Source organism: Leopardus geoffroyi, chromosome B4, assembly GCF_018350155.1.
Source record: "Leopardus geoffroyi isolate Oge1 chromosome B4, O.geoffroyi_Oge1_pat1.0, whole genome shotgun sequence".
Taxonomy (NCBI): domain Eukaryota; kingdom Metazoa; phylum Chordata; class Mammalia; order Carnivora; family Felidae; genus Leopardus; species Leopardus geoffroyi.
This window is the reverse complement of record NC_059341.1, coordinates 131,824,229-131,960,797: the sequence shown is the minus strand read 5'-3', so window position 1 is coordinate 131,960,797 and position 136,569 is coordinate 131,824,229. Positions and strand designations below refer to the sequence as shown.

At 59.7% G+C, this 136,569-nt stretch overlaps 3 protein-coding genes and 1 long non-coding RNA gene across 15 annotated transcripts in view; all 4 read left to right on the top strand.

Moving 5' to 3' along the window:
- The window catches only part of CARD10 (caspase recruitment domain family member 10), a 25,418-nt gene extending 7,741 nt beyond the window's left edge, over nucleotides 1–17,677 (top strand). The window contains exons 5-22 of one of the 3 annotated variants that reach the window (XM_045467181.1): nucleotides 40–237; nucleotides 1,148–1,303; nucleotides 2,132–2,257; nucleotides 3,320–3,511; nucleotides 4,716–4,853; nucleotides 5,202–5,317; nucleotides 5,885–5,913; nucleotides 6,373–6,496; nucleotides 11,358–11,517; nucleotides 11,954–12,065; nucleotides 12,501–12,744; nucleotides 12,942–13,011; nucleotides 14,065–14,167; nucleotides 15,557–15,715; nucleotides 15,811–15,926; nucleotides 16,138–16,226; nucleotides 16,417–16,529; nucleotides 16,647–16,762. In XM_045467181.1, coding sequence (XP_045323137.1) covers nucleotides 40–237; nucleotides 1,148–1,303; nucleotides 2,132–2,257; nucleotides 3,320–3,511; nucleotides 4,716–4,853; nucleotides 5,202–5,317; nucleotides 5,885–5,913; nucleotides 6,373–6,496; nucleotides 11,358–11,517; nucleotides 11,954–12,065; nucleotides 12,501–12,744; nucleotides 12,942–13,011; nucleotides 14,065–14,167; nucleotides 15,557–15,715; nucleotides 15,811–15,926; nucleotides 16,138–16,226; nucleotides 16,417–16,504 — 2,220 coding nt within the window. In that variant the 3' untranslated portion in view covers nucleotides 16,505–16,529; nucleotides 16,647–16,762. Of the gene's footprint in view, nucleotides 1–39; nucleotides 238–1,147; nucleotides 1,304–2,131; nucleotides 2,258–3,319; nucleotides 3,512–4,715; nucleotides 4,854–5,201; nucleotides 5,318–5,884; nucleotides 5,914–6,372; nucleotides 6,497–11,357; nucleotides 11,518–11,953; nucleotides 12,066–12,500; nucleotides 12,745–12,941; nucleotides 13,012–14,064; nucleotides 14,168–15,556; nucleotides 15,716–15,810; nucleotides 15,927–16,137; nucleotides 16,279–16,416; nucleotides 16,532–16,646 lie in introns of those variants that run through there. The other 2 variants (XM_045467180.1, XM_045467182.1) reach the window with 2 other exon arrangements.
- Nucleotides 17,678–20,692: 3,015 nt separating this feature from the next.
- Nucleotides 20,693–35,652, top strand: MFNG (MFNG O-fucosylpeptide 3-beta-N-acetylglucosaminyltransferase). 3 transcript variants are annotated; one of them, XR_006709617.1, is made up of 9 exons: nucleotides 20,693–21,177; nucleotides 26,301–26,349; nucleotides 26,669–26,771; nucleotides 27,193–27,346; nucleotides 29,243–29,328; nucleotides 31,009–31,174; nucleotides 32,728–32,813; nucleotides 34,700–34,981; nucleotides 35,327–35,652. XR_006709617.1 is itself a non-coding variant. In XM_045467183.1 (8 exons), exons 1-8 carry the CDS (start codon nucleotides 20,923–20,925, stop codon nucleotides 34,764–34,766), a joined length of 966 nt encoding a protein of 321 aa, XP_045323139.1. In that variant the 5' UTR covers nucleotides 20,693–20,922; the 3' UTR covers nucleotides 34,767–35,652. The 3 variants fall into 3 exon arrangements, 2 of the variants coding, with proteins under 2 accessions (XP_045323139.1, XP_045323140.1); XM_045467183.1 differs by having other exon boundaries at nucleotides 34,700–35,652; XM_045467184.1 differs by lacking the exon at nucleotides 20,693–21,177 and adding an exon at nucleotides 21,943–22,047 and having other exon boundaries at nucleotides 34,700–35,652.
- An 11,790-nt stretch (nucleotides 35,653–47,442) lies between these two features.
- On the top strand, nucleotides 47,443–48,541 carry LOC123592229. Its single transcript, XR_006709641.1, has 2 exons — nucleotides 47,443–47,743; nucleotides 48,113–48,541. It is a non-coding gene; the product is annotated as an uncharacterized LOC123592229 (long non-coding RNA).
- A 912-nt stretch (nucleotides 48,542–49,453) lies between these two features.
- Nucleotides 49,454–127,223, top strand: ELFN2 (extracellular leucine rich repeat and fibronectin type III domain containing 2). Of its 8 annotated transcripts, none has more exons than XM_045467296.1 (4): nucleotides 49,454–49,624; nucleotides 81,665–81,831; nucleotides 119,293–122,259; nucleotides 124,308–127,223. In XM_045467296.1, exon 3 carries the CDS (start codon nucleotides 119,749–119,751, stop codon nucleotides 122,242–122,244), a length of 2,496 nt encoding a protein of 831 aa, XP_045323252.1. In that variant the 5' UTR covers nucleotides 49,454–49,624; nucleotides 81,665–81,831; nucleotides 119,293–119,748; the 3' UTR covers nucleotides 122,245–122,259; nucleotides 124,308–127,223. The 8 variants fall into 8 exon arrangements, with proteins under 8 accessions (XP_045323252.1, XP_045323256.1, XP_045323249.1 ...); XM_045467293.1 differs by lacking the exon at nucleotides 49,454–49,624 and adding an exon at nucleotides 73,023–73,417; XM_045467295.1 differs by lacking the exon at nucleotides 49,454–49,624 and adding an exon at nucleotides 79,865–79,988.
- Nucleotides 127,224–136,569: the final 9,346 nt, after the last annotated feature.

Here is a 136,569-nt window from a genome sequence, read left to right as displayed (position 1 = left end):
CTTGTCCCTCCTTGGGCTGACCCATGTCTTGGGCCCCAGGTGGATCAGCTCAAGCTCAAGGTGAGCCGGCTGGAGGAGGAGTGCACCCTATTGCGGAGGGCCAGGGGGCCGCTCCCCGGGTCCGAGGACAAGGAGAAGGACAAGGAGCCAGACGGTGTGGACCTGGTCTCGGAGCTGCGCGCGGAGAACCAGCGACTGACGGCGTCGCTCCAGGAGCTCCAGGAGGGTCTGCCGCAGGTGTGAGGGGTGGCAAGGGGGAGTGGAGGGAGGGGGGGTCAGACCGCCTGCCACTCACCCATCCTCCTGAGACCTGGAGAACGAGGATTCTAGAACCAGAGGCGGAACCCTGGCTAGCCTCTTGTCTCCAGCTCTGAGCGGAGGGCTCTCAGCGCTGGGCCCTCCCCGGGTGTTTGGTCTGGGGCCCGTGGGTGACCCCAGGAGGTCTCCGAACTCCCCGAAACGGTGCACCTGATTTTGCGTGTGAACGTTTTTCTGGGGAGAGGCCCCCAGCTTTCCTCAGATTTGTAGAGGAGCCTGTGACCCTGGAAAGATTCAGACCCCTGAGGTCTGGATGGCCCTGGGGCTGGCTTGGGTGGCCCCTGGCCAGTCAGCGGGCCTATTGCCTGGCCGGTGCTTCACACAGGAAGTGGGGGATGGGAGCCAGGACTCCCACAGGGTCGGGGTGCCCAGCTGGGGTGTGGCTCTGTGGGCTGGATCTCGGGCCCGTGGGCCACCTGCCTGGGCCAGGCTCAGCCCCCGTGAGGAACCAGTGTCAGAGGGTGGGGCTAGGCTTTGGAAAAGGCACCCATCTGCTGCCCTGGGCGGTCTGGCCGGGGGCCGGAGCGAGAGCGAGCGGGCCTGGTTCTTGTTTAGGAAGCAGATCCGGGCCAACTTGTGCAGGCACGTCCTCATTCACTTCCTTTCCACCCCAGATGTTCCCTCGAGGGTGCGGGGCTGTGGGCCACACCTCCTCCACAGACTGGGAAAGGGAGGTCCAGAGAGGTCAAGGCCCGTGGCCACGGTGGCGGAGCTAGTGGGGCGGGCCTGAGGGGGCGGGGGCGAGGGCTGTGTGTCCCCCTCCCTCCTGCCACAGTCAAGGTGGGCCCTGGGCCAGAGCTTGAGGCGGCCTCTGAACTATGACCCTCAGGAGGCCAGCAGGCTGGGGGCCCCGGGCTCGGAGCGCATCCTTCTGGACATCCTGGAGCATGACTGGCGGGAGGCACAGGACAGCAGGCAGGAGCTGTGTCAGAAGCTGCACGCCGTACAGGGGGAGCTGCAGTGGGCCGAGGAGCTGCGGGACAAGGTAGCGTCTACCTCACGCCCTCCCCTCCCCCTGCCCGGTCCCTGCTCGGTTCGCGCTTCCTCCTTGCTCACAGACCGGCTCCTGGGGAGAGCAGGGGGGAGGGTGGGCATCACCTTCTCTGACATCTACTGTGCGCCAGGTGCCTACCGGGCTAAGAAAGGCGCACTCGTCTGTTCTCAAGTATTGAGGTCATTAGCGAACAGAACAAAGGCTTCTGCTCCTGCGGAGGCTAAATCCTAGCAGGGGAGACCAACAGCACTCTGCTCACACGATCCCGGGTCCGTTACTTCACGAAGCGGAGGGTGATAAGTGCTGTGCCTGAAGGAGAGCAGCAGGGGGAGGGGGCAGATTGCAGTTTAAATGGGGAGGCCGAGGGGCGCCTCGGTGGCTCAGTCGGTTGAGCGTCCGACTTCGGCGCAGGTCACGATCTCACAGTTTGAGGGTTCGAGCCCCGCGTCAGGCTCTGTGCTGATGGCTCAGAGCCTGGAGCCTGCTTCGGATTCTCTCTCTGCTCCTCCCCGATTCACGTATCTCAAAAATAAATAAACGTTAAAAAAAAAAAAAGATAAATGGGGAGGCCGAGGTTGGCTGGGAAGGTACCATTGTTATGGTCGCCCCCGCTTTACAGGTTGGGCAACTGAGGCCCGGGGTGGTGAAGTCGGTCGGTGGCCCAGGCCACTCAGCCAAGGGAGGTGGGGCGCTTGTTATTGTGGCTCAGGCCTCTCTCCCTGGACCTGCCGGGCACCTGCTGGTGAGCTTGCCAGGGGGGGCCCCAGGCCTGTGGTCTGAGCCGGGCACGCCCCGCCCTGCCCCCTCCCGGCCCCGCAGTACCTGCAGGAGATGGAGGACCTGAGGCTGAAGCACCGCGCGCTGCAGAAGGACTGTGATCTGTACAAGCACCGCATGGCCACTGTCCTGGCCCAGCTGGAGGAGGTGGAGAAGGAGCGCGACCAGGTGAGGGCGGCCACCGCTTCTCCCACCGGGGAGACAGGGGGAGTGGGCGGGGCCAGAACCGTAGCCGGAGACTTCCGCCCGGCCCGGAGCGCTGATTGGTTTAGGCGGGGCGAGTGGGCCGAGGTACCGGAAGCACTCAGATAGGCCAACCTTCCCCCCCCCCCCCCCCGCACCCCCCAACACACCTGCCTCACCCCAGCTCCTGGTCGAGGAGAGGGGGTCCCGGCACCCTTCGCCTCCGGAGCCCTTGTTCCCTTCACGTCGAGGGCAAGGCCTACACAGGGCGGTGCTTGCAAATATTTGTCGGTGAAGGAAATTCACCGAAGTTGTGGCTCGCGGGCCCTGGGTGCCATGGCCTTCACCTCCTGAGGCCACAGGGTGAGCTATTTCCTCCAGGTCACCGGCCCTCCTTGTACGGGGCTCCCCGCACGGGGGGGAAGGGCTGCCCTTGCACCAAGTTCGAATCCTACTAGAGGAGTGGAAGTCTACATGTTAGAATGGGCCTCGGGGCCCCCTGCTGGGTCGGGTGAAGGTGCAGGTGACCCAGGTGGTCCGGAGGAGGGGGGGGGGGCGGCCAGGAATCTGCACCATCTCTGGCTCCCGCTCCTTTTGAGACATTGGGTGGCAGGTCCCGGCCATGGCCCAGCTCCCAGGGACCCTGGTCTTCCTGGTGGGGAAAAGCGCTTTGGGTGGAGTGGGCTGGGTTTGAACCCTGGTTCCCCCGGGAGCTGGGATGCTGTGAGTAAAGGCCGAGGCACACAGGACGTTTCCCAGAAGGGGCTTCCGTTGCTCTTGGGAGACAGTAAGAGCCTGGACCTGACTCTGGATCCCAGCTCTGTGCCTGCTGGCCGGGCTGTCTGTCGAATGAGGACAAAGACAATCTCCACCGTGGAAAGCTGGTGTGAAGATTGAGTGGGCGGCCTGATACTTAGCACAGAGCCCGGCGCCCAGGAAGCGCTTGATAAACGTTAGCGGCTGATCTTGTGCCGCCCCTGTCCGAGAGGGCAGGACGGTTGGGTCAGGGCGGCCCCTGCACCCTCCCTCTCTGGCCGCTCTCCCCAGGCCATCCAGAGCCGTGACCGGATCCAGCTGCAGTACTCACAGAGCCTCATCGAGAAGGACCAGTACCGCAAGCAGGTGCGGGGCCTGGAGGCCGAGCGCGACGAGCTGCTGACCGCGCTCACCAGCCTGGAGGGTGCCAAGGCCCTGCTGGAGGCGCAGCTGCAGCGGGTCCAGGGGGGCCCCTGCCTCAAGGTGAGTAGGGGGCAGGAGCACGAGAGTTCCGGTGGGAATGCTGGGATCCTGGCAGGAGCTCTTGGCCGGGGCTGGGAACAAGCAGGACCTGGTGGGAGACCTCAGGCTGGGGGGTGGGACCCCCTGGGATCCCTCAGCTGGGCTTGGGAAGATGCAGGTTCCAGGAGGCAATGTGTGCGTCCTGGCTGGAGCCCTCGCCCTGGGTCAAGAGCATGCTGGTCTTGGAGGGGGCTCTCGGGCAGGACGGAGAATATGCAGGCCTGTCGGAACTTTCAACTGGGGTGGGTGTGGGTCGGTGCGTCAGGGGACAGGAAAGGGTCTCCGAGTTTCTGGGGTTGCTCCTGGGGCAACTAGGAATAGTTTGAAGTTAAAAAAAAAAAAAAAAAAAAAAGAAAAAAGAATGATTTCAAGTTTTGGACATTCTTGGAGAAACCCAGCTGCATGAGGCCTGAAGACCGCTCAGAGACCAGCTAGTTCAGTTCCCTCACTGTATAGTCAGAGAGTATCAGGGGCTTGCCCAAGTTCATACAGCCAGCCAGCACCCCTTGTCAACCAGATAGGAGTCCTTGGACCTCTGTGAGGAGCTCTGCCTTTTCCTCTCTTGGGTTTGCTTGAAGATGATCCCTTGGCCAAGCATTTGATGCATGGAGCCTGGAGGAATAGAACAAAGGAAGCATGAATCTGTCATTTGTCACTTTTTAAGATCCTCAGTGGCTTTTTTGCTGTTAGGTAAAGACCAGACCCCTTATCAGGCCCTGGAGGCCTGAAGGCTGGGCCCCTTCCTACCTCTCGCCTTGTTCTCTGGGTCACAGTCTTTTAATTCCTGGACCGTGTCACAGTCCTGCCTCAGGGCCTTTGCACATACCATTCCAGCTGCCTAGACCATCCTCCCCAACTTTATCTGCTTAACACCTACTTATCGTTGACTCCTCAGCTCACACCACACTTTCTCTGGAGAGCGCTCTGATGCCCCCAGGCTGGGTGGGCCCTTGGGAGTGCCTTCCCCACACTAGGCACCTGCCTTCCCTGGTCTCTTGGCAGTTTGGGGGTTATTTCCTTAATCTGCCCGTGTGTTCATGGTCGGTCTCTGCTGGGCTGTGAGCTCCATGAGAGCAGGGATCCAGCCGTCTCATTCTCTGCCGGGTCCCCGGTGCTGGCCCTTGCCCTGCACCACTCACCTCCTCCCTCCCCCTTCTGTTGCCAGGCTTGTGCCTCTTCCCATTCCCTGTGCTCCAACCTGAGCAGCACCTGGAGCCTCAGCGAGTTCCCCCCACTGCTGCTGGGAGGCCCGGAAGCAGCTGGGGAAGCAGCCGTCACGGGGGGATCTGAGCCCCACACCTCGGTAAGACGCCTGCCCACCCTGAGCGTGTCGGGGGTGGGGTGCGGATGCTGACAGCATTCGTGTAATGTCATTACCGACCTGTGGGTGCTTTCCGGTTCGCCGACAGTCCCATTTCTCATGTGAGGACACCGAGCCCCATGAAGGCCAAGTCCCCTACTTAAGCTCGCCCAGAGCCAGCTCCGCGCTAGGCCTGGGTGCCAGGAGCCACGGGATCCCCACTGTACTCGTGCAGAGCCCACGCTGCCACCCCGGGCCCTACTTGTCATCTGGGGAATGGGCACAAAGTAGGCGCGTTGAGGTGGGGGAGGCGGATCGGAGGTGACCCAGGCTCTGTTGTGGCGTTGGCAGGAGGAGGCCACAGATAGCGAGAAGGAGATCAATCGGCTCTCCATCCTGCCCTTCCCCCCGAGTGCTGGTTCCATCCTCCGCCGGCAGCGTGAGGAGGACCCCGCACCCCCTAAGAGGTAAGCAGGATGGGGAGACAGCAGTAGAGGCTCAGGGAGATGCTGTTGCCGTTTCTGAAAGCAGCCAAATCCCAGAATCCCTAGCGCCAGCACCAGCATCGGAGCTAGGTGGGCACCTCCCCTTACCGCCTTTAAATGGCCGGGGCTCCGGGGACCCGGGTCCGCAGAGTCATGGCCATGACCCAGGTCGGGGGCGGGGGGTGGGGGTGATGAAGTCTGGTATGGGAGCAGACGTGGGAGCCACGAATGACAGAGGCAGAAAGCAGGGGTGAGATGAGGGGTGAGAAGACCAGGGAGGCTTCCAGGAGGGGGTGGCGTTCAGGGACAGGCCAGGGCATTCTAGGGGGAGGGGCGTGGGGCAGAGGTTGGACCGTTAGCTTCTCGCCCTGTGAGTTTAGGGGAGCTGGTTGGCCCAAGTGCCCGGTGCCTGGGACCCCTGCTTGGGTGTAGCCTACCTGTGCTTGGGGGTGGCAGGACCTCTTGGTGGCCAGGTGGCAGGGGAGGAGGGACGGGGGCAGAATGCCCCCTGTGCCTCAGCTCCTGCCTCCCCTGCCCTCCTCCCCCCAGGTCCTTCAGCAGTATGTCGGACATCACAGGTAACGGCCCTCAGGGACTCCGTGGGGAGGGCTCATTGCCGGGGTGGCTTTTTAGCCCACCTGAGGTCTTTGCTGCCTGCTCTGCCCTTGCCTGCGCCCCCACTTCCTGAGGCCCCCCACCCCGTGCCCTGACCGGGCGGGGCGGCTGTGCCCCGGAGGCCCCTGGGGAGTTGGGCCACGCCGCTCACCCGTTGCCCCGGCCTGCTCCTCTCTCCTGGGCCTGGCTTCACTGTACCGGCTCCTCAGTCCCAGCCCTCCCTCCAACCCCTCCCAGGGAACCGAAGGGTCACCTTGGCCCCGGCCCAGCCCCGAGCCCAGTGGGTGCAGTGTGTTCCTGGGGTGTCAAACCTGCCAAGGTCCTGGGAAGGCCCTGGGCTCGAGCCCCCCTTCTCACGGGCCCCGGCTTGCCCTGGTTGCTTGGTCTGGAGCCCCGGAACCTCCTTCTTTCTCCCCACCCAGGGAGTGTGACGCTTAAGCCCTGGTCTCCTGGTCTCTCCTCGTCCTCGTCCTCTGATAGCGTGTGGCCTTTTGGGAAGTCGGATGGCCTCCTGGCCAGAGGCTGTGGTCTGGATCTCCTCAACAGGTACTGCGGCTGCCTGGGGCCAGGCAGGGCTGGGTGGGGGTGGTGTCAGACCCCTGGAGCAGGGCGAGGGGGTGGGAGGGATCAGTAGCTCAGCTTTAGCCTCAGGCAACCGTAGAATATTAGGGCTTTTAGACACCTGGCATTGAAATCCTGTCACTGCTGCTTATCGTCTGGGTGACGGGCTGGTCACTTCCCCTCTCGGCGCCTCCGTATTTCCTCATCTGCTGAAGGTGGTCAGTGATCTCTCCTGCGTGGGGGTGTTTGGGGTTCAGGACTCGTGTCAGTAAAGCACCCTGCTTTGCCAGCTGTTAAGTAGGTGCTCAGTAAATGGTAGCCGTTACTCGTACCCCCCTCTGCTTGCCGTCCTCCCGGCGCTGAGCCCCCAGCAGGACCGAGCCTCCCGGCAAGGCTTCGCGCTGTGGGTGGGGTGGGAGCCCCGCCGCCGGGCTGGCGACAAGCCCGTGACAGGAGTCGTGAAGCAGACGGGCCCAGCATGCGCTGCGGTTCTGTCAGTGTTGGTTGACGAGTGACCTCCCCGGTCAGGCTCGCGGGTGGGTCCCAGGAGGGCGGGCGATAGATGAGTTGAGAATGTGCACTTCGAACTCCAGATAGGGAGGGCAGCTGGGTGAGTAGGGAAGAGCAGAGGGCAGAGGCTGTCCAGGGATGGCCCGGAGCTTGGCGGTGACTGGAGCCGGAGGGGGAGGGGGCCAGGGCAGGCCTCATGAGTCAGGCTGGCCGTGTGAGTCAGGCGGGAGAGTGTGGACTTCGGCTTGTGCCCGCTGGGAAACATAGCAAGATGTGGCTATGGCTAAACGCGAGGCCGGCTGCTGTCTGCCTCACAGCGTTCTCTCCGTCCTGGGAGGTGGGTGTTATGATTATATCCCTGTTTTATAGAGGAGAAAGCTGAGGCTCAGAGAGGTTGAGCGACTTGCCTGAGGTCACACAGCTGGAAAGTGCCAGGGCTAAGACCCACAGTGACCTCAGCAGGTTTGCGTTTGGGGAAGGGGCCTGGGGAGCGCTGAATGTCGACAGCCGCAACGCGGGGGTGCTGGATACAGAGGGCAGGTCACCCGAGAAATAGGGGCAGAGCAGGACCAGGGGCCTGAAGCAGCTTGAGCAGGCCCAGGTCCAGGCCCCTGCCCCCACTCTAGCCCTCCGGCAGCGGGGCCAGCACGACATTGTTTCTCCCTGTGCAGGACGTGCTTCTAGGGGAAGGGGTGGAGGCACCTCCCTTCCTGCCTGCCTTGGCCCTTCCTCCAGCTCGGTTCAGCCTGCAGCAGGGGTCCTGGCTGCTGTCCAGGGGGCACCGGAGCAGGAGGTTCTGGCCCAGTCCCTGCCCCCCCCCTCCATGTGATCATGGGGCCACCTCTGCAGTTCCTGGGGAGGAGGGAGCTGGAGGGAGGACACACACTGGGGCGGGGGCAGGGACGGGGGACTGAGACAGCAAGATGTGGACAGATGCGGCGGTGGGGGGGGGGCGGGTAGGGAGAGCCTGGCTGGTGCGTGGGGTGGTGCCTGCGTGCGTCCTGGGGCAGTGTCCCCGCACAGAGCACAATGGGAAAGAACATGACCCTGGAGCCCTGTCACTTGCTACAGAGGGGCTTGGGGCAAGTCACTAAATTCCCCAGGGCCTCGGTTTCCTGCTCTGTAAAATGGGGTTGTCACGGGCTTCGGGTGTTCCCCCTAGGGTGTTTTGAACAGTGCCCGGCTCAGAGTGAGCGGCAGTGTTAGCCCTTTGCTGTTTTTATCGCTGCTGTTGCTTAGGTTCCCCGAGTAGCCCGGCAAGGCTGGTGTTTTTAGCCTCATGATGCAGATGACCAGAAGGAGGCCCAGGGAGAGTTGGGAATTTGTCCCAAGGCCACTGGGCGGTGGAGTTGGGGATTCCGATGGACCTTCCTTCTGGTTAAGCTGCTTTCAGCTCCCGGTCATGGTGCGACCTCACCGTGCGCTGGGCCTTTGCAGCGGTCTGGCCTCCCCTGCCCTTCTGGGCTCCTAGGGCCTTGGGGCAGGGCAGGGGTTGCTGGGGCGGGCTGAGGGCTGGACGGACAGACGGACAGGTGGAAGAGATAGTGAGGAAGGGCCAGAGAATGCAAGTGGGGTGCTGAGGGGCGAGTGCTGGGTGAGGGTCACTAGGGGAGGGTCAGTGTGAGTCTCCCTGGCAGGGCCTGCCCCCCGGTCACTCAGACTGTGTTGCTAGAGACCCAGGAGTCCAGAGATTGGACTGCCCCCCCCCCCCCCGCCTTGTGTTCCTCTCTTTTCCCTCATCCACTTGTCTGCTGAGGCCTGGTGCTGAGAGGGACCCAACTGGACCTGGCCCCAACTGGACCTGGGAGCTGCCAGGCGGACTCTCCCACCTTGCCCAGGGGGACTCTGGAGGCCCAGAGGAGCCACTGGGTTCCTCAGGAAGGTGGGCAAGGGTGTCCTGAAGGAGGCGGTGCCTGAGCCAGGTTGGCAGGGAGAGCCCGAAAACTTGGGGTGAATGGCGGAGCTGGGGGTGGGGCTGGTGTGCCAAGGCAGGGGGTAGGGGACAGGGGGCCGATCAGCTGGTACCAGGAAGGGCTGAGTGCAGGCTGCCTGCTGGGCTGCCTCCTGGGGGAGCCCTGATGCCCGGTTGTCTGTGGCTTCAAAACAGGTGGGGGAACTGCCGGCCATGGAGAGGTGACTTTTCTGAGTCACCCCTGGTAACAGTAGCTGAGTAACCTCTCTTGGGCACCTCGTTAACGTGGCACCGTTCTAAGAGCGTCCCACGCTTAATTCCCTGAGTTGTACGTACGATGAGGGAGGCGGAGGCCGATGGGGCTCTTGAGGACCACAGGCTACGCAGCCAGGCCGTCTGGCCCCGGAGTCCCTGCAAGTGCCACTTTTCTCAGAGTCCCCCGACCGTACCCCACCTGACAGAAACTCAGGACACGCGCCCGGAACAAAAGGACCACGAGACGATAGTTGGGTTTACTTGAGGGGAGGCTGGTGTGCGTTTTCTTTTTTTTTTTTTTTTTTTTTAATTTTTTTTTTTTCAACGTTTATTTATTTTTGGGACAGAGAGAGAGCATGAACGGGGGAGGGGCAGAGAGAGAGGGAGACACAGAATCGGAAACAGGCTCCAGGCTCTGAGCCATCGCCCAGAGCCCGACGCGGGGCTCGAACTCACGGACCGCGAGATCGTGACCTGGCCGAAGTCGGACGCTTAACCGACTGCGCCACCCAGGCACCCCTGGTGTGCGTTTTCTATTCTGTTCTGATAGAACACTGCGCTGGCCGTGACCTTGTGAATTTCACAACCCTCTTAGGGGTCAGGCCTGCAGTTGGAGGTTTCCTGGAGGCCTCTGGTTTCCACCTCCACCTGCATCATCTTTACGTTGGTCCGACCCTCACACCCACGGTGGGAGACAGTGTTCTCATTGTCCTGGCTTTATGGATGTGGTGACAGAATCAAGCGGCCAGCTCGCTCGTCCACATCTAGGGCACAGTTAAGGCTGGGGTCTGGAGTGGGACTGTGTTTCTCCAGCCAGGGGCCAGCATGGCCAGACCCAGCTTCGGGCCTCCCATCTCTGCCCTGGCCCATCAACGCAGCCTGGACATTCCCGGGGCCGGGGGAGCCTACGAAGGTAGGCTGGCACCCGTGTCTGGTCACAGCCCCGTGGGCGTGGCTGTTTGTTTTGACTGAGAGGGTGGAAGCCGAGAAAGGCTCCTGGGGCCAAAGATTCCCCCCCTCCACATGCGCGCAGACGGTGTTAAAGTCCTTATAGCCTTGCCCACCCTGGGCGGACAGCAGGGGCAGTGTGGCTGCGTGGGCAGCAGTTGCCAGGGTGGGTCGGGAGGCGGGCCATGGTGGGGGACGCTTGGGCTTCTCCCCTGCGGACTCTGGCCTCCCCTCTTCCCTAATCCTCCGGCCAGGGGGGCTCACAGAAGGGAATTTCAGGCGGGTGTGCGCCGGCCTCAGGGCCTCACAGGTTCTCATCCAGGGACAGGAAGAACCCCGCCACGATGGGGATCTGGGTGACTCTTTGTCTTAACTGTCAGTGGTTTCCACTGCCCACAAGAGGAAGGCCAGACGCCTTCCTTGTGTGCCCTCCACAGGCTGGCTCCAGCTCGCCTTTTCTGGGAGCTGTTTCCCATGATGTTCAATTAGCTAATTAGGGCAAAGCGCTTAGCATGGTTTCTGGCACACGGGGAGCACTCGGTAAGCATTTGCTGCCGCTGTTATTACTGTTGTTATTAAATCCTTCCGCACATCCTGTACTCTGTCCTCCACACCTCTGCCCCTGCCAGCCCTTCAGCCTGGAGCACCACCTTCCTCTCTGTCTATTCCCGAAGCGCCTCTCTTCGCCACCGCCGGGTAGCCCCGCTGCCTCTTCCTCTGGGAAGCCGCTCCCCTCGGTGCTCCCACGGCCGCCTGTAGCCATCTCTGGTCTGTGTTGTGTCCTAACGGTGACCTCCCCCGCTAAACTGTGAGCATAACGAGCTTTTATTTGTCATCTGCCACGTGCCGGACGCTGTGTTTGGGGCTGGGGACCCAGAGCTGAGCACGATGGTGGGCTGGTCCTGAGGGTGTTCTTTCTGGGCAAGCGCAGAGGGTGCGATCCTGCAGGAAGCTTCGCCTCAACCTCGTGCGGGGGTCGGGGAGGGAGAGGTTGCTTTGGAACTGAGCTTTGAAGGATGAGCAGAATCTGCCAGGCAGAAGAGAGGGGGAAGGGCATTCCAGGCAGCAGGCACAGCGGGTGCAATGGCCCTGGGGTGAGTTGGGGGGGGGTTGGTGAGAGTCATGGCTCGGTTGGGGAATTGCTGTGGTTCTCCTGGGAATGTCGCACTGAGTTGAAATACTGACTGAACTCGAATTCCTGGTTCCCTTCTCTCTTCCCAGGTCTCTGGCCATCCGAGTGTCTTGCCGGAGCCCCCCGGGGGGGCCTGAGCCCCAGGACAAGGGCCCAGACGGCCTGTCATTCCTTGGGGACAGCTGGTCTGGGGCCGTGGTGCGGAGGGTACTCTCTGGGCCAGGGTCTGCCAGGGGGGAGCCGAGAGAGGTGAGACACCCCCCCCCCCCCCCCCCCCCCCCCGTCCCTCTGAGTTGGGGTTGGAGCCAATGCATTAGCTGGGGCTGGATGCCCTCTGATTGGCAGATCTAGGTCACTGGGCGGAGTTTCTGGGGGTTGACCCAAAGCAGAGGCAGGCTCAGAGATGTCACCCAGGTTGGCCTGCCTCAGCCAGCAGTAAATTAAATCTGACTGGGCAGGGGCTGGACAGATCCCCACCCTTAAGCATGGAAAAGAACAGACACCCTGGGTGAGGACGATGCCTGTTGATGGGGGAAGGATCTGATTGGCTAGGTGCCCTGCGAGGTGGGGTATCTGAATTACTGGGATATGTCACCACCACCCCAGTCTCCCTTTAGCCCCAGGGCTGCGGTGGCCTGGGAAGCTCACTTCCTTCCTTCCCTGCCTGCCTGGGTTTCTTTCCCAGCCAAGGGCAGAGGCTGCTGGCCTGGAGGGGGCAGGCCTGGAAGGTGAGGCCCAGCAGAGAACCTTGCTCTGGAGCCAGGCGTCCACACTCCCCTTCCTGATGGACTTCAAGGGTAAGTCTGGCCGAGGGCCGAGGAACTGGGGACTCCCGGGTCCCAGAAGATCAGAGCTGAGAGCCCACAAGAGGGCTTGTCCAGCCCATGGTGCAGGTGGGGCAACCGAGGCCTGGCTGCGGCCTGGCTGTCAGCAGTGCCCTTCCCTCGCCCACTGTTCACCCTTGCTGGCTGTCCTTTGTCTCCTCTGTAAGGAGCTTACCATGACAGGAGTCCAGAGACCCGGGTTCAAGGCCTGGTTCTGTTCCTAGTGGGCTTGGTAGCCTCGGGCAGGTCCCTGTCCTCTCTGGGCCTCAGACTCTCACTTTAAGAGGGGGGAGGTAGGGTTCTGGCAGCTCAGGCCTTGAAAGGGGCGTGATGGAGCCCGAGGCCGATCCCTGACTGACTTAATCCTCCTCTTGCCCTCCCTCCTGCCCCCGCCCTGCCCACATCCAGCCTGTCAGTCCTTCCACGAGGCCCTAGATGCCTGGACAAAGGGGCTGAGCACTGAGCCCTTCTATATTCGAGCCAACCTCACCCTGCCCGAGCGTGCAGACCCTCATGCCCTCTGTGTGAAAGCCCAGGAGATCCTGCGGCTGGTGGACCCGGCATACAAGCGGCGGCAGGAGTGGTTCTGCACACGGGTCGACCCCCTTACGCTGCGGGACCTGGACCGGGGCACTGTGCCCAACTACCAGAGGTGACGCAGAACCGGGAGTCTGGGGGCGGGTCCCGCAGGGAGCCAGGACCAGGATAGGAGGCTTTTCCCCTCCCCCTGCAGTCCCTCACTATCCTCTGGGACAGGATAAGGGGGCTGGAGGAGAGGAGGTGAGGGGCTCCCTTTCTCCCTACAAATGCACCATGTGACCCCACCCCACCCCCATCCCTACCCCGCAGAGCCCAGCAGCTCCTCGAAGTTCAGGAGAAAGGGCTGCTCTCCAGCCGGCCCCGAGGGCCCCGAAGTAACGTAAGCAATGCTGGGCGGGCTGGCAAGGGTCCGGGCAGAGGGCCTGCCAAGGGTGGGGTCCAAAGGGGGGAGAGGCCAGGTTCCGTTGTCTGACAGCCCTGGGGGAGGAGAGGAGGGAGGCTCCCACCCCGCTCCTTCACCCGGACACGGTTGATCATCTCCTACGTGCCCAGCAGACAGGACAACGGCAGGGCTCACTGTCCAGGGTAGTTGAGAAGATTAAACGAGGCAGCTCAGGAGCAGGCCTGGCCACGGCCAGCACTTGACAGAATGGCAGTCACACCCCCTTTTCCAACCCCTGGGTAGGGGCTGGGCCGGGTGAGCCTCCCCCGGCCACCCTACACACGGGCAAAGTGAGGCTCAGAGAAGTCAAATCACTCAGAAGGCCAGAGGGGCTGAGAACTTGGGCTCTGGAGCCAGACTGCCTGGGGTGGAATCCCAGCTCTGCCACGAGCCAGCCAGCCCGCCGTGCCGCCTTGGACAAGCACCTGACCCTCCCTTGAGGCTCTGTTTCCTCATCTGTAAAACTGGGGAAGTTACGTTGCCTGCCTCGTGGGTAGAAGGCTTCAGTGAGTTCGTGACATCTGGGGCTCAGTGTCTGTCACGTTCCCTGCTGGCCGCTGGTGTCATCGGTGCTGTCATTTGTCCGTGCTGTTTTTTTTTTTTTTTCGTACCCAGGGTCACGTTGCTAATTCATTGGAAGAGGTTCCAAAGGTTGCCTCTCAGGCGACATTAGGTCACTCTGGTCTCTGGGCCTCAGGTTCCCCATCTGTAGACCTAAGGCCCCTCTAGCTCTAACTGGCTCCCACAGGCTTGCTTCCCTGGGCCCATAGGGATGGTTACCCTCAGCTGCCTGGGGAGAGGGGGGCTGTGCTGGGCCGGGTAGGGGCAGGAGAAAGCCTGGCGGGGAGGGGGCCTCTCGGGCTGACCCAGGGGGCAGCCGGGCCCCCTCTGCCGGGGTGGGGGGGTCCCATTCATCTCCTCCCCGCTGAGGGTGGGATGGAGGCTGGGCCCTCAGGTTCTCCTTTCTCCGTGCCCCCCTCTCCCCCACAGCTGAAGAAGCGAGCCCTGGACCAACTCCGGCTGGTGAAGCCCAAGCACGTGGGAGGTTCTGCCGGAGATTGTCCGGAGCAGCTGCTGATGGAACCCTGCTCAGGTGAGCACACAGCTGCAGAGGCGTGTCCCGTGCTGGTGTCTGGGAGGGTGCACGTCTGGGTGTCCTTTGGCCCTGGCGGTCCATTCTGCCTGCAAGAGCCCGTTGAAGGGCTTCCGGTGGGGAGCAGGGCGTCCGGGGCCTGAGACACGGGCTCCCCCTGGTGGGAGATGGGCCATCGGGGTTGAGGGAGCCAGTTGGGGGGAGGCACCGATGTGCGAGTGTGACCGTGGGGGTGTAGGACCCCGGGGCTCACACGGGCCCGGGTCTGTTCTTGTCTGGCGGAGCAGTTGTAGTGGTGTTTCTCACGTGTGTGTGCCGGCCGGTGCCAGCAAGATCCCCAAGCGGGTGTCTGGAAGGCAGTAGGGGGGAGGCCTTGGGTCAGATCGGGGAGGAGGGTTTGGCAGAGCCCGGAGGAGGGAGTCGCAGGTCCGAGGGGCAAGAAGACGGTGATGAGGGAAGACTTCCCGGAAGGGAAGTTGCCCGAGGTGGGGTTTTCGGGGATGAAGAGGAGTTCATTCCCGGCACAAGGCGCAGCTGTGCAAAGGCACAGAGGTATGGCTGTGTGTGATGTGCGTGCAGAACACCGAGTACAGCAAGTGCTAGCCAGATGCCAGGTCTGTCACAGAGTGTGCTTGGTCCAGGGGACACAGTGGTACCTCCCCTTGGAGCATATGGCCCCGGGGGGGGGGGGTCAGAGGGAGGCAGCTGCCCGCCAGTCAGATCATCATACCCGTAAACATAATTTTGAAGCGTGACACGTGTAATAGAGGAGAGCTGGGTGCCTTGGAGCGCACGCCAGAGGCCCTGCGCGTCTGGGGACCAGGGAAGGTGTAACCTGGGCTCTGAGGGGAGCGTGGGGTCTAACTGGGCCAAGAGCTACCGGGCTGGGGCTCTGGCCTCCCCGAGTCACGCAGAGGCCCTGTGCTTGGAGGCAGTCGGCCCGTGTGCTGGGGCACGTGACTCGCTGCCCCTCTAGGCTCTGGCAGGACTGGGTCACCCACGTGGGGGATGCGCCCTCTTTCCTGAGGGTCGCGGGAGGTCACTGGCACGTTGAAAGCAGGGGACTTACAGGATCTGACTGTAGGTTTAAAGCCTCTCTCTGGCTGTTGAGAGGAGAAGGACCTGGAGTTGGGCAAAGGTGAGGCGGGCAGGGGATTGGGGCCAAGGCTCCTGCAGGGGGCTGCTGTGTGTGTGTGTGTGTGTGTGTGTGTGTGTGTGTGTGTGTGCGCGCGCGCGCACAAAGGAACAGCAACAGGTCTTAGGGGAAAAAAACAGGGGACTTGAGAAGAGCGGATGGGGTTTTGAGGCTCGAGGGGCTGGCCACCCTAGGACGGAGGAGCTGGGGCCCTGCCTGCACCCTCACCTCCTCTGCTCCCCACCCTGCCGTAGAGCCAGAGCGGAGCCTCAAACCCTACAGCCTGGTGCGGCCGCTGCTGGTGTCCGCCCTGCGGCCTGTGGTGCTCTTGCCTGAGTGCCTGGCGCCCCGGCTCATCCGCAACCTGCTAGACCTGCCCAGCTCCCGGCTGGACTTCCAAGTGTGCCCGGCGGGTGAGCCTGGGTGCCCGGGGAGGGGAGGGCCGGGCGGCACCCACGGGCGGCCGGGCCCACGGGGCCCTTCACCCCTGCCTCTCGCCGCTCTGCAGAAAGCCTCTCTGGGGAGGAACAGTGCTCGTCCTCAGCACCGGGAGCCCCCAAGGCCCAGCCTGCCACCCCTGGGCTGGGCAGCAGGATCCGCACCATCCAGGAGTCTGTCGGGAAGGTAGGTGCTGGGGTGGCAGGGAGCTGCCCCTCTGGGGTAGAGAGCTGGTCTGAGTGTGGGCCTGAGCCGCTCTCTCGCAGAGCCGCTGGGCGAGTCCCGTCCCTTCCACGGGCCTGTCTCCTCCCCTGTGGATGGGGGGGCCGGGGCGGTGGAACGCGGGTCCCCTTTGAGGTGTTGGGCTGGTACACCTCACCTGTCCATCCCATCCCAGACTCGCTGCTACCTTGGGGGCCGGCTGGGGGCTGTCAGACATGGGAGCGCCGGTGGGGTCCGCTCCATCCCGTCGATGGCGAGGCTGAGGTCCAGAGCGGGCACGTGACTTGTGTCCCCAGGTCTCCCACCTTCCCCTGGGGTACTTTCCTCGTTGCCAGGGCCCTTCTGGTGGGGGACAAGGGACCCTGTAGGGGGCTGTGCCTGGAGGGCCTAGTGGGGGCAGGGAGGTCAGCGTCTCTGGGCTGAGAGTGAAATGTCGCCTCCGTGTCCCGAGAAGAAACACTGCCTGTTGGAGCTGGGCGCACGGGGCGTGCGGGAGCTGGTCCAGAACGAGATCTACCCCATTGTCATCCACGTGGAGGTGACGGAGAAGAACGTCCGGGACGTCAGGTAAGGGAGGGTGAGGCCAGCGTTTCCTCCTCCTTGAGGAGGTCCCTGTCTCTCTGCCTCCGTCCGCCTCGGTGTCTGTCCCCTGCTCTGACCGCCGCCTGTCCCCTCTGCCGGCAGGGGTCTGCTGGGCCGGCCGGGCACCCGGGACTCGGAGCTGCTTCGGCAGTGCCGCAGCTCGGAGCAGGCGCTCTGGGAGCTGCCCTGCTCCTGGGTGCGGGTGCCGGCCCACGCGTGGGGCCACTCGGAGGAGCTAGCCAAGGTGGTGCGCGGCCGCATCCTGCAGGAGCAGGCCCGCCTCGTGTGGGTGGAGCAGGGCAGCGGCAGCAGCGTTGGCGGGAGCAGCGAGGCCTGAGGGGCCCCTCCGGATGCCTGCTGCCTCCTGGCCCGCTTCAGGAGCCGTCGGCGGCGGGGACCCCGGTGTCCGCGGTGGAGCTGGGGCCCCGGCCCATCCCGAGCCCTCCTACACCCTCGGACCCTCGCACGCGGGCTCTCACCCGAGTGGATCTGTGGGAGCCCTCAAGGCGGAGCCCTCCCCCCCCCCCCCCCCCCCCGTACTCGCTGCTCTGGGCCTCCCGAGTGCCCCCGTGTCCCGATTCCACTCGCGGGCCCCACGCGCGCGTCCACGTCCTCAGCCTATCGCTCACCCGGAGCTTCCGAGCTCTCACTCCTTCGCACAGGTTTACACGCCCAGGTTCTCAACGGCAGGCACCTGAGGACTCCTGGGTTCTCAGCCAGTTCTGCTCAAGGAGCCCCGAGCTCGTCCCGCGTGCCCCCGCCCGCCACCGGCCCCCCCCCCCCCACCCCTCTCGCGTTTCTGCTGTGTACTTCCACGTGTGGGCGCCGCGGCGTCCCCGGCCCTCCGTGCCCCTCGCGTCTTCCCGTCACACGTGTGTCTGTGGTTCTCTCCCGTGTAAATGCCCCACCCCACCCCGTGACACTTGGGCACTGACACTCCTGTGCTCCTGGGGAGCACACCGAGGACCGTGTTCTCACAGCGCCAGCTCCCTGCGGTGACTCACCTCTCAGAGGCACGGGTGGGGAGAAGGGCCGCTGCTCCGTCACCAGAATGTATGGCTCGTTGAGTTCTGAACGGGCCTTTTTCACTCAGAAGCTGCACATGATGTAACATTAAACGGTTTGTCATAGAAGCTGGTGGCCTTTTGCTTGCTTGCCTCCCTGGCCCCGGGGCCCCCTCTCCATGCTCCCGACTTGTCCCCACCCCCCGATCAGGCTGATAACCACCTCTCAGGCCCCTGCTTGCCCACGGGGAGGGTCAGATTTCGTTCCCAACTCATCCCAGAGCCGCCCGCCATCGAGAAGGGCCCCACAGACGGGCCATCTCCATGCTCAGCCCTGCCCGTGTCTGATCATCAAAGGAGGGTCCCCGGGAGAGGGGACACCAAGGCTAGCAGGGTCCGGTCTTGGCTTAAGGGGCCCAGCTGCTGAGTGCAGGGGGCCAAGCGCAAACCACCCCCCCACCGTGCACAGTCAGGTCCCTGAGACAGTTGGACCAGAGAGGATGGTCTAAGCAGGATCACCACGGGGGCTGCCGCTTACGCCTAGGGTCTGGGATTCCTTTCTTCAAGAAGTAATTACTGGACCTGTGTGCCAAAGTGCTGTCCTTGGTCATCCTATGACCGTCCTCTGTCACAGTGATGAACTTGGGTCGGCCCCTGGCGATTTCAGGGGGAATGTTTACTAGGTGGAAGGAGCCTCCAGAGCAGAGTCTCAGAGGCCGAAAATGTATTGAGTGTGGCCCCCTGGGGAGTGGTAGGAAAGGAGGCTGGGAAGTCCAAGTTCAGAGGTAGGGGCTGCCTAAATCGTAGTGTCCTTTGAGGTCTGGCTCAGACACCGTCTCCATGAAGGCTGCTTGATTCTCCCAGGCCTTGGGACTTCTCTGTCATGCCGTGTTCTCTGCCTTGTGGCAGGACGGTGGGTGCCTGTGGCTCCCTGGGTGTGGAGACTGGGTAATGATGCTCATTTGGGTCAAGGAACCTCCCCACTTCCTTGCTGTGTGTCTGGCCCAGTGCTTGGTCTATGGACATAGGAATCTGGGTGACGTTGCAGGACCTCAGTAAGGCAGCTGCCTTTGCCTGGTGTCATGTTAGGTGTCCTTCCACTGGGGTGGAGAAGCCCACTAACCCCTTAATCCTCACCGGGTCTTATTTTTGTCCCCACTTTATAAATGATGAAATTAAAGTTCAGAGAGGTGAAGCAACTTGACCGAAGTCACATGGCTAGTAAATAGCCCCGTCAGGATTTGAACCTTGGTCTGTGTGGCCCAAAGCCTGGGATCATGCCCTGGAGATGCTGTTCTGGGAAGATGGGCCACGAAAGGGGCTTGGCATGGGGCCAGCCCACAGGAGGGTGATTCCAAAGGGTTGATTTTCTTTTCCTCTCCCTCAACAGCCACAGTGCAGGTGTGGGTCACAGCAGGCCCAGGCTAATTCACCAACCATCTGGTACTTTCTTGTGTTTAACGAATATTTCTTGAGCTCCTACTATGTGCCAGGCACTATTCTAGGCAGTGAGGATTCAGTGAAGAAAAAAGAACTCCCTGTATATACTCAGAAAGACAGACAATAGAGAAGTAGAATATACAGGGTGTTGGGAGATGAAAAGTGCTGTGGAGAGAACATAGCAAAACAGGATAGGTCTGGGGGGCTATGAACGAGGGGAGAGAAAATATTGCAATTAAAAAAATTTTTTTTAACATTCATTTTTTTTTTTGAGAGAGAGCGTGAGCAGGGGAGGGGCAGAGAGAGAGGCAGACACAGATTCTGAAGCAGGCTCCAGGCTCTGAGCCGTCAGCACAGAGCCTGACGTGGGGCTTGAACTCACAAGCCGTGAGATCATGACCCAAGCTGAAGTTGGACGCTTAACCGACTGAGCCACCCAGGTGCCCCCTCAAACATTGCAATTTTAAAAAAATGTTTATTATTTTGAGAGAGAAAACACATATGTGTGCAAGCAGAGGAGGGGCAGAGAGAGAAAGAGGGAGAGAGAATCCCAAGCAGGCTCCACACTCTCGGCACAGAGCCTGACGCAGGGCTTGAACTCACGAACCGTGAGATCATGAGGTCATGATCTGAAATCAAGGGACGCTTAAGTGACTGAGCCACTCAGGTGCCCTGACGTCGCAGTTTTTAAAAAGTGGCCTGGGAATGCCTCATAGAGAACATGACATTTGTGTCAAGAAATGAAGGAGGTGAGGGAGCGAGACATGCAGACCTCTAGGGAAAGGTCCAGGCAGGAACAGCACGTGCAAAGGTCCTGAGGTAGGTGTGCACCTGGACTGGCCAGAAGCCCAGTGGGTCTGGAGCGGAGGGAACAAGGGGAGAGTAGTAGGAGGTGGGGTTGGGGCCTGCAGGCTGCTGTATGTATGATCTTTGGCTTGTGTTCTGAGGGAGATGGGGACTCCGTCAGAGGAAGGATGAGACGTGAGTGGCCTTGTGTCCAGCATGATGGAAGCGGTGGCTGGAGAAGGCCCTCTGTCCACAGCTGGCCGGGAGAAGGGCGGCAATACAGACTGCTGAGTGAGATGGGGTGCGGTGGGCTACAGCAGGAGAGATACGCTTCGAGGCCTCCTGTGGCCCAGACGAGGCCCAGAGACCTGGGTTCCACTGGCTCTGTGGCTGAGCTGCTAGATCCTTCCATGCCTTTTGTGCTCAGCGATCAACTGGGAATAACTATCCTAGCGCCGGCGTGAGGAGCAAAGGAACTGAGCCACCCACCGTAGGTGCCCCGGGGACCGGGAACCGGGAGGGGGGCAGCAGGGAAGGCTTTGTGGCGGAGGGGACCCTTCCTTGAGCCGAGCCTTAACGTCCAAACGGCATGAAGCTTGGCCAGAGGAACCTGGGTGACGACGGGGAGGATGGGGGAGAGCACGCAGGAGGAGGTGCATACAGCGAGAGGACACGCCGGGAGGCTGGCGAGCGGGAGCCCCGGAAATAACGGGTGTTGAAGGGGCTCCGGGGAGTGGGGAGGCTGGGACGGCCCCTCCGTTCCACGGGGCGTGGAGGGTTTGTTGTCGCCCCCACCCCCGCTAGAGCAGCTGGCCGGGCCACTGTCCCTTCCGCGGTGCCTGTGTCGTTTCCAGCCGCCTCGGGGGCTCCCCAGGGCCGGCCCCGCCCCTCGGGCTGCGCTGGAGGCAGGGGCGGGGCCTGGCCCGAGCGCCGGGGCGGGAGCGCGGCGGGAGCAGGTGGAGTGGCCGCTGCGGCGGCGCTGCCATGGCTCCGCGTCCCGGCCCAGAGCACCAGCCCCCACCTCGGCCCTCCTCGCCTGCCCCTGGGGCCCACCAGACTTTGGCCTTTGCCGGCGCCCCAGCCTAACCAGCCTCCCCTCGCTGTCCGGTTGGGATTTGGGGGCTGAGCCGTCTGGGGTCCCGGGGCCAATGCAGTGCCGCCTCCTCCGGGGCCTGGCGGGAGCCCTCCTCACCCTTCTGTGCACGGGGCTCCTCTCCCTGCGGTACCACTCGAGCCTGTCCCCCGACGGCGCGCGGGAGGCCGCCGCGCTGGGCCCGCCAAGCCCTCTGTCCCCTGAGCTGCAGTTGCGCGATGTCTTCATCACGGTCAAGACGACCCGAGCCTTCCACCACTCGCGCCTGGAGCTGCTGCTGGACACGTGGGTCTCCAGGACCAGGGAACAGGTGACAAGTGGGCAACTGTAGGCCCCCAGAGTGGCCCCTGACCTGAGGGGCTCGTGGAAGCCTTTCCGTTGGGCTGGGGTCCCCGGCAGCCTCCAGGGAGAAGCTGCCTGCCCACCTGCCCTGTCTGGACTCCACTCCCGGCTCCTCCTTCCTCCCAGGATCAAGGGCTCCTGCGGCCCCTGCCTGTGCCCCTCACTGGCTCTGGAACCAGGTGGTCCTCATGCCCACTCCTCAGTCCCTCCTGGGGCGGGGGGGGGGGTGTCCCTCTGTTCCCTGGCTGTTCTGGCACAGGCTTTCCTCCTGCCCACCTTGGCCCAGACCCGCGATGGGGACAATGCGGGGGCGGGGTGGGGGTGGGGTGTTGGGCGGCTGGGGTAGAGGCCTCTGAGAGTCCCGACTTCTGACATGTGCCCAGGCCAGGCTGCACCCAGTCCAGGCCCCGGGTGCTGTCCTACCGCCCTGGCTGGGAGAGTGGAGGACAGGGGCTGAGCTGCCGAGGACACGGGAAGGTTTAGGTGGGGCCTGTTTGGGAGGGAGAGGGGCGGGGGGCATCCTTTCAGAATTGCCGACGACCCCTGTCCCCTTGCCTCTGCTGCCCAGGGTGTGTCCAGGGCAGCGGGCCCTCATCTCCTGTGCTCCTTTCCTGTGGGGCAGTTTCTGAGGGAGGGAGGGAGGGAGGGAGGGAGGGAGGTGTGCTGTGGGGGTGGTGGTTGAGGCTGCCGTGGGGGAGAGGTCAGAGCGGGGGCCAGCTGTGGGATCGTGTGTGTATGTGTGTGTGTGATGGGGGCATGTGGCTTATGTCTTTCCGGGCACAGGCTGAGTCCCTTCTGGCTCTTGCCCTCCCCAGACCTGGTGCCCTCCCCAAGCAAGGTCAGTGATTTGGGGTTGTTGGGGAACCATCTCTGGGAGAGGTGGAGGGGCACGTTTATACACACACACACACACACACACACACACACACACACACACTGTCCCTACGGCGGGCGGCTGGCTCAGTGGGAGGAAGTGACTGAGCCTTGGGAGGGGGTTGGGGGCTCCCGGGACACTGAAGAGCCGGGAAGGTGATGTCTGCAAGAGCCCAGGGCCTTCTGGGGAGAGGGCACCCCCACCCCTGACTTCCTGGCCGTGATGTCCTGGCACCCTATTTAAACCTTTCTCCGCTGGGACCCCAGCACCCAGGTTCTTCCCTGGGGCGCCCCCACACACAGCTTCTCCTCTTGGGGAGAGTCTGGTTCCTCCTGCGGAAACCGCTGAGCCTGGCCCTCCCCGCAGACCTTCCTGTTTATGGTGCTGTGTCTGTGTGTACCCGGGAGCGTGCCTCACGTGGTCTGAGGCCCTTTCCTGCCTTGTCTTGATCGCCATGGTGGTGCCCTTGCCCCGGATGAGGAAACTGAGGCCAGAGGGAGGAAGTGCTTGTCCGCAGCACCCTGAAGGCCTGGGGGCGCAGAGCCCTGGTCCCACCTCCCGGTTGGGACCCTTCCTTCTCTGTTGAGACCCGGGATCTCAGAGCTGCCTGGTCACTGGGCCCCAGGAGAGGGTCCTTGGGTGCCCAGCCTGGGTGGCTGGCCCTGGCAGGACCAGGTCTGCAAAGAAAGGAAGCAGCTGCCCACTCCCTGCCTCGAGCTCAATCCCAGATGCCAACTAGGCAGCCAGAGGGAGTACCTGCCGGGTAGCTCGGCAGCCAAGGGGCCGCACATGCCTCACTCCGTTTAACCCTCACAACAGCCCCCGAGGGGCAGGCACTGAGGGTCCTGTTTTATAGGCCAGGAAACTGAGCACAGTTAAACAGGGGTAGGAGATGAGTTCACTCAGTTGTACACTCTCACCGTCCGCCCCCAGCACGAGGGGCAGAGGCTAGAAACCTCGTCCTTTGAGGCAGAGTTGAAAAAAGGCAGGATGCTCAAATTGAGGAAGAGGAAGGGAGACCGGGGGACACCCCGCCGTCCCACTGCCTCTGGGTCCTCTTTGTCTCCACCCTTTGAGCCCTTTGGCTTACCCGTCTCTGTGATCTTGGCCAAGGCTCTCTCCCTCTCAGGCCTCAGTTTCCCCGTCTGCACAGGACAGGAGGGTCTCGGAGCCTCTCTCAGCTCTGCCAGCAGGAGCAGGCCTGAGTTGGTTAACTCTCCAGGGCTGGGCGCCCGCCCCAGCTGGTTAAGGGCTGCCGGGTGGCAGGTGGGCCTTTGTGGCAGCTCGCGTGCGGCCTTTGTCCCGGGGAGAGGGGGTGGGCTGGGGGAGGCCCTTTTTTGTGATCCATGGGGAGCCTCTCCCTTCCCCACAGTCCCCTCGAGGGCGGTGGGTGGGGGTGGGGGGAGCACTGTGGGCCCCACATCTCCCCTCCCCTGCAGCAGATGGCCCCCAGCCGCCCCCTCCCCTGACCCCAGCAGGCTGACTGTCCTTTTGTTTTCCTGTGAGGTTTTAACCATTGTCAGAGTCTCCTCCTTAAACAAATTAAATGCAACCCTTGGCCCAGAGGAAACTCTGCCCACTGCTCTGTGCCAATCTCCGGGTTCCCAGGGACGGGAACACGGGCCTCATGCGCCCCGCCCAGCCCCCCGGCCCTGCTGCGGGACCCTCTCCTTCCCCCTCCCCCCACCGATTCCGGCTTATTCATCCATCGGCAAACATCCCTGACCCATTTGGCCCATGCTCCCAACTCGAGAGAGTTCCACTATCTGGTGGAAAGTTTGCCAAGGAGCAGGGCAAGAAAAGCCTGATTTATTTTACTGAACAGGCTCCCGGTGGGGGCAGGACCGAGCAGGGAGACCAGGGGAAAGGTGACTGCAGCCAAGCAGGCAGGAGTGGGCTGGGCCGCTGGGTGGCCGTGGAGGCTGGTGAGGAGAGGTCGCATCCTGGGTAATTTGTAGGTTGGGTGAGCAGAATTTGCTGACACGACTGGATGTGGGGTGTGAAGGAAAGAGAGGAGGCATGGTGACCCCAAGGTGCTGGGTCCCAGCCAGATGGGGAGGGCCCAGAGGAACACAGGTGGGCGGCGGGGGGGCCTCCGGCACTGAGTGTGAGGCATCTGCTAGTCCCCCCCCCCCCCACCCCGAGAGGTCTTGGATGAGGTGGGATTTCATGGTTTCTTGATGGCGTTTAAAGCCAAGAGGCTCGATAGCATCCCCGAGGCAGCGGATGGGATAGAGAAGGGGACCAGCACCGACACTTTCTGCGAGGATATCCAGGGACCTACAGTGTCAGCTAAATCTGAAAAGGTGGGGGACAGACCCGAGGGAGAAGGGCTCAGAAGGTGGATGCCACCCAGGCCTCCCGGAGGTGAGCCAGTGCCGGGACAGGGGGGCGTAAATCAGACCAGACCCGTGCCCTTCAGCGTGTCACTGTCTGGTGGGAGAGACCAAAGGGTAGATTTCCATAACCGAGGGGCTGCTGTTGCCATAAGGAGGGACAGGAGGCTGAGGGGCACATGGGAGGGGTGTCGGGCAAGAAGAGGGCACAGTATATGCAAAGGCTCAGAAGGGTGTGCGTGTATGTGGCACATTTGGGGAACTGAAAGGCCTTTGAATTTAAGAGAAGAGGTGGGGCAGGAAGTGATGAGATAGGCTGCATTAGGCACAGGGACTGGGTGGGCCCTCATGGCCGCACTTAGGACGCTGGCCTTTGTCCCAGGGGCAGTAGGGAGCCACAGAAGATACTAGGTAGGGTGGTGGGTAGGGGGTATTATCTGGTTTTGGTCCTGACAGGAAAAGAGATCTGAAGGTCTTGCAATAATCCATTGAAAGATAATAGTGGCTCAGAACAAGGGCCATGGGTCTTGGGGAGATAGGCCTGGCTCCCCCCTGCCCCTTCCTGTGCCCAACCCTGGCTTCTGGCCTCCTGTGCCTCAGTTCCCCCTGAGATAAGAAGCTGAGCCTGACTTCACTGCCAACTCTTTCTCGTTCTTTCTCACGCTATTTCACTTTGCCCTCACAGCTACCACTACTCCCCATTTTCCGGCTGGGTAGACTGAGGCTCAAAGCAGGCGCTGATCAGATCTGAAGGGCTGGTTCCTGGAAAGCAGGGAGGTGTTTGTGGCTGAGCGGGGAGGGGCGTTGCGGTCAGAGGCCCTAAGTCTGGAGGGAGGGCAGGGCTAGTGTGGCCAGAGTGACAGATGGGGGAGTCGAGGCCCTTTAAACGGGTGAGATGCTTTCTTCTCCTTGGTCCTCACTTGGAAAGAGTTCAAAGTTGTCAGGACCCTGGGCAGGGCCACCTAAGCGTCAGAGGGGGCCCTCGCTGTGCTCGGCGGGTGAGGGGACCTGCTGGAGGAGGGAGAGGCGCTCGTGCTCTGCTCGGTGTGCAATGGGGGTCAGACCAGTCCCCAGCCGCCGGTCTCTGTCTTGGCCATCAGCTGCCCGTGGAGGGTTTGTCTCTGCAGCTCATTCGGTTTGTGTTCAGTTTCTTTGGGGGTTGAGCGGCTTCTACCTGCCTGGGAGGTGGGGAGGAGAGGTCCAAGGCCTGTGGGCTCGAATCCCAGCTCAGCAGTCGCCAACTGTCCGACCTTAGTCTGTCACTTAGCCTCAGTTTCGCCATCTGCGAGGGAGACAGATCACAACACCTGTCTTGAGGTTAAGTGAGGTCCTCAGGGACCAGGAGCGTGCAAGCTGCTGGTGGGGCGCCTCTCCAGTCTGGGAGAGAGCTGGACTGGATCACGATGTAAAATTTCCGAGCTGCGCAAGGGCCCTGTGCCCGCCCAGAGAGCTTCCGTGGCTCTGAAAGCTGGGACTATCTCCCCAAGCAGTGCGGTGTCCCCGTGCATGGGTCTGTCTCCTGTCAAAGCGTCTGGGGTTGTGTAAGTGTGGTTAGGGAGGGGCCACGTGGGACTGCAGTGTGTGCATGTGTGTGAGATAGAAGACGGTGTGACTCCAGTAGGGTCCCCGTGGGTGCTGGTGTGCACCATGAAGTCGTGTGGCCTTGACGGCTGGGTTGTGTGTGTTGGGAGTGGGGGGGGGGGGGCGTAGCTGACAAAGTCATGTTGTCTTAAAGGCGCGTGTGACGGTGGGAGGGGGTGTGTCTGTCGCTGATGGAGGACAGAGGTCTGGACAGGTGTTTTAGCAGGGGCTTGGCTGTGAGCGACCCCCTGGGCCTGCCCTTGGCTGACTCTAGTCCTGACTCCCCTTTCTCCTTCTTAGACCTTTGTCTTCACCGACAGCCCAGATGAAGGCCTCCAGGAGAGACTGGGTAATTCTGGGTGGGGTGGGGGCCCCTCAGCTGTTACCAGGGAAAGGTGGGGTGGCTGTCCCCTGGCCCGGGGCCCTCAGGAAACAGGGCTGCCCACCCTTAGCATGTGGGGATCCCCCTTTGCCCAGGATGAGGGGCAGGCTTCTTTGCTGGAGACGGGTATGGGTTTGGGGAGGGTCAGCTCTCCCGGGCCTCAGTTTCCCCGTGTGTCGAATGAGAATGCTCCAGGCTGTCTGAGGTCTTGCTCTGTATTCTCACAGTGTGCGGGGCTGTGGGAAGGACCTGGGCAGGGTCCTCTGACTCGTCCCCACTTCTCCAGGGTCCCACCTCGTGGTCACCAACTGCTCCGCTGAGCACAGCCACCCCGCCCTGTCCTGCAAGATGGCTGCTGAGTTCGACACCTTCTTGGCCAGCGGGCTGAAGTGAGTGTGCCTGGGTCTCTGGGGACAGGTGTGGCCTGTGCCTCAGGCTGGCTCCTGAATAGGGTTTTGTGTCAAGAAAGTGAAGTTTGGCTGGGTCTTGTGAATCTCATCACGTAGGGCCTCCTGGGGTCTGTCTCTGGGCAGACTGTCTGGGTTCAAGTCGTGCCATTTACCGGCTGTGGGATCTTGGGCAAGTGTCTTAACCTTGCTGAGTCTTGGTCCCCACCCGTTAAGTGGGGACACTTTTCTCGGGAGCTCACACGAGATGCTGTCTGGCTCAGACCGTGTGCCTTAAATGTCAGCTACTCTCCCTGATTTTGTTGACTTATTATGGGGGGTGGGGCTCAAGGGGAGCCTGGTTGGCCAGCAGCCCTTGGGAACCCTCCTCCAAGCTTAGCATCGCCCCCTTGGATCCCCACAGGTGGTTCTGCCACGTGGATGACGACAACTATGTGAACCCAAGGGCGCTGCTGAAGCTGCTAAAAACCTTCCCACAGACCCGCGACGTCTACCTAGGCCGGCCCAGCCTGAACCGGCCTATCCGCGCTTCGGAGCCCAGGCCGCGCAACCGCACGGTGGGTCCCTCCCTTCCTCCTTGTGCAGCGGAGGCCACGGGTGTGGGCCGTGGCCAGGCCGGGGGGCGGGGGGATGGGGCAGGCAGGGGCAGGGCTCGGAGCCCCTGGTATCGTCATGTAGTTGTATCAGCTGTTCAAGTGCCCAGTGCTGCTGGGCCAGCTGGCCCATTGCGCTGCCCGCAGCCCCTGAGCCCCTCCCCTGCGCACCCCTCCTGTCTACAGACTAAAGAGGTGACACCTGGCCCAACGGGGTCCCCAGCTTCAGCTCCAGACCTAGATGGGCACTAACGAGGACTGTCAGATTTAGGGAAAAAAAAACCAAGCCCCGAACCGGGATGAAAGTTGCATTTGACTTTCAGATAAATAGGGACGCATTTTTTTAGTAGAAGTGCGTAGCATGGTTCCCTCCGGGTCCCCAGGCCCCGCCAGGCCCCTACGGGGCTCCCTTGGCCCCAGGGAAAAGGCTAGTGAGGGGGTCCCCCTCCCTGGAGGCAGCGTGTGGAGCAGGAGCCCCAGGCTGTAGGGCTCTCTGCCTCCCCGGCTCACCATCTGCTTCATCAGGGAAACCAAGAGCAGGAAACACAAAACCTTAATTATCAGCGGCTAATGGGGCCTCTGAGCCCTAATTAAATCCTCCCGGGCCCTGGGTGTGTGTGTGTGTGTGTGTGCGATCGGTACCCAAGCCAGCTCGGCCTTCCTCTCTGAGCCTCATGCTTCCTGAGCAGGTTCAGTACTGCCGGGCCCGCCCAGGCCCCGACTCCAGGATGCGCACGAAGATTCTTCTGGCACAGACTCCTAGGCGGGATTCCCTAGACTCCGCCCCAAAGTGTCCCAGCCTGTTCGGATTCTGGGGTACCCTCTGGGTTGTGGGGGGGGAGGGCAGCAGAATCGGGCAAGAGCTCCGGCTTGGGCTCAGTCCCAGCTCTGGGACCTCGGTTCTCTGCACCTCACTTCTCTGTACCTCGTCGGCTCATCTGCAGCACAGGACCCCATATATCCGTGCGCGGGGTTAAGGCCCGTATACTTTACTTTAATTGTTGTTGTTACTTTAATTATCTGGGAGCAGAAGCCCCGAGCCCACAGTTCACTAAACAAGCATCAATTGGACACCTACTGTGTGCCAGGTCCTTAAGAACCTGTTTACCCTGCTTTATCTAAGAGGGCGGCATTTCCAGAGGTAGCTCATTGAGGTGGTCAGGAGGAGGACACGGGGCCAGGAGAACCCTTGGGTTTCACAACCGGGGCAGATGCACTCACAGGTGACAAATCTGCGATCCAGAGGGGAGCAGTGACTTTCTCAAGGTTACACGGCTGTGCGGTGGAGGAGGCCGAGGCCCCAGGCGCAGGCTTCCCGACTTCCTGCCCAGGGTTCTCACTGCTGCATCAAGAGGGATAACCCCCACCCAATGCCGCATGCATCAATTAAGCACCAACTGTGTACTCGGGAGAGGGTAACCTCAGGGAACTTGTTAGTCACGAGCGGGTGTAGCCGAGAGGGTATGGTGTTTGCCGAAAGCCTTAGAGAAGCTCAGGAGTTCTGGCTTCACCAATCCCCACAGAGGAGGGGGGGCAGAGAGTGGTTTACACCCCAAAGGTACACTCATGATTCCTGAGATTGCGATGTCAAGGGGTTTGCTGGCCTCGGGGGCTCGCGGGCCCATCTGTCCTTCTCTCTTTCCTCCACGGGAGGCCCCCTTCTCTCCTCGTGCGGAAAAGCTTTCTCCCTCCCAGGAGCTGTAAGTGGCGAGGCCAGTGCCCCTGGCCGGTGATCGTGGTGTCGGGACTATCGCTCCCAAGCCTGGAGCCATGCTGGTTGGGGGTGAGGGGTGGTCTGGCCGTTGCCCCCACCCCCCAGGCTCACCCTGAACCTTGGCCCTCCCCTACCTCTCCCCCCAGAGGCTGGTACAGTTCTGGTTTGCCACTGGGGGCGCTGGCTTTTGCATCAACCGCAAACTGGCTTTGAAGATGGCCCCGTGGGCCAGGTAAGCAAAGCCCCAAAGTGGGGTGCGGGGGGAGGGGGCAGGGGAGGGGAGGGCCTGGTGCGGGCGGCCTTCGCAGCAGGAAGGGCTCGGGAGTGAGCCCCTGAGGAACTGTCTGGCATTCATGCTGTGTCACAGAGTTACACAGTTAGTGGTGAGCAAGCCACCTGCCTTCCTGCCCTCAGGGATACACTGCCTAGGGCACTGTGCCATTCACGGGCGAGTTGTGTCATCTCTGGGAGCCTCCGTGCCCCCCTCTGTTAAAACCTAATAATATAATAGCTAAGGGCTGTTGTGGGGGCTAAATGGGGAAATGTTTGGGTCGGCACCTGGTCTGAGCCAGGCAAGTATTAAGTCCCACGTGCAGCCCTGTTCTTCCGGGTAAACGTCACAGGGGAGGTGAAGGCCAAGTTTAGGGGCATTCAGAGGAAGGAAGATGTAGGGCCTTCTGCCTGGAGACGGGAGGAGGGCTTCCTGGAAGAGGTGGTGTTTGGACTGGGATAGCCCTAGAGGCCCCCAGAGTGGGGTGGGAGTACTGGTTTTCTGGAGAGCAATGGCAAAGGCCTGGCCTCTCGAGGTCTGCTTGGAGAGGCTGCTGAGAGAGGCTCTGAGCCAGGCCTGTGCTTCCCCAAGAGTAATCACAGCCCCTGGGAGGAAGGTGTGTTAGCCTCCTTTCCACAGCTGAGGAGACTGAGGCTGTGAGAGGCCAAATAAGTGACTAGTCCAAGGTCACTCAGCTGCTGGCTCTGGCTCCAAGGTCTGCACAACCCTGGCCTGCTCTGATCTGGATGGGCGGGGTCAGAGCGGTCCTCCAAGTGTGGGGGGTGGGGGTGGGGGGAACTCAGGTCCCGGTTAGAGGCGGTAATGCTGTCCTCGGGCATGCCGACGGCAGATATGTACTCGTGACCAGGGGTCATCCCTGTGCCTGGTGCCCCCATCTGGGCTTCTGCCCACCTTTACGGGATATTTGTGTGAATTGGGAAAGGTACCCCCTCCGGGCAGGTGCAACCCTCGGGCACGGGCTGGGATGGGGAGGGAAGGCGGGGCTTCTGCACCCACTGGGCCCCCTGTGCAGTGGGGCAGGCTGGCCCCCGGGGGAGCTCGTGGGGCATGCAGTCAGGTGGTGCCCTTAACCTGGGACACTGCTCCTCCCCTCCTCGACATGTGGCTGACTCCAGAATACCCTGTGCGACTCCGTTTGAAGGCTGCCACCTCCTCTGGGAAGCCCACCTTACCCTCCCGCTGTCTCCCCGGCCTCGTGCTTCCCTCTGACTTAGTGCCAGTCTTAGTCTGAAACGACCTGTCCCTCCGTCTCCCTTCAGAAGAGGACAGCAAGCATTTCTTTCTCATCTCTGTATCCGCAGCCCTAGCATGGCACCTGGCACCAGCTAGATCCTTAAGCTCAACAAAGAATGAATGAATGAGTGAATGAATATAAAGAAAAGAAGGGATACCTTTAGAAGGGGCTGCTTCTTACCACTCTTCCTCTTAATCTACACAATGGCCCAGTGAGGGCAGGGCCGTTATCACGCCCATTTCACAGAAGAGGACACCGAGGCTCCCCGGGTTGGTGGCTTGCCCGAGGTCACCCAGTGCACAGGAGGCAGGTGGTGGAGGGAGGGCCTTCTGGGAGGCAGGGAGAGCTCCAGGCGCCGGTGGCCACAGCACGGCTCTGTCTCTCAGTGGCTCCCGCTTCGTGGAAACAGCCGCGCTCATCCGGTTGCCCGACGACTGCACCGTGGGCTACATTGTCGAGTGCAAACTGGGTGGCCACCTGCAGCCCAGCCCCCTCTTCCACTCCCACCTGGAGACCCTGCAGCTGCTGGGGGCTGCCCAGCTCCCAGAGCAGGTGAGCCGGCCTCGGGGCAGTGGGGGAAGGGTGCGGGTGGAGCTGTCCCCTACTGATGGGGAAACCGAGGCCCACGGTGGCAAAGGACCCTCAGAAGGGCACACAGCGACTCAGCCCTGCCCACCTCCAACCCTCAAGGGTTAACGTTTGTGACGCTCGAGTTCTTTGATCTGGTCCTTGAATGCCAGCTGGAAGGAAGCAGCTTGCCTTCAGCTTCAGACCGCTCCCCTCGCTGCCCGCTCCCCCTTGTCCCGCTGCCCCTTCTTCAGACTTCCCGCATCCCTCCGAAGGGGCCAGGCCTGCCCTTTGCAACGTTGCCTGTTGGTCGTCCCCCCTTCATCAGAGGTTGCCTGCCCGCAGCCGCCTGCTTTCTTTCGCACCCAGACGTGGCTGGGAAAGCCCCTGGGGTCCTCCGCCCAACAGCGCGAGTCAGAGTCCTTTGGTGGCAGAGGACAGAAACGCAACCCAGGCTGGTCAAACAAACAAGTACGCTTGTGGGCTCGCGTCCCCGAGAAGCCGCGGGCTGGCTGGCCAGGCGGGGCTGAGTCTGCCTGCTCACGCTGTGCCCGCTGTCACCTGTCTTCCCGACACTGGGCTCACCCTCAGGCAGGCTCGCCCCTCATGCTGGCGGGGTGGCAGCCCCAGGGTTCCACCGCACCCGCCAGAGGAGAACTCCCCCTTCCGCCCAGTCCCGGGGCTGGTGTTCATCAGTTGGAAGGCCTGCTTGGGTCATACCTGTCTCCTACCAGGGCCAAGACTTAGTGTTGATTCTGCCGGCAGGGTTGGTCCCAATGGGACTGCAGGGCCTGAAGCCAGGAAAAGGGGGACAGATTTGGGACACCCGAAACCAGGTACCCTAACGGTCGGGATTTCCAGAATACTCACTGTGCCAGGCACCAGGCCGGTGGCTTTATCTGCTGTAACTCTCTGGTTCCTTACAACGTTCACATGAGGCCGGTACTGACATTCCCATTCTGTAGGTAGGGAAACTGAGGCCAGAGAGCTGAACTAACCATGGCACGGGGCATGAAGGGGATTTGAGCCCTGCCTGGATGGCCCCTAAGCCTACAGTCTTTAACCGCTGCGCTCCGCTGTCCCTCGACAAGGGGCATCATCTCACGTCCTCACTGCGCATAGAGTGACCTGAAGCTCCTGGAGGAGAGGGAGGGCCATGGCCCCGCCGTGAGTCTCAGGAAACCTCTGTCCAGGCATGGAATTTGCTGGAACTCACTTCCCTTTTCGCGACTCAGTTTCCTAGTCTGTAGGCAAGGGACTCATTCCAGCCTCACAGGTAGGGTGGGCTGTTGGGCACCCAAATGGAGTCCGGGCATGGCCGTGCCCTACAAGCTTGAAGAGCCTTGTGAAGTGGGGTGGGCTCCTCAGCGAAGCTCTCAGGGCTAAGGGTGGGATTTCAGGCACAGAGGCAGGCTCTGCGTGCCCCTCATGATGTCTTATGTGCCTTCCCTGCTTCTGCGCAAACACTGCCCCCTTGTGGGGTCCCCAGAGGGACACCCGGCCAACCTGCACTTCCCGCTCCGCTTTTCTCTGCCCAGGTCACCCTCAGCTATGGCGTCTTTGAGGGGAAGCTCAATGTCATTAAGCTAGAAGGCCCCTTCTCCCCTGAGGAGGACCCTTCCAGGTGAGTCCGGGGGCCCAAAGTGTAGGATTGGAAGACAGGGAGCTGAATCCAGGCGTCCAGAGATGGGAGAGCCCGAAGGGAAGGAGGGCCCTGGCGGCTGAGAGCAGAGAACCGGGAACCGAGGGAATGCATTTCAGTCCCTGCTCTGCCCCAGGATTGCTGTGTGACCTTGGGCAAATACCTTGCTTTCTCTGGGCCTCGGTCTCCCCATTTGTAACACAGGGAGGCGGCGTGTTGTGGATCTGAAGGGCTCTCCCCGTCCTGACCCTCTGGGATTCTGCAGGAGCCCCTGGAAGACTGAAATGTCTTCGCTGAGCAGAGGAGATGCTCTAATGAATGGAAGAACTTCAGGCCCCGATGGGAAATTTTTATTTGAGCTTTTGTAGGCTCTTTGTTTCCTTGATACTCTTCCGTGGTTCTCTTCAGTGAGTAGATGGTTGGAAAGAGGGCTAAAATGCCACCAAGGCACCTTCCGGTTCTGCTCTCAAACAGGCCACAGGAACATTAGGCCTGTAAGAGGACAGCCTGTGACTCGATGTGCTGGGAGGGCGGGCCTGCTCAAGGAAGCTGGCGTGGCTGACACGCAGAAGAAAGGGGAGAGAGTTGCCCAATGTGGTTGGTTGGAGATGGGGCAGAGGACTCCCCAAGGCCTTGTCGGCTCTGTCTGGACTTTGGGTTGACCTGAAATGGAACCCCTGGGGGAACCAGGCTGCCTGGCTCTGAACTTGTGCAGAGCGGTCTGCGTGGAGCAGAGGGCTCACAACCGTTCAAGGGCCCTGGGGCCAGGGCTGCATCGAACAAGTTGGCCATTACAAAGAGGCAGAGTTTGGCTCAACATAGGGAAAAAATTCAGGTTTCTAAGATGAAGGGAGCAGCTGCCTTCTAATGGGGGTGGGCTCCTCATCAGTGAGGGTGTACATGCTGTGGCTATACTATCAAGAGGTTTAAGAATGGATGTTCAGTTCTCTCTAAGCCTGAAGATTCTAGAATCCAAAGGTTCCTGCCTAAAAGAGCGGGAGCTGACTGCGGGCTCAGGTACATGTGATCGGATAGTCTAGCCTCGGCTGGGGTCTCCTCATGGCATCTCTGGCCCTTGAAGTCTCTCTAAACGGTTGGTTTTCAGTAGTGGCTGTCCCCCCAGGGACATCTGGCAATGTCTGGAGACATTACAAAAAACATTTTTTTAATGTTTATTTCTTTTTGAGAGAGAGAGAGAGCAAGCATGAGCAGGGGAGGGGCAGAGAGAGAGAGGGAGACACGGAATCCGAAGTAGGTTCCAGGCCCTGAGCTGTCAGCATGGAGCCTGATGCGGGGCTTGAACTCACGAGTCTTGAGAGCATGACCTGAGCTGTAGTCGGACGCTTAACCGTCTGAGCCACCCAGGCGCCCCAAGGAGACATTAAAAAAAATAGTTTTCAATGTTTATTTATTTTTGAGAGAGAGAGAGAGAGAGAGAGAACAGGGGAGGGGCCGAGAGGGAGAGGGAGACACGGAATCCGAAGTAGGTTCCAGGCTCTGAGCTGTCAACACAGAGCCTGATGTGGGGCTCAAACCCACAGACCGCGAGATCATGACCTGAGCCGAAGTCGGACGCTCAACCGACCGAGACACCCAGGCGCCCCTCCAAGGAGACAGTTTTGATTGTTATGAGTCAGGGGGATTCTACTGGCTTCTAGCGGGTAGAGCCCAGGGGTGCTGCAAAACATCCTACCATGCATAGATCGCCCCACAACAAAGAATTATCTGGCCCTGAATTTTAATAGTGCCGTGGTGGAGAAGTTCCTCTCCAAACCATCTCTGAGACGTGTACCCCCCCCCCCCAGGAGCCCGTGGACCGAGCCTGGGGGTCGGGGTGACCATCTTGCCCATTTCTGGTCTCTCCACAGGTTCCGTTCCCTCCACTGTCTCCTCTACCCAGATACTCCTTGGTGCCCACAGCTGGTGGCCAGATGAACCCTGAACTGCTGGGCAAAGATTGGGCTGAGGCCTCTGGTTATCCTTCGCCTCCCCAGGCAGCCCTGGGGACCTGTGGCAAGTGCCCTTTGGTGGACAGTCCCTGGCATGGCCTCTGAGCGGTGGGCCAGCCCAGGGTTGGATGGTGGCTGGCAGTGAAGGCATGCTAGGCCCCCGGGAAGTGGATTGGACAGCCCGGAGAACAGGTGCACCAGGTGAGGGCCAGAGAGGCCCCAGGGACTGGGCTTCTGTGGGTCTTGAGTGGCTGGATTGAATAAGCATGGGGGAGGGGGGGCCCTTGAGCTGGGCTGGGGCTCAGGGGTCCTAACCCTCTAGAGAATTACCTGGGCCCCTGGTGGGGTCTGGCCTTCCACCCCCAGCTCTGGTCTCTGTCGCTCCCCCTGGGGCCAAGCACTGGGCCGGCCTACTCCCGGCTCCCTCGGCTGGATTCCCAGCCACGGAGGGGACCCAGGTGGAATAGTGGCAGAATCCAGGGTCTGTGGCAGATACGGGTGTTGCCGACCAGTCTCCAGCTCCTCGCTCCCACCCCTTGCTAACAGATCCCATTTTGTCTGGAGAATCAGCCTGCCCAGACTCAGATCCTGGCTCATGATGGACCCCAGCCGGTCGTGCTGATCTTTTTGGTCATTTTCCCCGCCTCCCTTGCTCAGTCTATTAGTGTGAACTAAACGAAGCCAATAGGGAGGCTTCTGGAGAGGCTTCTGGGGAAGACCATCCCCTCTTCCTGCTGTGAATGTGGGCGCAATGTCTAGATCCGGAGTGGCTGCCTCGTTATCACGAAGGAAAGGCCATGACAATCATGCACACTTGTCCGTTTTGGCATCTGGTTCTGTAAGAAAATTAAACCCTTATTTGTTTAAACCTCTCTTGGTCTAGTTTCCTGTTAGATCTGCAGCCACTGTGTTCCTGGCTGGGGTGGGGTCTTTGCTCTGCGAGTCACAGTGGGGATGGTGGTGTTGGTTTGCGTCCTGAGCTACATGTCTCTGCTCTGCCCTTGCCGGCTGCGTGACCTTGAGGAGCCCACTTGGTCTCTCTGGCCTGTTTGCCCATCTTATAGAGAAGAAAAGGAATACCTTCTTCGTGGATTGATACCTGCGTGAAATGCACAGAGCCGGGCGCGGGGAAGAAAGGGCTCAGTGAACAGTGAACGGTGACCGTTACTAGTGTGTGCTTGGGTCACGGTCAGCCGGGGCGTGTGAGGGTGTGCATGGGTGTGCGAGGGTGTGTGTGCGGCACGTCCCCTCTCTACCCAGGTCTGCGCAGAAGGACACGTGTGTGCCATGAGGTGCTGGTGTGCCGGGGGCTGCTCCTTCGCTCTGCCCTCAGAGCCTGGGTTGGGGGTAGCCAGAGAATTGGGAGAGGCAAGAGAGGAGACTCAGCTGAGGGAGTCAGCCTCTGGTGTCAGATAAAGGGACAGTTTGACAGCCACGGTAGGAGATAAATCAATGCGAGCACCCTTAGGATTGCAGGTCCCAAAGAGGTTGCACGAATGAACGAAAGTGATCACAGTGAAATTTCAGGAATGCCAGCGCAAAGGTTGGGGAGGCTTAAGGATGCGAGGCCTCTTCTCCCCACGCATCATTCCCGGTGATATCGGGCCACCATGGGGCTCTGGGCTGGGGGCAGGCGGGAAGACAGAGGAGAGATCCTGAGGCATGGAGGGGCCTTGAGCCAGACAGCCCGGGCTGGGGGCTCCTTGGAGCACATCCTCCAGCCCTTGAAGAACCTTGTCCTTGATGCAACTCCGTCTGGGGTCTTTGGAACCACTGAACGCCAGTTCAGTGCCTCAGCCCTGGTTTCCACGGAGGAGCTTGAGGCCCAGAGAGGGACTGCCATGTGCTTGTGGTCACACAGCAGGTCAAGTGCAGAGTCGGGCTGCTTGGGCTCTTCCAAGGCCTCCTTTCTTTCTGGGCTAACCCAATGCTGGGTTTGTGGGACGTGAACCGAGTAGGGGTGGCCCTGGCCCTGCAGCCCTGGTGGGGGAATGGAGGGATGTGCTCCGCAGCTGTTGTCCTCTCCACCCTGTATGTGGAAGGCTGCCGGCCGGCCTGCTTTTAGAAGCAGCAGCAGATTTGCGGGTTGTTCCCAGATCCTGGGGGTCGGTGGAGGGAACAGGGCTCGGGCCATCTGCTGCCTCCATTGTCCCAGAATAGCTGTGCTAGGGAGGGGGAGCAGAGTCAGCAAGGATCAGAATTGGGATGGAGGAAGGGGGTGGGTGTCTGGATTTAACCCTTTGTATGTTTGTGTGGGAGAGTATAAAGCTGCCTGCACTCTGGACTAAGGTGGCCCGCGTGGGCCCCACGGGCAGGATGGGCAGGATGGGGGAGAGGGGCAAGGTTGGACCACCCTGTACTGGTCTTGGGCAAGTATCATTCCCATTTTGTAGATTAGGAAACTGAGGCCCAGAGAGGAAGAAGGCCGTGGGTCCAGGTCCCAGGACTTAGAGGTGCCAGAAGCAAGGTTTGGAGCAAAGTGCGGGACAACTCTGGAGACTCCTCTCCTTTCCGTCTCTGGCTCTGTGCCTCGGGCAGGTGACTTCACTATTCACTGGCCCCACCGGTGGGATAGACACAGTGACTTTCACATTGAGTGCGGAGCGGTTTTGAGAGGCTGCAGAGAAAGCTCCTCGCTCAAGTAATGCCTGCTCAAGAAACAACAGCTCCCCGCCCTGAGTTCGGTTGTTCTCGGCTGTGAAAGGGGACGGCAGGGGTGCTGGAGCGGCCATCACCTCCACTCCGCCATCCGGGTCTGGGCCACTGTCAGTCTCGCCTGTGTTACCACAGTGGCCTCCTCGTTTCCCCTGGTGGATGCCCAGGTGGTTTCACCCAGGTGGGTGATCAGCCTGGTGACGCTCATCATTTTTAGTATCACCCCAAGGAGGAAAATCTGACCTTCAGTGCTCCTGATAATGATGCCATAGGAAAGGAACACCACCACCCAGGAAGTCGGCTGGCCCAAATAGTTGACCCTACACCAGCCAACCTTCTGGATCTAAATACCAGTTTGCAGGAAATGGGGGGGACAGTGGAACGTGTTAAATGACACCACGAGGGTTCAGCCCACCACAAAGGGGATTCTTCTCCAGGATGGACTTTGTTTCTTCAAGTAAAGATGGCATTAAAGGCAGAAGGAAGGACCGTTACGGATGATAAGAGATTGAAAAGGCATAGGAACCAAATGCAACGCATAGACTTTGTTAAGATCGTGGTTCAAATAAATGGACACTAAAAGGGTATTTTAAAAAAAAAATTTTTTTTTTAACGTTTATGTTTGAGAGAGAGGCAGACAGACAGTGAGCCGGGGAGGGGCAGAGAAAGAGGGAGATACAGAATCCGAAACAGGCTCCGGGCTCTGAGCTGTCAGCACAGAGCCTGAGGCGGGGCTCGAACTCACGGACGGTGTGTGAGATCATGACCTGAGCCGAAGTCGGCTGTTTAACTGACTGAGCCACCCAGGTGCCCCTAAAAAGGTGTTTTTGCGAAAAGTGAGGAAACTTGGACATGGGCTTTGTAGTATATGGTATTAAGAAATTGTTAATTTTATTAGGTATGATCATGATATTGAGGTTCTTTTTTTTTTTTAAGTTTATTTAAGTGATCTCTACACCCAACGTGGGGCTTGAACTCATGACCCCAAGATCAAGAGTTGCGTGCTCTTCCAACTGAGCCAGCCAGGTGCCCTGAGGTTCTTTTTTATTTTTTTAAATAAGAAATGTTCTAATATGTAAGAGATACATTCTGAAATATTTATGTGTGAAATGATACAATGTTGGGAATTTTCTTTAAATTTTTTTTTAACATTTATTTATTTTTGAGACAGAGAGAGACAGAGCATGAACGGGGGAGGGGCAGAGAGAGAGGGAGACACAGAACCGGAAGCAGGCTCCAGGCTCTGAGCCATCAGCCCAGAGCCCGACGCAGGGCTCGAACTCACGGACCGTGAGATCGTGACCTGAGCTGAAGTCGGACGCTCAACCGACTGAGCCACCCAGGTGCCTCGGGAATTTTCTTTAAAAAGAGCTTGAGGGGAGGAATGGAATAAGAATGGCTAAATAGGGGTGGTCTTTGAAGTTGTGTGATGGGAACGTGGGGGTTCGTTATGTTATTCTTTTGACTTTGGGGTGTGTTTGAAACTTTCCATAATAGAAAGTAAAATAAAGTGGGTCTGTGGATGTTCCATTTGTTGGCTCTGGATCTCCCCCTTCCTTTCCCCCTCCCCCATGTCCCACATTCAGGGCCAGATAACATCTGTTCTCACCAGACACAGCCGTCCTGGTTCCACTTCCTGTTCTCCCCAAACACCCAGAGAAAGGAGAGGCAGACCTTGACCGGAAGCTGGCCCTGCCTGAATGGCATTTGGCCCATTGCCTGGTTTCCCCAAGGCCGACCCTGATTTCTTTTGGTTCTGAGCACCTGTTCCAGCTGCTTTGTAACCCAGTGGCTTTCTCCCTGAGCACCGCCATTGGGCACATTCCCCCACCCACTTACCCCTCCTCCTAGCCACCCATCCAATAAGAATTTACTGCTCACCTCCTCTAGGTGAGTAGGGGGAGGCATCCCTGTGTTAGAGGTTACACAGGGGAATCAGGTGCAAGCCCAACCCTTGAGAGGGAGCTCAGATCCTAGTTGGGACGTATTGAAACCATGGCACATCATGTAATGATGAGGAAACAAGGCCGTGGAGCACAAGGAGGAAGGACTCGGGTTTGGGGGGCCTACAGGGCAACAGGGGTCAAGAAGACTTGATGTGCGAGGTGATGGTGGATCTGGGTCTCGAGCCATAGGAGATCAGAAGGAGGAGAATGTATCACACACCACCTTTGCAGATAGGGCTAGGGAGACCGCAAGGAAGGACACAAATGTTGGTTATGGTTATGGGTACTACTGTTTTCAGGTGACTCCTTATCACACCTTGCAGGCTAAAGGTGAAGTATGGACCTAGCACAGTGTCCACATAAAACAGAGGGAGTACTTTCCAACCTTGCCTCCATCATCTCCTCCGGAATGCTTTGTAAGTTTCTCCCAGAGCAGAGACTCTGCTGGGTGCATTTCTGTGCCTCACAGTATCTAGTGCAGCGCTGGGCACATAGCAGGTACTTCATCAGGACCAACGACCATTTCAGCGAGTCAACTTTAGCCGGTATCAGAACGGCTGCATTAGAATCATGGGTACTTGATACAATGGGATTCCAGGGCCCCATCTAAGACCCTCAGAATCCCAGTCTCCAAAGAAGGGGCTCGGGAATCTGTACGTTCACCTGGTTCCCCAGGAGGCTGTAAGTTGCCGCTGGGCTAAAGAACGAGATGGGACCCGAGGTGAGTTCAGCACCATGGACAGAAACCTCGCTCTCCCCCTCCGTCTATTCTTCCTGGGACTAGCTGGGGCAGAGCATTCTACGTGTGTATGTGGGGGGGCTCATGGTCTAACCCAGATGCGGAAGAGGCGACACCTGTGGCCTTAGCCTCCTTGTCACGCAACCCTCATATGTGCTTCAGCAGTGAGTTTCAGGGCAAGCGCTGGTCCTGCTGTCAGAGACAGCTCTGACTGTGCAGAGAGGGGTCATAGAATACATATCCCCTCCATTTCTTGTGTAAGATGTAAATGACCCCCATACTGTGCAAGCAGCAAAGCGTGGAGCCTGAGCCCGTGTGAATAAATGAATCCCCCAAACATGGTTTGAGTGCCTACTGTGTTCAAGGGCTGTGCTGGTAGCCAAGGGGCATGTAGGGATGAGCAAGATGTAGCTACCACCCCAAGGAACCCACAGCTTGTCAAACACGGTTCATTGATTGTTAGAAAGGAGATTGGCCTTGAAGATAACCTTGAAGATAACCCCCTGATAACAAGTCAACAAGTGTGTGTACTGGAGAGGCAGCCAGGGGAGTGGAAGGGACAGACATCTAGTAGCAGAGGCTTTCTGGGTCTAAGACCTGCCCCTAGCACAGACTAGCTGCGTGGTCTTGTGCATGCTGCTTAGCTACCAGAGCCTCAGTTTCCCAATCTGAGAAACGGGAGTGATGACACCCCCCCTCCCCTATCCCAGGGCATTTACAAGGAAAGTGCTCACTCAGTCCAGGGCCCATGACACAGCTCAAGCACCACTGATTTGCTGACAGACTCCAAATTTATGCCAGGCATGATGTCACATACCATGAGCTAGGTGGATGCGAGCTGGCATCCAAGGATCTTATACTGGGGCTGTAGGGCAGAGGGGGTACTTCTTATCTTTCTGGCCCCAAGATGGACTCCATTTCCAGCCTCCCTTGCAGTGAGAGCAGCCATGTGACTGACTTGGGCTGATGGATGTCCTCTACTTGTAACACCCTCCCACACAAGAGGTCTCTGTTCTCACTGCTGGCTGGCTAGGGAGGACCATGGGTTAGGGGAGGGCAGAACATGGAGATGGGAGGAACCCAGGTCCCAGGATCTCCCCATGGAGGCCTGTCCACCAAAGGGCTGCACTGAATTGTCAGAAGAACCAGAAATGAACTTGTGTTGAGTCGAGCTCTTGGGTTTGGGATGCTTATTACAGTGCTTAGCGGACCCTGACTAATACAGGGAGATAAAATAAACAGGTCAGCAAACAAGCAAGAGTTCCAGAACACGATGGTGTGATGAGGGACATACACAGGGATGGAAGAGTGGGGCACACACTATCCCTTTGTTTTTAACTTCTTCTAAGTTTACCTAATAAACCTTTTGCCCTTCAATGGTCCTGATCAGAAATTCTCTTGCTTTGGCCGTATAACTCCCATCTCAAGCTTCTCGAAACCCCACCTTGTGTGATACGTACATCACTCATATAACTTCTCCACCTTCTGTATTTTATTTCAAGGACCTGCTAGCCAGGTTTGTCTTTGTTTAATGTTTTATTTTGAGAGAGAGAGAGAGAGAGAGAGAGCGAGCGCAAGTTGGGGAAAGGGGCAGAGGGAGAGAGAATCTTAAGCAGGCTCCACACTCAGCATGGAGCCCGGCACGGGGCTCAATCTTGTGACCCTGGGATCACGACCTGAGCTGAAATCAAGAGTCGGACGCTCAACCAACTGAGCCATCCAGGTGCCCTGACCAAGTTTATTTTGAGTTTGGCCCTACTGAGTTGGAAACATATCCCTTCATACTACGTAGTTCCAGCAAACTTTGTCTTTCCCACCCGTATCCTCGCCTTCTGGGGTAAAGATCCCAGCCCGAGTGTGTTCCTAGTCGGCTATGTCTCTGCAGCCCATTGACTTCCCCGACTTCGTTCAGTATTCAGGTGAAAGTATCCTTGCACCTTTAATGGCTTTATAGATGCGGCATACAGACCACGAGAGAGAAAATACCCAATTTACCAGCTGGTTGGCATGAGGCATTTTATGCAGTCTAAATCTGTCGTATTTGTATCTGATTATTTTTAATTAAGTCGAAATAAACTCGAATACATAAGGAGTATGTTTACTGTTCCATTTACTCAGCGCTGCCTAACAAAGTACCCCCAGCACTTAGTGGCTTAAAACAGCGACAGCACTTACTTCGCTCACGGATCTGCAATTTGAACAGGATTCGCGGGACAGCTTGTCTCCGCTCCACTTGGTGCCAACCGGGGCGGCTCAGGGCTGAGGCTAGGGTCATCTGAAGGCTCTCTCACGTGGCTGACACCTGCTGGCCTTGTCCTCTAGCTCTGTGAGGTCTCTCTGGCCTGACTTCACTGCGTAGCTGGGCTTCGTACAGGTTGGCTCAGGGCTCCCAGACAGGACCGCTAGGTAGATGTTGCTTTGCCTCTTAGGACCCGGCCTAGGAAGTCGGGCAACATCACTTCATTAGAAGCCAGTAACCAAGGCTGACCCCTAATCAAAGAGGAGGAGTTATGGGGCGCCTGGGTGGCGCAGTCGGTTAAGCGTCCGACTTCAGCTCAGGTCACGATCTCGCGATCTTGCGGGATCTCGCGATCTCGCGGTCCGTGAGTTGGAGCCCCGCGTCGGGCTCTGGGCTGATGGCTCAGAGCCTGGAGCCTGTTTCCGATTCTGTGTCTCCCTCTCTCTCTGCCCCTCCCCCGTTCATGCTCTGTCTTTCTGTCCCAAAAATAAATAAACGTTGAAAAAAAAATTAAAAAAAAAAAAAGAGGAGGAGTTAGGTCCCTGCACCCCTTTACAAAAATGCCATCATTAATTGAAAACATTGTGTTAAAACCTACGTGACATAAAATTTGGCCTTTTAACCGTTTTATTATTATTTTTTTACATTTTGTTTTAGAGAGAGGGTGGGGGAGAGGGGCAGAGGGAAAGAGAGAGAGCAGAGCCCACGACGGCGGGATCGTGGACCCGAGTGGAAATCGAGAGTCGGGGGCTCAGCTGACGAAGTCCCCCAGGTGCCCGTTAACCAGTTCAAATGTACGATTTAGTGACGTTCATCACGTTCACAACGTTGCGCGACCGTCACCACATTTTTTTCATAATGTTTAAGTATAATGTGTTCAAGGCTCATCCGTGCCGCAGCGTGTATCAGACGGCCTTCCCTTTTACGGCTTCAGACTATTCTACTGTCGGTGTGTGTCATTTTGTTTATTCATCCGTCCACCGACGCTTGGGAGTCTTTTCATCTTTCGGCTGCTGTGAATACAGGTGATGTTTGAACACAGGTGTCCAAATATCTGCATCCCTGCCTTGAATTCTTTTGGGAATATGCTCGGGGTGGAATGGCTGGATCGTATGGTAATTCTACATTTAATCTTCTGGAGGAACTGCCAACTGTTTCCACGGTAGCTGTGGAATTTTCCATTCCTACTCGCAATTCACAAGCGTTTCATTTTCTCCACACCCTCGTCAACACTTGTTATTTTCTTCCTTCCTTCCTTCCTTCCTTCCTCCTTCCTTCCTTCCTTCCTCCCTCTCTCCCTTCCTCCTTCCTTTCTCCCTTCCTTCCTTCCTCTTTCTTTCTTTCTTTCTTTCTTTCTTTCTCTCTTCTTTCTTTCTTTGTCTTTTCTTTGTCTCTCTCTTTTCTTTCTTTCTCTCTCTTCTTTCTTTCTTTCTTTCTTTCTCTCTTTTCTTTCTTTCTTTGTCTTTTCTTTCTTACTCTTTTCTTTCTTTCTTCTTTCTTTCTTTCTTTCTTTCTTTCTTTCTCTTTCTTTCTTTCTTCTTTCTCTCTCTTCTCTTTCTTTTTCTCTCTCTTCTTTCTTTCTCTGTTCTTTCTTTCTTCCTCTCTCTTCTTTCTTTCTCTTTTTTCTTTCTCTCTCTCTCTTCTTTCTTTCTTTCTCTCTCTTCTTTTTTCTTTCTTTGTCTTTTCTGTCTTTCTCTCTTTTCTTTCTCTCTTCTTTCTTTCTTTCTTTCTTTCTTTTTTCTTTCTCTTCTTTCTCTCTTCTTTCTTTCTTTCTCTTTTCTTTCTTTGTCTTTTCTTTGTCTCTCTCTTTTCTTTCTTTGTCTTTTCTTTCTTTCTCTTCTTTCTTTCTCTTTTCTCTCTTTCTTTCTTTCTTTCTTTCTCTTTCTTCTTTCTCTCTCTTCTCTTTCTTTTTCTTTCTTTCTTTCTCTCTTCTTTCTTTCTCTGTTCTTTCTTCCTCTCTCTTCTTTCTTTCTCTTTTTTCTTTCTTTCTTTGTCTTTTCTGTCTTTCTCTCTCTTCTTTCTTTCTCTCTTCTTTCTTTCTTTCTTTCTTTCTTTCTTTCTTTCTTTCTTTCTTTCTTTCACTAATAGTCCTCCAAATGGGTGGGAGGTGGTAGCTCATTGTGGTTTTGATCTACATTTCCCTAACGGTTAGTGATGCTGAGCATCTTTTCATGTGTTTATTGGCCATTTGTACGTCTTCTTTGGAGAAATGTCTTCTCAAGTCCTTTGCCCCATTTTTAATTGGGTTATTTTTTGTTGCTGACGAGTCTTCATTCTTTTTTACAGCCACGTAGTGTTTCAAAGCACGGCTATCCAGGTTTTTATTAACTGGCCCTCTGTTGATGGATATTCAGGGTGTCCCCAGTCACGTGCTCTGCAAATGACTGCTACAGTGAATTATCTTGTACACATGTTATTATGTTCAGGTGTTGAGGATTTTGGAGGATAATTTCCTAGCAGCAGGACTGGTGAGTTAGAGAGAAGGTGCATTTATCATTTAGATAGATACTCTCCAATTGTCCTTGAGAGAGGATGTACCGATTTATATTCCCTGTAGCCATGTAAGAGAGCAAGGCACAGCTTTAAAACTAACACGTATGTTTTCAGCCTTGTGCCAAAGATTTCTTCTTCCTTGGGGATGCTAATCTGACATTTCCTAATACTGATTAAAACATTGGCCCAACACCGCACTCTGTTAAGGGATTTGCAACTTAATTGCATTTGTTCATAAAACGGAATTAATATCGAATAACTTGCCATCAACAGGACTAATTTTTGACCCCGTGCTATGACAAATCTATTCACATTTTATGTTTTACAAATCCGTTCAAAGTTCAAAAAAAGGATGGGGGGTATCTGAATACCATTAAACTGATATAAAAAATGAGACTCAAATCTCAATGTGTATGTCAATCTTTGCAAATAATACAGAATTTATTTCTATCAATTCTTTCCCAGAGGAATAGCCATGAAAATTCACGACTGGAAACTCTTTTTTCTTATTAATAGTATCTAACAAGATAACAACTCACACATCAAATATGAACTCAACCTGCGCTTTCTAGACTATGTGTAGCTTTGGAAGCAAACAGCACCTCTTTACAAAGCCCACCCCAATCCACTCGCTCCTTCAACTTCTACTCAACAAAGTAACTGAAAATTGTTGTGAGGAAACCAGGATCCAGTTAAAACAGATAAACAGATTATAACTACATTAACTACCTTACGTTGATAATTAACTAATCACAGTTTTCAATAAGGGGTTTTTTTCTGTTTAAGGGGAGAAACTTCCAATAAATGAAAATTTCAATAAGCGAAGAGCTAACGTGTCAATAAACTTAGGACAGAAAATTCTCTGTGTTCTGAACAGCAATTAATGTAATACTGACAGATAGTAAAGACACATGCTAAATAAAATATGATATGCAGGGTGAATAAATGAGAAATAATTAGCCATTATGTTACAATCATAGTAAATGCACATCGACTTTACACATGGTGTTCATTTGAAGTACTTTACATAAATATAAGCTCACTTCTCTTCCCTCGAGTGACAGCGTCAAGTTCGTTGGGGCCGACTGTTCACCCAGCGAGTGGCTCCCAGGTCGCCAAATGTGGCTTGCTTCCTCTTGATGGTGGCAGTTTCACCCTCTCCAATGGCAGTGAAGTCAGGCTGCTCCTTAATACGGTGCCCCAACTGAGTGCCCAAACACACGGGCTCCCTCCTCAGCCACCTGATCGTCAGAGACACATACCTGCCCAGAGATGCTTTTAATTTTTAAATTTTTTTTAACCTTTTATTTATTTTTGAGACAGAGAGAGACAGAGCATGAACGGGGGAGGGGCAGAGAGAGAGGGAGACACAGAATCGGAAACAGGCTCCAGGCTCTGAGCCATCAGCCCAGAGCCCGACGGGGGGCTCGAACTCACGGACCGCAAGATTGTGACCTGGCTGAAGTCGGACGCTTAACCGACTGCGCCACCCAGGCGCCCCCCAGAGATGCTTTTTTTTTTTTTTTATTATTTTTTTATTTAAAAAAAAATTTTTTTTTCAACGTTTATTTATTTTTGGGACAGAGAGAGAGAGCATGAATGGGGGAGGCGCAGAGAGAGAGGGAGACACAGAATCGGAAACAGGCTCCAGGCTCCGAGCCATCAGCCCAGAGCCTGACACGGGGCTCGAACTCACGGACCGCAAGATCGTGACCTGAGCTGAAGTCAGACGCTTAACCGACTGCGCCACCCAGGCGCCCCCCAGAGATGCTTTTTTTTTTTTTTTTAATTTTTTTTTTTTCAACGTTTATTTATTTTTGGGACAGAGAGAGACAGAGCATGAACGGGGGAGGGGCAGAGAGAGAGGGAGACACAGAATCGGAAACAGGCTCCAGGCTCCGAGCCATCAGCCCAGAGCCCGACGCGGGGCTCGAACTCACGGACCGCGAGATCGTGACCTGGCTGAAGTCGGACGCTTAACCGACTGCGCCACCCAGGCGCCCCCAGAGATGCTTTTTAAAGCAGGTGATTCCAACATACAGCCAAGTTTGGGACCCATATACTGCTCTATAAGACCATCCACAGTCTGCCTGGCCGTGTCTCCATTCATTAATTTATTACACTAGCATTAATCAAACACCTCTTTGCTGGGTCCTGAGGATACCCACATGTTTTTTACCTAAAGTTCTTTTTTTTTTTTTTTTTTTGCATTGGCCCCTTTTGTACCTAAAGACATCTGTTTTATATTTGTTTGTTTGTTTATGGTTTTTTAGAGAGAGAGCACGGCTGGGGAGAGGGGTAGAGGGAGAGAGACAGAGAGAGAGAGAGAGGGAGAGAATCTTAAGCAGGCTCCGTGCTGCATGGAGCCCAGTGCGGGGTTTGATCTCGCGACCCTAGGATCGTGACCTGAACTGAAATCAGAGGTTGGACGCTCAACCGACTGACCACCCAGGCGCTCCGAAAATACACTTGATACCATTAATCGGATGGGCCAGATATATTACAAGTAACGCACATAAAAAGAAGTACATTGCTTTTAAATGAGTTAATCAATATTATCTAAACATCAGCTTGCTTACTGATAGTGATATTCACACCACCTTTTAGGAAACAACGAATTCATTTATTCACTTATCCGCTTATTCTTTTTTTCATCCATCCCACATCTCCCGAGCGCCTCTGATGGGCCACGCTGGTGCTGAACCTCTTTCCTGCCCTCTTTCTTGACTGTGCCTGGTGTCCACCTGCCACCCAGGGGCCTTCGTGCTGCCAGCTGCTGGAACAGGGATGAAGCCATCCGCAACTTCCTCAGGCCTCGGGCGTTTGTGCTTCCTCCACAGATTCCCGGTCTTCCCTCTGCCCCGACAGGCGACAGGCGGGCAGTCGGGGAGGTGTGTGTGGGGAGTGAGGCTCGCTAGACCCCTGGCTGGAGTCCCAGTGGGCGGAACAGGCTACCACCACCAGGGGGCACTCCTGCATCACTTGCTGGCTTCTTGCCCAGGCCAGGCTCAGGGCAAGGTGGGCCAGGCAGGAAGGTTAAGATGCTTGGGTGGGGGGAGCTGCCAGGGGGGGACCAGGCCAGGCTTGGGAAAGGCCTAATAAGGGGGCATGAAAATGGACCACCCGCGCTCAGATGCTGAGAAAACCCGCACCGCTCCCTGCCAGGGAGGAAAAGCACACGGCCCATGGACCGGGCTCGGCAAACCGTGACCAGCTGGGGACCGCGGCCATCGATGAAATAATTCTGTCGTTTGCTGCAGGGCAAGGTCACCCCCCGTGCAGATGCCAAGCCCACCGCGAGCCCCAGACAGCATGCCCGTGTACCTCAACCCTTCGCCGATTATTTTCAGGGAGAGAAGAGCAGAGAACGGGACGGAAAGCCATCGGGGACCTCTCCCGGGGACTGGGGCCACCCTGATCCCCGCCTTCAGCCGGGAAGACCGGGCGGGTGGCCTGGACGCTGTGCAACTGTTCTTCCCCATCCCCTGGGCCGCAGTCACTTCTATAAAATGGGACTGAAATCACCTCCGCCCCGCCTGCCTCTCTTGGGCGCACTGATGCGAAAGCTGCCGCAAACAGCAGAGAGCAGGTTGAGACGGAAACAAGAGAGTCTCAAATGGAACTTGGCTCCCCCCTCCTGCCCCTCCCTTGCTTTGGAATTTGTGCAACTCTGTCATCTGTGTGAGTGAGTTTTGTGCTTCGCCCGTGTCTTGCCGGCCCTGGTAATTGGGTGTCATGGTGGCTCCTGCCTTGCCCTCTGATGACTTTTCTCTAATTGCTCTAATCTCTGTTGTCACGCGCTCGCTGGAAAACGAGCGGCGCCGCCAGTGGCTCCCCAAGGGGGGGAGATGAGGGGGTGAGCCCTAGGCAGGGGGAGGGGAAGGTTGGGGCCCTGCACCTCCGTGCGTAGCCCTGTGGCGCAGGCGGGGGAGACGAGGGCAGACGTGGTTCTTATGCCTGGGTTCTTACAGTCCCAGGGCTAGGAGGGGGCGTTAATGGGGGAAGTGGGGGGGGGGTAAAAAGATTCCTGGGGGGCCTTGAGTGCTGGGAAAGGGGATGAGTGGGAAGGAGGACCCTGATTGGGCTTGGTTCCCGGGGAGAGGCTATGGGGCTCCTGTGGAGGAGGGGAGCTGAGAACTTCTGGGGGTGCAATGCCTGACTAGCAGCAGGGATGGGGGGGGCACCAGAGGTGGGGGGCGGGGAAAGATCTGGGTGGGAGCGCTCCTGTCTGTGCAGCTGCCTTATTTCTGGGAGCATGCAGACCAGAGCCTCCTCCCGGACGGGACGGTTGTGTGTGGCCTGTCCCCCTTTGTCACGCCTTTGGGAGGACAGTTCGGTGCGCCCGTGTCTCGCGTGTTGCCTCCGACTGTGCGTCTGGGCATGACTGCGTGTGCGTGAGAGACAGAGACAGAGAGAGGCTGTGTGTTACTGGCAGCTGACTGGCTCTGTTGAAACCCCATCAGCCGCCAGCCCTGAAGACGTCCCTTGCTGAGCCCCTGGGAACCGAGCGCCTCGGGACAGAGGTGACTGGTGCAGCTGAGGGGGGGGGGGTGCTAGCCTACATAGCCGCTTAAGCCCCTACTGCTGGGGTAAAGCGATTATCAGTGTGTGTGTGTGTGTGTGTGTGTGCGCGCGCGCGCCATGTGTAGGTGGGTGAGACTGAGCTCACAGCCTCTAGAGGCTTCTCGCACTGCCCCGAGAAGATCCAAAAATTCGCCTGCGGCGTTGCCCTCCCTTTCCCTGCCGAGACTGCCTCCCCGACGCTGACCTGAGTACGTGCATTTACTCCAAGATGTTGTGCTTCTAAATGGCTTCTCCTCCTAGGGGTCCTCTGGCTCTAGTGTGGAATTTCAGTCAGTGTCGGAGGGGAGATCGTTTGGGACGGAGGGAGCTTCCTGACGCTGCCTCAGTGGCACGGACGCGTTGAAATTTCTGCCCTGGCGCTTGGCAAGCGAATCGCCTACAATCACGCTTGGGTTTTGCTCGCGGAAACCCAAGCAAGAGGAAAAGGTCTGGGGTCCACCTCCTGGGCCAGGAGGCTCTTCCCAGGGTTGATTCCAATAAGGGCAGTGAGTATGAAGCGGGGGGGAGGGGGGGGGATGAAATGTTCCAAAACTGGAGAGTAAGTTCAGTTTCGTGTTACAAGCAGACGCAAAGAAAGAGGGTTCTAGGGGCGCCTGGGCGGCTGGGTCGGTTGGGCATCCGACGTCGGCTCAGGTCACGATCTCGCGGTCCGTGGGTTCGAGCCCCGCGTCGGGCTCTGTGCTGACAGCTCGGAGCCTGGAGCCCGCTTCGGATTCTGGGTCTCCCTCTCTCTCTGCCCCTCCCCGACTTGTGTTCTGTTTCTGTCTCTCAAAAACAAATACATGTAAAAAAAAAAAAAAGAAAAAAAAAAAGAAAGAAAGTTCTCAGCACGAACGTGAAAACAGTGGCTGACAGTCTCGAGCCCCTCCTATGCACCAGGCACCGCTCCAAACTCTTCCCAGGTCGGGCTCTGTATTCCTCACCCTAGAAGAAACCGAGGCACAAAGAGGGCCGCAGTTCGTGGAGCAGGGATCTGAACTCAGGCTGTCTGCTGCCCTTGCTGAGTTCCCAGCCCCCGGGGCCTTGCATCGTAGGACGGTCATGTAGGGAGGTCACAGGGTGGCTGAACAGTGACCCTTCTTGCGGGAGAACCGCAAGCCTCGGTTTCACCGGGGAGCTTCTTGCCAACTACTCCGCTTCACGTGGCAAAGCCAAAGGAAGACCATTTAAAGGAGGATTTTACCCCATCCAGCGAGCGTTTCGTTTGTTGGTTTGTTTGCTCTTTGTGATGTGCAAACGTTCCTGCGTTCCAGGCCAGGAATCGCAACCTTGCAGGGCTTTTGTGTATCAGTTCAGGGTTGCTTCCTGTTGCGGATAACAGAGAGCGGAAGTCATGATGGCTTGAACCAGACTGAGGCTTACTTCTGTTTCACACAGAGGACGTCGGGAGGTAGGAGAGTCCAGAGGTGGTGGGGGACCCAGCAGTGTCGTCAGGGACCCAGGCTCCTTCTTTCTCTTAGTTTCACCAACTTTGGCACGTGGCTTCCGCCCTCAAAGTCGCCTCATGCTACAAAGTGGCTGCTGGACCTCCATCGTCACATCTGCTCTCTGGGGTGGTGGGTAGAGACCGGCTGAACGTTTCCCTTGGTCCCGCCTGACAACACATGTTTCTCTCACTGGCCTCGCCTCACCGCAGGGGAGGCTGGGAAGTGGAACCTTTCGGCTGGGCTCATTGCCACGTGAGTTCATTACTAACGTAAATGGGAGACAGGACACGAGAAGGGCACTTTGCCACCTCGGCCCCAGAGCACAGTAGTGTCCTATACACCCCAAAGTGGAGCCTGTGGCTTTTTTCAGGTGCTGTGACTGTTTCAGGCAAGACAGCTGGACAGGGTGAGGGGAAGGAGCCCTGCCTGCGAATGCCGGGACCCAGGCCCTTCGGGGCCTTGCTAGTTTGGGGGTTTTATCTCCCCCTCAGTGTCCTATGGTAGTTTCAGCTTTGGGGGAGGGGTTCTGCCAGGCAATGATGGCAGGGCAAGGGGGAGAGAGGAGAAGGCCGTCAAGCAGGGGCTCTGTGCCTTGCAGGTATGTTCTGGAAGGAACCATGATGACAGCAGTGATGGTATCGTTTGGCACTGGGCTGGAGGTCTGGATGGTCTACCTGGGAGGGTAGGATAGGAGTAGCCTGGAGTCTTGAGGATGTGGGTGGCCAGCAAATGGTAGCTTGTCTGGGGAGACCTCTTCACACTCCTCCAGGCCCATCCCCAGGCAGCCCAGGTCCAGGGACCAACTTCATGCACCCTACCCCACCAATTTCTGCCAGGCCCTGAGAGGGGGTCACAAGGGTTGTGACAATCCAAGAGAACATTTCGCCTCTATTTTCACACGGATCCTCCCCACAGACTGGGGAGGTTATTGGAGATTCTTTCCTTTTTACGGATGGGGAAACTGAGGCTGAGTCAAAGCCACGCTGTGGCAGAGCTGGGCTGGGTCCTGGGTCCTTTGAGTGCCAAAGGGGAGGGGGATGGTCTGAGTACATGTTTCAAATATAGTATCTTTTCATTTCTTTTTTACTGTTGCTGAAAAAATATTGAGGTATAATTTGCATCTAGGAAAGGAAAGCGCGGATTTTATGTGTACAGTTCAGTGAATTTTTACCTATGTTTGTGGAACATTCCCGGCACCCCAGAAGGCTTCTTACGCCCTTCCTAGTCACTAACCTTTCCTCTCTCAAAGGGCAACCGTGATCCTGACCTCTATCCCCAGAGACTGGCTTTGCCTGTACTTATATTTCATCTAAACAGAGTCATGCAGATGTCCGCTTGCTTTTGACTTCTTGGACTTAGTGTGATACTTGTGAGATTCGTCCAGATTGTGGTATGCGTATCTATAGTTGATTTTTTAAAAATTTTTTGACGTTTATTTATTTTTGAGAGAGAGAGACAGGAGGAGCACGAGTGGAGGAGGTGCAGAGAGAGAGGGTGACACAGAATCCGAAGGAGGCTCCAGGTCCTGAGCTGTCAGCACAGAGCCCGAAGCGGGGCTTGAACTCACGGACCATGAGATCATGACCTGAGCTGAAGTCGGATGCTTAACCAACTGAGCCACCCAGGAGCCCTGATTTTTTTTTTTTTAGTGCTAAGTAATATTCCACTGTGGGCTATGCCATCATTTGTCTATTCATTTATTCTGTTGATGGACAGTTGGGTTGTTTCCTGTCTGGAGCTATGAGTAAAGCTGCAGAAAGTATTCGTGTTCAAGTCTTTGTGTAGACATATACATTCACTTCTTTTGGGCAGATACCCAGTTGTGGAATGGCTGGGTCATAGAATAGACATATGCACAACTTTGTAAGAGACTGTCAGACAGGTTGAACCATTGCTACTCCCACTAGTCCCATATGAGAGTTGATCCTCGTCTCTCCTATATTTGATATTTTCAGTTTTCAATTGTGGTTGTTCCTGTGAGTGTGAATGATAGCTTGTGGTGGTTTTAGTCTGCATATCTCTCATGGTCGATAACATTGAGTGTCTTTTCATGTGGGTATGGGTGATTCTGAGATTTTCGTTTGTGAAATCCCACTTCATATCTTTTGCCTATTAAAAAAAATGTTTGTTCTTATTAATTTGTAGGAGTTCTTTATATATGCTGCGTACTAGTCCTTTGTCAGATATATGTATTGAAATAGCTTTTCTGCATCTGTGAGTTGGCTTTTCTTTCTCTTAGTGGTGTCTTTTGATGACTATTACTCTTAATGGCAATGAACCACAACGTATCATTTCTCTTTTATGTGTTTTGCAATGAAAGCTTGGTTTCTCCACGTGGAGTCTTTTTAACACGTGATTCCAACCTAGCCTTACCCCATCCGTTTGCTCTCTCTGCCTCCTCATCTCCTATGAGGAGTGCCTCTCAGGAGCCAGGGGTGAGGAAGGCAGAGATGGGATAAAAGATCCGTGATGAAATGCAGGGTTAAAAGCCTGGATTACTCTCCTCACCAGGACAGGAGATTTGTGTCCCTCCCTCCCCCTTCCTTCCACCCCCACCCCCCCACCCATGCGGATTTGGGTTTATGCTGGGCTGCAAGATTAAAGCCAAAGAGATTAAAAGATTACCTCTGGCAGGGAAGGCAAATTCTGCCTCTTTGCTCCTGGAGTCAGTGGGGAAGGTTGGGGAGGAGGTCGCACACACTCCCCTCCCCGGGCCTTAGTTCCCAAGCGGTAAAGGGGGTGGGGCAGCTGAGCTGGGTAGTGAGCACTGACATGGGCTTCAGGTGTTCTCACCAGACTAGCAGTCCCAGCCTTGGCTGGTGATGTGTTAGACATGCAAACTCCTGGCCCCTCCCAGACCTACCGAGGAAGAAACCAGAAACCCTAGGGAGCGGGGATGAGAGGGCAGCAGTGTGGGTTTTAAAAGCCCTCCAGGGCATTCTGATGCACTCTTGGGCCTGTGTACCAGCATCTTTAATTATGGTAACAGTTGCTAAGGTTTAGAGCATTTGACTGTGGTCCTCGGTGACTCTTCTTTTTAAAAAAATTTTTTTAAAATTTATTTATTTTGAGAGAGAGAGAGAGGTGGGGAGGGGCAGAGAGAGAGGGGGAGAGAGAGAAAGAATCCCAAGCAGGCTCTGCACTGCTGGCGCGGAGCCCGGTGTGGGGCTCGAACTCACGAACCGTGAGATCGTGACCCGAGCTGAAACCCAGAGTCTGACTGACTAAGCCACCCAGGCGCCCTCACCAGTGACTCTTCTAAAGGGTACGTGCCCACTCACCTATGATGGAGGTACTATTCCTCACTCCACTTTACCCAGAAGGAAACTGAGGCACAGAGAGGTGAAGCAGCTTGCCCAGGATCACACAGCTACTCGGAGAGGCTGGCTCCAGAGGCTGAGCGGCTAACCACTGTTCGTGTGGTTTTGAATTCCCAGCGCTGTGCGCCCTGGACCTTTTCCGAAGTCCAGTGTCTTTATCAGCTGTTCCGAGGAGTGATAGCTCCCAAGGCCTGACCACCCTGGGGGGCCCCTGGCTCTCAAGGTTCTTTCCCGGGCTGCCCCCAGGACCCGCTGAGTCTGCTTCGACCACGCAGGGGCACCTTCCCGCTTCCTCTTCCTGCGTCCTGGGGAGGTGGTGGCAGCTGGGAACCCCCTGGGCTGAGACCGAGGGAAGCGGGTGCTGTGAGCTGACCCCAGCTGCACTGTCCGCCGGACCCAGAGACAGAGGGCCCACGGCGCGCTCGGTGAAACTCATTCATGTCTCGGGTCATTTCCTCATTTGGTATTTAGTGATCCCAACCGGAGAGGAGTAGAGGCCAGTGGAAAGCCAGGCGCAGAGAGAAAGGGGAAGACGGGAGGAGGAAACCCGTCCATTAATTTTACGAGTCTTCCTGTGAGTCCCCTCCTGCACGGGGGATGGTTGAAAATAACAACGCCAGAGCTGGCGAGGGATCAAGGAACAGCCAAGGCCCAGATGGGGAGGCTGATTTATGGGGGCAGCACTGGGGGGGTGAGCACGCCGGGTGGAGAGAGCAATCTATCACTCTTCCCTAGGAGAGCGGAAAGGCCCCCCAGCGGCCTGGCCCTTACCGGAGTGCGGGGTGAGGGGTGCTGCAGGCCCGCCCTGCTCTCTGCCGGGTCATCAAGGCCCCTGCTCTCAGGGGGAGGCTTGGGGGCCCTCCTGCTCCCTCTCCCACTCCCTCCCCGCCAACTTTCTTGGGTCTAGAGCCCTTCAAACCTTTGCGTGGGTGGGGGCAAGGGTGGCTGCGAGGAGGAGGAAAGACGGCCGGATGTAACCTCGGACAAGTGCCTTCTCTGAGACTCAGCTTGTCTGTCAAACGGGGGCCTCGGCCCAGCCGGGCCAGCCTCGCAGGGCTGCTGTGGGGGTCAAGCGGTGTGGGCCGTGAGCTGCAAAGCTCCGTCCCACCCGAGACGAGTGTGAGGTTGGAATGAGGACCTTGCCTCCTAACCGCTGTGCTCCCGGGCACGCGCTGGGCTCTGCGGGGGGAGATACGTGCAGGGCACACGCACACAGGGGCTGCGACAGCCCAGAGTCTGTGTGTGCAGGCACATCCACCTGTGCGCGTCTATGAGGCTTCCAAAGCTATAGCTATATGCCTGGTGCCTGTGCGTGTGTGTGTGTGTGTGTGTGTGTGCGTGTGCTACACTGATGGCCTGAGCTGCCCGTAATCCCTTTACTCCTGCCAGCTTGGGAGGACCCCTCGGGGGTAGTGGTGGGGGTGTGGCCGGGTGCTTCTGCCCAGGCCCCATCCAGCTGGTTATTTATTGATTAATTCTGCTGCCAGCTGATGGATGCCAAGCCTGTGCCAGGCGAAGGCCCTGGGCTGATTTACATAATTAAAAACCATCAGTAACAGAGCCAGGCCTCACCCGCCAACTGCTTCCTCTAGTGTGACAACAGGCTGAGCCTCCCTCCTCCCACCCCCACCCCGTCCTCTGCACCCCCAGGCTTCCTCGCCTCCCTAACCCCTCCCCCCCCCCCCCCCCCCGCTCTCCTGGCCTGCCCTGTGTCAGCTCACCAGCCTGGGCCGCTCTGCGACAGCAGCCACTGCCCGGTCCGTGATGGAGGGATGGTGGCGTGCCGGGATTCTCGAGTCACTGACTCCGAGGTTCTCTTAGTCGATGGTCGTCAGGCGCTTTGATGGAGAGTCTCAGATTATAAGATTCAGCTGTGATCCTCCAAGTATGTGATCTTTCAAGAGTCTATTACTCTATGTGACAAAGGGGAAAAAAATGTTTGCTCTCGGCAGTCCTGCCTGCCCTCGAGGAGGCGGGGCCGCTCTGGGGAGAGCCGCCAGGCTTTCCGGGGAGGCCGCCGTGGGGGGTGGGGGGTGACAGCCACTGCTTTCCAGAAGGAGTGGTTCATCACCGCCAAAGGCTCTGGGCAGGGGTGGGTGTTGAGGAGTCTGGGCAGAAGGACGGAGGACCCAGGGACACCTGGGGAAGGGTCGGGAAGCTACCCCCGGTAGACTCCGGCCCTCTGAGAGGGGCTTCGGAAAATACCGGATTCTGTGCCGTGTGTGACGTCACCCTCCTTGCCGGTGTTGCTTTCGGTGTCTTCGGGGAAGGCTCTCGGATTTAGAGAGGCCGTTTGGGGCGACCGGCGTGGGCTCCTCCAGCTCTCAGCTGTGTGACGTTGGGCAGTGACACAGCCTCTCTGAGCTACAGTTACCTTCTTACCTGTAAAACGGGGGTTGTCGTCAGGATTGGGTGTGAATCCGTATGACGTGCTTAGTTAGGCCCGTGCTGAACTCTTCATGGACGGTGGCTGTTACTGCGTGGAGGTGCGTGTTTTGGGGGACACCTTCAGCAGGCTGGTCGCACTTGGCGAGAGCAGAGACTCGTGGCAGGGCTGGGGACTCAACACAGGAGGGCTGGGTCTGCCTGTGTCTACAGGCCAGCTCGCGGTGAGGCGGGTGTTCAGAGGACATTTGTTGAATGAATGCCTGATTTTCTCTTCTCTCGGCCCGTCCCAGGCACGGTGCCAGCCGTCTGTCAGTTTAGGCAGGGTACGTGGGATGCGTGGCTTCTCACAGGTGGGTCCCCGGGCCTTGCTCTCTCCTGTTCCACCTGTCCTCATGCTGTTCCACCTGCCCCCACGCTGTTCCACCAATCTCCGCCTCTTCTCCACGCCCACGGCCCGGCCCCAGCCACTTCGCCTCCAGCTGCCCTTCCTCCGGAGCAGTTTGGGGGAGACACAGCAGACTGACCCCACGCCCAACACCGTGGCCTGGACGTGCGCCCACAGACCCTCTCACACAGCGCCACACATCTTAGTCTGAGCACGACGGGACCTTAGCAGCTCAGGTTTCTTTTTCTCTCTTTTCTTTCTTCACATTTTTTTAATGTTTATTTTTGAGACAGAGAGAGAGAGAGAGAGACAGGGAGACACGGAATCCAAAGCCGATTCCAGGCTCCGAGCTGTTGGCACAGAGCTGGACGCGGGGCTCGAACCCGTGAACTGTGAGATCATGACCTGAGCCGAAATCAAGAGTCAGATGCTGACCCGACTGAGCCTCCCAGGTGCCACCAGCAGCTGGGTTTTCTGATCCAGACCCACAAAACTGAACACCCGCAGGGCAGTCTCGCTCCCCAGACGCCATAATGGCACAGGTGAACCACCAATCTTCGGTAATCAGGAAACGATCTGTCGTAAATAAACAAAGCTAAATAAAATATGTGTATAGTTAACGGTAGAACGTAAGATCGGGCAGCGGCTGTGGAAAACAGTCTGGCGATGCCTCCGAAAGGTAAGTGTAGAATTACCCCGGGATCTGGTGGTTCCGGTCCCGGGTGTAGACCCAAAGGAATTCGAAAGAACTCTGAAGGCCGAGACTCACATGTGTAAACGTTATCAAAAGTATAAGATAAACAGGGTACCTGGGTGGCTCAGTCCGTTAAGCGTCCGACTTCGGCTCAGGTCGTGATCTCACGGTTCGTGGGTTCGAGCCCCCGCTTCGGGGTCTGTGCCGATGTCTCGGAGCCCGGAACCTGCTTCGGATTCTGTGTCCTCCCCCTCTCTCTGTTTCTCCCCTGCTTGCTCCCTGCCTCTGTCTCTCTCTCAGAAATAACGCTAAAAAAAATTTTTTTTAAGTATAAGACAAACACATACAATGGAATATTATTCGGCCTTAAAAAAGGAATAAAGTTTGGATTCGTGTTATCACAGGGGTGAACCCAGAAGACATGATGCTAAGTGAAAAAGAAGCCAGACCCCAAATGACAAATTCTGGAGGATTCCCCTTATGTGAGGCACCTAGACAAGGGCCTTCATGTCACTGGAAGGGATAAGTATGTTTGTAATTCTCCGTCTTTTATTGTTTTTATTTTTTAATTTTTAAAGAGAGAGAGAGAGGGAGGGAGAGAATCCCATACGATGCAAAGCTCGAACCCACAAAGCGTGAGATCGTGACCTGAGCTGTTCCCATCCAGGCAGCTGTTGTCTCGACTTCACCATCGCTCGGCCACGGGTTGCGGGGCGGACGGGCACAAGCGCCTGGTGGCGGTCAGGTGGTCCCGGACCTGAGGATTGGACACAGCCCCCGAGCGGATGAAGAAGCGATGTCACAGGGCAGCCTCTTCCCGGCGCCATCAGAAGAAAAGGCGCCGCGTTCAGCGCACTCAAAGGCTGGGATGTTGTCGGGCCAGCCGCCCGGGCCCCCGCTTTGGTTGCATTTCACCCCGGAAAGCATTCCTTCTTGTGCGGTGACAGCTCTCGGATGGGGCTTTGAATATGCTCGTTGCCGTGTCATCGATTTCTCCCCCTGAGCAGTGGAGAAAATCGCCCAGTGCTGGGACAGACTCAGGCCGTGGGGGAATCAAGAAATTTGTCCCACAATCGGTCTTTCAAAACCCTGGTATCTTTTTATCAGATGTGAAAATGGGAATTTAGCCCCAAGGCGGCAGAATCCGATTATCCCAGGCGCTGACTTGTATGGCCAACTCATGTTTCTTAAAATCAAAGGGATGGGTTACGTTGGTTTTGTCGTGTCCACAGAGGAAGACTTTGAATCTTGTCCCCCATTTTAGTTTATTATCATTATTAAAAATACTAGTTATAAGATTATAAAAATATTGTATGATACAGAATGATAAAATTTTTTTCACGTTTATTTATTTTTTAGAGACAGGGACAGAGCACGAGTGGGGGAGGGGCAGAGAGAGAAGGAGACCGAACTCAAAACACGCTCCGGGCTCTGCATTGACAGCACGGAGCCCGACGCGGGGCTCGAACCCACGAACTGTGAGATCATGACCTGAGCCAAAGTCGGACGCTTAACCGACTGAGCCCCCCAGGTCCCCCCTCTTGTCCCTCATTTAAAAAAACTTGACGTGCACCTTCATTCGACAGTGAGAGTTGCTCAGGTTGGAAAGGCAGACTTCTGTGCGGCCCATCTCTGCTGACAGCTGGCTCAAAAGACGTCCACTCGGTGGCCTTGGCTTGATCGCACTTGTAATTTTCTCGATTTCTCTCAGCACCAAATGAAGACCAGGAAGCACATTGTCGCCTGCCAGCCGCTCGGTGTGAATACGCTGTGAGCGCAGGCATTCCCTAGCAGGTGCCTCCATCCACGTAGCTCGCACCCTTCCTTGCAGCCTACGTGGTGGCCGAGAGTCAGTCCTGATCTCAGCGGCCCCTTCCAGTCTGCGCCGTGGCTCGCGAAGTTATCGACGTAACCAAAAAATGCCCTCCTCTGCAGCACCCGTGTTGAGTAATTTATTTGGGGCCCAAAGACATTATGGAGGACACTTCCCTCACATAGGGGCAGATCAGGCTGCGGGTGTTGGAAAAACTCGAGCCACAGATGCTTATAGTAAATTAAAGATGCGTTCCTGAGGACACAGGTGTGCTGTAACAAAAGCCTGAATAACCGTGACTGAGATAAGATAGAAAGGTACTTTTCTCCGAGACAACAGTCTGAGCACGATGGGACCCATGCTGATAGGTTGCAGCTTTTTATGGTATTACCTGCCTTCCTCAACCTGCAGGTGGCTCGCCTACCTGGTTTAAGATGGCTGCTCCAGCTCCTGCCATTGCAACCACATTCCAGCCCCGGGGAAAAGGGCAGGAAAACAAAAGGAGAGGTACGCAGGAATAGGAAATGGCACCGCTTGTCTCTGCTCTCATTTCCTTGGCTAGAATCCCGTCACGTGGCCATGCCAGTCTGCACGGTCAACTGGGAAATAAAATGTAGCCTTTATCTGGGCAGCTATGTATCCAGGAAAGTTTCTGTGTCTGCAGAAGAAAAAGAGAGAAGGGGAATAACTACCAGCACGTATGTGCGAGAACTACCCATCTTCTCCATCGTTGGCCACTAACTGTCCCGACCACGCCCACACTCCCTAGAGTGTCACTGGATGAAAGATAACGTCATTGAACCTGTTCTCTCTGACTTGTCATTCACCGTGTGGCTGGGTCTGTAAATTTCCCGACAAAAGAATAGCTTCTACCTGGCTTTTCCACGAGGCGAGCGTCTTTGAGTAACGCCTCTGTGCTCTTGGTCCCTTCTCTGCCTTTAGTGACGGAAGTCATCAATTTCGTGCCGGAAAGCTTTATTTTGTGCTCGCTCCAGAAACACTCCCGTGGGTTCCCAGAGCGACGCCTTGATTGCTTTGGGGGGAAAAAGATGTGCAAACTTCAGAGGCTCGCCCCCGGGCACCTGGCCGGACAACGTGACATAAGAGACCCCACACTGGCCCGGGGTATGACGCAATCCCTCGTGCAGGTATTTAAGGGCTGTATTTCCTGTTTTTACTTTTCCTCTTTTCTTGTGCGAAATCCTACGCCTCCACACCAGCACATTCCACAGGCGTAATCAAATTCCTGTTCACAATCGATGGTCACGCCTTATTCTGAAGTGGAGAATTTTTGTTAATACCTTCACCCCTACTTCAGTGTTTCAACAGACCATTTTGTATGACCGGCCCATTTTCGTCATGTGGGGCTATGATCCAACAGCAAACACGTTTAAGTTCTTCCTGGGTGCCCAGCGCTGTTCCAAGTGCTTTGTGTGTATTGTGACAGGGTTTTTTTTTTTTTTTTTTTTAATGTTTATTTATTTTCGAGAGAGAGAGCATGCGTCGGGGCGGGGCAGAGAGAGAGGGAGACACAGAATCGGAAGCGGGCTCCAGGCTCCGAGCCGTCAGCACCGAGCCCGACGTGGGGGCTCGAACTCACGCACCGAGAGATCGTGACCTGAGCCGAAGCGGAACGCTTCACCGAGCGAGCCACCCAGGTGCCCCGTATCGTGCCGGTTTTGAAACCCGCTCCCAAGTTTCTGGACACTTTTATTTAAGGAGCAGCATCTGTGTCTTTTCCCCTTCAATCTGGGCCAGAGTGAAGTGACGCGCTCATCACCAACGGAAAGCCGTGGAAGCGATGGGCTGTGATTTCTAAGGCCAGGTACGAAAAGGCCGCGGAGCTGCTGGCTCCCGGGACACTCGTTCTGGAAAAAGCCCAGCTGCCATGATGGCGGTAAAGCGCTTCGGTCACCGGCTCTAGCACGGCCGCCAAACTACGGCAGGCACCAGAGGCCAGCCGTGTGAGCCAGCCACCCCGGACACGCCACACAGCCCCGCTGTGACGGCGACGGCCGCCCCAGATGGCATCTGACTGCACCCACATCAAAACCCCAAGCGAGAGTTGCCCGGCTGAGCCCTTCCGGGCTTCCTGCCCCACACAACTGGGAGCAGAGTCAGACAGTGGTGGGTTTTTTTCCCCACCGCTAGAAGTTTTAAGCCAGAGTAGTAACCAAAGACACGGGGCTAATTCAGTCTCGAATGTTCGGATGAGGAAACTGAGCCCCAGAGAGATGCCGTGAGCTGCACATGTTTTCCTGGCAGAAGTAAGAGATGCGTGCAGGCCGGCTGACGACTCTAATGTCCCGCCTCTTGACCACAAAGGGGTTGGGGAAGCAAAGTTAACAAGTGAGCAGGAATGGGGGCGCCCGGGGGGCTGAGTCAGTTGGGCGTCCAACTTCGGCTCGGGTCAGGATCTCGTGGTCCGTGAGTTCGAGCCCCGCGTGGGGCTCTGTCCTGAGCGCTCAGGAGCCTGGAGCCTGAGTCTGGGTCTCCCTCTCTCTCTCTGCCCCTGCCCCGCTCACGCTGTCTCTCTCGCTCTCAAAAATAAACATTAAAAAAATAATAATAATAATAAAATAAATAAAATGACACCAAAGGAGGAGTAAGGCGTGAAATGTAAAACTGGGCCAGCCAGGCTGACAAGCACCCGGTTGAGGGAAGGTTGGGACCCTTCGGACCCACCGTCACAGACCGACGGACTTTGGGAGACACGTGGCACTTTTCTAGAACCCAGCGATTTCCACAAAGATCCACAGTTAATTTCACGTTTCAAATTTGCAAAACCACAAGTGACTGAAATCCTTGCCACAGTTACTTTCTCGTCTAACGCCTGAGCCCTGCCTGGGGACGGCAGGGATTTCGACACCACACGAGGGAAGCCCTGACCCCACGACTCTTGGCATCTTAGACACGGGAGCTCGGAAGCTTCCCGACAGGAGATATTAAAGCCATAAAATTAAAGGACATCAGATCGAACGGTCGGGAGCACCTTGGAGTTCACCTCACCCAGCCTTCCGCCCAGGGTGAGACAAGGACAAATCACGTGAGGGCAGAACAGCCACGACGGCCCCAGCGGTGCCAGGGATTAATGGCCAAAAGACCGTAGAGAAAATACGGCCATCGGATCTCCGGGTCAGGGTGGTCACGGAGGGCTGGGAACCGGCTCAGCTTCCTGGGCATGTGACCCGTGCCATCACCCCCCACCTTGAAGGACCCCGCGCGTGGTGTCGGGTCCTGCCTCACCGTCCTGAAAGTCTTGATCGTTTTTGAACACGGGAAGGGGTTCCAGATTTTCGCTTGTTGCTGGGCCCTGCGAAGAATGTGGCTGGTCCAGCATGGAGTGGTCCGACGGCCGGTGCGGGAATGAGCATTTCGGGGGAGCAGGGCAGGCAGAGCCCGGGAGACAGAAAGCCCCAAAGCATCTTGGGAGGCGGCCACTTGCCCAAGACCCCTCTTCAGGCGGCCGTATGCAAGAGACCGAACCCAGTCTTGTTGGAGGCTACCGCCCATGGTTTTATAAACACTTTGCTCTCCCGTCTCCTGCGACAGCCCTCGCACTTAAGCTGCCTTCACTGTTCTCAGCCTTCTCTTCCCGGGAGCCTTCCCGGATTGCTGTGGCCTGGTCATACTTACCATTCCCTCCCCCCTTCATTTTTCCTACCTGGCTGAGCCCCTGTCTTTGTGCCAGCCTGTCTCCTTTCTCTGCCCCTGCTGGCTAGAGTCTCCGGGGGTCTCCTAGGCCCGTCCCCACAGGGCCTCACACCTGCGAGAAGAATTTTTTGTTTTTGTTTTGAGTGAGAGAGAGAGTGCAAGCGGGGGAGAGGGGCAAAGGACGGAGAGAGAGAGAGAGAGAGAGGGAGAGAGAGAATCTCAAGCAGGCTCCATGCTGAGCAGGGCTCGATCCCACGACCCTGAGATCGCAACCTGAGGCGAAATCAGGGGTCAGATGCTCAACCGACTGAGCTACCCAGGTGCCCCGCAAGGAGAATTCTTGGTCTCTGTCTTCTTGCTACAAGCCTCAAGAAGATTCCATGGTGAGCCCTTCTCACCTTCCCATGCCTAGAGCTGGGCTCCTGCCTCAGTTTCCCTGTCTAAAACTCCTGGGAACTGTGGGATAGTGGGAGCCAGACAGGACTGGTTGACGGTCTGTCTCACCACTCGTTCTAAAGCAAGCAAGCCGCTTAGCCCTTCCAAGCCTCAGTTTCCCCCTCCGTAAAATGGAGGTAAGGCCCCACCTTACCCAAGTGATCAAGGTTGGCATCGCCAGTCATGTGGATGTCACGGACCCCCCAATAGACAGCGGGTGACAAGGGCGTCACAGCTCTGTGCTCTTCTCCCCGCCCCATGACCCACGGTGCGAGAAAACATCAGATGAGCCCCAGTTGAGGGACCTGTGACAGAACACCTGATCGGCACCCTTCAAAACTGCCAAGGTCATGAAAAGCAAGGGAAGAACGGGAACCCGCCGGGAGAGCAGAGAAGACTCCGGGGACGTGAGGACTGAATGCAATGTGGTCTTGGGGTCGGGATGCTGGAACAGAAGAAGGACGTCAGCGGACAGACGGGCGAATCTACGTGAAGTCCGGAGTTGGGGCCGCAGCAACCTACCAGGGCTAATTTCTTAATTTTGACAAACGTGCTGTGGTTACGTAAGACGTTAACGTCAGGAGAAGCGGGGGGGGGGGGGGGGGGGGGGAGGTATACAGCAAAGCCCTCTGTGCTCCCTTTGCATTTTTCCCCCCTCCAACTCTAAAATTATTCCCCAATAAGATGTTTATTAAACACACACAAAACCGGCCCTGCTGCTCTCGCTTGTGTCGGCCCAGTGTCCCTCCCTCCTCCAATTCTTCTGCTGACGGGCCCTCCCCTGGTGACAAGGGTGCGGATGCCTGACCCAGGCTGGGCCATTAACTTGCCCTCCTCGTCCTGGCCACAGCGATTGGTCCAGGGGGTAAGCAGGTGACCCACGCTGGGCCAATCAGAGTCCTCCCCTAGGATTGCTCAGTTTGGAAGGGGAAGCGAGGCTCTCCCTGTCTCCCCGTGAATCTGGGAGGCTGTCAGCCCGGGGCTGGGGGGACTCCGTCCCGAAAGAACTAAACGAGAGAGAGAGAGAGAGAGGTGGAAAGAATGCTGATGGCATTCAAGATGGCCTCTCCCAGTCCTCCCCAGGCCGAGCCTCCCCAGCCTGCCCTGTTATGGGAGCCCACGTATCTCTCCTTTCGAGTTTAAGCCAGTGCAGCCTGGGCCTGGGGTTGGGTTTCTGTCACTGGCAACCAATGAGTCCTGACTAATCCCTTCGCTTCATAGTCGCTTTATAGCAGCCGTGCTATAAATGGTGGGGGGGTGTTGGTACCCTCCCCAGGGATCTGGGGCCTGCCCGGAACGCAGCCTGCTTGGCTGTGGCCTTGACACGTGCCTTGTTCCCCTCCCGGCTCCCACACGGCCCCCTGACTTCACACATACCTACCCACCCCCAGGCCCTGCGCAGGGGGGCCTCTTTCTCTCGGTGCTGGGGGCCGAAGTGTGGTGCTGGGGGCCGAAGCGTGCCGCTGTTAGGGCTCTGCCCCCATCACCCCCAAGGCACCCGGGAGGAGGAAACGGAACGGGGCCTCTGGCAGAAAATTCCCTCCGCTGAAATTCCCCACGCCGGCCTGGTCAGACCCAGGGAAACCCGGTGTATTTGGTGTCGGGGAGGCCAAGGCTTGTCTAGTGGTTGTGCTGGGGGTAAAATGAGGGCGCTGGGGGACCTGGTTCCACGGGTCCCAAGTGAGGAAGTGATAGAGGGTTGGGGGGAAGCAGGAGATTTGGGGGAAGCTGGAGAGAAAGCCACAGGCAGAGCAACCCGAAGGATTTTCGTGGGTAAGCAAAGGCAGACGACACTCTTTTATCTGAGGTCTGGGCTGTGGTCCAGGAAGGGAGAGACACCACCCGGGAAATCCGGGGCGCGCGCAGAGCTTATGTTGCCTGGGCGCCCGGACCTGGGCTGGGAAGGACCTTGCAGAGTCCCAGGAGGGACGAGACAGCGTCCTGGGTGGCCTTCCCGCGTCCCAGTTGTCCCCTGCCGTCCTGGCCATGTCACGCCTCTGTATCTTGTCCCTTCCAGGTGCCCTGCCTGCGTGCCCCTGTGCCCCTGTCAGGCTGGCAGGGAGCGGGGTGAATTCACTCACCTTCCTGCCCTCCCAGACAGCCGCTTTCCTCCTCTGATGGCGCTTCCTTCCCACCCTCATCTGTGCCCTCAGCCATGAACTTGATCATTTTCTTTCCCAAACGTTTTGTGATGTGCCTCCCGCATGAGAGCTTCTGGGTGAACAGAGAGGAGAGACCCTCCCCTTGCTGTGTGGCAATGGAAGGGGCTGGGTGTAGGATACACTTGGGAGGCAGAGCTGACAGGAGTTGTTGAAGGATCCGGTTTGCGGGGAGCCCAGGCACCATCAAGGTGGCATCTGGGTTTGGGTCTGAGTAACTTGGTACGTTCCGTTTCCCACAGAGCCTTGGGGCCACACAGCTACTCTCTCGCCCACAGGGACCTCGAGACACCCAGATTTTAGGCTGAGAGAACAATCAAATATAAAGGCTAAGAACGGGACTACCAGCCTAAAATCCGCCCCCCACCCCCAAATCCTGTGGCTGCAACACGGTTCCATCAGCAGGAAAACCTGGGTGAATTGTGGTGTTGCTTTTCCTTCTCCGTGAAATCTTGGTCAAACTGCTCAGCATCTCTGAGCCTCATCAGTAAAATGGGTGTAATAACAATAAGCACCTCGTAGGATTGTTGTCGCTGCTCACTGAGACTTCAAACTTTAAAAAAAAAGTTTATTTATTTGGAGAGAGGGGGAGGGAGAGAGAGAGCGTGTGCACAAGTTGGGGAGGGGCAGAGAGAGGGAGAGAGAGAGAGAGAGAGAGAGAGAGAGAGAGAGAGAGAATCCCAAGCAGGGGCCACACTGTCGCTGCCGGCCTGATGCGGGGCTTGAACTCACGAACCGTGAGATCATGACCTGAGCCCAAGTCAGCCGCTTAACTGATTGAGCCCCCCCAGCTGCCCCCACGGAGACTTGAATTCATGGGGAACACTTGACATCGAGCCTGAAAGACAGAGTAAATTTCCTCCCCCCCTTCCCCTCCCATCTTGAGCCACGATTCTGATTCTAGGTAGAATGTGGCCAGGTTGCGGAAAACTCCAGATGCTAGTGTAAGGAGTTGGCACTCTACCCCGCGGAATCAGAGCCGGGAAGTTGTCGAGCAGGGAAAGAACGCGAAGAAAGCGGCCAGTCAGCGCCTCTCCGGTCCCTGCAGCCTCCCGCGCCTCGGAGCCCGGCGGCAGGTCAGTAGTGAGAAGCCTGGCCACGAGGCTGGTGGCCTCCAGATCCCAGGGGCCTCCGGCTGCCCCAGTTCCGGACCCAGGCAGTGCCAGTGAGTCTACCCCCACCCGCAGCATCCCTCTGGGCAGAGCCAGATAGATGGCTTAATAATGCAGGCTGCCTGGCTGACCTGGTGGCCGCTGAGCCAGCTGAGACTCACATCCCTGTCCCCACCCCCTGCTCTGGCTGCAGGACCCCGGCATGAGGCTCCAGCAGAGTCCCTGGACGGCAGAATTCTGAAGCCCCATGTAAGGGTGCTGGGACCCAAATAGCACACACCTTGACAGTGTGGAGCTCAGCAGCCTCTGGCTAATGGGCAGCAGGAATCAGAGGCACAGAGCCTGAACCTCCCCTCATCCCCTTCCGGCTCTTCCTGGGGGGGGGGGGGTGGCGGTGTCTCAGAAATGACTCCTGGCACAGAAGGCTGGGGGGGAGGTGATCTGTCACATGCAAGCAGACCCTACCTGGGGTAGAGCAGGCTGCCTGTCTGACCCTTGCACCACTGGGTGGGCCAGCTCAGGAGGACCCTCCCAGAGCACTCTCCCTGTGCCTGGTGAGTGGCTGGGCACCCAGGGCACAGACCAGATGGGACACGGCTGAGCCAACCTCACTACCCAGGAATCTCAGCTCCAAGGCAGGCAGGCAGGGTGCCACCAGCACCCTTAGTGAACTTCCCTGAGAGACCTCCCATAATTAGATCGCTGGGTCAAAGGGTCTCCCCGTGAACGCTTCAAAATATCCCGTGGAGTGTGGCCTTGGCCCTCACAGGCCCCCTCTCAAGGGGCCCACACATCCAGCCGGCCTCTAGTCTAGACTCATCGGGAACTGTGTGTACATTCTTCATGCCCCATTAACTTTGAGCTGCCCTTGATTCATGGATATGAGGACTCCAGACTCTCAGAATCATAGAATCCTATGGAATGCGGTTCCCCGGCTCTGATATCCACCCGCCAAATTCTGTTTTCACCTTTGCTAGTCTGGATGCAGAACTCTCTCCCTTTCCCCAAATATGGCTGATTGATCTCAACCCCACTGGCCGCCAAGATGGCTGCCGCTGGTACCTTCCTCCTGACATTCATACCCTGTGTGGTTCTCTCCCACAACGACCAGGGCAGACCTGTGTAACCGACAGGAAATTGCAAACATTGAGAACGCATAACTGCTGAGTTTAGGTCATACAAGACATTGTGGCTTCCTCTTTGTTCTCGCTCTGGGGGGGAAGCAGCCGCCATGCTGGGAGGATGCTTGAGCAGTCCTGGCGAGAGGTCCATGGGACACAAACTGAGGCCTCCCGCCAACCGCCAGCACCAACTCGTCAGCCACGGGGATGACCCACCTTAGCCGCAGATCCCCCAGCCCCAGTCCAGCCTTCAGATGAGTGCAGCCCCAGCAATGATTCAATCTTCCGAGATTTCTCAAGCAAGAATCGCCCGGTCCCAAGTTCCTGACCACGGCCGCCGTGTGATAATAGCCGTTTCTTTTTTTCTTTTTCTTTTTTTTTTTTTTGCTGATGTAAGCCACTGAATTTTGAGCCACGGAGTTGCACAGTAACAGACGACTAATATGATAAGCATGTAGACTTTTTTTAAAAAGTTTTTATTTATTCGTTTGAGAGAGAGAGACAGAGTGTGAGCGAGGGAGGGGGAGAGAGAGAGGGAGAGGGAATCCCGCAGAGCTGGACGAGGGGCTCAAACCCACAAACTGTGAGATCATGACCTGAGCTGAGACCAAGAGTCAGTCGCTCAACTGACTGAGCCACCCAGGTGCCCCAAACCTGTAGACTTTTCTAAAGCAACTATGGAAGGTGGTTGGGGAGGTTGAAGCGGGGAAAGGGGGATTATATTGCACACTCCACAGCGAAATGACTTAAAAATCCCTTTGGGAAATGTGTGTGTTCTCCCAAATTCCTTCACAACCAAGGCTTCTCTGGGGGCTCCCCTGTATCTCACCTCCTGACCTGTGATTCCCAACTCCCGCCGCCCCCCCCCCCCAGCTCCTGACCTGTCACAGCAAAGCAAAACATCCCTATGTAAAGGACTCCCCCGGGGTGCCTGGGTGGCTCCCTCGGTTAAGCATCCATCTTCGGCTCAGGTCATGATCTCACGTTTCGTGAGTTTGAGTCCCACATCGGGCCCTGTGCTGACAGCTCAGAGCCTGGAGCCTGCTTCTGATTCTGTGTCTCCCTCTCTCTCTGCCCTTCCCCTGATCTCTCTCTCTCTTTCTCAAACATAAAGAAACATTGAAAAAAATTAAAAAAAAAAAAAAAAGGACTCTCCTTCCTGAGAAGCTCAGTCTTCTTGTCTTCATAGCCATTGGGATGGCTCCATGGTGGGCAAGGGGCAGAGGTTTTAGCAGGGGGGGGGGGAAGCTTCAGTTTTTCCCTCCTGGGTTCTGTCTCTCATCACTGGTTCTTGTCTCTCGTGATGGTAGCCTCCGTTCTCGCATCGGAGGCACGGCAGAAAATCTGAATTTTGGTCTGGATCCAAACCAGGAATGTGACACCCCATACACACTCTGGTGTCTGCGTGTTTCTCTAAAAGAATTGCTTAACCTAATTTTCTTAATCAACTCAAAATGCCATGTGGACGGAGCGGAAAGCAATTCATCTAAGTCCAAAGGGGTAGATCTTGCCGTTCAACCTGAAACAGCGCAGGAAGCTTTTAGTCCGCGTGTGCTCCTAACTCTTACTGCTGTCTTCTCTAAGCCCTGCAAAAAGGGAAGAGCGTCCGGAAGACACGTCCTCGCGGTGACGCGGCCCGGGCGTTGGGCTCATTTGGACGTGAGCCACATCTGGTCAACTCGGGTGGGGGGGGGGGGGAAGGGGCACTCGTTGGGGTGCGGTTAGAGGGCGCTTCCGACCACCTCTGGAAGATTCCAAAACAGGCATTCAGGGATTCAGGACAGGGGTCCAGGCAGCCGGAAGTACCTGCCTCTCATCTGGCACTGAGGCTTCCGGGATGGTTCTGCTTTGCTCGTTTTCCCCGTTCACGTATCACTCCGCCGATGACTCAACTAGCCCTTGGGAGGCTGTCCGTGGCGGTAGGGAGGGAGGAAAATTCGGTGTGGGTGGGAGGGGAGAGTGAGAAGGCTTAGTAGTACGACGTGACGCATGCTGTCATTCAGACCTACACACGTTCCGGGAACCAGTGGAGGAAGAAGCAGCTTGACCAGCTCCGCTTAGGGGTGGTCAGGGGAGGCTTCATAGAGGTGGTGGTCTATGAGCAGCACCTGGTTAAAGACTGGAAGCAGACAGGTGGGGAGGCCATAGGAGAGGAGGAAAGGCTTCCCGGCTGAGGGAGGAACAGCATCAAAAGCACAAATGGCGTGGAAAGCACGGGGTGAGAGTTTCATGGAATGTTCTGGAAAGGGCGGGTATTGGTGTTGCTGGGACCCGGAGCGCACGTGGGGTGATACGGGAAGATGCTGGAGGGGGTCGGGAAAGGCCTGACTGCAGAGGGCTTTCTTTGGGCAAGTTAAGGACTTTGGGAGGCAGACATCACCAGTTGATCATGACACTTCCTGCAGAGGGAGGGCCCAGGCAGCTGCTGCCAATCATTTGCACTGTCCTGAGACGGGACACGCATGGCATCATTGCACGAGAGCTATTGGAGGGTGAGGAGGAGGGTTGTTGCAGGTGTCCAGGTGAAAGATGGCAAGGCCTAACCTAGGACAGTGACCATGGGCACAGATGGGCATGTTGCTGCCCACATTTGTCTCAACCTTACCTGCCCACTTAGATTCTAGGCAGTCTCCTTATCATAACCCTGGCCAGGGGGCTCAGGGTGGGGTGTGTGTGTGTGTGTGTGTGTGTGTGTGTGGGAGAGAGAGAGAGAGGGAGAGAGAGCTCTCTATGGGCTCTATTTTGGCGAGGAGATTGCTGTCTTTCTGGACCCGCACTATCCAACATGGGTAGCCACTAACCACATACGGCTATTCAAATCTAACTTAATAAAACAAAAATTAAAAATGCGGTTCTTCAGCCACAGCAGCCACAACCGCGAGCACTCAATAGCCACCTGTGGTTAGTGACCACTCTTTTGGACAGTGCAGATATAACGCTCCCACCATCACAGAAAATTCTACCAGACAGCGCTGGTCTGGAGAAGGCCCAACCGGGTGTCCAGATAGCGTGATCCGCCACGACCCTCGCTTAGCCCAGGCCAACTCCGTCTTCTATTTAGTGGCAGTGACTCAGTTAAGAGTTTAAAAGGCTTTCCGGTTTATGTCTGCCTAGTGAGGGCAATCCCCAGGGGGGAGAGTCTTAGAACATTTTGGAGCTCAAAAGCACCAGAGCTAAACCAGGCAGACCTGGAGGTCCCCAGGGGAAAGGGGGTGCTCGTGTGGTGAGCCCAGCATCGTGCTGGGGACAGGGGGGGCTTTTGTCGTTCTCATTTCATCGAAGGGAAGCTGAGGCCCAGAGGGGGCTGTGACCTGCCCCTGGGCAAATGGCTGGGAAAGTCACAAAAGCAGAGCGGGAAGAGGCCGTGTGACCGCCCGCTGCCTGGTATTCCTTGAGATCATGGCTCAGTCCCTTGAGCCCGAGCGGATTAGGTGGCCCTCGCCAGTGCCCACCTCTTGGGAAGTTTCTGCGCGCGAGAGCCGGTGTCACAGAAGAGGGAGCTCTCTGCAGTTTCGCGCTATATCCGCCAGAGGGCGCAAGGGCCATTGTGTCTGCTCCCGAGGTGGGCGGGGCGGTGGGGAAAGATTTTTTCCCCGGAGGACTTTGGGCTGGGACCCTGCTTGGTGCCCAGCCCTGTGCCGGGAACTTACGACGCGGTCCGTACAGCCCTTGCCCTCCAGGAGGGCTCAGTTTAGAGGGCACACACAGCATAATGACTTGTTTGGATCTGCAGTGAGGGGCCTTGAAGGGTGGATAGGAGTGTGCTAGGCGGCCTGGAGTGCAGTCGCAGAGGGCAGTGGTGGCGGAACACGGTGTTGTCTGGGAGATAACAGTGGCCTGCGTCCCAGCTCTGGTCCCCTCCTGGACCTGCTCTTGTGTTCTCAGTTGACAGGAGGGAGGAATTTCTGAACAGACGTTCTTTCTGCTCCAGTAATACCCAACTCCGTGGAGTTCCCTGCACACACACACACACACACACACACACACACACACACCAGACTGTTTCATGCCTCTGTGCCTTTGCACATGCTGTTCCCACGGCCTCTCTACCTTCTTCAGCTGACCAGCTACTACTCATCCGTCAAGATGCAGCGGAGGCAGTGGCTCCTTCCAGGGAGGTGCTGCCATTCCTGGCCTGGATGAGATGCTCCCGCTGCGCCTTCCTGCGGCCTGAACTTGACGTTCTGCTGTGCACCACCTGAGGACAGGCACTGGCGCATGCGTCCCCATAAAAGTGAGAGAGACGCAGAGCACCTGCTCCAGGCAGGGCTCCCGCGTGTGGGTTTGTGGCTCCTGGGTCGAGAGAAGGCGCCTGAGTCTCCCCACCAGATGCCTGCGTGCCCAAGTGCAGGGGTACAGGCCCCGATGCCAGAGCTTGATTTCTGCATCCGCCACCTCCTCTCTCTAGCTTCTACCCCCTGGCGGGTGGCACAGGTGTGCGGGGACGTTGGCCGGGAAGGGGCCGGGGCCTAAGAAGCGTCTGGGGGTGGGGTGAAGGGTAGTGAGCGGCCGCCAAAACCCTTGCACAAGGGTAGAGATCTGGAGTCTAACCTAACACCGTCGCTGGGGTCAAGCTCGCCGTGTGACCTTGGGCGAGTCGCTCCTCTCCCCGAGCCTCAGTTGGCCCGCCCGTAAAATGGGAACGCGGCAGCGTCTCGGGCTGCCAGCCGTGGAGCACGGGGACGCGGCGGCCAGGACGAGGTGAGGAGGGGAGGCCGCCGGCGGAGGGGGAGTCGGGGCCGCGGGCGCCCTCGGGCTGGCGCTGGGGGGCGCTGCGCACCTCGGGCGGCCCGCCCCGCGGCAAGTTTGCCTCCAGCTGTTGCATGCGCTGGCGAAGGCGGCGGCGGGACCCGGCGCCGGCGGGGTGAGCGGGGCCCGGAGGCCCGGGCGGGGCCGGGGGCCGGGGGCCGGTGGCGCGCCGGGCAGGGGCCGGGAGTGGGGGGGGGGGGTGCTCCGTGGTCCGCGCGGCCGCCGCCGCCTCCCGGGGCGCTGCAGCTGCGGCGTTGGAGCCGGGCGCGGCCCCCGCCCCGCGGCCGTGTGTCTGTGCGTGTGCGTGTGTCCGTGGAAGGATCCAGCCGGGAGAGGGGGCGGGCGGGGTCTCGCTGCGGAAAGGCCTGCGGAGGGCGCCGGGCGCCGGGGCGGGCCAGGGCGGACGGACAGACAGCCGGCCGCGGCCCCTGACGCACGCTGCGCCCCGGCCCCCTCCCGGGCGGCGGGCCCCGCCGAGGCAGAGGCGCGGCGACGGGGAGGCGGGGGTGGCGGTGTCTGCGCGCACACGCCGGCTCGCAGACACACACACACAGACACAGACACACACACACACGCACACGCACACGCGGGCCACGCCACAGACACACGACACGCACCGAGCCCCGGCCGGGCGCCGCGCACACTCGCACCCGCGCGCAGGCCCCGCAGCCGCCGCCGCCGCCGCCGGAAGCGGCGCTCGGCCCGGATCCCGGCTGGGCTGGAGGTGAGTGAATCCCTCCGGATCCGAGCGCCCGCGGCCGCCGGAGGCGGTGGGAGTGAGGGCTGGGACCGGAGGGCACCCTTCCTCCGCCGGTGGGGGTGGGGCTTGCTGGGGGGGGGGGGACCACAGCAGGGGGAGGATGAGACCGGGAAAGCCACCCCCAGGGGCTCCCGGGTCTGGGGATCGCCGTGAGACATCCCCCCCGCCCCCCGGGGGACCACCCTGTGCGGGCGAACTGGTGGTGGTGGACGGAGACGGGGTGGGAGGACGCGGAGGACGGTCGGTGAGGTGAGCATCTTTGGGGGGTGGTGCAGAGGCTTGATGGTGGACGGCTGTACCAGTCCGTGCCACACGGCACCTCTCTGCCTCCATCCTCGCGAATCGGGGACCCTAGCCCCCCTCTCTTATGGAGTGCCGCCGGGGTCGAGGGATTCGTCTTCGCAGCTGGTAAGGGGGGTTGGATTGGCGCTGCTCCAGGGGGAGGGGGACAGGGTGGGGCTTTACCCCCTTTACCCGCAGGAGGGCGGTGGATTTGGTAAGAGGACCAGGTTCGGGGAGTGGGGGTCCCCTGGGTGGGTGGGGACCCTTGCAAAAGCTTTGCCCCCTGTCTCCGCGGTGCTGGCGTGGGTCAAGCAGGGAGAGCAGGGAGCTGCCCCGGGGAAGCAGCAGAAATCGGCGTAGACTGCGCTCTGGCAGGGCTGGGGCCACTGCCGGGCTGCGTGTTTGTGAGTAAGTGTGTGTGTGTGTGTGTGTGTGTGTGTGTGTGTGTGTGCATGTGTGGACTCCAGCAACTGGCAGAAGATGGGGGCAGGGGGGTGGGCGTGTTGACTGGTGGGGTGGTGTGTGCACGTGGGGAGGGTGCTGCGTGCCCACAGGGCTGTGTGCGGGGATGGGCCCTGCTCTGTCTGCACACACACACACACACACACACACACACACACACACACTGTCCATAGCCCCAGCAGGATTTTCTTGGAATGTCTGGAGGGCGCAGGCTGGTGTGTGTGTGTGTGTGTGTGTGTGTGTGTGTGCGCGTGTGTGTGCGTGCACTCGGGAAGCGTGTGTCCAGGACAGGAGCGGCCACGGTGTGTCAGGCATGCCCAAGGAGACAGACGAGAAAACCGATGGTGGATCTGGCCCTCGGCTTAGCTCAGGAGGATCGTGGTACTTGAGGGCACTTTCTGTAGCTTTACGCTCCCTCCGTCCTGTGCCCCTTCCATCCCCCCCCTCCCCCCCTCAACTCCTCCTGCCTCAGTGGCTACCTCTGGAGGGCACTGCCTCTTCCCCCTGCCGGGACACAGGTGTTGGACTGAGAGTGTGTGTGTGTGTGTGTGTGTGTGTGTGTGTGTCCGGGCTGCGGCTGTCGCTGTCAGCAGGCCAGGTTGTTGGAGGAGGAAAGCTGGGGGGGGGGGGGTGAGGAGGGGGCTGCTAGCAACACCTGGAGGAATGCGGTGGAAGCTGCCAGCCCCTGGGCTGCCTGGTTTAGTTACTGGGGGACATTTTCATGTGGGGAGCCGCATCTTGGGGGGGGGGGTGCTGAGAGGATTTGCTTGTGTACGTGTGTGTGCATGGCTCACGCACCTGTTCCCGTGGCCTGTGGGCACTTGTGGGACATGCTGCGTCTAGGCCATCCGTAGGGCATGTGGGCCTGCACGTGTGTGCAAATACGTGGGATTCCTACGAGGAATGTGCACGCACACACACGCACACACACACACACACGCACTGTCTGTAGGCGTCTGTCCGGAGCGAGCCGTGACCCTGGAGCTGGGTACGTGGGCGAGGTCCCCTGGGCCATCTGCCCCTGGGCAGGAACAAAGAGGAGCGATCAAAAGGGGGGGGTGTCAGATAGAAGTGTGTGTGACGTCAGCACGGGCCTGTGGGTGTGACGTCAGTTCCAGACTGCCAGTGACGTCACTGGGACAGCAGCATGAGGGGTCACCCCCGGCAGCCGGACTGTGTGATGTCAGCGGGAGGGTGTGTGGCTGAATGTGGTTATGTCCCTTGTGTTGTAGGGGGGGTGACAAGGGGAGGGGGGTAGAGTCTCTGAGCGAGCGGTCCCTTCCCAGGTGCCCCAAGTGGGTGTGGGGCCCCCTTTCCTTAAGGCGCCCTCCCCTCACAGAGGCATCGCCTCTACCCCCCCCCCCCCACATTTCATATGGGGCGCCTCTTCCCCTGTCCCCGCAGGCCCTGTTCTCCGTCAGCCCCGGCCAGGTCACAGAGCCAGGGTGTGTGTGCAAATGCATGTGACAACACAGCCAGGGGGACAGCGCCTGCTACTTCCAGGCCCATGGGGCTGCTCTGTGTTTTCTGATTTAGGCATTCCTGTCGCCCCTCTGGGCCTCAGTTTCTCATCTGTCACCTGGGGCGGGGGTGGCTAGAAAGGTAAGGGGTGCCACAGGACACCGGTGGGCCTCTGGGGGGCGGGGGGCCTGGCACAGGGCGGGGGCTCGGCACACCAAGTCCCCTGGCCTCCCGCTCCGCCAGCTCGGGGCCGGTGCTCCTGTCTCCGTTCAAGTCTAACTTCGTAGAGAACTTCTTTTTCTCTCCTTGGATCCTCATGGCAGTCCTGTGGGGCTGGCAGGCCGGCTGCTCTCGTGTGGACACTTGACAGATGACAGATGAGCACACCGAGGCCTGAAGGGGAGAGTAAGCTGGCTGGTGATGGAGTCCTTGGCGAGAGTTTGCCCCCATCTCGCTACTCCAGCTCCGCCGGTGCAGGTGCAGGGAGACAGGCTGGGGTGGCAGGTCCCTTCCCGCGGGGCGCTCTCATCTTTTATGGAGGGACAGGGAGCTCTGCGCAGTGGGGGTGGCGAATGCCCGGGGCCGAGGGGTCCTCTGTAGAGGCTGCTTCTGGATTCCTAGTCCGGTCTTGATCGTTCTACCCGAGATAGGCGGGGTGACGGAAATGGGTGCTTCTGGCCGAGCCGTTGTGAGCCTGCTCTAGTACGCGCCATGCCCGCTCCCCAGTGTGACTTCCCTGTCCCCTGAAGTCTGCAGCGTGTCTGCTCTGGAAGCAGAACTGGTTCCAGTGACACCTCCGCTGAGCGCTGAGTGGCTGTGTGTGACACGGGGGTCAGCCGCTCTCTCCCTGCGCCTGCCAGGCGGTGGCTGCCGTCTCGCAGGCTCCGTGAGTGAGCATGAGAGTGTGGCGTCCGCGCGCAGGGCCAGGAGGTACCCATCGCCGTTACCCTCGCCCGTGCCAGCTGCGGTGCCCCCCACCTCCCGGGCCCAGGCCCATCCTCTGCCCGCACCCCGCAGTCTGCCGGGCAGAGCAGAAAGCCAGGGAGCAGGATTGCTTGGAAGCTGGAACCTCCTTCCTTAGCGAGTCAGGCCTCTTCAGGGACAGCATTAATAGTCCAGAAGGTTAACTCAATCCTCTGCCTCCCGCTGTCCTGGTCCAATCCCCTATTAAATTAACCTTCTCGTGGCTCAATTAGCACCTGGGGCAGAGTCACTGCCATTATTTCCGGGTGGCCCTTATTAGTCCGAGGTGTCCGGGGGGGGTTGGAATAATAGAGCCCCTCCCCCTCTGCTCTGCAGACAGCCCCCCAGGAAGGCCCCAGAGAGGCCCTGAGGGGGCAGAAAGGGTCTGGGGTCTCAGGCCCGGTCCACAAGCCTCCCGTGCTCCTCCCCTCAGGGCGGGTGACCTGTGACATCCCGAAGCCAGCAGCGTGCACTCTTGCTCTCCCCCCCACGGCCTCGGCCGCGGTCCCCCTCGACCCCTGTGTCTCCCTCCGTCTCATTTGTGGAACGAGTAGGGGCCCGGGGACCAAATTCTGCCTCTTTTTAACAGTGTGTGTCTTGGGCAAGTAGGTTCCCTTCCAGAAGGTCCCGCTTCCTCGATATAAAGTGGGGATAATGATACCGGTTTCCTAACTTTTCCAGCGTGGTTACATAAGCGAATGTCAAGTGTGGAGCATTGTGTCTGGCACATAGTAGGTGTCGATTAGATGAGTTCCCTCCCCCTTCCCATCTGTCTTCCTTATTCATTCCTGGTTCTCTGGAGTGGGTCCTGGGCTGTGTATGTGTGTGTGTGTGTGTGTGTGTGTGTATCCTTCTCTCGCCTTTCAGCTTCCACGTTCACCCCCTGAAATACATAGAAACTGTTTCTGGAGCTGGGCCGGGGATGGGGGGGGGCGGTGCCCGCAGAAGTATGAGAAGGGCCTGAGAGCTGCCTGTGCCCCACCCCCCCCTCCCCCCCCAGCTGGGATGTGCAGAGGGGCTGGGAGGGGGCAGGGCGTATCTTGGCGTGTGCACATCCCTGTGCACGGGTGTGCCTCTGAGTGTGACACGGCATGTGCATGTGCACACGGGTCCCCACCTCTCCCAGGGGAAAGTGGGGAACAGTTCTGAGGGCCTCCCGACCAGGTTGCTCTGGGCGCAGCCCCAAGACTCAGGCCTGACTCATTTTCCTTCCTTGGCCTTGTCTTTGTCCTCTCCGCAGTTCTCTTTGGATGGGGGAGAGACACAGGCAGTGGGGTCAGCATGGCCCATCTTCCCTGCTTCCTGCGCTGCTCATTACCTGGTGTGTGTGTGTGTGTGTGTGTGTGTGTGTGTGTGTGTGCGCATGCGGGGCATTCGTGGTTCTGCGTGTTTAGCTAGTTCTTGTCTGTCTCCTGCTATGTTGTCAGCTCCACACAGGGGGAGACTTGTAGGCCCTTAAAAATTACTTGTGGAACAGTTCCTCTTATCGACATGCTATTGAAGTTGGACTGTGCATTTTGCATTCAGCGCACGCGCGTGCACGCGCACACACACACGCACAAGCATATCTGACTCAGGGATAGCTGCTGGGTCTGGGGCTCAGGCAGGAACCTACAGAGATGAGTTTCCGTCCTGGACGAGAGAGGGAACGCGTGGGGCATCAGCCAAGTGCCCAGTGTGGGGCCTGCGCACAGTAGGGCTTGTGTGCCAGGCGTTTCTTGGGTGTCTGTGACCCTCCCCCGAGGGGGCTGGCACTACAGGCTTGAAGGTCAGGTGCTCCCGCAGCCTGGGAGGCGGGAGGGGAAGAGGCTGGAGCCTCTTCTGCTCAGGGCAGTGCAGGATCCCCGGGATAGCGCACCTGCTATGTGCCAGGCACAGGGCAAAACACGGTCTATTATCTTGTTTAATTTTGGCTGGAGGATTGTTTAAGAGGTCCAGCCGGCCTCTGGGTGGGGGCAGGCCAGGTGGAGAGACCACGTGAGCCGAGGTCTGGAGGTCGGAAAGCCTGGAGTGGAGTTTGGGAAGATGAGTCTGGAATGTAGTTTGAGGATCAAATTACACAGGACCGTAAACTTTGGGCTAAGAAAGGGAGCCTTACCCGGTTGGTCCGGGAGTGCCTTTGTGAAAATGCAGAATCTTGGGCCGCTTCGGGGGAGATTTTGATTCAGTAGGGTCCACGGGGGGGCCCGGGGAACCTGCCTCGTGAGTGTGCTTCCAGGATATTAATTCACCCACGTTTGCCGGTTGGAAGGCGGCTGAGGGGGCTGCGTCTTCCAGACTCTTCCCACTCACCCTGGGGAGGCAACAAAGCCATCTGCATTTTTCAAGGAGCCTGAGCTCAGAGAAGGGTGGCCCCTTCTCTGCAGCAAGGCCAGGCCAGTACTGACTAACGATTGCCATGTGCCCTGACTGCTGCTCTGAGCTTGCCCAGTGGCCCTCGTTCAATCCTCAGAACGACCCTCGGCAGCGCTCCTGTTGCACACATGAGGAAACGGAGGCAGAGTCCGCGGTCCCGGGTTCGAGGCCGCCTCGCTGGTAAAGGCGTGACAGTGCGGCTGGGGATGTAGTGAGACTGGAGAGGGCCTGCCCGGCGTCCTGGACGGGCGATGCCCTCCCTCTCCCTTCCTTTGGTTTCGGAGGCGGGGTGGGGGTGGGGGCGCGGGTGGAGCTCAGCCTTTGGTCGTGCAGAGGTCAGAGGCAGGCGGGCGGGCGTGCGGGTGGGAGCAGAGAAGCCAGAGGAGGGCGAAAGCCTGGCTGCGTAGCTGCGGGCCCCAGGCCGGTCATCCGGTGGGCGCCCTGGCCGAGGCAGGTCCGGATCTGGCTGGCGGCGGGGTGTGCCCATCCCCGGGGGGCGTGTCCGGGGCGCAGCCCCCCGCGGGGCACCTGTTCCGTGGCGGGGCGGGCGGGGTGGCCGGGAGGCGCGCACGGAGCCCCCGCCCCCCCGCCCCCCGCCCGCTCTCCCGCCCGCGCCGCCTCCCGCTGCCCGCAGCCCGCCCGGTTTCTGCCTTACTTCCCTGTGCTTAGAATTTGCAGCCGCATCCCTTGACGCTCGCAGCCAATTTCACGGCCTCTGGGCTCGGCACGGCGTGCGGATCGTAAACCCGCGGGCTCCGGGCAGGGGCTGGCGGCAGGTCTCGTGCGGGCGTTGGGGGGGGGGGGGGCGCGTAGGGAAGGGGGCGGAGGCCCGCGGGAGCCAGGACCCAGCGATGTGTGGGCCAGGGGGTGTCAGGTGGGCGTGGATGGAATGGGGGCGTCGCCGAGAAGTGCCCTGGGCGTGCAGCGCGGGTGTGCAGGCGGGGCCGGTGCGCGCTGGCATCCGGGGAGGTGTTTCTGGGCGCGCCGGGGTCCTGGTGCGTTGCGTTGGCCGGTGAGTCCGGGTTGGGGCCCCTGTGCCCGTGGGCATGTTTGTCCGGGTGTGTATGGTGAAGCCTGCGTGTGTGTGTGTGGGGGGGCTGTCCCCGGTGAAGGGGGAGGGCCGTGCATTCCCAGAGGTGTGTCGGGGGTGGGTGTCGCGGCAGCGGCCCCAGGCGTGGGGGCACCCGTGTGGGTCTGCGTGTCGGGGTGGGCACCCCTGTATCCGGGTCTGTGCGCACCCGCGGGTCTGAGGGAATGTGCGACTCTGGTGCCTTAGTTGCTGTCTGGCTGTCCTGTGGGTGCTGGTGCGTGTGCGAGGGGACGGGGTGCCATCCCCTTTCTGCTGGCCACTGGGCTCAGGGTCGAGTGAGAGGGACCTACGTATCTCCCACCCCCACCCCTACCCCCACCCCCGGGGACCTGGGCCTGGGAGCCCTTTCCAGCTGGTGCGTCCTTGTTCTCTGCCTTTGAGTGGGGGCGACCGAGTTGAGGCAGCGCGGGCCCGCGTGTGTTTCTGGGCTGCTGCCGCCAGCTGCCAGCGCTGGGTGGGTCTGCATGTGTTTATGAATGGCAGTCTCGAGGGGGGGGGGCAAGGTGTGAGGCCCTGCCTGTGCCAGAGGACTGGAAGTGCCATCTGGGCTGCTGGGGGTGGGGGGGTGGGGGGCCAGACAGGGAGGGGGGCCCCGGAGGAAGAGAATGAGCGCACGCGTGTGCACGTGCGCCCACAGAGGGAGGAAGGTTGGGTCGAGGCTCGTCTGTCTGGAAGCGTGTGCGTCTGCGCAGGTGGAGGTCAGGCAGGTACGTTACTCTTGGGGCGTGTGAGTGCCTATTGGCAGGGCACAGGCTGGGGGCGCCCTGGGGGGAAGGGCGTGTTCCAGTCTGGGCTGGGAGTTGTGAATGAAAACTGTGAGGCCCGGGGCAGGGGGTGGGTGGGGGCGCTCGCTCCCTGCAGCGGAGGGGATGGGGCTCAGGCTGCAGAAGGAGTAGGCTGTGTTGATGTTGGGGTGACCGGCGGGAGGGTGGTGTGGTTGCACATGTGAGGAGGGAGGGTGTGTGTGTGTGTGTGTGTGTGTGTGTGTGGGCACCGGGCAGCAGGCAGTGGGAGGGGGTGGGGGCCAGCCCCACCTGGCTGTGCTGTGTGTGTGTCCATGACGAGTGGGGCGTCTGGCTGGGACTGTGGCTTGGGAAGAGCCTCCAGGCTCTGGGGCCCTGCAGGGAGGCGGGGACACGGGCTGGGGTTGGGTGGGGTGGTGGGAGGGGGGGGTCCCTTCAGCTCCCAGAAGAATCTTCCCATCTGTTGCTTGCCCCTCCTGTCCAGGAGCCACGGAGGGATGGAAAGATGTCCTGTGGCCCCTGGCCCCTTCCCTCCCCTTCCCTCCCAACCTGAGGGGATAGGATGGGGACCCAGCCTTCCATTTCTCTCGCTCCGTCATCTTTCTGTCCCCGTCTCCCAGCCTCCCTCTCCCTCCATCCCTCCCTTCTCTCTGCCTCCTCCCTCTCTCTCACACTGATATTCATTTGTGGTATATTCGGTTGCCATGGGAAACCTAAGAAAGAAGTGAGTGTACCCTTCAAGACTTCAGCATTTTCCCTCCTCCCTCCCTCCTGCTGCCCCCCTCCCCCTCCTTCTCTCCTCCTCTCCTCTCCCTCTCCCTCCCTCCCCTTTCTCCCCCTCGCTTCCTCTCGCAGAAGGAGAGGACCCGGGTGAGAAGCTGCTGTCGCCTGGACCGGGACCCGGGACCCGAGACTCCGTTGCTACTGCTGCTGTGGCCACCGCTGCCGTGGGGACTTCCCTGAGACCAGGCCAGGGATAGAGCCTCGCTGGCCGGAGGGGCCCCCTTTGCCCGCAGACATCGGTAAGGACAGGGTCCTTCTGACTGTGTTCCCGCGTGGCTGTGTGTGAGCAGGGCGCGGGTGACCCGGCATCGCCAACCGTGATGTGGTCCGGCCTGTCTCCTGTTTGTCGCCTCCTGCCCTGCCCGGCTCCCGCCCCCGGCTGTGGGCACCCCCACCCGCCCCTCCCCAGCTTCCCTTCCACGGGGCCTGGGAGGCAGCTGGTGGAGCCGCAGGCCTTTGGGGGGGCTGGGACAGGTCCACCGTGGAGGGTGGGAGGAAGCCCCACCCCTGCCCCTTCGCCCAACTGAGAGGCCAGGCCGGGCCCGCCTGCACCCTGGCAGGGCAGGGGAATCTGTGCAAGGGCTGGGCTGGGGGCCAGCTTCCAGGGGTAAGAGAACGTGGTCTCTTCTCCTCCCTCTGGTGGGGGGGCCTTCCCACTGTCGAGAGGGGCAGAGCGAGGGGCCTGGAGTGAGCCGGGAGCAGAGAAACGCGGGGCAGAATCAATCCCGGGCCTGATCCAGCGTCTGGGATTTTGGAGGCGGCAGGGAGAGCAGTCAGACAGTAGGAGGCCGCAGGCAGGCAGGCAGGCAGGCCAGCAGGCAGGAGCTGCTCCGTCTAGGCTGGGGCTGGTGGCCGCCTTGGAGAGGAGAGGCTTCACTGTCACCGCGGCTGTGTTGGTGGTGGCCACGTGGAGAGAGCTGTGGTCCGGGCGGTGCTGAGTGATGGTGGTTGCCTTGGCGAGGGAGCCGCCTCTGTGGCATTGTGGTCTCCATGGAGAGAGGAGGAGACAGAGGGAGGAGGCTGGCTGTCTGGGCACGGTGTTGGTGGTTGCTAAGGAGAGGGAGATGCCGTCTCTAGGACGGGGTGGTCCCCACGTGGAGGGGCCGTGGCGGCCGAGGCGTTGCGGGCCCCGGGGACGGGCTCCGCGATGGGTGCTCTGGAGGGGCCCGGCGGGGGGAGAGCGGGGTGGTGGGGGCTCCCTGGGGGACAGTGGGGGTGCGGCGAGGGAGGGGCTGCTGCCGTGGACTTGGGCCGAAGCGGGGTTCTTCGCAGGGGAGCCAAGCGCAGTGGGGGGGGGTCTTGTCCCCACCGGTCACGTTTGCCGTGCTCTGGGATACCTGGCATTGCTACCTGCCTTTGAGGTATCAGATAGGGCAAGTAACTTGCCCAAGGTCACACAGCAGGTGTGCGCTGGGGCTGGGATTTGCCCCCCCCCCCACCTCCCAGGCACCTGTGTCCCCAGACGTCCACCTCACTAGACCTGACTCCTCCCCTGGGAACGTGTCCCTCCGTGAATACCTCACCCACAGTTGTCTCTCTTCCCTCCGACCCCGGGGATTCCTCCGAAGCAGACCTTTCACTTAAATAGTTGGAGTCGGAAGCGGCATGGAACAGCAGAGTCCTGGGTCTGCCTCCCGACTCTGGCACCCGCAGCCGAATGGTCCCGTGCCTCAGTTTCCCTCTCTGTAAACCGGAGGTGGTGCGCACGCATCTTGGGATTGGTGCTGCTTGGGGTCACGTGGGTGACGCCCCGGTGTGGTTCGCGGCGCACAGTAGACCCTCAGGAAGTTATGACCGTCGTCATAACGTCTTTTAAAAATGATCTAAAAACGATTTTCTGACGTGCCCGGCAAGGACAGGGGTGACTTCTCACCGGAGACCTGCCTCCCTGTGCCCTTCGCCATGACCCTCGAGCGGTGGAGGCGATGAACTGACGTGGTGGGGGCTGGAGAGGAGAAGGGCCCCCTGACCGTCAAGCAGCACCTTGGTTGCTGAGCCAGCCCGGGACCAGGTGTGGCTCCCTGTACTTGCTAGCTGCCCGTTTGCCCCAGGGGCCTGTGTGTGCGCCCGTCTGAGTCCCCTGCCTCCTGGCTTCCTTCACAGGGCGCGGGTGTCCTGAGCCTGCTCAGCCAGCCCTGGCCTGGGGCACAGCGTCTCAGGCGAGCGGTGGCCGGTGTGGTCGCGTCCCGGGAAGAGCAGATTCAGGGACAGTCTTTCCCGCCACCGGGGGACAGGCCAGGCAGCGGACGGAGAAGGTTGTCCAGAGAGGGACATTTGGGGCATCTGGAGGGCGACGGACGGGATGACTGTCTGAGGGGCAAAGACCCGAGTTCAGGTCCTCTGCCACTTTCGAGGTGGGTGGCCCTGGGCACGTTTCTTGCCTTGTGGGGCCTCAGCTCTCTCCTTCGGAACCCGTCAGCCCTTCTTTGCAGTTCAGGTGACCCGCGGGGAGCGGGGAGAGGGCGTGGAGGCACCGACGACCCCAGTTCCGCCCAAGAGACTTTCTAACGGTCTCGTCTCCAGGGGGAGAGGCAGCGAGCTCCGCGACCAGTGAGGCCGCAGGAGGCTGGCAGGACAGAGGGTCTGGGATCACCGGACCTCGGTTCACATCCCCACATTGCCATTTATGGGCTGTGGGGTCTCGGGAGCCTCGATTTCCCCACCTGCACGATGGGAGGAATAAAAAGGAATTCAGATGTGTGGGAGAGACAGGCTTCCCTTGAATCTGCACAGCAGGCTGTTTTCCAGAAGAGGGAAACGAGGCCCAAGGGGCTCGCGGGGTTTATAGCGGCCACACCAACGGCTGCTCTTTCCGGAGCTTCTGTGCTCCTTGCTTCCCCTGGGCTCCCGGTCTTACTGAGTTCCTCGGCCTTTGCGCTTGGCTGTTCTTTTTGGAGGAGTTGCCGTTCCTTCTGGGCTCACTGCTGCCCTCCAGGCTGGGTACAGGGCTGTCTCTTCCGGTTCAGTGTCGCCCCCCCCCCCCCCCCCCCGCCTTGGGAGGCCCTCCCTGACCACTCTGTTTGTGGCTCTGGGCTTCTTCCCTCTTTTGGTTTCCTTTAGCCCCTAATACAACCAGATGCTAAGTTGCTTATTTGTCTATTTATTATCTACCCTTCCTCTCCCCCGTGGTGTCAGCTCACGAGGGCAGGGGCTTTTTCTGTCTTGTTCCCTGCGTTATCCCAAGGGCCTCGAATGGGGCCTGGCACAAAGTATATGTTCAATAAACACGTGGTGAATGCCCGGACGGGTAACCCTGCAGCCGCCCTCGGATGCCTGTCTCGTCATTCCCATTTTCCCCCCAAGGAAAGTGAGGCTGGGGACGCCTGGTAAACCGGCTGTGGATACACAGTAGGTGTAGATCTGACCCCAGATCGGGCTGACTCCAGGTCAAGTGTTTTTTCTGCTACCTTGCTGGGGGCCTGACCTTTCAAGCTAGAGAGTGTGGGCTTCGCTCTGAATGCAGAGGCAAAAAAAAAAAAAGAAAGAAAAAAATCACAGAAAGGCTGTTATGTAGGGAAGGCTCCTGCCGTAAGGAAGAGTTTTGGTAGCAGCCCGAATTGTCCAAAGCAATCAGGTCGGGTCAGCTGCTCACCAGCTGCGTGACCTTAGGCGAATTACTTAACCGCTCTGTGTCTCAGTTTACTTGCCTGTAAAGTGGGGATGATACGTTGGCTGAGCTAGGCAGGCTTCTGGGAGGCTGGGGGCTTTGAGCTGCAATTTGCAGGCTTGACTCCAAGGGCCTCTCCCCAGGGTAGAAAAACAGCCTCTGTTCAATCACCCCAGTCCTGGGAGGCCTCACTGCTCATGCGTGAGGGATCTGAGCTTTTGACTTCTGAATAGGAGACATTTAAGGTGCTTGGAAAAGGCCACTTTTCTGCCCTGATGGCCTGGGATCCCCCCCCCCCTGCCCCTCCCCCCCCCCCCAAAAAAAAGAGAAAACCAAAGAAAGAAGGAAACTGGTTTTCTTCAAGCACTTACTATTAGCCAGGGATGTTCTGTCTGTATCCCTACTCACAGCCACAGCCCAGGCGGAGATGATTATGTCCATTTTACAGATGACCTAACTCAGGTTTGGAGAAATTCTCCATAGGGTGCGGAGCAGGGGTTTGGACCTCGGCGCAGGGGCTCCTGCCTGCGCTATATCAGCTCAGGGGAGGGATGATGGAGGTGCTTGGAGTTGATCTGCTCTAGGGTTACCCGGGGGTGTGGGCTGTTGACCCCAGCCCCACCAGGATGGGGCTTAGAGAGCCCTGGCCCCCGATTTTGGAGGCAGGACCTCAAGGGGCTGTGGCATGAACAGCCTGCTCTCCCCAGCCAGGCTGCCCCCGCCCCCCCCCCCAGCCCCCTGCTGGCAATGACAGTAGCCCAGGGAATAGATCTGGCCTTGTGTGCTGTCCCAGTGACTCGCTCAAGACCCCATTTGTTTGGGGAGGAGAAAGGGGGGTCTGTGGCACCCAACAGAGGTGGGATTCATAGACAGGGCCCGGGGGAGGGGAGTGGGCTGCCTGGTACGGGCCAGGCCTGGAGGGGGGCCAGGAGGGAGAGAGAGGAGGAGGGGTCCTGCCTGTACCATTGGGGCAGAGTCTTCTACTCTGGGTGGGGGTCTGCGTGGGTGGAGGTGCGGGAAGAGGGAGGTGGGAGTCTTACCCTCATTACTTCCTCGTCTGTAGGAAGGAGAGTGTCGTGGCCCTGTCCTCAGGGAGTCCCTAGTCTTAGAGGAGAAGAGGGACTATGCCATCAGTCCCCCGGCTGGAGGGGATAGAGCCTTAACTCCCGGGAGCCCTAGTCTGAGGGTAGAGGTTCAATCTGCTTTATGAGTGTTGGAGTAAAGAACAGTCCCTCTGAGTGGAGGCCCCCTGAGATCTGGGAAGACTTCTTGGAAGAGGCAGTCCCTAGGGATGGGTAAGGGGTGAGATTTAGGGCAGGGGCGACTGGAGGGCCCTGTTCTGTGGTTGGAAGCGAGGCAAAGTGCGTTGGATCCCGATTCGGAGTGGTCATGTGTACCCGAGTCTGTCTCTCTCCGTGTACTCGTCTGCGAAATGGGGACATTGCCTGTGGACGCTGCTGGGCTCCTACAGGGGATAGAACGAGACAGGGTTGCAGAGAGGAGTGTCTGCACCCACTAGGCCCGTAGGGCTGCGGGGGGCTGCACGGTTGGTAAGGCCTGACCGGAAGCTGCTGAACATCCCGCCCCCACCCCCGACCCCCTGCCTCTACACTGGGCCACACACGGCTCGGCCAGCCTCGCTTCTGAGCTGTGGAGCAGAGCCAGGGGCCATAGCTCTCCTTCCTGCTTCTGACTTGCTGTGTGACCCTGGCCAATCCCACACCCTCTCTGGGCCTCAGGCTGAGACCCAGCCCCTCTTCTTGAGAATACCATCTGAAGTCTGTGGGGAGACGCAGACCTTCCCCTCCCCACTCAGGGCTGGGCTTTAAGGGTGGAGGTGGGAGCTCTCCAAGGATCCTGAGCATCCTGGGAAGAGATGGGCCGTGGGGGGGTGGGGGGTGGGGTTGGCAGTGGAGAGCGGGTACCCCGGATGACAGCGACCTGGGGGCTCTCGAGCTAAGCAGAGACTTGAGCAAGGAGGCCTTTCTTGCTTCTGCCAGTCACTCTGGGGTGTTGGCTTGGGGTCAGTGGGTCAGAGCAGAAAAACTCCTGGGGCTGTTGGATGGGGTGACACAGGCGCCTGGGTGGCTCAGACTTCGGCTCAGGTCGCGATCTCGCGGTCCGTGGGTTCGAGCCCCGCGTCGGGCTCTGTGCTGACAGCTCGGAGCCTGGAGCCTGCTTCGGATTCTGTGTTTCCCTCTCTCTCTGCCCCTCCCCTGCTCCCTCTCCCTCTCTCTCTCTCTCTCTCAAATATACATAAACATTAAAGAAAATTTAATAAAAAAGATGGGGTGACACAGTGGTCAAGCGTGTGGGCCGAGGCCTGGGTTCAACTCCCGATTGTACCGTAACAAGTTGCTACATTTCTGTAAAATGGGAATAAAAATAGTCCCCACCTCCGCGGACTGGTCCTCAAAAGTGCTCGGCGCTGCTCCTGAAATACAGAGGGCCCAAGAAATGCCAACTAACTCTACTTGCTGGGGGGGCATCTGGCGGCAGGTGCTGGTACACAGGTCAGAGGCCATTCCAGCCACCACCTCTCAGGCTGTTGGGGACCCGCTGTGGCCTGAGGCCTCCTGGGGTGCTGGGTTGGGAAATGGGGGGCATGCCTGCTGGTCCGGCCCCTCCCACGCTCCCCAGTATCTGACGGACACGATGTGGAAACTGCTGAGTTCTAGAGTAGGCAGTATGGGGGTTCAGGGGGAGCTCCGGGGAAGAGGAACGGGGCTGTCCTCAGGCCTGGGGAGAGGTGGGAGCGGGGCCTCCGCAGGGGATCAGGCCCCCGGAGCGCTGGAGGGTCAGAGCCGGCAGGGTCTCTTCAGCCCGCACTCACGGGCGGGCTGATGCCCAGAGAGGCACGGGCCCAAGGTCACTGGGCGGTGAGAGGCCGGGCTGGGGCTAGAACCCGCGTCCTGCGGCTGTCAACCTGGGTACTTTCACCTTCCGTGGCCCCTGGGCCAGCCTGAAGCGGCTGCTTCTGAGCCGATCACCCCAGGGCCTGAATGGAGCTTTCTTGGCTCTGCGTCTGGCTCACTCCTTCGGTGTCTCCCCGGCTCCTGCCCATCTCCCGTCTCTCCTCTCTGCCCATCTCCGTGGCGGCCTTCGTGTCCCTTCCTCGGGCCGCACAAGGGAGGTGGATGGCCGGCCGCAAGCTGGGCGTGCGCGTGTGTGCCCTGGGTTGATTTTTGTGCGTTTGTGGCCCGTTGGAGAGCGTACGCGTAAGGGAAGGTGTGCGTGTATATTCCCTCTTTCTCACTACGGAACTGACACGTGCCGTCTGTGTATAAAACAGAACGACGACGAGCTGGGGCCCCCTCCCCGTCCCGGGTCGGGCCCTGGCCCGTGTGTCTGGGCACCCGCAAAGACATGTGCCCCTTCTGTCTCACCCGTGTGGGGTTTGCCTCGCCGCCTCTGCCCCTTCACCCTGGGCATCTCCCCTCGGGGGCACGGTGGGGGGCCTGGTCCCGATCTGTCTTGGCACGCGGTCCCCTTGCACGGCCCTCTCCCAGCTGTGGGTGGCTGGGTTGGTTGCACGTTTTCCACTCTCAACAACAGTCTGCGTGACTTCAGATATTGGCAGCCGTGACCCGGGCGGGCTGCCCTGTGATGCGGGTGGGCTCGTTAGCGAGGCTCTGCTCCTGAGGTTGAGTGTGGATGTCTGGGTTCCCCTTGCAGCTGTTGGCTGAGGGTTTGGGGGAGGACCCCCATCCTGGACGGGACTCCTGCCTGTGGCGCTCCCTGGGACCTGGGGAGGGGCGGAGCTGGGGGCCCAGGAGGCGCCGGGCTGTCCCTGGGGCAGAATGCTGGGGATTGCAATGCTGTAGCCGGTACGCTGTCCTTTAGTATTCCCTGCCTGCTGTGTCCCAGGACCAGTAGCCTCGGGCCCTCAGCACCTGGCTGCTCAGGGCCCCTTGGTGGCCATAGGCACTCCCGGGCCTTCTGGAGCTGGGGGGGTGGGGCAGGGAAGGTGGTACAAGGACCAGCTCCCAGCCTGTGCTCTCACCTCTGCCTCCCTCGAGCCTCTCCTTCCCTCCTGAGCCAGGGTCAGTCCCGGGACTTCTTCGTTCTCTTGGCCCAGGTGGAGATACCTCGGGACTGTAGGGAGAAAGTACTGGGCAAACCTTGTCCTCTGGGCGGTGGCGGGGGGGGGGGGGGGGACCCGATTCTCAGGCTCTCCACAGAATCAAAGGGAATCATGTCTCCCTTTCATTTAACAACACCCAAGTAAAGCTTACCGAGTGCGAGATGCTGTTCTAAGAACTTTACGGAAGTGAAATCCTCACCACAATCCAACAAAGTGTCATTATCCCCATCTTACAGATGGAGAAACTGAGGTGCGGAGAGGTTAAGGATCCCGCCCACGGTCGCGTAGCAAGTCAGTGGTGAGACTGGAATTTGAACCTGGGCCGTCTGGCTCCCGGGGCCCCACGGCCTAACCACCTTGCTGTGTTGAGCTCTTTCTCTCTCTTTTTTTTTTGTGTGTGTATTTTTAATTTTTTAAATTGACATCCACATTAGTTAGCATCTAGCACAACAGTGATTTCAGGAGTAGGTTCCTTAATGCCCCTTACCCAGTTAGCCCATCCCCTCGAGCCCTTGATAGCCTGCAGAGAGCAGTGCTCCGGCCAGCCTGGTCCCCTGGTCGGAGCCTTGAGGGCGGTCCAGGGAGGTGGTCCTGGCGTGGTCTGGCAGCTTGGGGTCAGGCCGGAGCTTACCAAGCAGGTCACTTGGCTCATCGCTCATCGCTTACCAAGCAGGTCACTTGGCGTAGCTGATCCTGTTTCCCTGCGTGTCAGACAGGCTAACGGTATTTACCCGGCAGGGCTGTCGTGAGAATTCGGGGCAGTGAGGTACAGGGGGCGCTGGGTACACCGTGGGCACCCGGGACGTGGCGGCCAGCTGCGGGGGCTCCGTGGCAAGGCGAGAGGGAGGCAGTTTAAGGGGTGGCCTGTGCCGGGAGAGGGGAATGTGCACCCTTGGGAGCCTTGACTGGGGAGAGGATGGGTCTCGGGGCGCACGGCGGCCCCTCTCATCACTGGGTGCACACCTGTCCATCCGATGTGTCCATCATCCTTCTGGACGCAGAGCTGGGACAGTCCGCTCTGCGTGTGTGCGTGTGTGTCGGGGTGGGGGGCATACCGCCACCCCTAATGTCACACGCGTACGCACATACACATACCCACGATGGGGACACAACCGAGGATCCTCACTTGCGAGGGCCGGGATGAACCTTGGAGACCCCCTCACCCCGCTGCCTCATTGTTGCAGATGGGGACCCCCTCACCCTGCTGCCTCATTGTTGCAGATGGGGACCCCCTCACCCTGCTGCCTCATTGTTGCAGATGGGGAAACTGAAGCCCAGAGAGGGCAAGGGATTTGCACTGGGGCCCACAGGGAGTTGCGCTGATCTAAAGTTGCCTTACCGGGCAGGACCTTTCCCTAAGATACGCAGTGACAAGCCCTGCCTTCAGTAGCCCGGCCTGGCCCCACTGGCCCATCCCCCTCCGGGGTCAGCGCGTTCGGGATGCTTTTCTCCATCCCGCGCTGTGTTGATTGGACCAGTGGAAGCCGTGCGGACAGAAACCTTGTCTGTCTGCTCATAGATGAGCCTGTGTGCCCAGCACGGAGCCTGGTGCGTGCATAGTAGGTGCTGGTGTAGAAGGTGGTCAGTAAACCTTTGTTGAATAAGTGACCTTAGCAATCAGCCCCTCCTGGTCTCTCACGGCAAAGTCTGAATTTCAGAGGGACGGGGACTTGCCCAGGGTAGAGCAGGGAATTGAACCCAGACGTCCTGGCTCCCGGTCCCGGGCCCTCTCGTTTTGTGCACTCATGTACGCATGTAACACACACACACACACACACACACACTCCACGCGCTCACTCTGTGCCATGATCCAAAAGCCTCACTCTGATCATTGCTCAATTTTCTAGCTTAAAAGTATCCATCTGTCCATCCCTCTGCCAAAGCCGTGGGCTGGACACCTAATGGGATGCCTGTTCCGGGACCTCCCCCAAGTCTGTGGCTGTCCCCAGGATGGGGCAGGAGTCCCGGAATGGGGCTGTGGGAGGGTAGGGCCTGCCCAAGGGACACTGCCCCAGGCGCATTCCCTGCAGCGTCCCCCCCTCCCCCCCCCCTCCTTCTGGCCACGTCCACCGAGTCCCACACTGAAATCACTGCTCGAGTGTTCCGGTCCCCTCCATTTCTGGGCCATCTCAGGCTTTTGGGGGAAGGGGGTATCATTCCTAGCGACCAGCCTCCCCCAGGAAGCCTGCCCTAATGCCCGGGAGGATGGTGATTAGCGCGAGGCAGGCTGATTAGCTCAGAAATTAAGTCTTTGTTTCCCTCGCTCCCCAGTTTCCCTAATTGAGCAGATGCAGAGTGGGGGGGGGGAGGGGAGGGGCTGCCAAGTTGGTCACGGGGCTGGGTGGGGGCCCCTGTGGCTGTGTGCCAGATGCAGGAGGTGGTGGGAGTGATGGGTGGGGGTGGGCACGGGGAGGGGCACGATCGGGGCACAGTTGCGGGGGGGGCGGGTCGAGGAACACCGGGGTGGGGGTTGCACGTGGGGCCAATCCGCAGGCTGCAGCCCTCTGGGGATATGCTTGCTTGGCTCGGGGAGGGCATCCCTTCCGGGACCCCAGTGGAGGGCTTGTGGGCAATCATTCTTTGCTTCCGGTCCTCACATCCAATCAGTAATCATCACTGCTGTCATTTATTGAGCACCTGCCGCGGGCGGTCCCTGGGCTGAACACCTTTTGGGTATCTCCTTGTTCAGTCCTCAGACAATGGTGCCGGCGTAGGACCCCTCATGTTTTAGGGCAGGGACCTAAGGCTCAGAGAGGTGACGTGACTCGTCCAAGGTCATACAGCTCCTAGAGCCGTTTGGGCTGGGGAAGGGGGTTCCTGTGATCAGATGGTGGCCAGCCCAGGTCCTGGATGCTGGGGTGAGTGAGACCTTTGTCTTTTTCCTTTCTTGCCTGCAGGTCATTGCATGCACTTTCTCAGGTTGTTGGGAGGGACGTTGACAACAACCGTGACAGTGACCGCAGGTGATGATTTATTTAGCGCTTGCTGTGCGCCAGGCAGGTGACAGATGCCCCCAACCATCCCATGAGCCAGGGGCAGATATCCTCTTTTTTTTTTTTTAAGTGGTTAAAATGTTTTATTTATTTTTGAGAGAAAGAGGGCAGGGGAGGGGGCGGAGAGAGAGGGAGACACAGAACGAGAAGCAGGCTCCAGGCTCCGAGCTGTCAGCTCAGAGCCCCGTGCGGGGCTCGAACCCACAGACCGTGAGATCGTGACCTGAGTGGAAGTCGGATGCTTAACCGACTGAGCCACCCAGGCACCCCAGGGCCCTTCCTCCTTGATCGGCACTCCGTGTGGTCTATAACACACGTAAGGGGCGCGGCTCATGCTAGCTGCTCAACCAAGCTTAGTGTCCAGCCCTCCTCCCTGAAGGAGCGGGCTCCTTGAGATCCTACACCTCTGGGGGCCCCCGGGGGGAGGCCTTCCTCATAACAACCTGTGCGAGAGGGTTACTTTTATTTCCATTCTACAGATGGGGAAGTTGAGGCTTGCTCAGGAAACGACTCGCCCAGCATCTCACAGCTGGTGAGGTATGGCCACCTGCTGCGTGGACATGGCCTTTGGTGGGTCCCTCTCGCCCCTGAAACTTCTTCCATCTTGGATTCCTCTTGCGTCCCGTCCTTCTCCGAGGCTCTCTGTTCTGGGGTGGGCACTACCAGCCTTCAGCTGCGCCCCCGACCCTGGGAGTCATCCCGGAACACCAGGTTCAGCCTCTTGTCCTTGTCCTAAAGGCGACGTGTCGGTCATGGAGCACTGCCCTCACATCCTCCCATCTCCTGGTCACCCGGCCACCATTGAAGCAGCCCCTCAAAGGCTGCTGCCTCCACTCCTGCCCTTTCCGTTCATCCTGCACCCTTCCATTGGCGGGACTCCCTAGCATGTCACTGGCTCCCCACTCTCCCTGGGCCAAGATTCAGAATCCTTACCCTGGTTTCTGAGACCTGCAGGGACTTGGCCCAGCCTCGGCACCCCTGCCTCGGGGCACCCTCTCCTCTCACGTGCCGCGATCGGGTCCTCCTGGCCTCTTTCCAATTCCTCACGCTGCCTTTCCCCCCCCCCGCGCCCCCCCCCCCCCGCCGAGTACTGCATAGATGGTTCCATCACCAGGATCTCCCTCCGAAAAGCCTCCCTTGATCCCAGGATGGTGAGGTCTCCAGGTACACGGGGAGTGGTTTTGCCCATTTTGCAGATGGGGAAGCTGAGGCTCAGAAAGCGAAGCTGGCGTCTGGCCCCAAGTCTCTCTGGTTGTGGAACCGGTGTTGTCGGTGTGCGCATGTGTGTGCGCTCGTGCGCACGCCGCAGGGGGCTGGGATGAGCCGCCCCCTTGGGAGAAGGGGTCTGGGATGGTCTCCAGGGGCCGAGCCTGCCTGTTTGCAGGATGGAGAATGCTACGTGGGAACGTGGGGCGGCGCTTCAGGCCCTCACCAGCCCCCGCCCCCCAGCGCCTCCCAGCTCCTCCCACTAATCTCCCCTTCTCTTCAAAACAAACACCCGCGAGCCCAAACCTCCCATCCAGCCAAGGCACAGATGGAGTCGGAATTAATTAGTCCGGTTGCCAGGGCAACTGGACCCAGGTCCCAGCCTTCTTCTCTCGGCCCGCCCCCCACCCCCGCCGGGCCCCGCCCCCGCCTTTCCTGGCCCCGCCCCTCACGCCCAAGGCCCCACCTTCGCCCCCTGCTACAGCTGGGGGTGCCTTGGGGACTTTTCCAAAATCGGGAGGCGGTGGCTGGGGATGTCCAAGAGCTGGGTTCGAGGCTGCACTCGGCCGCGCTCGGCTTGGTGGCATCTTAGGCAAGACCTGCCAAGCCGGGAGCCACGCTTTGTTCGGTAGGAATGGACGATGGCTGCACCTGTCTGGGGAGGGGCATCGAGGGGGCCGTTTGAGACTGGTGAGAGAGGACCTGAACTTGAGATCCCGTCCAGACTAGGAGTGCGTCGGCAGGTATGCATGCCGCGATGGGGACTCTTAGGGGCAGCCAACCTCTGTGGTCCCCAACAGTTATGGGGCTGCCTCCCAGGTCACAGGTTCCGGACTCCTTTGTCCTCGTCCGTCCTGACCTTGTTCCTCTCATCCTCCGAGCCTCATCCGGGCACCTGTATCCAGGTTTGGGTTCTCCATCCTTGCTCATTGGTCTGCCCGTCACTGCACCTGCTGTTTCTTCCTGGGTAGCCTTGGGCAAATTATTTAGCTTCTCTGTGCTTCTGCTTCCTTGTCTGAAAAAAAAAAATGGGTATAATAGCACCCATCTAGCAGATTCTGGACCCACCTGGCCCCCGGCATGGTGTCGAGTCTTTGGTAGCTACTCGATTGTTCCTTGTGTCACTATTGGATGCAGGCCAGGGGGCGCCCGGTGAGAGGGGCTCAGGGGAAGACAGAGGGGACGGAAACCCCCACCGCCCTCTTGGGGAAGTTGAGGCGCAGGCCGAGATGGCCGCATCGATGGGTGTTGAGGGCTCCCACCCCACCGTCTTCTCTCAGAACGGCTCACTGTGTCAGAGTCGGCCATGCTGCCGGTGGGGAAATCAAGGCCCGGAGAGGGTAGCTGGTGCCAGAGGGGTGTGGCCTCTCTGGTCTGGGCACTGCGTTTTGGGTCTCCCTGGCTGGTGGCGGCTGGAGGGCGGCACAAGACTGGTCTTGGAAGGCCAGTCTCCCTTTGGGTTCGCCGTAGGAAATCCATTCCTCCTCGTGCTGGGGCCTCAGTTTCCATTTCTGTGAGATGGGGGATCCTGGGGATGTAGCTGGTGGCAACTCTGGCTGAAGCGGGTTGGGGCCACGGCTTGTTATGCCTTGTGCCCACAGAAGAGGGGCTAGTGTGGACAGACGAGCTGCAGTTTCTGGCCCAGACCGTTCCTGGAGGTGCACATTCAAGGTGAAGGATATAGAGGGACCCTGAGGGGAACAGGCCAGCTCTAGCCCCATCCCCTGTCCTTGGAGCCTCTGCTGCTGGGCTCTGCCGGGGTGTGGCACGTAGGAGTGCCACCCTGGCTTGGCATACCCACGGCCGGGTTGGGATGAGGCTCGGGGGCCGGCCTTGGCTCCTGCTCCCACCTGGTGCCGAACACTCCGGGCTCACCGAGGCCAGGCCCGTCTCTCCTGCCACCTGGCTAATGGGCCCATTTGCTCCTCCGTGTGCCAGGGAGGCGCCTCTCAAGCTGGCACAGTGGGGCAGGGGGTCAGGCGAGAAAACAGGCTCGGACTGACGACTGGGCTTCTCCTTGGCGCCACAGCGCCTCCCTCGGGGACCGTGGGTACCTGGCGGGCCCTCCGTGAGCCGTTTCTTCTGTCATCTGGGCCTGATGAGGAGCTCAGTCAGAGCACCAGTTGGAAAAAGCTTTTGCGAGGCATGGGGGGGGGGGGGGGGTTGGTGGCAAACTCAGGTGCCCACAGGGGCCAGATCACTTGAAGTTTTCGAATCCGGTCTGAGTGAGGCAATAGGGTGGGGTGGGGCCTGCGGGGAAACGCGCCAGCCCTCAGGCTCTGCCTGATGGTATCCGACTCAGATTTTTAATCAACCAACGGGGCGAGGGGGGGGGGGCAACAAAACCGATCTGTCGGCTGCCTTTGGAGCTGCCAGCTTGCCCCAGAAGGCAGACTCTACAAATGGATTAACTGGGGGGTATTTAACTCTTCTTTACATAATAACAAGGGCTAACATTTAGCGAGGGCTTGTTCTGTGCCGGGAGTGAACTAAGCACTTTACCGGGATTATCTGGTTTGATCCTTACACCAACCCCAAGGCGGTCAGGGTGCTATTGCATTGCGTACTTGGTAGATGAGGCAATTACACCAGAGAGGTGAAACCAGAGCCCAAGGTCACACAGCGGTGGGGGGCTGGGGGGGGGGCTGGGGGAGAGGGGTGCGGGATCCCCAGGGCCTTCAGATTCCTTCCGTGGAGGTTTTCTCCTTCTAGCCCGGAGGGTGGAGGGAAGAAAGGGCGAGACCCACTTGGCTGGGAAACACCCAGATCTGCAGCTTTGGTTTCTCTCGCAGGGAGAGGCTGGGGGAGGGAGGAGACGCAAAATTAAACAAACGGAGGGTGTCGTGGAGCTGAGGAAGAATAACTTGTTTTTTATGAGCTTGTTAACATTTGTGAAGTTAAGTAAGCAGAAACGTATGCCCTTCATTTGCATGCATCAGAGGGAGGGCTGCTGGGGGCCCAGCGTAGTTACCCGGAAACCTCACGCTTCCCCGGGCAGCTGCCCGCCCCCCCCCCCCCGCCCCCCCGCCCCCTGGCTCATACTGAGCAGCACTCACATATGACAGAGGGTTTGTTTTGGCTGTTGGTGGGGATTTCTCCGGATCCAGCGGTGGCCATAGGCTGATGGCCCACTGTGTGCTTTGTACCAGGCCCCTGAGACCCGTGGCTGTCCTTGCTGTGCCGGAGAGCCGCTGACCTGGCTGCCGTCACAGCAGCTCAGCCCTTAGTTCAGAGGCTGGATGTTCTAGACGCTATTCCCAGCCTCCCCCGGGGCCACGGGAGGTTCCGAAGGCCCAAAGACCACCAGTTTTGCTGCCCAATGTCTGTGATGACATCGGCTTGCGGGGTGGCTTGCCCTATTTGCTGGCTCTTTGGGGACCCTTGATTGCCCACAGACCTGAGGGCTCGATCCTTCCTCTGGGAGCCCTGACTGGACACCCCGACCTGGCCTTGGCCACCTTGTCCTGCAGCCCCCTGGCTCCCCCACGCCCCCCCCACCCCCACCTTGCAATGACTGGTCCCCTGTAACTACTATTCTCTTCCAGCTGTGAGATTCCTTAGGGCAGCGATTCGGGTGTTCTGATCACCGCGGGTGCCTCGTGCCTGCCCCAGGGCTTGAGAAATGGTATGAAAGGACCTCAGCCTCGGCCTTCACTCTTTCTGAATTAGAAGTCCCTTCTAGGTGTGTGGTGATTTTACGGTCTTAAAAGCACTTTGGGGGATGCCTGGGTGACTCTGTCGGTCAAGCGACCGACTCTTGGTTTTGGCTCAGGTCAGGATCTCAGGGTCATGGGATCGAGCCCCGCGTTGGGCTTCGTGCTGGGTGCGGAGCCTGCTTAAGATTCTCTGCCTCTCTCTCCGTCCCTCTCCCCTGCTTGTGCTCAAGCGCTCTCTCTCACTCTCCCTCTAAAATAAATAAACACTTTCAGGCCAGTGCCCTCATTTGATCTCTACCTTTTGATCTCCCTGCAAAGAAGACAAAGAATCCAGCCCTCACTCATTCATTTGTTCATTCAAGGAAACTTCTGAACTCCCGCTCTGGGCTAGGCCCTGGGGGTCTTGGGAAGAACAAGGTGGGATTCTGCCCTCCAGGGACTCAGGGGCAGGTACAGCAGGGGTGGGAGGGAGCTGAGGAATGGAGGGGGGCAGGAGGGGGCATGTCACTGCACCTCTGTAGGCCCCAGACTGTCTCTCGTCTAACGGGTGACAGCTAAGAGGCTTGCAGCCTCTTCCGGTTCTGATGGGCTGAGATTCGAGGCAGTTCACTGGGGTTGTCGCCAGGCACCTGCTAACAGCCCTTAAGACCTCAGGACTGCCTGTCTCCCAGCCCTGTCCATGCAGCCCGTGCCTGTCCAGGAGGCTGAGGGGCCCTGTGGGCACGTGTGTCTGGGCCTCTGGGGCCGGAGGAAGTATATCCCCACTGTTATCCCTGGGCCTGTGACAATGGGGTGGTTGCCTGCACACTGTGGGGGTCTGCCTTTGGACAGAAGGTGATGTCCGACTGGACCTAAAGGCAGGGGTGCGGGAAGGGAGCTAAGGGGCCGGAGGGCAGGTGGGGTGGGCGTAGATTTGTGAGGGGGGGGGAGTGGTCAGCTGTGGTGAATGAGGTTATTCCATTTCAGGGGGGGGGTCTCCCCGGGGTGGGGCGGCTGCCGCTGCAGAGGATGGGAATCGACTGCCCTGCCTTCCTTTCTCACCTTCTCCCTGCGGCCCCCGCCCCCCCTCCCTTTCCCAGAGACCTGCTGGGTGGGCTGGGGACCCAGAGGACTTGTCCTTCGGAGGCAGCTTCGGACATGCGTCTCCTCCCCTCTGTGTGCCTCGGTTTCTCTGTCTGCGCCTTGGCAATGGCGCTGGGTCACGCCCGTCTCCCGGGGATTTAGTGAGGGTTCAATCAGCTGAGTGCCACAGGCGAGGGACTCGTCAAGTGCCTTCAGGTGCCCTCACCCTCCCGTGCACCGAGGAGGAGCCAGGCACCTTGGAAGGTGGGACCGGAGCCTGGCCAGCGAGGACAGAGGTGAAGAAATGAGGTCGGGAAGGCTGTGGATTTTATTCTGACCTGCCGGGAGTCAGCAGACAGGTGAGGGTGGCAGTTGGGAGGGAGGCGACAGACAGCCCCTGGAGTGAGTAGTTCAGGTGTGCGACTGGAGGCTGTTGGAGGTGGGGAGACGGGGGCAGGTCGGCCCCGGTCGTTGTTGGCCCGTGAACTTGTTCCCTCTGCTTCCTGGAGCTCAGGGAAGGTACAGGAGGGGAGTGCGTTGATTCAGCAGACGGTTCGCAGGCATCTGCTATGAGCCAGGTGCATCGCTATGGTGCAAGGCGCTGAGGGTCTGGGGGTGGATGACCTCAAAGTCAAGGGGGGGAAGGCCGACTAGGGTGAGTGATGCCCCGGTGGGCTTCCTGTAGGAGGTGGCCTTGAGTCCTGCCCGAGTGTAGCATTCATAAGGTAGGGGTGAGGCAGAAGGGGTCGTGGGAGTTTCAAGGGGAAAGGCCGAGAGGTGTGAGAAAGACTCCGTGAGTTCAGAGGAGGGTGAGAAGCTCATGTACTAGGACCTGGGGTTTGGGAAGGGGGACCCGGGAGTCTGGGGAGGAGGCAGGGCTCGTGAGCTCCTTCCGGGCCAGGAGAAGGAGCCTGGGCCGCGTCTTCCAGGAGCAAGGAGCATGCTGGGCACTTGGAAACGGGGCTGTGTGGGTGATGTGTTGCAGGGCAGAACACAGGGCGGGAAGAGCTAAGGAACGGGGGAGGGGACTTCTCGGCAGTGCCGTTCTGGGTGGTGGGATCAAAGCTGGAGGAGGGACCCGGGGAGGAGCCAAGGGGGCCGGGTGCACGGGCACGTGTGTGCGTGCGCGGGGCCTGTGCGTGTACGTGCGCACATGCAGCGGGCCGTGGTTTGTTCCGAGACGGGGCCAAAGCCAGATCGCGAGGGGTCTTTGAATGCTGGAATGAGGAAGGACTCGGGAGGCCTCAGAGGCTCCTGGGCAGGGCGGTGACCTCCCGGCCTGCTTGTGCTTCAGGATGTTTCCTCTGGCAGCCGGGCAGAGGATGGGCCGGGGCAGGGGAGTCTGGGCGGACCCATCCGGAGATTGCACCCGTCTGGGGAACATTCTCGGGCGGTGTGGCAAGGCGCCTGGCATAGGGAGGGCTCAGTGGAACTGGCGGGAGCATTTGATCAGGGCTGTAGAGGGCGAAAGAGGGGGGACGTGAGGAGCACCAACCCTCCCCCCCCGTGAGGCTTTCTCTCCCCCCAGCGCCCGTGCCCCCCCACCCCCGCCCAGTTCCACACTTAAATACCTGCTTGGCTTGGGGCGCTCCTTTGAACCCAGCGCCTCTACTTCCTTGTCTGTAAAATGGGGGAACGGTTAGCACCTGCCTCTGTGGAGTCCTTGCGAGGATTAGGTGAGCTAATCCGCCGACAGACAGCCGGGGCCTTGGCGACGTTCCGTGGTTAAGTAGTTAATTGGCTGTGGTCATTCCAGCCTCATTGAACACAGCACGCCTGCCGGGCAGCCTGGCGGCCCTGGGACGGCTGAGGAATCAGCTCTGAGGAACGCTGCAGCCTGTCCAAGGCCACACAGCTGGCAGGGGTGTGGAGCAAGGGCCTGCGTCCGAGGTGTGTGGGACCCCAGACGCGGTGCCCTGTCCTCGGTGCCGGCGGCCTCCCAGACGTGGGCGGGCCAGTCCTGCTGCCTGCTTCTGATCCCTGCGTGGGTTGGCCCCCACCAGGCGTGAGACCTCACTCAGGTCAGCCGCTTGTTCTCCGAGCCTCAGTTTTCTCATCCGTTGATGGGGCCCCCTGAGGTCAGTTCGCTCAGGCCCCTGTAGGGCTCTTTTCCCGGCTTCTGTGCACCTGCCTGACCACACTGCCTCGAGTGGGAGCCGTAGTGTTGGCGGAGGCCCTAATGGTCGTAGCAATAATGGTAAGGAGCTGGGAGGCCCTCTCGTCCCCAGTAGTAATAACGGGCACACCTCAGCCTGTGGGGAGGTGGGTGGGTGGAGACAGAGACCGGCCGGTAATGACACCCGGCAGGGACTGGGGGTAGTGCTGTGCGGTCCTTTGCTTTCTCGAGCCCCACACCCCAGGCGCCTCCTCTGTGCCAGGTCTCCTGCTGGCAGTGGGGACACAGAGGGGACACGGTGCTGTCTTGGCCCTCTGGAAGGGAGGTGGCGACTAGGGGGACGCCCCTCGGAGCTGGTGAGCATGGGGTTGCCGTGGAATGGTGAAGCCAGACCGAGGGTTCAGGGCGGGCTTCCTGGAGGAGGCGATGCCCGAGCAGGAAGACGGTAGGGGTTCACAGTGTTGGTGGCCGGTGCGGGGAGAGGGGGTGTCTGGGCCAGTGTGAGGTGGGGAGGGCGGGCAGGTGTGGGCTCGTTCCCGAAGGTGAGCTGGCCCGGCAAGTCTGGGGCATCCGAGGGCACCTGGGAAGAGAAAGCAGCTAGGTGTAGGTAGGTCGAGGACAGAGCCTGGGCGAGCAGGAGTGTTTCAGAGGCTGGGGTAGGAAGGGGCGCCCCGGAAGGAGGTGGGGTGTCACTTGGGACCTCGGTCTCCTCACGTGGGACACAACCGGGGCCTGGCCGTGCTAAGTGGAGCTGCCAGCTCTGACCGTGTGTGCCGCACCCCGGAGGGTCAGAAAGTGGGAGGAGCGAAGTTCACAGGCGGGGAGGGGGGGGGGGCGGCACTCACAGTAGCTTTGACCCTGGACTGATGGAGTTCGCTTGGCCGGAATTTACTGAGTGCCTTCTGTGTGTCGGCTCCCGGGTTGGGGCCTGGGACAGAGCGGGGACTCGGCCAGGGCCCCACCCTCCGCACTCGCGCTGGCTGTGTGACGGGGAGGCCCCCAGAAGGCCAGGGTGGTACCCCACTTGAAGCAGCCCCCCCCATCTGTGTGTGAAAATTCAGAATGTTTTATATGCGAAATTAGAGGTCGGTTATTTATTTTACAAAACAACGTGTGGGAGGGCTTCTTTAAACAGCAAAAATCTCCAGTGTGTGCATGTGTGCGTGCGTGTGTGTGTGTGTGTGTGTGTGTGTGTGTGTGTGTGTGTGTGTTTTGGGTTTTCCGTTTGCCTCAGTCCCTGCTCTGGTCCTCGAATTCATCACTTTTTTCTTACTCCATGTGCCGGGCAAACAGTAGGTGCTTATTAGGTGCTCTGCCCGGCTGGCAGAGTGCAGCCCCCTGCGGGGATCCCAGCCCCCTTGGGTGGCAACACATCCTCAAAGGCGTCAAGCCCTCCCAGTTAATATCAGCCTTGGCGCCTGGGGATCAGCCAGCCACGCTGTCACCCCTCTCCGGCTGCCCGTCGGATTTGTGATGCGCTTGGTGAGAGCAGGCAGGGCCTTGCACCCTGCTTGTCCACGACTCAGTTTGCCTCAGGCTCTTCCGCTTCTTGGCTGTGTACCCTTGGGCACGTGTGGCTTCACCATGCTGGGCCTCGGTTTTCCCATCTCTCAAATGGGTATAATTAACAGCGCCCCCCCCCTTCCCGGGGCTGGGGAGCGGGTTGGATGAGTTGATTCGCGTGAAGGGCTTATCGGGATCTGACTCGTAGGTGGGTGCTCGGGCCCGGGCAGGAAGGCGGGAGCCCCGCTTGCGAGCGCTGACCTGGGAGGCCGCGTTGTCTTTCTGAGCCTCGGTTTCCTCATTTGGGAAAGGGGGCTGATGAGCTTTGCCCTCTCAAGGGTGGTGAGGTCTTTCTGGTCTAGCAGCCTCCCTGTTGCCGTTGACCACAGCCCTGTGGGTTTGCTGTCTTGACTTGACAGAGGGGTTCGTTCAGGCCACAGGATCACCGCGCTGACCGCCGGGGCTGGAGCTGCAGCGGAGAACACGCTGTGCTTGCCAGGTGGCCCCAGCGGTGCGGGAGGGACAGACACCTGTCACGGACAAGAATGGGGAGTCGCGGTGGGAGTGGGGAGAGCTGCCTCGGAGGAAAGCCAGAGGGAGGGTCTGGAGCGGACGGCCAGGCCAGGCCTCATGGCCGCCTTCATCTTCAGGAGGACTTATGGCTTCAGCCTGGGAGTCGTGGAAGCTTCTGGAAGTGTCGGAAGAGAGGGTCTCTCAGTGGGGCCACGACAGACGGCATTTCGAGAGGCTCTCTGGCCGCTGAGCAGAGGGGAGGGGAGGATGCTGGCAGGCGGTTGTCGCCACCTAAATAAGCGCCATCGGGGGGCTCGGGGGTACGGGTGTGTGGCCTGGACGGGTGTCCGGATGGATTGGAGGTGAGGGATGGACCAGACGGAGGGTGGAGTCGGGCGCGATTCAGATGATGGGACTGAGCACAGAGAAGTTTGGTTAACGGGCCCCCAGCCACCCCCAGCCAGCGGGTCGGGGCGCGAAGCCTCAGGCCAGGGCTCGTAGGAGGTGGCCCTACACGGAGGGTGGGAGCGGGAGGCAGGTCAGAGCCCGCAGGGCAGGTGCGAGCGGCGGCGGCATCCCCAATGCTTTATTCTCGAGCTCCGCTCAGCTCCAGGCGTGATGGAGACAGATCAGGGCGTCCTCCAGGGAACGGCGGGGAGGGGGTCCGGTCTGCGTGGCCCGCAGCTCCATTAGCCGGAGCTCAGCACGTAGAGGAGCCAGTCAGGGAAGGTTGGAGGCAAGTGGTGGCCGAGCGTCCCCGCTCTAGGTGGCGAGTGTCATGGTGAGGCGCTCAGGACTCGGAGCGCGAGAGACATGTCTGCAGCTGGCATCAGCGTTTCCCGGAGAGATGGCCTTGGCCGCGCTGGCCTCAGTTTTCCCATCTGGAAAGTGGACGTGGTTCTCAGATGGCTGGCGCCACGCGGGGCTTGGCGCGAGGCCTGGGGGGCGTGGCCCCTCCGACCGGGGACACATCATGGTCTGCCGAGCCAGCTTGGCTCAGCGACAGACCTTATCCCTGAGAAGATGGGTGGTGCCTGGACCCGAGGCCCCCTGGCTGCGGAGTGCGAGCCCGGGCCCGGGTGGGAGGGAAGGACCGGGAAAACCGCGGAGAGGACAGGCTTCTGTTTGGTGGAGAATAGAGGGTTATGTGAGCCCAAGAGAGCCACGAAAGTGCGGGGAGGCGACAGAGGAGTCGGCGGAGGGATGGGGTGGGCCCCACTTTGATGAGCCTGGGCGGTGCTCAGAGACTGACCTCTGCCTGGTTTTACCAGGTGAGCGTGCGAGAGAGCCAGAGAGGGTGAGGGCCTGGCTCAAGGTCGCACAGCAGCTGGCGCTGGGAGCAGACCGGCTGGCTTGGGGGCCTGGACACCGCCCCCCCCGCGCTGTGAAGGAGGGACGTGATCATTTATCAGGGGAGTTTAATAATGAATAAAGCCGAAGTGTCTTTAATGCAGGCAGCAGGCCCGAAGTAATAAGGGGCCCTGTATTAATTCGGAAGTTAATGAATATGCAGGTGTGTCTGAATGATTAATGGGGCTCCCAAGGCTTTGGAGAGGGGTGCGTGAATATTGCACACGTCTGGGAAGCTGGATAAACTGGGGAGCGGGTGGGCATTCGTGCACCAGGGAGGACTCTCGTAGCCACGAAGGCTGAATTTACAGCCACTCGGGGGCAGGCATACAGTGTCATGGCTAAGTGTGCGCATTTTTTTTACCGCGTGATCTTGAACAAGTCCCTTAAGCTCTCTGAGCCTCGGTTTCCTCATCTGCAGAAGGGGCATGAAAAGGGTACCTGGTTCCTAGGTCCTTAGCCCAGGGGCAGACACTGTGCTACAAACATCTGATAAAAAGCATCATAGCCTTTTTAGAAAGGAGGGCAGAGGGGGCTGAGAAAGGCCAAGGAAAGTGTAACAGTAACAGTTAAATTCCCTGGAACGCGGACAGCATCTTACAGTTTGTAAGGGGAGGGGGGGGGGCGGCGTCTCTCGTTGGTCAACCCCGCTTTGCTCCTGGCAGCAGCCGCCTGGGGCACAGGAGCTGGGTCTTGGGGAAGCAGAGGGGGCTGGTCACTGCCCAAGTCACCAGCCGGCAGGGGCAGTCAAGCCTCAACCCGGGTCTACAGCCCTTGACCGCGAATCTCAGAGCAGGTGGAGGGGGAGCCATGAATGAGCAGGAGGGTCCCACGGTTGCCCTGACCGGGAAGGCCCGCGGAGTACTCGTCGGGCCTGGGGTTGGGGTCCCGCATCACCCCTCAGAGGCCTCGTTTCTCTACCTGGCATGGGAGGGTGTGTCTGTCCCCCAGCGCTGCTTCGAGGCTTTGACGAGAAAATGGGACATTGGCCCCTCGCCTGTCTGTGCCTGGCCTTTGAGGAGCCCCAGGCTCTGCAAACGTCATCTCTTGTTGCTGGGAACAGCTGTACTGGGAGTGTGCCGGCACTGGCCCTGTCTCGTATCGGGGGTGGGGCGGGGTGCTGTGGCTGCTGGGCCACTTTGTAGCTTTGGGTCATTGGGCACGCTCCTCAGTCTCTCTCAGCCTCCGTTTCCTCATCTTCCGAGTGGGCACGACGACGTGGCTGTGGGGTATTAAGTGTGCAAGGCTGGCACACAGTTGGTGCCGGGCGCAGTGAGCTCCCCTCTGCCTTCCCACCTGCCCCAGGCCCATGTCACGGCCCTGTGCACGGGTACCCTTTTTATGCTCCCCTGGCACCTTATTCAGCCTTCGAGCCTGCGAACGTTTGTTTGTTTTTTTTTTTTTTCTAATGTTTATTTTTGAGAGCAAGAAAGAACCCGTGAGAGTGGGGGCGGGCAGAGAGAGAGGGGGGCACCGAGGATCCAGAGCAGGCTCTGGGCCGACAGCGGCGAGCCCGATGCGGGGCTCGAACTCACGCACTGGGAGGTCACGGCCTGAAAAGTCGGATGCTTCCCGGGCTGAACCACCCGGGCGCCCCAGAGCCTGTGAACTTTTATGGAGGGTCTCCTGGGCGCCCTGCCGGACCCTGGGTTTACAGGGTGAGTGAGACCCCCCCACCCTGTCCTTGACAAGGTCACGGTCTAGGCAGAAGGCAGGCGTGAAGCTAGTTTCCCCCGTGATGCAAGCTGGGATGGGGCCGGGGAGAGGTGCCCTCTCTCGGGCTTCTCCCGAGGCCTCCCACCCGAGGCTGTCTCTTGGCTGTGGGTCCTGGGCTCCCAGCAGGAGGAACCCGCAGGAAGGCTGGTGGAGTGAATGGCGGAGAGTGAATGGCTGGTTACTGTCTAGGCCCCTGCCCCGCCGCTCCCGGGCTCTAGGCCAGGGAACAGAGGCACAGCCAAACGGTCCCACGTGCGCTCGGGGAGGCTGTCTTGTGTCCTCCTCTTTTCCTTCCCGGGTCTCCGGTCTGGGCCCTGAAAGGCACACCCCCTGCCAGCCTGGCTGGGCCGGAGGACTGTAGGTTGTTGGGTAAAGAACCTGAGGCATCACGGTTATGGTATAGCCTGGGTTGACAGACGAGGAAACTGAGGCTCAACGGGGAAGGGGGGGGGAGGGCTGTGGGGCAGGGTTGGGGTTAGAGCCCCCGCCGGGCCGCTCCCCGTGTGGCCCTGCGGTGCCTGGCCTGGCTGCGTATTTATAGTTCCTGGCGATCTATATTAACACCAAAAGAGGCCTTTGCCAGCCTCTGGATCTGAGGATGGCTTTGAACCCCCCGGGGGCTGTGGAATCAGAGCTCACCCCCATGGGAAGGGGGAGAACGTGGCTTCTCATCTTGCCCTTCACAGCCCTGGGGCTCGTGCTGGGCCTTTTGCCTGGAGAATCTTTGCCAGCCCGGGCCTGCGCTCCGGCCACCCCTTTGGAGGGTTCGAGATCTTTGTCTGGGGGTTGTTATGCCTCGCTTCCCTCCAGCTCTGCAGGGACACCGGGTACGCGGCCTGGGCTCGAGTGCATGGGCCCTGTGGCCTCGGGCAGGCCGCCCCCCTCCTCTTGAGCCTCAGTCTCCTCATCTGTGGAATTGGGCGTAATTCTCACCCGGCTTTGCGGGTCAGGCACTGAGCATTCCGTGCTTGTGAGCTGGAGGTCCGTGTTTACGCTCCTCGCGTCTCTTCCGGTCCTCGCCACAAGCGGTCCTCAGAGCCCGTAGGGACTGGAGCGTCATCTCCCCCGGACACACGAGGTCGTCGAGGCCCTAGGGGTGGGATGACTTTGCCAGGGCCGCGCTGCCCGTTGGGGCAGAATTCAGACTCCTCTAAGTCCGGATGCTCAGCTTCCCAGACCCCATGTCCTTGTCAGGGCCCGCGGGGTCCTTGGGGCAGGCCGGACCCCTTACCCTGCCGGCTTGGTTCCCACCCCCGTTGCCACGGGGACCGTTCCACTAACTCTATGCTTCTCTTACAGAGCAGAGACGACTGGCCGCCCTGAGCGCAATTCAATTCAACAGACATTTACTGAGTGCCTACTATGTGCCAGGCCTTAGGCTAGGCACTGGGGTGGGGGAGCAGAGAGGAAGATGGGGTCCCGTCCTCAGGTAGCTCTGGGCTGGGGGGGGCTTGGAGAAGACCGGCCAGGGCTGAAGAATGGCATGCGGGGCTGGAAGCAGCAAAGATACCTGGTTCCAGTGCCTCCCTGGAGAGCTGCTGTCCCTCGCCTGTGCCTCAGTTTCCCTATCTATGGGGGGGGGGGGAGGCGAGGTGGGGTGAGATGATCTCTAGGATCCTTCCAGGATTCCATGGGGACGGAATCAGGGGGTGGGGGCCAGAGCAGGGAGACCACTACTCTCCCCGCACAGAGGCAGCCCGAAGGCTTTCCGGAGGAAGAGGCGTGAGGTCTGGGCCACAGGAGGCGGGGAAGGGTGGGAAGGGCACCCCAGGCTCAGGAACAGCACGAGCCAAGGCCCAGAGGATACGTAGTTGGGCAGCCATGCAACCACATAGGTTACGAAGGGAGGACGTGGTGGGGAGGGGGGGGGGTCTCCGCTGGGGGGGGGAGGGGAGGGGCCCAAGGGCTACACATCGGGGTGTGAGCTCTACTCTGTGGGCTGTGGAGGGTGGAGAGTCAGGGACAGACGGTCCTGCTTTGTCCTGCCCCCCACCCCCTTCTCCTCCCCTTCCCCCTGGGGTACGTCTCAGGGTCACGTTTCCGTAGAACCTTATGGCCACGGCTGCGTCTGCACCGTGCGGGGCACTTTGCAGCGTCAGGCCCCGTTGCACCCCTATAACGTGGGCGCTAGTGGACCCCGTTCACGGACGAGGACACGGAGGCTGAGAGAGGGAAGCTCCGCCCCCCAGGGTCATACCCTGAACCCCTATGCTTCTCTTACCGGCTCTCACGGAAGAGGGTCTCTTTTCCGTATGACACCCGCCATCCTAGGGGCCCCCCAAGCTCTGAGGAGTGCCTGCCACGGGCAGCGCGGTCGGGGCTTGGAGGTGAGGGTGGGAAGACGCCCAGATGTCGTTAGGAGGGGCTTCCTCCAAGACCCGGGTGTCTGCCCCCCCTCTTGAGAAGGGGGGGAGCCGGGCTTCCCTTCCCACTTTACAGATGAGCAGGCTGAGGCCCCGGGCGTCACGTGGCTAGTCCAAGGTCAAACTCGGCGGAGGTGACAGTCTGAGCCGGGAGCTCTTGTCTTGTTGCCCCCCCCCCCCCCGGCTGAGGCTGGAGGGAGAGTCAGTTTCCCTGAGATGCACGCGGAAGGCGGCCCCCCTACAGCCCTCTCCAGGACGCGCACTGGAGTCGCAGACCCCGGGTGCAGATCCTTTGTCCTGCACGAATGGTCAGGATCTTGAGCAAGTCGCTAATTACTCTGAGCCTGGGTTTCCTTGTCCGTAAAGGGAGAGAGCAGGCCTCCTTCATTCGGTCATTAATAGGTATTTAGTCAGCACCCAGTGGGTGCCTGGCGCTGGGCTTTAATGGAGAATCTGGCCCTTCCTCAGAGAACTCAGTCCGGGGAGTGAAGGCAGCAGTTGTGTTTCTGGTGGTGATGGAAGAAATCTGGGGGCTGTGGGAACCCCGCAGGAGGGACCCCAACCAGACTGGTTTGCTGGGCTGAAGAGGCAGGAGGGCAGGAGAGGGGAGCTGGACCCAGCTCTGCAGGTCCCCGGGGCGGGGTGGGGGTGGGGGGGGCTGGCTTCAGATGCCTGCTATGGCAGTCTTCCCAGATCAGTAGGGAGCCAGCGAAGGCTTTTGAGGAGGGGAGTGCCACGCTCCGATTTATGCTTCAGGAGGCCCACCCTCCGCTGGGTGGAGGAAGGGTTGAAGGAGGCCGTAAGATTGGAGACAGACAGACCAGCGAGGATGCTGATCGAGATTTTGGGCGAGGAAGGAGGCCGAGACAGCGCAGAGCAGTGGGAGGATGTGCACAACAGCCTTCCAGGTGTGGAGGGGCCAGGCAGCTGCGGGCTTCTGGCTGGCTCGGGGCAGGAGCAGAGGCCGGGAGCGGGTGGGCAGTGGAGGGGTCTAGGAGGCAGCGGGGGTGGGGGTGGGGGGTTGGGCAAGGTCAGCACCCAGCAGATAGCAGGAGCCTTGGGAGGGACCGGGATGCCGGGTGGGGGCGGGGAGCAGGTTTGGGGGGGGTGCAGGGGGCCAGGACCCGGGCCTCAGGGGAGGCCCCTGCAGAAGAGCCTGTGGGGAGGGGGGTGGGAGGGGAAGTGAGGTGTAGGGACTTGGGGCTGCCCTGCCCGGCAGGGGGGGGGGGATCGCAGAAGTCACATGCCGCAGGCTCTTTGCCCAGTGCCAGGTCCATGGGAGGGACCCCCGGAGGGTGGGTTCCCTCCACTCTTTCACCAGAAAGCAGAATCTAGGCTGTCCCCTTGCCCTCCGGAGGAGGAAGGTGTTTGGGAAGGAGGAAAAGGGAAAAGCATTTGCATGCAGAACAAGGCTGAAGTGAGGGAGAGGGAAAGAGAGAGCAGGGGGATGAAAAGAAATTACCATACGCCAGGATCTTGTTATTCAACCCAATTTTCAAAGGACCACAGCTGTCGCACTGAGATAATCCGTTAATTATAACAGCCATTGTGCTTTGGCAATGGGAGAGAAACCGAGGCTGGGGAAGAGGCTGAGGGTGGGGGGGGGGGTGGGTGCAGGCCTTTGGGGGGCCTGGACCTGTGAGGGGGACAGGGGCAGGCACAGAGGGGGTGTGTTGCCCTCTGGGCTGAAAGGAAGACACTGTTGGGGGGGGGGGCAGGCCTCACCCGTTCCTGGTGACGAGGACCCGCTGTGTGCCGGGCACCGTGCCTCGCCCCGTGAGCCGGGCCGCCGGAACCAGACTAGCGGCAGCTGACTTTATTGAGCACTTACTATGTGCCGGCCTCTGCTCTGTAGCTGCCCGCTCACCACCCTTCGGAGGCCTTGCCCTTCTAGTCCCGTTTTTGCAGAAAAGGACACTGACATTCAGAGGAAAGAAGTCGCTTGCCAGGGCATGCTGTGGGTTCAGTGGCAGAGTCAGGATTGGAGCTGAATGTGGCTCATTCTTCCAGAACGTTAGAGGGCACGGGTCTCTGTGGCTCTCGCCCTTGAGTTTTAGGACCAAGGAGTTATAGAGAGGTATTGGACTCTTGAGCCCCAGCCACACAATCGGGGACCCCCCAAGATGACAGGCCCATGTTCCTGGGCCACGGTTTCTGTGCAGCCGGCGGTCGTGGGGTGCCCCCCCCCCCCGCATTTCCGGGGCTTTTCCAGCATGGACAGAGCCTCCTTGTTCTCCGATGCCACAGCTGCAGGCCCCTGGGGGCTCCCCCACCTGCTCCAGAGAAGCTAGTCTCAGGGCCAGGAGAGGGACCCCTTGCCACCGCCTGCGTCGGGGTTACGATGGGCTGCGCCCCTGGGTGTGCTGGGGGGGGGGGCCTGTGACAGGCAGTGGGAGGCCAGGCAGGAGTTGCAGGTGGGCAGAGTGAGGGGAACCCGAAGTCTGGGGAGAGGCGTGGGTGCAAAGGGCCATTCCAGAAACTCCAGAGCCCTTTGCTGCAGGCCCTACGACGGGGTGACGTGACAGCTGTCCCTGGGGTGTGGCTTCGGGCAGCTGAGGCCTCAAGTCCTCCTGGTGTCCGCGGCAGCCTTCGCCGGCGGTGTTTTATGGGGGTAGGAATTGTGTTTGGGGCTAGTAAACTTCAGGCCTTCAGTAGGAGCCCCAAACGTGACCCAGCAACCCAGGCACCGCCGTTGGAGAGCCGGGGCTCCCATGGGGTGACAAGCGGATCTGGGAGACGGTCTGGGTGCCCCTCCGGTTTGGGCCCCCACCCCAGTGGGCCTGCTGGTGGGTCAGGGCCGCTTAGTAGAATTGGTGACCCATAGAGACCAGGGCTCAGACCTTTAGGGCCAAGGAGTTGTAGGTATGTAGAGAATTCTGGAGCCCCAGACTCATTATCAGAGACACCCCAAGATGACAGACTCACGCTGTGAGAGTGTCCCAGAGCTTGAGAACGCAGAGCCACAGAACAGGGAGGACAGGGGTCAGAGGGAGGCAGGGACTGTGGCACTCTGGGGTCCCCTCACCCCAAGGCTGGGATTCTAACTGCTCCCATGCTGCTGGTCTCACAACCTCCAGGGCTCAGGGGTCAGCGGACAGTAGCCCTGTCCTTGCAGGGGAGGCGGCCAGGCTCTCCAGGTTTTTCTGGATCCACTGATCCCAGAGATGGGGGTTTTAAAAATAAAGCCGCCCGAGTTTTCCCTAGGGGAAACTAATTAAAAAAAAAATGTCTTTAAAGCACCGTCCAGATGAAGCAAGATCCCACAGCCTCTCCTGACCCGGAGCCTGGTGCCGTGGAGGGTCCAAGCCACTGTGTAACAGTTGTGAGACCTCGGTTTCCTCCTCTGTAAAGTGGGAATGACAATGACACTGGCTGCTAAGGTTGTGCCAAGGATTCAGTGAGTTACCGTGACAAGTGCACAGGCCCAGCCCACATAGGAGCCAGGACTCTGTTTTCACCTTGCCCCAGGCCACCCGTCCCTCCCCCGCCAGGCTGCCTCCCAGGGGGCGCGCCCTCTACGCCACCAGAGCCTCCACGTGTCCCCTGCGGGCTCCCGATGTGCCGCCCCGCCTTGGGACAGCCCTGAGGATGTTGGAAGGCAGGGAAATGTTCACCCCTTGGGGCCCTGGAGGAGGAGCAGGCGGAGGAGGCAGAGCTGGGAGGGCAGGCCTAGCCAGTGCCTGGTACATAGTAGGTGCTCCATAAATGTTTTTGAATGAATGAATGGAGGCCATGCAGGCAGAGGCAGCCGCGCGTGCGCAGGCACTGGTGAAAAGCGGGTCCAGTGGAGACTGGTGAGTAGTGCCCGGGGTTGCAGCTGAGCGGGGCCTGGGGTGTGCTGGAGCCAAGGCCAAGAGGCCAGCAGGGACCAGGTGGGGGGTCAGGGGGTCAGGTGCGGGAGGCGGGGACCAGGTGGAGAGGTCAGGCGGGGACGCAGGGACCGAGTGAGGGGGTCAGGTTGGGGGATGGGTCAGGTGGGGGGGGGTGGGGGTCAGGTGGGGGGTCAGGGGTCAGGTAGGGGGTCAGGTGCGGGAGGCGGGGACCAGGTGGAGAGGTCAGGCGGGGACGCAGGGACCGAGTGAGGGAGTCAGGTTGGGGGATGGGTCAGGTGGGGGGGGCCGGGGTCAAAGGGGGATGGCAGGGGTCAGCTGGGGAAGGCAGTCCTCTGAATAGCCTGGATGATTCTGGGAAAGCCAGAGGTAACCCCCGGGGTGGGACGAGGAGGTGAACTTTTAATACAGGTCGCCCTTGGCTTTGGGCAGGAGGGTCACACGCTCCCCCAAGTGCCCGGCGGTGAGTGGGGTGGGTGCTGGGCAGCTTGGGGCTGGGGAGCGGGTGGCGGGGAGTGTGGGCCGCGTGAGCTGGGCCGTCTGTGAAGAGCCGTCCACAGAACCGGTGTTGGGCCTGTCAGGTCAGCTGCTGGGTAGTTTTTCAAGACCAAAGCGTTTTGATAAAAACCTTTCCGTCTCCCCACTCACCTCCTTCCACCGAGGCCCGGACACTAGCAGGTGCTAATGACGGATGCAACCCCCCCGGGGGGAGCAGTTGGGTTCGTGGGGGAGGGCGCGGTGGGCAGTTGACAGAGGGCCTTGGGGGTGGCCCCAGGCACACAGCTGTCCTCCCCCTGCACAGACAAGGAAACTGAGGCCCAGAGGGGTAAGACGCTGACCCGCCCGAGGTCACACAGCGAGTTGTGACAGCCTAGAACCCCGCAGATGAGCCCGAGACCCTTCCCTGGCCAAGGTCACCGGGCTGGGAGATGAGTGCTTATACACTGGGGCCGTGCGGTCCCAATTAACAACCCCCCCACCCGCCCCCGCCGCCCCGATAACCGTCAGCCTTTGCTGCTGTCGGTGTCGTGGTGTCGTTAGTTGGCCCTTCCGGGCAAGCTGGCGGTTCCGTGAAGGCGTGTGTCTGCGACCGTGCCAGGCACCTAGTAGGTGCCCAGTAAATTCGTGCCAGCGTGTCAGGAGCGTGGGCGAGCGTGCAGCTGGTTAGACAGCATGCCCTGCCTGCCCCGGGGAGGGGGGAGCGCCTCCCCCGCCGTTTCGCCGTGACACAGATATGAACGCAGCCATGGTCTGCTGGCCCAGCACGGGATGGCACAGAGCCGGGAGCGGGTGCCGAGGTTCCGAGGGGCAGGAGCCAGTTCCCCCGGGAGGTGGGGCAGCTGCGCGGAGGGCTGAGCCTAACAAGACATGATTGAATGGGGGTGGACCGAGCGTGGCACTCAGGGCGAAGCCCAAACTGATACTGCCCAGAGCTCCCTGGGGACGTTCGGGGCACTGGGGTTCCCTGGCAGGATGTGTGAAGGGGCCCGGGGGTGGGGGGGTTGGTTGACATCTAGGACAAGGTGAGGACACGCGGCTGGTGCACAGTCGTACTGCTCTAACGGAAGGGTGGTTCCAGACCAAGGGAGGCAGAGGGTCCTGGTGCCCGTCACCGTGCAGACCACGTTTGGCATGATGCTGGGCTCCAGGGGACACATTCTAGGAGGGACCTTGACAGCAGGCATGACCTGGGGCAGCTGCACCCAAGAGTGGGGGGCTTGAAACCATGGCGCAGGAAGGGCAGTGGAGGATGTGGGGCTGTTTAGCCTGGATGAGCAGGTTGCAGGGGCAGGGAGACAGCAGATTAGCAGATATCGGAAGGGCCTTTAAAGGGGGGGGGGGGGCTGTCGGCCTTGTCCTCAGTGGCTCCAGACGCCACTCGGCCCCATGAACAGAGGCACGAGGAGTCAGGTTTGGTTTCGTAATATAGGAAGAAGTTCATAACAACCGGAGCTGTGCAAGAAGGGTAGAAGCAGCTTCATACGGGTGCTGAGATCCCCGTCACCCAGGGTATGCAAGTTGGGGGCAAGTTACCTCTGCGGGAATTCTGGAACGTCTTGTAGTGCTGAGAGCCCAGGCAGGCCCGGGTTCCCAGCTATGGGGTCTTGGGCAGATCGCTGCACCTCTCTGAGCCTCAGTTTCCTCGTCGTTAAGTGAGAAGGATGAGGGGAGTCCACGAGGCTAAAAGGAAGGCTCAGAATGTGTCTTGCGCCCCATGGGCACCCCAGCGGGGGTGATATTTAATATCCGAATTCAGTGGAGTCAGGGAGTCTAGGGTCTCCCCCTGTCCTCTGCTGCCATTCCTAGCCCTGGGCTTTTATTCTGCACATCATGTTCTGAGCACCTGCTCCAGGTCTGACCTTGTTCTAGGCATGGAGGTTAATTACAGTCGTGAATAAACTGAAGCCTGTTTTGATTTCACGATGGGGGGGAGGGGTGGGGTGGGGGGGGACAGCGCAGGTGGTAATAAAGAACTAAATGACGTTTGGTATTGTTAGGTGCTCTGAAGGGACCAGAGGCAGGATGGAGTGAACAGTGAGTTAACCTCCGATTTGGTGTCAGGGAAGGGGGGGTTTGGGGGGGGGGAGCAGTTGAGTAGAGAGTGGGGTAATGGCCTGGGCAGACGTTGGGGTGGAGCATTCTAAGCAGGGAGGATGGCATGTGCCAAGGACCGGAGGTAGGAGCCTGACCGGGAGGGTTTGAGGAGCATGGCTGGCGTGGACCAAGTGCTTCCTGACGATGGAGAAATGGAAGTCTCTCTGGGCTTGCGGGCACTTTCCTGACAGGGAGGGAGGTGCCCACACAAGGGGTCGGAAGCCCACCAGGCAGCCGTGCATGTCCGGTCCCGGCCGTGAGCCCAGCTCCGGAGCGGAAGCTGGGGAAGGAGTTTTCTCATCTGTGAAATGAGGTTAATAGCACCAGCCGTGCAGGATTGATAGAAGATTAAGGACTATGAAACGTCAGCCAAAGGGATAGTTACGACTCTCTTACGGGCGAGGAGACTGAAGCCCAGAGAGGTTAAGTAATGTGCCCTAGGTCACACAGCTCAGCACTCAATCCAGGGACCCCTTTGCCTTCAGCATCGTGCTTCTTACTGTCTGCACTGCAGCTGGGGCTCATGGCACCTGAAACCCACCGACCGAACGGCAGTTCAGTCGTGAAGGTATAATCGTCCCATTTTACAGATGAGATACTGAGGCCCAGGGCGGCCTGCCTGAGGAACCCCGGTGAGGCGGAGGCAGTGACAGGATTCAGTGTCCCGACTCCGGAGGTGGCAGGCTTGGTCTCGAGAGGGCAGAGTGGTGGCAGCCCGTCTCTGGGATGCCTGGCCTGGTGCTGTCTTCCAGCAGAGAGAGGTGAGGCGACCGCTTGCCCCTTGAGTCCCGGCTGGGTCCCAGGAGTCCTCGGTCCTCCTCATCCTGGGTAATGGCCTTGACACGGACAGTGACAATGGCACTTCGGGGAGCCTTGGCCAGCCTGACCCAGGGAAGAGCCCATGCCAGGGCTTAGCAGCAGCAACAGATGACATTTCCCCAGCTAAGCCTTACGTCCCTGCTCCCGGGAGCTGGAACGTGGACGGTACCTCCCCTACCTGTTCCCCAGATTGCACCACCGTCCCCGCCACCAGCCTCCCCACGGGAGCCTCCTGCCCTGTACGGTGGATTTGTCCCCACGTCCTGGCGTTTCGTGGGAGCCCTGGGAGATAGATAGGGGGCACTCACCTTGCATGCAGGTGGAGGAAGGAGGTTCAGGGTTGGCCAGCCCTGCCGACCCGGCTTCCCCATCCCTCAGCCCGGGGGAACACTCCCGGCGGACCTCGTCCCGGCCACCCGCTCACCTGGGCCAGGCGAGTGCCGGACAATGTGCTGTGCGTCCCCAACAGGCTCTGCCCGGTGTCCCGGGTGAGCTGAGCGGGGAGCCCATGCGGGGCGGTGAGCTCCCGGATCAAGATCTGCCCTGGGTCCTCCGCCGCTGGCACGTGAGACCCATCCCCGGGCCTGGTGTCCCTTTCCCCTCTGGGAAGGGCTGGGGTTGGGTGGAGCAAGGGCTCTTCATTCTTCCAGCTCCGAGGCTCTAGGATCCTGAGTCCGTGGAGGCGCCCCGAGCCTCGTGGCACCCGGAGGGACGGGGCCCAGCAGCCAGCTGGGTCAACCAGTGGCTTTTGGGCAGGGGCGGGGGGGGGGGCGCGGAATTTGCTGAGAGCGACTCCCCTTCTGTGGCCGTGCGGCTCTGAACTGGCCCCTCAGACGTATGGGGTCTTGCCGCCTCTTCTCTCCCCTTCTAAGCGTGCCACCGTGACAGGGGACGTCTGCAGCCACAGCTAGACTGGGGGCCCACCCCCAGATCCCGCTACAGTGCCCTGCTCCCCAACTTTGCCGCGTTTCTTCTCCGTGCTGGTGGGACAGAGGGGCCCTTGAGGCGGTGCCTTGGGACACTCTGGGCCTGCCCCTGCTCGGGCCAGAAGTGGCTAGTTCCTGCCACACCTGCGTGCCCTGGGGCAGACCTAGCGCTGGGTGGGGGTGGGGGGCTGGGTGTATGGGGAGGGTCCCTTCAGGCTGGGTCAGCCCGGAGCGCCGCTCTTGGCCGGATGCTGCGCGCCTTCAGCCCACACAGCCTGCTCCCCCGCGGGCCAGGCCCTCCCAGGTTTAACACCCCTGGTGCGGGCCGTGCGGGCCTCTGCTTCCAACAGCTACTTCCGGCCGCTTGCCCCTCCCTCTGCACCGGTCACTGGCTGCATTTCAGCGCTTGGGGGGTGGGCAGCAGGTTCGGTGCCCCTCATCGTCTCCCTGAGCTTCTCTGCCGATTGGTTCCTGTCTCAGATGCTCTCTTTCCATCCATCTCCATCCTCGGCCTCTCAGTGTTGTGCTTCCCCGTTCTTCTTAGCCCTGGCCTCCTGTCCGCAGCTCCCTCAGTCCTTCCTCTCCCTCCACCGCCCCCCAGGAGTGCGGGGCAGGGCCCTGGTCTTCCTGCTAACGCGCGTACGGGGGGGACCGCCGTGACCACTGGGACCCCCCACTCCAGGTGCGAGCCGGCAGCCTCCCCCACACCTTGAGTGGGTGTGCAGCCGGGCCGGGGGCCAAGTGCCATCAGCACCTCCTTCCCCTTGCTGTCCCCCTTCCCTGGCTGCGACAGGCCTCGAGCGGTGGTGGGCAGGCGGCCCAGGGACGGGGACCGAGTGGCTGACGCACACGGGGCAGTGTGATGGGGCGTCTCCTCCCCTTTGGTCTGAGTCATGGGAAGGGTGGGAGGGTGAGGGGAGCTGGGCCCTGGCCCAGGCCATCCCGGGGGCGGGAAAGAGCAGGAGAGAGGGCCATGGGCAAGGTCACCTTGAGGGCTCGGCTGCACAGCGCTCAGAGGGGCTGGGCTGGGGGCTTCTGTCTACCCTGGACTGTTTGGGATGGGAAGAGGGGAGATGATAAGACTAGCCCCTGTCCCCAAGCCTGGGTACCTTCTCCTGGTCCCCTTCCCCTCCCTCTCGACCTCTTCACATCCCCTCAGCATGGCCCTGGATCTCCAGAGGCTCTGGCCAGCTCGGCTCTGCCCTGACGCCCTGGGCTTGGCTGGAGGGTGCTGGCGTGTGCAACTCCGATATGGGGACAGGTTATGGGGAAGGGGTGGGGGGTGCTCTGTGTGGCTAAAGTTGCACCTGTGCTCACATACATACACATGTGGAACGCACACGTGTGCTTGAACGGGTTGACACGGAAGCAGGTGCATCCCCAAGACGCGCCTCCACGCACCCCTTCCCGCCCCCTGCGCACACGAGCGTGCTCACCTTCACCTGCAGGGACTCCCGTGGCTGGCACGGGCACGCGTGCGCACACACGGCTGGCTGCCTGCACACCCGTCTCCTCGTACACGCCTACCTGCACACCTCTGCCCTGGCGTTCTGAGCCCGCGCGCACCTGCCTGCAGGCAAATGCGGTCCCCAGACGTCCCCAGGCGGAGGTGGTGCAGACAGAGGGTTCTCTGACAGGGCGGATGGACGCCTCAGCCTCCTCCAGCGCAACCTTGTTGCCCGTGCGACGGAATCTGGGAGGGAGGGGGGAAACTGAGGCCCTAAGGAGCCAGGAGCCATGTTAGACGGGAACTTAGGCCTCCTGCGCGGCACAGCCGAGGACAGAAGTACTCTGTGCCGCCTGGGCACCCCTTTCTGCCTGACCTCCTTGTCCCCCTCCCCCGCTCTCCCGGCTGTCCAGCCCAAACTTGCCCTGCAGGGGACCGGGAGGTCCTGACCGTCACAGGCTCGGTTGCCACGTCCGCCTTTAATCCAAGAGGTCATCGAACACCCCGTTCACCTGCCAACTCCTCAACAAATACTGTCTGTCTGGACTTCTTTGGGGGACTGTTTCCCTCCCTGCTTCCCCTGCCTCTGTTCCAGCCCTCTGGGGCTCAGAGCTGTAAATTGCTTTTGCTTCCTACACACACACACACACACACACACACACACACACACACACCACACATCCGGAGCCACATCTGGCTGAGCAGCCGGCCTTGCCTGGCTTTGCTGGGCGACTGAGGCCAGTCTCCCCTGGTCTGGGGCTCAGTTTCCCCACCTGTAAAGTGAGGATCTGCGGCCCGGGAACTCTGTGCCACTTGGGGCATGGGCAGCTTGGCTCACCTTACTTGTTCCGCATCGGATGGCTGGACCTGGTCCTCGCTTTACAAGGTGGCACCAGCTTCAGAGATGGTCGTCTCCATCTGGCTAATAGGGCTGGGTAGAGGGGGCTCCAGGCCTCCTGTGTCTTCCTGCCTAGGGAACCTCCATCCTGTGCTGCCCCTGTCTGGGCCCCTGACTCCAGCCACAGAGGGGACCCAGGGCTTCAGCCACACCCTTCCAGATGCCTTCAGGTTCATCATCCGCCCGAGGCCTTCTCACACCAGGATCAGGGAACCTCTAATGGAAGGCACTTTGGGGGAAGTGATCTTGGGGGTGTGTCTGGCTTCCCGGGCTCTTGCCCTCTCTCCCTCTGCTCTGCTCCTGCCTGTAGGATGAATTCTCCCCACGCCCTCCCCCTGCAGGAGACCCCGGCCTCTGCGTCCCCCTGCTTGGGGGGGGGGGGGCGCCCAAAGCCATGCCACTCTGCTCCCCCTCCCCCATGGAAGCTGAGACAAGGGAATTATTTTTGGAACAGGAGCGGTTACACAACAAATGAATTATTTATCTTTGGGCATGGAGGGGAGGAGGCATTTTGCCGGGCTTCTTAATTCCTTATCTGGATTGGAAGGTGCCCGCTCGGGTATACGGTCATGTGTATACGCGCCCATTTGTCAAACATGAGACTGTGGGCATGCTGTGGTGTTCTGGCTCAGGTGTGGGCATATGGGTCTTTGTGCGGGCAGGTGGACGAGTGTGGACAGGAGTGCTGGTGTGTGTGTGTGTGTGTGTGTGTGTGCGCGCGCCCAACCTGTTACCGTGCAGTCTCCCTTCTCTGTCCACCGTCCGCAGATTCTGTCCCCCTCTCCCTACTCCTGGTTTCTTCTGTCTCCTTCCTTCCAGACCTCTCGGTCCCCCCCTCCCTCTCGTTGCCCACCCCCACCCCCGTTCTTCTATGTAACAGGGACCCTAGAGTGCTGCAGGCACCCGGGACGCCCAGCGGGATGGGGTGGAGAAGGGACAGGGGCCTGTGCTGGAGCTTAGTGGGGCTGTTCTGAGCTTTCACTGATCTGTCCTCCCCTCTCGGTGCTGCCTTTCAGGAGCCAGGTGACAGATGGGTCCTTTCCTTCCTGCCCCGTCTCTCGAGCTCCCTCCTCAGAGGCTCACTCTCCAGCCTCCCATGGGAATCGTGGGAATCGTCTGAAGTTCTGAGCCCGGAACCCGAGGAGGAGGAGGAGGAGGAAGAGGAGGAGGAGGAGGGAGAGGAAGTCGAGTCCTGAGAACCTGTGCACCTTCCCGGAAACAGGCGGAGGGGGCGCGTCCCGGCCCGGTCACGGCGCCCGGCGCCTGCTGGTAGTACCCCCGGCGGAAACTCCCGCGGTTGGCACGGGCCGCGTCTGCTTCGCCCGGGGCCCCCCGCGCTGGGGGTCGCCCCCAAGATGGTGGCGGCCCCGGGGAGGACTGTGCCGCCAGCCCCAGCCTCCCGCTGCTAGGTCCCCCGCGCCCCGGCCCCTCCCCCCCGAGCCCGGCCTTCCAGGGGGGCCGCGGCCGGCGCCATGCTGCGCCTGGGGCTGTGCGCCGCCGCGCTGCTGTGCGTGTGCCGGCCGGGCGCCGTGCGCGCCGACTGCTGGCTCATCGAGGGCGACAAGGGGTACGTGTGGCTGGCCATCTGCAGCCAGAACCAGCCGCCCTACGAGACCATCCCGCAGCACATCAACAGCACCGTGCACGACCTGCGGCTCAACGAGAACAAGCTCAAGGCCGTGCTCTACTCGTCGCTGAACCGCTTCGGGAACCTCACCGACCTCAACCTCACCAAGAACGAGATCTCCTACATCGAGGACGGCGCCTTCCTGGGCCAGTCGAGTCTGCAGGTGCTGCAGCTCGGCTACAACAAGCTCAGCAACCTGACCGAGGGCATGCTGCGCGGCATGGGCCGCCTGCAGTTCCTGTTCGTGCAGCACAACCTCATCGAGGTGGTGACGCCCGCCGCCTTCTCCGAGTGCCCGAGCCTCATCAGCATCGACCTGTCCTCCAACCGCCTCAGCCGCCTGGACGGCGCCACCTTCGCCAGCCTGGCCAGCCTCATGGTGTGCGAGCTGGCCGGCAACCCCTTCAACTGCGAGTGCGACCTCTTCGGCTTCCTCGCCTGGCTGGTGGTCTTCAACAACGTCACCAAGAACTACGACCGCCTGCAGTGCGAGTCGCCGCGCGAGTTCGCCGGCTACCCGCTGCTGGTGCCCCGGCCCTACCACAGCCTCAACGCCATCACCGTGCTCCAGGCCAAGTGCCGCAACGGCTCGCTGCCCGCCCGGCCCGCGAGCCACCCCACGCCCTACTCCACCGACGCCCAGCGGGAGCCGGACGAGAACTCGGGCTTCAACCCCGACGAGATCCTGTCGGTGGAGCCGCCGGCCTCGTCCACCACGGATGCGTCTGCGGGGCCGGCCATCAAGCTGCACCACGTGGCCTTCACGTCGGCCACGCTGGTGGTCACCATCCCGCACCCCTACAGCAAGATGTACGTCCTGGTCCAGTACAACAACAGCTACTTCTCCGACGTCATGACGCTCAAGAACAAGAAGGAGATCGTGACGCTCGACAAGCTGCGCGCGCACACCGAGTACACGTTCTGCGTGACCTCGCTGCGCAACAGCCGCCGCTTCAACCACACCTGCCTGACCTTCGCCACGCGGGACCCCGTCCCCGGCGACCTGGCGCCCAGCACCTCCACCACCACCCACTACATCATGACCATCCTGGGCTGCCTCTTCGGCATGGTCATCGTGCTGGGCGCCGTCTACTACTGCCTGCGCAAACGGCGCATGCAGGAGGAGAAGCAGAAGTCCGTCAAGGTCAAGAAGACCATCCTGGAGATGCGCTACGGGGCCGACGTGGACGCCGGCTCCGTGGTCCACGCCGCCCAGAAGCTGGGCGAGCCCCCCGTGCTGCCCGTGCCCTGCATGCCTGCCATCCCCTCCGTGATCGGGGAGAAGCTTCCCGCCCCCAAGGGGCTGGAGGCCGGGCTGGACACGCCCAAGGTGGCCACCAAGGGCAACTACATCGAGGTGCGCACCGGCGCGGGCGGGGACGGCCTGGCCCGGCCCGAGGATGACCTCCCGGACCTGGAGAACGGCCAGGGCTCGGCCGCCGAGATCTCCACCATCGCCAAGGAGGTGGACAAGGTCAACCAGATCATTAACAACTGCATCGACGCCCTCAAGCTGGACGCGGCCTCGTTCCTCGGGGGAGGCGGCGGCGGCGGCGGGGACCCCGAGCTGGCCTTCGAGTGCCAGTCCCTCCCTGCGGCCGCCGCCGCCGCCGCCGCCTCCTCGGCCGCCGCCCCCCCCGGGGCGCTGGAGCGGCCCAGCTTCCTGTCGCCCCCCTACAAGGAGAGCGTGCACCACCCGCTACAGCGCCAGCTGAGCGCCGACGCCGCCGTGGCGCGCAAGACCTGCAGCGTCTCGTCCAGCGGCTCCATCAAGAGCGCCAAGGTCTTCAGCCTGGACGTGCCCGACCACCCGGCCGCCGCGGGGCTGGCCAAGGGCGACTCCAAGTACATCGAGAAGGGCAGCCCCCTCAACAGCCCGCTGGACCGGCTCCCGCTGGTGCCCGCGGGCGGCGGGGGCGGCGGCGGCGGCGGCGGGGGCAGCGGCGGGGGCGGCGGGGTCCATCACCTGGAGGTGAAGCCCGCCTACCACTGCAGCGAGCACCGGCACAGCTTCCCGGCCCTGTACTACGAGGAGGGCGCCGACAGCCTGAGCCAGCGCGTGTCCTTCCTCAAGCCGCTGACCCGCGCCAAGCGGGACTCCGCCTACTCCCAGCTCTCCCCCAGACACTACTACTCAGGGTACTCCTCCAGTCCTGAGTACTCCTCCGAGAGCACGCACAAGATCTGGGAGCGCTTCCGGCCCTACAAGAAGCACCACCGGGAGGAGGTGTACGTGGCCGCCGGCCACGCCCTGCGCAAGAAGGTCCAGTTCGCCAAGGACGAGGACCTGCACGACATCCTCGATTACTGGAAAGGGGTCTCGGCCCAGCAGAAGCTGTGACCCTCTCCTTTCCCGGTGAGGCCGGAGGGGGAGGGCCCCGGGGGGGGGGCACGAGGGGAAGGGCCCCGGGCGGCCGGGCAGGGGGGAGGCCGGGGCTGGGGGGGGCGGGGGAGGGGGGGCCGGGGCCGAGGAGCGGACGCACACGCACACCCGCACGCACGCACCCACGCACACACCTGACCACCACCTGACTGTGAACAACCCCCACCCGACAATAACGGACAGGAAAACAAAGACACGTTCTCCTTAAAAGTTTACACACTGATACCGAAACCAGTCATCTTTACTGTGCTGCCCAGGGACTCTGCTGGGGGGTGCGAGGCTGGGAGGGGGCGCAGGCCAGGAAGCCCGAAGGGGGTGTGGGGGGGTCTGGGGGCTCTGGGACTCGGGCCGGGTTTGGGGGCAGGGGAGTCTGGGGGGCAGGAAGAGGGTCTCCCCATCTGGGGACAGGTCGCTTGGAGATCTGGCGCCGGGCAGATTCGGGGCATCGTTGCCTTTCCTTGTGGTGGGGGAAACCGAGGCCCAGAGAAAAGGAAGAGATAGCCCCAGGGCCACGTGTCCGGTCAGGCAGTTAGTTTCCCAACTTTCAAGCCCAGTGCTGTTCCCCCCCACCCCACCCTTCGCCAGCCCGCCACCCCCTTCCAGAGCTGCGGTTTCCTGGGGCGGAGGGACTTGAGAATCAGGCTGGTGCTCTTCCTTTCTAGAAAGCCCCATGGCCGTGCCCCCTGGGCGTGGAGCCGTGATTCATCATGCTGGGGGTCCTTTGCCCCACCCCCCCCCCCCACGCCAGCACCCAGGAGAGGCGGGAGGTCTCGCTTACGAGAAAGGAGCAGAGGCACGGGGCCATTTCACCAGCCCCCTTCAAGCGTCTTCCAAATGGCCTGGGAGCTGCTTATGGGGGTCTGAGGAGAAAGCAGGGGGGCCAGCCGCCGCCGCCACCTCTCAGGTGCAGGGCCCCTTGCCCCAGCCCCCCAGCCTCTCTGGGCCTCCAGGATCCCTACTCATCCCAGAAGGGTGGCCCTGAACTGTGATGCCTGGGAGCAGCGGGGGAGGCAGGGTGTCATGGGGGCCTTCCTGCCTGTGCCCCCACATCCTGGCCTCCCACCTGCCCGACTCCTCTTACGGGATGAAATGGCGGCTCCCCACCCCCCCCCTTGCTGACCCCCACCCAACATCGAACAAAGCACAAACAGTAAGCACCCCCCCCCCTCACCCCTGGGGGCAGGGGGAGCAGGCAGGTTGGTGGGGCCCCTCCCTCTCCCGGCCAGCTTCTGTCACCATGGCAACCGAGGACCTGGCAGTTGGGACGGTTGGGCTCCTGGGGGTTCTCTCTCAGTGGGGGCGGCAGAGGGTGGTAAGGGAAGGCAGGGCCCGGGGGGGGGGGCTGCGGCCTTTTCTCAACAGCTAGGGGCTTCCATGGTTGAGGCTGGGCGGGGGCAGATCTGGGGTCCTGAGACTAGGGGGGCTTAAACACACTGTCCGGGTGCTTGAGGGGCCCTTCACCTTTGATTAGGATGTGGGCCACTGGGGGTGGGGACAACTATAGCTCTGCCCACCTGCCAGTGTGCTCCTTGGCTCCCCGCCCGCCTCAAGATGAAGAGGGGCCCACTCAGCTCTCCCCACACCCCTGCTGGGCCCCTCCACCGCCCCGCCCCCCCAGCCTCTGGCCTGTCACCCAGTTGGGTTTCTTGAGATTTGCAGAGTGTGGCTGTGGGGTGAGGGTGGGCACTGGGATGGGACCAAGACCTGTACTGTTGGGGGTGGGGGTTCGGATCAGGAAAGCTAGTGCTATCTCCTGTGGTGGGGTGGGGGGAGCTCTAGTGATCTTCCTGCCGGGGGTAGAGTCTGGGGGAGGACTGTGGGGAGGACTAGGGCTCACCTGAGCACCTCTCTTACACCCACGTGGGGGACAGACCAAGCCCAGGGCTCACTTCGGGGGTGACGTTGGCAAAGAGAGGACCGTTCTTCTGGGGAGTGGAGGGGAGGGGCCGGCATGGAGGTGCGGAGCAGACCTCCCTCAACCCCCCAAACCTGCCCCCCACCCCCACGCCTCCTCGCACCAGATTGGCAAAACTGAGAAGAGCAAGCCGGCGGAGCCAGTGGTGTGAGAAAGCAGATTCCCGTTACATTTGCATGACGATTTTACTGTATTTTTCTGAGCAAACATCTGTCGTGTATGTGCCAGTTCGTCCGGACTCCCGGGCCCCCCTCCCTGCCGCCCCCCTCTTGCCCCCACTCCCTCTGTTGTGCTCTGACAAGCAGCTCTTGAAGCCTGGGGTGGGGCCACTTCTGCAAAAGACCCAAAGCAGGTGCCACCAAAACGCAGCCCCTGTCCCACACCCGTCTCCTGTCTTTCTGCGCGTGGGGCCCCACAAGTGCCGCCTCGCCCCTTGGGTCCCCAGTTTCATGCCCTCGCCCCTGCCCCGCCTCCCTGCCCCGGCAGGGTAGCCCCAGGGAAGGGAGCGTGGGAGGACCTCTGTGTCCCACTTGCTGACATTTTTGGGGGGGTGAAAGAGTTGGGGGCCCCCGGAGAGGGAGGGGCTGGGTGATTTGGCCACCAGGTTGGGGGAGGGGGTCAGTCACACGGCTGAATGCAGGGGCCTAAGAGCTCGGGGGGGGGGGGGCTTCGTGGGTGGCTTCAGAGGAGGCTTGGGGCCCTGAGGGAGGGACCCAGGGGAGCACCTGGGGCCCAGGGTTGGCCTGGCCTCCCTGGAGAGGGAGCGTCCCACGGTGTGGGGCGGGGCGGGGCGGTGGTTCCCAGCAGGACCCCCACCCTCGCCATTTCCCCCATCGTTCCTGGTTGAAGAGACCTGTAAAAACCTCAGACCATCTCACTTCAGGGACCTTAAGGATAGGTCCGCATCTTAACAGCAAGGGTCTTGCCCTTCCCTCCAGGAGGTAAACCAGCCTTCACGGTCTAGATGATACCAATCTTGGAGGCAGAATAAGACTGGACTCGGGCCTCTGGCCTCCCAGCCAGGCTTGGGGCTTCAGCTGCTTTCCCTTGATCTGGGAAAGGGGCCAGTGCGCTGTAGCACCCCCCTGGAAGCTCTCCTGCATCTGTGTCCTGTGTCCGGTTCAGGATAATTCTTCCCCGGCGGGGAGCAAAATAGCCACGGAAGACAAATGCTCATTTATGTCAAAGAGTCCGGCCCGCTGACGCCCTGTGTTTGTAATGGCCGTGAGCGCAGTGCACGTGGGCCACAGCCCGGGGCCACCGGCTAGCAGGGTGGGCAGCCAGGAGAGAAGGGAACGGGGCGGGCTACTGGGGAGACTGGCGGAGATGTGGGTGCTTAGCCCTGGACCTCCTGGGGGAGGCCCCCTTGCCTTGGCTTGTGCCTGGGCTTGCTGTCCCTGTCAGAGAATCTCCAGAGGAAACTCCTGGGTGCCTGTCCCCGGGGAGTGGTGTCAGTGGGTCTGTTTTCACCTGGAGGGCTGGCACCTTCTAGAGGCGAAAAGTGGAGGTCTGGAGGGGCAAAGAAACCCTTAGTCCTGCGTGACCCCTCCTCAGGGGGCCCGGGGCCTGCCCCTGCCTGCTGGAGGCCCCTCACCTCCGCACCCCTCCTAGGGGCCAGTGCCGGAGGACTGTGGAGGCTGCCCGTGTGCAGGCCTGGGGGAGGTGATGGGGCTATCTGCAGGGTGGTGGGAGTGGAAAGACCCACTTCCGAAGAAGAGGAGGCCTGCGTTAGCCCCAGAGATGCAGGGGAGAGTCTGGGCCTGGCCGGCCGCAGGTCTCTAAGGTTCCCAACTGGGAGTAAGTCACCCGTCCCCACTCCTGGAAATTTTCACAGAGTGGAAACAGAAGCTCAGGAAAGGGAAAGGAGGAAATCTTCTAGGGTCTCAAAACCAGTTAGGGACAGGCTGAGTCCAAGAAGGGGCCCAGGCATGGGGGACGAGTCACAGGTGCCGGCTTGTAAGGGGCTTACACGCAGAGAAGGGACAGCCACAAAACGTTCCCCGGGCAAGGGATACTGTGAAGAGAATGAAAACAGGGTGATGGAATGGAGAGGGGGGTTCGGGGCACCCCCGAGAGGCAAGCTCAGAGGACTAGTCCACCGGCCACGAAGACAAGGCCAGAGGGAGAGGGGGAGGAGGGGCTGGATGTCCCCAAGCACCTCCTCAGGCGCCTCCACTATGGGTCCCACCCCCTCCGAGGGAGCCTACCCTTCAGCATCCCGCCCCGTTCCTGGCCAAGTGGGAGCGGGGGGGGGGGGGGCTGGGGGGGGTCTTTCTGGGTGGAAGCAGTGGGGGGGGTGTGACCCCCGAGGGGCAGGGCTGACTGACGCTGGCCCAGTGTGAAGGGTGGGGCTTGTCTGACCCCCAGTGCTCCTCCCCTCCCGCCCCCAGATTTCCTCTCCCCAGTGCCCCCCCCCCAGGAGCTGCCGTGCTCCTTGTCTATTCTGACCCTGTGTCCTTCCCCCTTGAAGACAGAACTAGTATTTACACTTTTTGCCTCTCATGCCTGCCCCAAAGGCCTCACTAAAGGTCCCTCACTGCTGCTGAGCAGTAGGGAGGGGAAGAGGGGGTCAAAGAGGGTGGGTGGGAAGCCTTGGGCCTCCCTTTCCTTTCCTTGCCCCTCGCCAAACAAGCACAGGGCTGGATGGGGGCAGGGGGATCCCTCCTCGCCGCCTGCCTCCCTCCTTCCCTCCCTCCCTCCGCAAGGAGCCGCCAGCCCCGTGGGCCCTGCGGCTTGGCACCTGGTTTGGGTACGGCAGGGGCTACCCTGGGCTACGAACCTGTGAACCCTAGCTGTGTGTGGACCTTTCCTTCCTCGGGGTGGGGCGGGGGCCCGAAACCTCTCCTTTTCTTCTTTTAGGGGGGGTACCTTCATTTACTTTCTCTTCCCTCTACCTGCCTCTCCCCCCTCCCCGATCTCCTGTTTTAAACTGAATGGCACGAAATTGTTTTCCTCAACTCGGAGATTCCTGTATGGAGAGAATCAATTTCTATATTTGCAATAAATTTCTTATTTAAAACGATGGGGCCGAGGTCTGTGTTGAATGTTGCCCGCCCCCCCGCGCCCCCGCTGCCCACTCCCCACCCCCACCCCCTGCCAAGTTGGGAGTCCCAGAACGCCCAATTTCTGGTGCCCCCGTGCCCCACTCTGCTCTCACCAGAGCCTCACACACGGGGTGAGGAAATGGGGCCCACTGGATGGGCAGTCACCACCCATGGCCAAGGACAAAAGCGTGTCTGCCGGAGGGCAGGGGCCAGCAGGAGACTAGAGGGTCACTGTCCCCCCTACACCCTGCAAGTCTGGCGGGCTGGGGGCCTTGATGGCTTCTCTTCCTGAAAACCGGGGGGGGGGGCCCTCTGCCAGCTGCTGTCGTTCCCCTGGCTGGTGGCCCGGCCTCCATCGTCGGCTGCATTCAGTCAGACCTGAGAGATGGACAGGGCATGGGCATTACTAAGTCTTGGCTGATACCCGGGGATTATGGCCCCTAGCCAGTGGCCCAGGACCTCGATTTCCCAGAGGCCTGCTTCTAATTGCTCTGTGCCCTCAGGGTGGGGAGCTCTGCCAGCTCAGGCCTGCAGCTGGGGTGGCCCCGGGGTCCCCTGCCCAGCTCAGGCTCAGGGCCACCCTTCTAGGGTCTCCATCATCACGGGCCTTTCCTCTTGGAGGGTTCCTATTATTCCCAAGGATATGAAGCCATGACCGAAGGTGGGCTTGAGCCTGGGGGTTCCAGGACAGTCCAGGTTCTTCCATTTCTGCTATCCCGGGCTCCCCAGACCCCCGAGGGCCTTCCCTGGAGAATAAAGAGGGTAATCTGCCGTTGCTGGGAATTTGGAAGGTGTTCTCAAGGACAGCCCCTTACCTTTTCACTTCAGCCCAGAAGTTGTGCTATTTATAAATCTAGTAGATTTTGACATTCACATTTAAGGGGATTTGGGTTAATTTAGGTCCTGTTGACAAAGGCAATTCACCAAATGTCCTGAACGACCCCCAGATTTTATCCCGAAGTTCAGTACATCTGATTTCCTTTTTAAATACTTCATTTATTTGAAGAACAAACAAAACCTTACATCCTGACAAATTTCTGGTTGCTCCTGGGGTGACTTTGGCTTCTTGTCACATACCGATCTTCTTATCACATGAGTGGTGTTTCAAGGAAAATCACAATTCTGAGTTAATTCCTTGTACACAATCAATTTGAATTTCAAGGACGCCGGTGCCTTGAAGAGCAAATATCACAAATAGCCACAACACTAAATATGCCCAGATATCTTTTTTTTTTTTTAATATTTTATTTATTCTTGAGAGAGAGAGAGACAGAGCACGAGTGGGGAGGGGCACAGAGAGAGGGAGACACAGCATCGGAAGCAGGCTCCAGACTCCCGAGCTGTCAGCCCAGGGCCCGACGTGGGGCTCGAACTCATGAACCATGAGATCGTGACCCGAGCCGAAGTCGGACGCCCAGCCGACGGAGCCACCCAGGCGCCCCTAGTATGCCCAGATATCTTAACACAAACGTTAGTTGTACAGATGTGACACGTTTTGTTTTATAGTGACATCGAATTCTCCCCGGGGTGAGGAAGTTGTCCTCCAGGAAGGAAACAAACGTCACCCAGTGGGTCCGCCTTGTGGGCACCTCACTGGCTGAGCTGCGAAGTAGTGGGGATTTCGGCCGGGGCCGGGGTCTGGGCGCTACAGACAGAGGAGAGCCCACTTTTACGCTTTCTGGGTTGTCCCCTCTATAAGCGGGGGTCTCTCAAGCCAGTGCCTGTAGGCGACCTGGGTCTTCTGTCTTCTCCAGGAAACCTGCAGCCCCATCCGGTGCTCCCACCCCTGAGCTGTCAGCTCAGGACTGCTGTCGCCTCAAGACTCATGAACGCTCCTCCCACGTACGCGGGCTCCCACTTTGCCAGGTGCTCCTAGGACGTCCCCCTGGGCTCCGTCCGGGCCTCGTTTGAAGGTGTTCACAGTCCCAAGGTTATTCTGTGACCCTGTCATCGCTGCTGGCCAGCGTTCAGTTGGCTTGGCTCAATTCCTCTCCCCCAGGCTCCCGCCTTCCCTTCGCAACAGCAGAACCTCTCCCTCTGGGGATGCCTGCACAATGAGCCCTTGTGCCCCAAGGGCACCGGGGACATCGCTGGGTCTCACCTGGTTCTCAGAGGCAAGTCTCTGAAGTCATGGCCCTGGCCACCCCAGCCCCTGGTGTGTGACCCCCCCACGGGCTCACTTCTCCCAGGCCTGCCTGCCTGCCTCTTGACCTCTTGGGTGGTCAAGGCATCGGTGGGACCCAGAGGTCTCCTCCTGTAGACCACAGCCAGGGCAGGAGCCGGCCTGGCGGACCCCTGACCTGGGCTCTGGCCCTGGGTCGGCAGTCCCTGGGGTCCTCGTGGCTCTTGGCCCATGGGTCTTTTGTGATCCCTTTCACCTCCCTGAGAGTGACCTGGTGTGGTCCCTGGTGCGGACCGCAGGATCCTTCTAGAAAAGCCCCTATCTGCGCCCCAACTGGCCTCCTGTCTCCTCCCAGTTGCCCTCAAGCACCCTCAGTGCTGCTGTTTCAAGATCTCTGGAGACCTCTGTTTACTGGCTCTTCAAGCGGCCAATGTCTTGCTCCCTGGGGGGAGGTTCACTATGAACTTGCACCGTGGGATGGAAGGAGAGAGGGGCATGTCTGTGGGAGGGGCTCCGGGAGGGGGGGCAGAACTGGAGTCTGAGGAGCTCTGCCAGCTCAGGCCTGCAGCTGGGGTGGCCCCAGGGTCCCCTGCCCAGCTCGGGCTCAGGGCCAACTACCCCCCTCACCCCCACAGCTGCCTTCCCGCTCGCCCTGCCTGAGCCCTCCTTCTGCGTCATTTATAAGAATGGAACATAGCTATCTTTTCCTCCAGAAAAGCCCGGGAAGTCTGCTTCTTGGCAGTAGGGTACTGAAGGCAATTTCGCAGCAGCTGAGGCGTTCTCAAAGTTTTAGATAATAGGGTTGGAGAATCCAGTTCTGGGTCTGGACTTTCTCTTGGCCCCAACTCACTTATGTCCTGGATTGCAGGTCCCAATCTGTAGCTGGGCAACTCCTGCATTTTCTGGCTTCCACATGGGTGAATGCTCAGCCCCCAAGAGCCACCTCCACAGGGCCCTTTACCTGCAAGAAAGGAGACCCGGTGCCAGACGGGAGGTGGAGGGGAAGGTTCTGGGCTTCTGCATTGTGTCCTCCTCCTCCTCCTCTTCCTCCTCCTGTGGGTCTACCCCTGGACCCCGTTCCTGGCCCTTCTCCAGTCTTGCCTGCTGGAACTCAGCCGTGGGGTCTTTCCACAGGCCCTGAGCTCTAGAAGCGTCTCTCCTTCATGTTTGTCTTGGGTCCCAGGACATCCTGACGCGGGTCCCAGACAGCAGGGTCTCTGGCACTCGAGCCCCTGGCGGTGGTCCACTCAGGACCACCTGCCCCCCCTTCACTCCTGCCTGGAGAGTTTTGTGGCTTGATCGGCAGGGTACAATCTCTAGGTGACGCCCAGGGCTGGAGGCTGCCCCTCCTCCTTCCCTCGGCTCGGGGCCCCAGCCTGCTCTCTCTTCTCCCCTGTCCGCGGTGCCAAGTTCGCCGCGCCCAGTCCTGCCCAGCTCCCCTCTCAATGGGAAGCCCTGTCGCCAATCCATCCTGGGCTAAAACAGCCCTTCCCCGCGTCTCTTGACAGCCCGTCTCCGGTCCTCGTGGTTCTTGCCAAGCTGATAACTAAGCAAGATCACGTGTGAAGGGGCTTGCGCAATGACAGCGGTGGGGACGTGGGAAGTTGTGGCCTCGAAAAGTCCTTGACCTCAACACTCTTGCCTCCCGGGCCTTCCGGCAACCTCCAGAGACCCACCAGAATCTGTAACGGCCCAGGGCATAAAACTCACCCTCTGCCCCTTCCCCCCTCTTGCTCTGGCAAACGATACCCCCATCTCCTAGGCACGAGCGAGCGCCGTGGATGCGTCAACTTTGGTGTGGGCTCTGTCGCACGGAACAGAATTGTCTAGAGCTAATTTCAACAGAAGGATTTACGAGCAGAGTGTACAGAGGGCCCAGGCTCGAGCCTGTGCTTTCCAGATGGACTTCCCCCCAGGGCACCTGTGAGGCTACCGGGCAGATGCCCACAGGAGCTGCTAAGGGGCTGAGGGTTCCTCTGCTGAAGTGGCAAGGGGGGGGGGGAGGGGCGGGGGGCGGGGCGCAGAAGCAGAACCACGCCCTCTGCCTCATTACCTGCTCCCACAGCTCTCTGAAGGGTATGTGACCTGCAGAGCGAAACCACCTGTGACCGTCCGCTTCAAGATGGTCTTGACGCAGGTGCTTTGTCGCTTCTGGCTCCACAGTGCCAGCAGGTGTCCTGCAGGGGGGCGGGCCAGTCCCTCCCGTCTGGCGTCTAGCGCGCACCCGGACCCAGTTGCCTTTAATTCCCATGGCAACTGTGCGAAGTATGTGCTTTAGCTCTGTTTTACGTTTGGGGGAACAGGATCTGAAATAGGAATTTCCCTGAGCTGGCACAGCTCACCCAGAGCGGGCTGGGATGGAACCCCCTGCCACCCGCCACCCCCCCCCCCCCCACCCCGGCCCAGTTTGCTCCCAAGCTTTGCTTGTTCCTCTAGACAACATCTTCCAGATGGCCCCTCAGGTCAAGGTTCACCGGCCCAAGGCCAAGGTAGGGCACTGCGGGACCTCTCAACCTGTAGGCCAACGGAGGGTGGAGGGAGGACAGTTTTGAAAGAGGTCTAGGGCCTTGCCAGTCCTGAGTCTTGACCTTAATGTGAAGACGTCCCAAGCCCCATCAGACCCTGTGTTCTGATTCTTGCTGGTAAAATCCTGGTTACTGCCGAGCTCTCTGTTACGGATCCTTCATTTAAAGATGGGAAGGGTGAAGTCCAGAAAGCAAGGGATGGGGAGAGCCTTCTCAGGCCACAGGGAGCACGGCGTGTGTGACCTGGGAGGATGGAGGTCGGGTCTTAACGATATTTTGACTGGGCCCCAGGGATGGGAAGGGAGGAGACAGATGGGTCCAAGGTCAGGAGGGGCCCCGCCTTGGGCTGCGAACATCAGAGGGCCTGCTCTGGCCCTCTAGCCCCCAGCTCCTCCCCGTGGGTGACAAGTCTGCAGGGCCGATATGTACACGCCCAGGCCCTCCCCACTTCTAGACCCTGCTCGAAATACCTGCGATTCCAGATTATCTTCCCAGTTGGCCCTAGACCCGCTTCCAGGCTCTGTCCTCCCAAGGGCCGACTGTGCCACCCGTGTGGGCACCCCAAGCAGGGAAGCTGTCGCATTGGGGCATGTGGATTGAGCTTGGACATGGGGGTTGGGGGGGGCATCATACGAGACCCCTTAAGTTGTGGGGTAGTTCTGAGGGTGAGAAGGGAAGGGGGTGGGTGTGCTATGGACCAGGGAAAGGGGGTTCCCTCTCCCAGAGCTACCACGCACAAAAGCCCCAGGAATTTGAAATTCAACTCTATCGTAGGTCGTCAGGAGGGTATATTTGCGTCAAGGCGAGAGGATGTCCTCACAGTTTGTTAGCTTGATTTATAACGGTTACATATTTAGATTGCGGTCTCTGAGTTTCCCTCTGAGCTCTTGCCCAGGCCTCGCGAGCACCAGAGGCAGGCCTGGGCTCAGGGCTCCTGGAGCCCACCCAGGGCAGCATATGGTGTGGGATGGGCCCGCCGTTTGGAGGAAAAGCCTCTATAAATGGTGTTGGATGCAGAAACGGTTTTGCTTTTTTGTGTCTGGGCAGGAGCCGGGTGGGCTTGTGGAAGTTCAGTGACAGAGGAGGGAACAGCAGGTGCCAAGAAGGGCAGGCGTGGAAGCAAAGGTGGCCCAGCCTGGGTCTGGGGTTGGGGGGGCTGGATTTTGTCCCCTGGGGGGGAAGGGGGGATGATGGAGCTGGCTTCTGAGCAAGGGAGGGGTGGGGGTACGGGGAGATCAGAAAGGCAGTTTGCATTTGGGGTGTGGTCCCTCTCCTGCTGCTCGGCAGAATCCCACAGCCCACGGTTTACCTAGTTTCTTACTCCAGGGGTCAACCCATGAGCCTTGCTCTGTGCACCTCGTGGAGCACGGGTCCTGGCTGGCATCTGCAAACGGAGAAGCATAAAGGAGACACAGCTTTGTCCCTTGCGAGCCAAGAGCTGCCTGGCCAAGGACAGTGGCCCTGAGGGCGGCACCCTGGTGAGGGCCAGGTGTGGGGAACCGAAGCGCCTGGATGGGGCCATCCCTTAACCGTCTCGAGAGCTGCCTTCACGTTTTTTTGGTGAGGAGCAAAGGCGAAACATAACCCTAGTACCCAGTGGGGCCTCATGGGGCTCAGTCTCTGCTGAATGAATGCCGTTCCAGAAAGCACAGGCCAACCATCAAATAGCAACGAAAGGGGAACGCTACTCTTCTCCCGCTCTCTCTCGGAGAACATCTAGATTGCATTTAGGATTCATGGCGATCTTTTCCCTAAGCCCCTTCTTTAATCTGCTCATTGGGCTCATGCCCAGAAACTGCTCCAGCAGCCCCCTCCCTCCACTTCTCTGGTGTTGCTGGGGCCGCTCTGTTCCCGGCAGCCCCCAGTTTTGGTCCATGCGTACCCCCCTTGTCCAACCCCTTCTGGCCTAAGAACCGTTCCAGCTTTGGACCGGAAGTCTCCCCATCAGTGCCCCGTTCAGTTGCCAACCAACTCCCACAGTTAGTCCCTGAGCTGTCACCGGGCCAGGCTGCTCTGGTGGGGGAGCAGGTGAGCGGTCGACGGCTCCGGTCCTGGAAGACGTCACTTAGGGACAAAGCACCTACTACGTGTTGGCACTATGTTTGCACACAACGCTAACTATTTAAGCCTCACAACAGCATCATGAAGGGGGCATCAGGTCATTAGATCTTTGCGGCATACCCGCGAGATAACACATAGTTCTTTTGTCTTTTTTAATTACAAAATGAAAAAAAAATTTTTTTTAGTGTTACTATTTATTTTTTAGAACAGAGAGAGACAGAGCAGCAGCAGGGGAGGGGCAGAGGGAGAGAGGGAGACACAGAATCTGAAGTCCTACAGACTGTATCTTCGACGTTCCTGGAGACGGTCTTCTCCAGGGGGGGCCTTCATCCGGGCCTCGGGCTCCTCCCTTGGATCCCTGCAAATAGCTGGAGAAACGCAGGCAGGCACCAAAAGGGTCCGCTCATCGATTCTCCACTGAATGCACCCTCCGGGGCCCCCAGGGCTTCAAATACCATCCATATGTTGATGACTCTCAGCTACCCGTCCGGCCCAGGCACCCCCGGCGGCCCCCCCCAACCCCCCCCCCCCCCCCCCCCCCCCCCGTTTCCGTGTAAGTGGCACCACTCAGCTGCCCTCGTCGACGCCCTGGGCCGTCTTTCCTGAGCTATCCCCTCGCTCCTCCATCCGGTGCTGCAGCGCGTCCCACAGTCGTCACCTGGAAAGACGATCCCCTCCAGTACCCCATTCCCCTCGCTGGGCCAAGCCCCGTCGCAGGACTGCAGCGGCCCCCAAACCAGCCTCCCTGCCTCTGCGAGCCCCAGTCACTGCCCCTCGCAGCCGCCGGAGGGACCTTGGTGGGCATGCACCTGATTGTGCCCCTCATGTGTCGAAAGGATCCCAGAGCCAGGCTGAGACGGCTCGTCACCCCGGCACTGCCGTTCCCTCCGCCGGGGTCGTCCTGCGAGACCTCGCTCTCTCCCGCGAAGAACCCTCCCCACCGCCTCCACCCCCAGGGCTGCATGCGGCCCGCCCCCGGCCCGGATTGGGCTGCGGCAGTCACGTGGTCCCACCTCCCTTGCCAGTGATTGGTTTAGGGATGGCCATGTGCGCCGCCCCCCACCGGGGAGGGGAAACCTGTTGGTGGGCCTTCGGGAAGGGTCTCGGTCCTCCTCTGGGCCCCCTGTTGGAGCCACCTGGACCCCGATACCTGGAACCACTGCAGCCTCGTGGCCGCGAGGACCCTGTCTGTGAGCTAAGCTGACACCCTGGGAAGGGCCAACGGGAAGAGAAGAAAGCTTGCGTTTGGAGAGACGGCGGAGCCGAGGATCACCCTGGGCCGGCCTTGCCCCGCCTTCCCGTGAGACGGTTGTTTCTTTTGCCGGAACCCGCTCGAGGAGGGGCTTCGTGTTGTTTGGAGCCGCCTGCGGCTGTACCGCATCGAGGGGTAACTCCTAGCCCCGGAGTGGTCAATGCGGGCTCCGTGTCAGGTCACAGAGTGGCAGGGCTGCTTCTGGGGCCGACCCGGGGCCACATGAGTAGAAGGAAGCACAGGGCCCAGGCTGGGAGAGGTGAAGGCTCTAGGCTCTTCTGTCCTGCCCGGACCCCGCCTGGGGAGACTGCTGCTAACCTACGGTCACCCCTCCAGGAGAGCGGTGGACCCACTGTGGTCAGCGAGGCCGGGCCTCCGAGCTCGGAGCACTCCAGGAGATTGTGATGTGCTCCAGCAGCGGGTGACCCCTGACTTAGAGCAAGGGAAGCCCACATTTGTGGGGCGTCTGAGACGCGTCTGGTGCTGAGCTGCACCCGCCTGACTCTGACACACATCCTCAGGGCCAACCACTGCTGTTACAGGTTGCGTTGATGAGTAGTGAGCCCCCCGTAAGAAGCATAGCCACAACTAAGACAGGGAGAGCAAATGCACTGGCCGAATTGCAAAAAGGAGAGGACTGAGAAGAATTCTTAGGTATGAACTGAAAGTGGCCGAGAAACCTGCGAAAGATGCTCCCCCAGTGTGGCAGAGATCACTAGCTGTTCTGCAACACCCACCTTGCCTTCTTCCATAGGAGCAGGACACGTGAATTTGGGCTGGCCACGCAGCCATCTAGAATGAAGACGCGCCCTAGCGTCCCATCTGGGTGAGGCCATGTGCCCAACCTCTGGCCAGTGAGAAGGAACCTTCCTAAAAAGACAGCTGCTAGGTGGCCTTCGTCCCCTTTTACTTTATCTCTTGTTTCTTCTGGTGGCTGGAAGACGGGACGTGATGGCTGGGGCTCCAGCAGCGATGCTGGACTTGTGAGGCCTTGGGAACAGAGGTCACACACAGCAGAGTAACAAAAGGAGGAGGCTGCGTGACTGACACCGTGGAGTAGAGACGTCATGCCGGCTCTGGACCGCCAGCCTCGAGGTCTGACTTGAGCAATATGTTTCTGGCTTACGTCTCTGTTATTTGTACCCACGCCTAATTCTAAGTGATAAAATGACCATAGAGAAATGCACACCATGACGATGAACTGTCATTTTTCATTCGTGAGATTGGCGAGAATTAAAAGGTGGCTGCACCATTAGAGACAGTGCAGCACTGTGGTTAATATCCCGCCTGGGCTGGACTCCTGCCCTGAATTGACCAGCTATGGAAACTTGAATCAAATATGTAACTTCTGTGCCTTGTGCCTT

Coding starts and splice junctions, on each gene's coding strand:
- MFNG (XM_045467183.1), top strand. CDS start 20,923: ATGCAGTGCCGCCTCCTCCGGGGCCTGGCGGGAGCCCTCCTCACCCTT. Junction 21,178..26,300: donor TCTCCAGGACCAGGGAACAG/GTGACAAGTGGG, acceptor TCTCCTTCTTAG/ACCTTTGTCTTCACCGACAG. Junction 32,814..34,699: donor CCTGAGGAGGACCCTTCCAG/GTGAGTCCGGGG, acceptor GTCTCTCCACAG/GTTCCGTTCCCTCCACTGTC.
- ELFN2 (XM_045467296.1), top strand. CDS start 119,749: ATGCTGCGCCTGGGGCTGTGCGCCGCCGCGCTGCTGTGCGTGTGCCGG.